Source organism: Ambystoma mexicanum, chromosome 8 (assembly GCF_040938575.1).
Source record: "Ambystoma mexicanum isolate Mex_15411 chromosome 8, UKY_AmexF1_1, whole genome shotgun sequence".
NCBI lineage: Eukaryota > Metazoa > Chordata > Amphibia > Caudata > Ambystomatidae > Ambystoma > Ambystoma mexicanum.
Window position 1 is genome coordinate 645,276,704 of NC_090929.1, and position 144,179 is coordinate 645,420,882.

Consider the following 144,179-nt stretch of genomic DNA (forward strand, 5'->3'; position numbering starts at 1 on the left):
TTTCTTTCGTCGTCCGTATCTGGCTATCGGTGGAAACAATCCACGCCAGGCTCTCGACAACTAATCTGTCTGTCGAGGGTACCTCTGGCGTCGACGTTACAGGCGTCACTTGCTCTACGCCGACTGGCGCTCTCTGACAGTGCGCGTCGTCTGGCGGTTTAGTGATAGCGCCCTAATCTGGGGGTAGCCCACTCGCTAGTCGTGTTTGTGGTTGCGAGGGGGGCTTAAAACTCTTACAGTCTGAGGAGGCCGCCGGTAGGACCTGCATCTCCGTTGGCGCTAATGCTCTCTTTGTCTTCGACGAGGAAGAGCCATGGGTCGTGTGTTTATGGGAGTGTTTTTTGTGTGCGGCAGTGTCGCCGGGGTGTTCATCCCCATAAGCAGGGCGTGAGCCGAGCCTGTCGGGCCGGGGACAGACGACGAGGAGCATGAACGCTCCTTAGAGAGGTCTACGATTTCCGAAACGGACGTCAGGTTATCACATTCCTCGTCACTTTCGGCGGTGGCGGCAGCGGGTGAGGAATCAGACCTAGACATGGCATAGGCTGCCCACCTTTTGACCCTGCGGTCCTTTAAAGTCTTAGGCTTAAGAAGCTGACAGGCCGCACAGCCGTCTTCTTTGTGGTCGAGGGGCAAGCAACGGTTACACTGTTTATGCTCGTCTTTCCAGGTAAACTTGTCCTTGCAACGCGCGCAAAACCTAAAGGGTGTCCTTTCCATAGCTGAGGAAACAATTGCATGTGATAACAACCCCGAAGGAAAGGGAGGAGAAAGGGAAAGGCATTCTCAAAGAGAAACAATAAATGTCCCACGACCCCACTCTCCCTACTGTATTTGGCCGGCGAGGCCAGGCCACGTGTTCGGCAACGCAGAACAACCTCCTCTGTCGAAGGCACTGCCGTCGAAGATCTTGATCGGCGGTGAAACAGCTTTGCAGCTACAATGCCGAAGGAGGGATGTAAAGTATTATAAGTTAATAACGACCAAAGGTCGAATAAATGTTTTTGCAATGTCTCTCGAGGAGCTCCGCGTAAAGGCGACCAATATCTGGGCGGAAAAAAACAATCTGAGGGACCTCGACGCGTGAGGGATTGTGGGTACACTGCACGTCACTATAGGGATAGTGTTACAGACATGCCTCGTCGACGTCCCCTTTTCGACTACGAAAAACAAAATGCAATACTCCGCAGTGACCACTGGATGTCAGACTATGCACAGCATGTGATTCTAAGCAGATTAACAAACATCATATTACTTGGTCAACGATATCAATCATGTAGTTATGGCTAAATAAAATTCCCAATAGGAAGAGCACTTTGAGATACTTCTAACTTACAAGCCATTCAACGAAGCTTCACAAAAATGTCCAAATAAAACAATTGAATATGGATTTTTTTGGGGGAAGTTCTCAAAAGAATAAAAGGGGAGAAGTGGCAAAGTTATACAAGAGAGTCCTGAACCTTGTGTTTTCCATCCATTTCTTAAAGGAAAATGTTTACTCTCAACTAAACCCCAAATTTGCTGATCACATTTGGGCCAAACCTTCACAAAGGGCTTGCATCTTTGTTGGACTGGTGATTCTTTAGTGGTTTGTTTTGCACAAAACCATCCATTAGTTTGTTTTAAAACTGTCCAAAATCCCGTTACGCATATCAGTATTCAGCCAGACCTATCAATAGATCCAAAGGTCAATTTTCAGGGCATTGGAGGCCAAAATTGTGTTAAAAATATTATTAAACGGGGCTACAAACGCCATTATGGGGCAACCAGATTTGCCATTCCCCCAAGAAATTGCTTCTAGTGTTATTTGTAGAATGTGTGGGGTTCTGCTGCAAAACTGTATTAAAGCCCCAGGACCACTCCCAACCCTGCAAAGAAAAGAAAAATACATAACAAAGCGGAGGTCACAGAGGTTCAATAATGCCACATAAAGGCAGGGTTTATACTTGCAGGATTGCAGACTTGCCATGTGGGTCGGTTCACAGGATGGGTCCATGACCCAAAGTGGCCACTGGTCATGGGTAGAGGCCATGGCCAACGAGCCACATTGGGGCCAAGTGGCCACTGGGCCCGACCGACTAAAGGCCAGGCCTCGTGGTCATTTCAGTTGGGTTACTGGGTCCATCAAGTTATTCAGTGTGCATCAGTCACCCCAGCAAAGTGGCCAACCACCATAGATACTGTGGGTTGCTAGACATGGTCCAATGCCCAGCTTCAGGCCTGTGAACACTGCTGGAGGACCAGACACCCAAGTCCGTGCAGTGAATGTTATCCCATGGACCCGCAATGGGTGAAGAGTGGCTACACTCTTAGCAGCAGGCAAGTCCCATTGACGACCTGAGGTTACTTTGCCAGGCCTAGACCTCTTCAGGTGGCTTGCATGGTCCCAGATTATGGCACATGGCCATGTGCTGGGCAAAGCAGACAATGGCCATGGACAGTGCCCACTTCCAGTGGCTCCTGGCAAAGTGGACACTACCCGTGTTCTGGTGGCTTTGGTGGGCCAAGGAATGGCATGCTCTAAGCAAAAACTCCAATATGCATGGCTGTAGACCATATACAGTTGCCCCCGATTGGTTGGTTGGGGCACCCAAAGAAGGGTCAAACCCTTCTCGGCCAAGTAGTAACTGAGCACGACCACTGGCCATGGTCATTGGACCCATCTAGTGGTTCCAAAGAGTACAGTACAGAAGCTTCAGCCCCTTGGTGTGCCACTAATCAGAAAACCAGATTACGTTTTGGAGCCATTGTTGCCACTGTACTGGACTCACTGGAGAAAGACGATTTAACTAAGTGGGTTCTGGGGCCAACTCAAACCACCCATGTATGGATGACTGTCTGAACTTTACAGATCTGATCAACTTGGCATTAGGCAGATGAAGACACTGCATAACTGAAGGACTACCCATTGTAGTCATAGTGGTAGGAACAACCATCATTAACAGCATTAACCATATGTGATCAATAGAGGCTGGAGTTCGATTAGGTCAGAGTGGTACAAGTCATATTTTCCTTACCAGATGGGAATGAAGCAGTTATCCAGATTTAGATTGTATTACTAAAAGCTTAACAGAGAAGGGATACTAAAAGCTTAAGAGAGAAGGGGACAAACGTCTAATAACTTGGACCACAGAATCTGAAAAGCATGCAAATTAGCAGTGTACTTGTGCAGCAACATGTTGCACTTTGTGAGAAAGTGTGTGCACGTACATATGGTGGTGCCATGCTCCAGCAGTTATTCCTCCCAAAATAATAAGAATCTTTTTTTGTATTATTCAGGACTGCCCGAGCAGAGAAATGTGCACATGTTGAGTAAATGCTTCATTGCAACTCAAAATGGTGGCAATGGTGGAATATATTTATAGATTTGAAAGTGTTGTTTGGTGGGGGACATTTGTTTTATGCCAAGCTTAGAGCCCCCATGCCCATAAAGTGCCACAATATGCCTCACCAGAGGGGAAAAAAGTGTGTCACATGGCTAAACTGTTACAAAATGCAACCACTTTGTGATGGGTGGCCAGAATGCCAAACTGCACCAAATAGGACATAGACCGTAAAATGCAACGAATATTGCACAGAAATATACAAAGCATGTCAAACAGAATAACCTTGCTAACTGAGCAAGACCAGCGTGCTTCGCTCTCTGTAGTAGACAAGGACACCACAGAGGTTGCAAAGGTTACAATCGTGTGCAGCTATTGCAATCCAAAACGAAAAAAGCCTCAAGCTAAAAATGATGCAGAGCTCAATTGCACACGTACAAATAACCAGTAAGGAGAGTTTTCAAAATGGAATCCGATTTAGCACTACAGGTCTCACTGAACCGACACAGCATTGAAATATGAAAAACTATTACCAACCAGATTCATATGTGGGCACTAGTGGACAGCAAATTATGCCAAACCAACAGACTGATAAAAAGAGACCACAAGTCGGAATTAGATGGTATGACCACCAGTCAGAAGAATGGGAATTAGGGGTTTAGCTGTCAGAATGTGCCAGAAAAGATAGTACATGGGAAAAGGACTCGACCCGATCAAGCCAGAAAGAGTGCAGGTCACTACTGAACAACTAGCTGAACTATCCACCCGAGCAGTGGCTTACCAACAAGAACCACAACAGTCTATTCCAGTGAGCAAATTCAGCAAGGGGGCACAATCTCCATCTAATCTACCAGAATCCAGAAAGCTAATTAAATCACTTTTTCCAGCAGTAACCAAATCCAACCCAGACTAAACACTGCCTAGGTGGTCACCACTCAACATCTGAAATCTTAATCTATACACACTACACAGTCATACAAATCCATCCAGACCCCACGTTGTTGCCTCTTGCCATCGCCTCTAATCCATAGGCTGAACAGCATGGCGACAAAATGTAATAAGCCTAGTCCCGTGAACTGTGCAATACAAATTCTGCTATAACAAGTTTCACATGAATCCAAATACCCAGAGGATGGATAGTTTGGTTATTTTAGTTATAAAATACTCTAACAAAGAAAAAAAAAGGCGATTGGTGAAAGATTACAATTCAGATCAGTCCTAACTTGTTACAGTAACATGAGAAACAGTGCCACAGGGACCACAAGAAATGGGCAAGACCATGCTGAATGCCATTTATTTGAGTAGATGATTTTCTGCTACTGAATGAGATGAGCACATCAGCTAGCAGAGAGGATGGTCTTAAGGTTACAATGAACTAGAACAAAATCATATTCCCATGGGGAAGATTTAATAAAAAAATAATTTAAAACTAGTGCAATTTTTTAGAAAACATTTAGGATTAGGAATCCAAGGCTTTGGGGCACCACAAAGACAGTGGGACCAGAGACCATGGACCTGATGTGATGAAACCGAAGACAGTGCACAAAGACTTAGATTTCCAGGGTATTCTCCAAAAAAGCACCAACAGCGCTTAATGCACTATCCAGGGGCCTCTGTCTATCACACCACTATGCAGTCTGGTGTAGATCAGTATAGTCCAGCCTAATTAGATGGTGAGGGCTGTGAAGGCCTGAACGAGTGTGACTGGTTCCTCATTGGGTGCCTGGTTCCTATTATTGTCCACATTATTGCTGCGGTTCTCCAGCACCTTCTGCCTGTGACGCTCCTCCTGCCGCCGCTTCTTCTCCTGGCGCTGTTGCTCTTTTCGCTGCTTGTTGGATGCTTGCTGTCAAAGGAGAAAAAGAACAGTTACAGATGCAGGAAAACGCAGCCATCACCATATGCGAAGGGCTAAGATCTCAGAGAGGCCAAGACCATGCGAGCCATACGTTTTTTGCACTCGGTGTAAAGAGCATAATTCTCAAAGCACCACTTCCCCTACATCCGACCCTCCCAAAGGATTTTGACACTAGCTGAAAGCGTTGAAGCACAAAGACCAACAGCAGTCAAAATGTGTTAAACGCTCAGTGTAACTTAACACACTTGGAATCAATCAAAATGATTATAATTGAGTTTACACTCCGATAAGTAAATAACCATACAATTCCATATTCTTCAAATAACACAGGAAATGCCCAAAATGTAAAAATGACATCAGATGTCTTCTCATCAAATTCGCCAAATTCAAATTCAGCTGCTCACTGTATGAGATGGAGCGTATGGGGATATGTTTAACATGCAGCAGATGGGAGCTCCAGCTTTGCGTGCCCCAAGGCCTCATTTCGCTCTGTACATTTTTCAATTATAACATTCTTTTGAGAGCTACAAAAGGGGAAAAGCGCAAGATGGAGCTGCGCTTTGACTGATCAAGGTGCGTGTGCAAAGACGGGATCCGTTGCCTCCACGGTGCTTTATATTAGGAGTACTCGGAGTGCTAAGTAGCTGTGGAAGCACAAACTGAGCCACCCAGCTGTAAATGAGGGGTGGGAGCAGCACATTGAATCGAGAATATTGTTAGATATTGTTTACCGTCCGCATAGGTGTGAAAGGTAATGACCCAAAAGCTTTCCCCCTCGTACCTGGCTCCTTGGGCCTTTGGGACCTGCACAATCAAGAAGTGCAGGAATGTTAAAAAAAAACAAAAAAACGCATTTCAAGTGAGTGCTAGGGCTCCCCAAAAATATTTCTAGCGCACTTATACATTTAGAACTGAACTTATTGTCCTCTTAAACGGGCTAAACATGTAAAGTAGAAGCTGGCTATTTTGGCCTACCGTACCTCGGGCACAAGTCTGAAACTATTCTGCAAGGTTCAACCAATATGATTAAGGAGGCCAATAAAATCAAAAGCCGGGAGGAGTATGTAAGAATGCCTCTTCCAGTTAAAATGGCCGAACATATGCGTCAATAAAATGGACAGGGGCTTTTGAAATTTTTTCAAACAGAATGGGCAGATCTCTTTCTGAAACTTAGATCGGGAATTCTACCATTGGGAATTAACCTAAACAGATGGGACGAATAGAAACATTGTCCATTTTGCCTGGACATGTGTGACTCCCTTCAACATTTTCTGTTCTCTAGCCCCGCATACAGACTCACAGGAAGGAGTAGTTTGATACAAATGCTTTTAGATTCCAAAGCGGAATGAATAAAGAAGAGGGATTTTCAGACCTTTTCCAGGTCTGTGTTCTTCAACCAACAGGGGAAGAGTCCTGAAGGGTTTCCTAGATAATATGTATAGCAAATAGGAAATGGATAAATTGTTTAAATGCGCATATAATATTATGTACAGGTTTCTGGGAATATTATAAATGTGCTAAAAAAGGGTTAATGAGGTTACCAAGTATCACTGCGCCAATCTTGTTTGTCAACGTTAGTATCAGTTTATTTCGGCGAATTGTGGCATTGTCAGCATCTGGGGTTTGGTGGGAGACTAACACCAACCGGTCTAAAATAAGAACATGAAGTGACTAGGTGACCTCGTCACACTTGCGCGTTCAAATGCCTTCCATATATCTATCGATAAATAAATACAATTCCTTATTGGTTTCACTAGTAAAATTACTTTGTGAATGATACATCATTTTCGTAAGATGCATTTCAGTGCAATCATGAGCAGCCAACAATAACCTCTTGGCACACGTGCCTCTTGTTTCGCCAAACAATGGCTTCCTCTAGGCTAGTTATACAATAGCTGGTTAGTACATTAAATTATTCATACCTGCCTGTGGTCTTAGTGTCTTATGTTTGGTTAGTTATGCTTTTATATAGTTATTCCTTATATTCAATTGTTTGAAAATTCAAATTCAGTAAGCTTTAGTCTGGAAGGTCGAGAGAGGGAAAGAAATGTTCCAGCATGAAAAAAGCAATGTTTCATTTAATGTGTTTGGATTGTTTAATTCATTTCTCACACCTCTGTGCTTAAGTGCATTTGTTATTTCAAGGTGCTTCCGGCAGACTGGCGCTTCATATGCGTTGTTCAACCCATTAAGAGTGTTTGGGAGGAAGTGTGCATATTGCTTCCTCGTGCGTGCACAATTGTAAGTGCCACCAATATTGGGGTGAGCTGATGCGACGGTGTAAATCATAGTGGTGGTTCTCAACAGCTGCCTTCGGGCGGTGGTTAGGTGTGGTGTTGTATTACCAACGTTGGGTGCTGTGATGAATAGTCCCGGTGACTATATTAAAGGTGAGGAATAAAAGGTAAGTAACATTCACGATTTACTTTTTAGCAAATCATTTGATTATGTAAAACGATTCTGTGTTAATACCAAAGTTGTGAGAGCGCTGCTCTGATCCAGTGTGAGATTGGATTAGGTTTGCTATCTGTAAAAATTCAATACACGAGTACGAGTGATCTTAATTGTCCCATTGTGAGTCTGTGTGGGATAAGTGCCCAAGTAGTCAATAAATATCTTGGGAGAACCGTTCGTAGTGGTGGTTGGGAATTCCTCTGGGTAGCTGTTGCTTCGTCCTCCTATTATTTCAAAGTATAGGAGTATTATCAAGTATATGCTGATTTAGTGTCATCCATGATGTCATCATACCACGAAGACCTGGCTGTAAGGCTCCTCCTGTAAATGCCCGTCATAGGAATATCAGTGTTGTATTCCGTAGTCGGTACACTTGGTAGGTGGCTCACCATGTTGGATGTTTCTACGCACAGGTGGCATATCGATAATGGTTTAGGATACCCGAATGGGTGTGGTGTGGAGCCGAGTAGACCATTTGTATGTTTGTAATTCTATATGTGACATCGAGGGTCCATCTCGTGTAGACCTGGGTGTGTGCTAAAATGATAAGATTAGCTACCCCATGCAGCCCAGGATAGGTCGATCCTGTTTATCTTATGTGAGAAAGTAGTAAGGCAGAGGTAGTGGAGTCCGACCGACTAAAGAAAATGTCAGATTCATGTTAAATTGATTCTTGCTTGGGCAGGTCTCCATAATTATGGATTTTGTGTTGATGGCACATATTGAGATGTGCCAGCTGGGTTCACAGCTGATTCTTAGCGTGTGTGTGTCTCTAGACCTGTTGGATGCAATTCTGGCAGCCAAGTTGGGTGTGTGATCCAAGGGGCATCCGGGTGCCTATTCGTAATCCTGAATCCATAGGAGTCGCGAGGTTCCTCCCCTCCTCCCCTGCCGCCCCCATGTTAATGGTGGGGTCGATTGGTTGACATTGCAACGATCGTAACAAGTTAGCCCTCCAGTCGGTATAGGATGCCCATACATGGTATTGCTCAAGTATGTAGTCAAATCAACACAATGTGTTGGTACATACTTTACATATCATGTCGACAATAGGGTCACAGATTTGTGTCATATTTGTATCAAGTGTGACTTTTAAAAAAAAACATGCATGTCATCTTTGTCGAGACCTGCAATTGTGCTTTGTAACTTGCAAATTATTTTGGCATCTTGTCTTGAGACAAATTCTTGATTGCCTAATCTGGCATCTTGTCGGATGTGTTTAATCCCCATAAACTTGATACCTTCCTTGTTGTCAATTTGGTGTTTGGTCACCCAATCTTCATGGAATGGTAGTTTTCTCCCGCTTGGGTTGGTCATAATCATGTTGAGATACTCAAATTGTAAGGCGCGGTTCTCAGATTGTTGATCCGACATACAATTTGTCACACGCATATTATGATATATATTACAAACTTTGATTTAAAGTTGATGAGATCTAAGAACAATTTCTGTATATCTTTAGTTTCAAATGTTTTCACATTGTTTAAAGCTTACTTGCACATGGTACAAGTCATACATTTGTAGAATCCTCTTAGCCTTTGTCCTGTCCTTACATCCGTTTGGACTTGTGGGTGGGGTTCTTTCATGAAGCTCGGGCTGAGCCTGGTTTTAAGTATAGATGCTTTGGTAAATACAAAATCAGGTCGGTTGGATATGTAGTTGGTCAAAACATCATCTAATAGCAGCATGTGCTAGTGTTTTTTAAAGATTCTTTGTATGACATTGTTCCTGCCAAACCTGGTGATCATTATGGTTTTGTTGTCCGTTTCTGTCTTGTTGGCTTTGCAGGTCCGGTCACCCCTCTCTGTGAACCTTTCCTGTACTTTTAGTGCCTCTTTCTGGTAATCCTTATCTGAACTACAGGTTCTCCTGGCTCTTATTAGTTCCCCCTAGTGTAGGTTTGTTAGTACTGATTGTTTGCGACAGCTCGTCAAGTGCAATGCAGTGTTGACCTCAGTAAGTTTTCTAAAAGTGTGTGTGTGACAGTATTCTCCTCTTGTATTTCAATGTGTAGGTCAAGGAAGGTAATGTAGTGATAATTCAATACCATACGTATTCTGGTTAAGGTAGTGACTGAATTCCACCAATTCATCCTCTGTACCAAATCAGAGAAATGTCATCCATGTACCTCACTCACATGTGGATCTTGTCCATGTAGTCTGGATGGATGTATACATGTTCTGCCTCAAATAGCTCCATGAAGAGGTTGGCCAGGGAGGGTGAGTAACTCGATCCAATAGCCACTCCCTTGGTATGTTTGTACAAGGGGTCGTTGAACAAAATTTCTTTTGTAGGATGAAAGCAAGCAAGTGTTTTAACATGTCCATTTACAAAGCAAAAGAAGCGGAGTTGTCCTTGAAATAGTAGTCAATTGTACTAAGCGCTAATCTATGAGAAGAATACAGTGCTTTCACATTCATGGTAGGAATTCTTGTGTTCCATATAATTGTGCTGATTATGTCTAGGATATGCAGTGTCCACTATTTAGGAAGGAATTGGGTATACTTCAGGTCTAAGGATTGGGTCTATGAATATAGACATGTTTTCTGTGAGCCAGCCTTTGCCAATGACTATGGGGCGAACTTCTGGTAAGTCGTCAAACCGTGTGCACTTTGGGTAGAAAGTATATGGTTGGAAGGTTCAGGTGGTCAGTGCTTCAGAAATCCTTTTCCTCATCCGTTAGGAGGGTGTTTCCATGTGATTTAGCAATTAGTTCTGCCAAGGCCTTCCCAATGTTGTGGATACAATTTGGGTTGATTTTTCATAGCATCCCTGTGTGGTCAGTGTTTGTCTGCCATTGTGAAATAGTCAGTGTTGTTCAGGATCACTATATTGCCCCCCTTGTCTGCCTCTTATTATGTTCTCATATTTTTCTATTCCGTGTAGAGTTTTTAGTTCACTGTGGTCGAGGTGGTTTGTGGTATATCCGTCGTTGCTCCAGTACGATTTGTAGAGGGTCATGTATATCTTTGGCAACTGCCTGATGAAAATAATCTACCATATTGCTTTCTGGTTGGGGTGGTACGAATTTGGATTTAAGATTTGTATATTTTGTGACAGTACTGGTGATGCCCAATTCATCAATTAGTTGCTCTGTTGGCCTAGTTAGTCCGGTTTCCAATGATAGGAGTAATTTGGTATTCAAGATCTTTGATGGTCATGGCTGTGATTTCCAGGTGGAATCTGGTATTGGTTTGTTTCCAATTTGAGTTGTGGAAAACGATCAATTTTCATTTCCTTACGATTTTGTACTAGTCTATTTGGACCTGGGTATGGTCTATCAATCGAAGGTGCAAAGGAAAGTCCTTTATTCAGTACTGCTTGTTCGTCTGCTTTTTTCTCATGCTAGGACATTCCCTTTCCCTCCCACTAGCGATGATAAACTATGACGTCAAAATCCTAACTACCATATTGGCCAAGCGCCTGAATAAAATGATGGGGGGCTTGATACACAGTGATCAAAACAGCTTCATACCAGGGCGTAGCACAGCGCTGAACTTGCGCCGACTACAACATATATTCGAGTAAACAGCGGCATCCCAAGAACAATATGGGTGCAAATACTATACACAAGCCCAAAAGCCAGGGTTAAAACGGGGAGGTTGGTGTCAGCTATCTGGGACATCAGGAGTGGGACAAGACAGGGGTGCTCGCTATCCCCGATGCTGTATGTACTGGGTCTCAAGCCCATAGCAGTGTACTGTAGGAAGCAACATCTGGATGCTGGTATTTGGGTTGAGGGGGGGGGGAGGGACACCTGCTGTCGCTTTATGCGGGCGACGTGCTGCTGTACGTGAGGGACCCGCACCTGAACGTACCAGTGATCCTTGACACACTCGATAACTATACAAAAGTTGTATAGGGGATCCACTTCAGCAGGACCACATCCTGCATATTTCCACTGTCGGGGCTGAAGGGGAAGAAATTTGAGGAGCTACCAGCGGTGGGACTCAACTGGGAGGTGGACACGTTCAAGTACCTGGGAGTGAACATCAGACACACCGGAACAAATGAATGAACACAACACGGCCAAGGTGGTGCCGAGTTTGAGGAAGTCCATGAAATTATGGTTGAAACTGCCACTGTCGCCGTTAGGCAGGGTAGCCATCACCAAAATTAATATTCCCCCAAGGTTCCTGTACTTCAACAATGTGCACCTCTACATACGGGCATCCTTTTTCATTCCCTAGAGAGACTGCTCTGAGACTTTGTGGGGCACTGCTCGCCACAGACTTTCATTAGCAATATTGTACTTACCATTCGATAAGGGCGGGGTGAAACTCCCTAATCTGGAAAGGTACTACCTGGCGGCTCAACTTAGTCATGTAGTTAAATGGCTAGCAGACGACCCACCTTGGAAACTGACCTACAACGCCTAGTGGCTCCCACCAAACTGAAAGAAATACTATGGATTAAACTTGAGGGCCCACAACACACACCGCTACCGATAACACTTGGCAGGAAGGTTTGGAGGAGAGCACACAATCTACTAAAACTGGTAAACCCCTACTCACCAAAGGTGCCGATAGCGGCGGACACATGCAGGGATAGCTCGGACATGGCAGTAGTGAGAAAATGGGAAGAGGTGGGGATATATACATGGGGCGACATATATGAAGCCGGGGTTTTACAGGAATTTGTTTCATTACAATGAAAAGAGGGGCTACCGATCAGGCAATTCCTCTGGTACCGCAGAGTCTGGGAAACTGCCAAAGAAAAAAGGGAGGAGGAACCACAAGAGAGCCTGCTACTGACCCTAATGTACAATTTGAAGGACGGCTGGAGACCGTCATCTAGGCTGTACTGTATACTGATAGACACACCCAACCCCAAAGGCACAGTGCTGAAAGAGCAATGGGAAAAAGACCTAGGCGAAGGAAGGAATGGGAGAGAATATTGGGCTTTCCTAAGGCTGTATCCAGGAACCAACGCTTCAAACTCCTACAATTAAATGTGCTGTACCGAACATACATGACACCACACAGAATAGCCATGTTTAAAAAGGAAGCAAGTTCCCAATTCCCGTGGTGCAAGGGTGAGAGTGCTGACATGCTACATATGTTCTGGGAGTGTGTGAGGGTGTGTAATTTCTGGGTACGAATAGAACGAGCATGCAGAGAAGTGGGAATACAGAGGTGCGAGTGGTCACTGAAGGAATGCCTGCTCGCCGCCTATCCACGGATCAGCAAACACGAGCATGTGTGGCCAGGTTCATGGACCTGGCATGTATACTGGCCAAAAGAACCATTGCCATGGCCTGGAAAACACCTGCCGGGCGGCAATATGGAAAATGGTGCAAACAATTTGAAAGGTGGGCAGAGGCGGAGACCAAGGTGTGGGTGGAGGGAGCGACCAGATCGGAACCAGATGGCATTGACAAATATGTGGCATGGAAAGCACTACTCTGGGGCATGGTTCAGCCGTCCGACAATAAGCCCCCATGAACGCTCCCACTGAAGCAAATAACACCTGAAAAGCGCTCACTCAACCATACCCCTGCGATAAGCGGCACCTACCAACTGTGATAAGGGTAAGCAAGCTAACCCCCCGAACGAGCACTTGCCCCATGGACATCATGCGGAACACAAGTACGTGTAGGAAGTTGTTAAAGGTTATTTGTTGTTGTTGACAAACGTAGGCATGTGATGTGGAAACTGAAATGCATGACTAACTAAGCAAATGCTAATAAAAACATTCAAAAATAAAATAACCAGGTATTGTCTAACTAACCTAGAGAAAGCCATTGTTTAGGGATACAAGGAGGCACGTGCGACCAAGAGGTTATTGTTGGCTGCTTATGATTGCACTAGAATGCAACTTACAAAAACGTATCATTCACAAAGTAATTTACATAATTAAAAGCACCTATATGAGGGGGCGTGGCTAACCGCCATGTGAAGAGGACGTTCGCTCCTTGCGCTCCGCTTGATGCGACCATCATAAGCTGCTTTTAACTATTTTTTTCGGGGGCCCCGAACCCCACGAACCGCCTCACCGAGGGCCGACATCCTGCTGCACCTGCGAGTCGATTCCTGTGACCCTGGAGGACCGGTCTCGCCCAATAAACCGTGCGACACGATCCCGCGGACCAGGGCCAAGATGGCGGCTCCCGAGCCCTGCAAGACGCGGCGGCCCGCGCCCTAAAGCCGCTCGCGCCGTAACACTCAGCTGAGGGCCGAGGACACACGAACGCCCAGCTGGACTGACGAGGGGGTCCTGCGGGGCACCCGTGAAGCTTGGAGCGCGAACGACGGAAGGTGCCAACGGGACGACCAGCCTGGAACGTCCCGGACGAGGGCGCTGCCAGTCACAGAACCGGGAGCCAGGGCCTCGGAGGCCCTTCGAGGTGAGCGGGGGGGACTAACGCAACCGACACACACAGGCGTGCCCGGCCTGGTAACCCGAAGAAACGGCACACTACCCGTCCCCCCTGCGCCTACGGAGCCGCCCACAGCATACAGCGATCCGCCATCGCGGCCCACCCGATACGGCTTCCTTGGCCACTCCATCGCGGCTCACCTTGGCCGCCTCGTCAGCAGTGAAGCCCTGAGGCACAGTTGACATGTCTACCAAAGGAGCAAGGGCTAAGCAACGCCAGACCACCATCGACACGTTCACGGCGGCGGGGCCCACAGCGCCAGATAACATGAGCGAGACTCTTGCTGCAGACCTGCCCGACCCCTTGGGGCCTTCAGCGGAACCTAGTAACACACAGATCCTTGAAGCTATCAAACTTTCCCAGGCTGCCGTGGAGCATAAAATAGACGCTGTCGCCATAGACTTGAACCTCCTGCGCCAAGACGTTCGATCCCTGGCCGGCAGAACAGAGGTGCTGGAGGCCCAGGTCCGCGAGAACACTGATGCTAAGACAGTGCTCCTCAAAGATGTCGATGTACTTCAACAAAAAGTTAAAAACCTGGAAGACAGGGCCGAGGAGGCAGAGGGGCGCGCACGCCGCAACAACATTCGCCTCCTGGGGCTCCCGGAGGGCATCGAGGGATCGGACCCCACGAACTTCGTAGAGAATCTCCTGATACAGGAGATTGGAGCAGAAAAACTCTCTCAGGGCTTTGTAATCGAAAGGGCTCACCGATCCCTCACATCGAAACCCCCTCCTGGCAGCCCACCCAGACCCGTGATCGCAAAAGTACTTAACTACAGAGACCGGGAAACCATCCTCACCTTCTCGCGGTCAGGCGGCCAGATCTGCAGGGGTTCAGCCAAGATATCCATCTACCCTGACTATACCTTTCAGGTGCAAATGAAGAGGGCACAGTTCATACACACCAAAGCTAGACTGAAGGCTGCTGGCCTACGCTACATGCTCCTCTACCCCTCCAGATTGAAGGTGATACGAAACAACAGAACTCACCTCTTCGATACCCCGGCAGAGGCCCGAGACTGGATGGACAGGGAGCAGATCCCAGATGTCGAAGTCAAGAAACGACAACCCCGCTGAGCCCCATCTCCCAGGGCCCCGGTGCCTTCGGAGGCCCCACCTTGGAACGGCCACTTACGCCGCAGCTGACCGGATTTCATAACACGAGGCGCCCGGACGAACACTCTCCTACCCCTGGAAGTTCTTTCTTGTTAAGGGTATTCATTACCCGCCCGTAGGGCACCATGCGACCGTCCTTCGGTCTAAAGGAGCGGAAACGGGTCTGTCATAGTGAGGAGCTCCTCACTCGACCTGGTTTATGTTGGGGAAGATCACAGTTACGGGGGGGCGGGACAGGGGAAGTTGGCGCAGTCGTTAAGTGCCCGAATCAGGGACAACCAAGACCATCTACATCCATTTCAGTCAGCACGGACGAGGCACCTACCCTCCGCTGGATAGGCTGGCAGCCACCGAAGCAGAGGTTCGGGGGCGCAAGTAACCCGGCTGAGACCCGCATGCACGAATCTCCAGGAAACCACAAGACCCCCACGATCCTCCGGCCACTCGTGGTGCTCCCGGGGGCGTTGGACATAGCCACCAGAATCCCAAATCCCACATGGCCGATACGTTGAAAATCCTGACGTGGAACGTCAGAGGCATGAACAGCTTCGTGAAACAACGGCGCATACTCTCCTATATTAAAAGAAGCAAAACCAAAATAGCCCTGCTACAAGAAACACACCTTACGTCGGACAAACTGAAAGCATTGGCAAAGGCCTGGCGTGGCACCCTGATAGGTTCCTCCTACTCCTCCTACGCCAGGGGTGTCCTGATCTGGGTGGACCCCTCTGTCCCCTTCCGGTTGGTCGGCTTCAAAGCAGACAATGAGGGCAGGATGGCAATTGCATGTGGTACCATTGAAGGGAGAGAGGTTTGTCTAGTCAGCACTTATGCACCAAACCATGATGCAACCACCTTCTTCCACTCCCTGTATCCACGCCTCGGCCCTTACAGGGACCAAACCATGATATGGGGGGGCGACCATAACTGCACCTTAGACCCCCTGAAAGACAGGTCGGACGATAAGCATACACGCCCTTCCCCGCCTGCCAAAATTCTGTCAAGGTTGATACAGCAGCTACAACTCCAAGATTTGTGGAGAGAACAGCACCCAGATGCACGTGTGTTCTCCTTTTACTCCCCTCCTCACGCAGTCCACACCAGGATAGACTACCTCTTCGTGAGCCTAGAACAGGCAACGTTCGGCGGTGCTCAGTACCAGCCCAGAGTACTGTCCGATCATTCCCCACTAGCAGCCACCTGGGAGATCTACCCGCCTAGACCCCCGGTCCCCACCTGGAGACTTAGGGCTGAAGCTCTCCTAGACATAGCCCTCCGCGAACACATCGCTGATAGGACTGAAGACTACTGGGAAAGGAACCTCAACAGTGTTAAACACATAGGCACCGCCTGGGAGGCATACAAAGTGGTCCTGAGAGGGGAGATGATTGCAACCATGGGCGGAGCACTGAGGTCGATTACTTCCTCCTTAGAACATGCAGAGAGTGAGTTGGGGGAGCTCGAAGGCAGACTAGATCCATCCCCAGAACATTTACAGAAGGTGATTGACCTCAAACAAACCTGTCTCACACATTGGGAGTCCCTGGGTAGGCTGAGCTATGCCAAACACACTGAACGTACCCACGCTCTAGGTGATAAACCTGGTAAACTCCTAGCTTGGCTGTACAAGAGAGAAGCCCCCAGAACCCCCATTTGCCAAGTACTCAAACCAGATGGCTCCTTAGTGCACACCCAGACCGAAATTAATTCGGTGTTCTCTGACTTTTACAGCAATTTATACGCCGAACCCCCACCCGTGGACGTCTCCGACATAGAGGACATCCTGGACGACATAGATCTCCCCAGGCTAGAGCCCCATATGACGGAAGCCTTGGACGAACCCATCACCCCAGATGAGGTCAAGGCAATCATTAGGTCACTCCCGACCGGTAAGTCCCCAGGCACTGATGGCCTCCCCGGGGAATTTTATAAATTGTATGAGGAGACCTTGGCCCCACTGTTGGCACAGGTGTTCAACGAAGCATACGAGCGGGGTGCCCTCCCCGACTCCATGAGGGAGGGGGTGATTGTCCCTCTCCTGAAACCCGGGAAAGACGGATCGCACTGCGGCTCATATAGACCCCTCTCCATGTTAAATGTTGATTGCAAGATCCTAACCTCCCTGCTAGCTAGTAGACTCCGAAGGGTAATTCCACACCTGATCCACCAGGACCAAACGGGTTACGTGCCCGGTCGCTCCATAACAGAGAACCTGCGTAGGTTGCACCATATTATATACAGCACGGAGCAGAGGCCTCAGAAATACGCGGTGGCGTCACTAGACGCCACCAAGGCCTTTTTTTTTTCAGTGCGTTGGGAATGGCTTTATGCCACTATGGCTAAAATGGGGATAGGACCTGTTTTCCTGAGATGGACCCGGCTTGTCTACACCAACCCCACCGCTAGGGTGCGCACGAACAGGACCTTCTCAAACAAATGGGCGTTACATAGAGGCACTCGCCAGGGCTGCCCACTCTCCCCGATGCTATACATCATCGCCACCGAACCCGTAGCCACGTACCTCAGGCAGGAATACGGAGATGGGGGAATTGTAATTGACGGAGAGACCCACCTCGTCTCTATGTATGCGGATGATACGCTATTGTTCTTACATAACCCCGAACACCTCCTGCCCTACATCCTAGAAACACTGGACGGATTCAGTAGATACACGGGTATTCGTATTAACAAAGAGAAGTCCTGCCTCTACCCTCTAGCCGCCCTATATAAAAATGGCCCTTCCCTCCCCTCCCTGGATCTGGAGTGGCAAGCGACCTCCTTTAAATACCTGGGAATCACCATACACCGGGACCCATTCACGGAACATACACTTAATACGGTGAGAGCCAAAGACGCTCTAGAAAAATCCATGGAATTCTGGGGTAAGCTTCCGCTTTCGATGGCCGGTAGGGCCGGTCTACTTAAAATGGTTGCTCTCCCCCGCCTACTGTATAACTTTACAAACGTTCCCTACAATATCCCCCCCTCCTTCTTTAAAAACATAAACAAACTATGCAGACGGTTCCTTTGGCAGGAGGGCAGACACAGGGTGGCGCTGGACACACTCCAAAGACCTTACGAGAGGGGAGGAGTTAAGGTCCCTAATTTCGAATTGTACTACCTGGCGAGCCAGCTGAGGCATGTGATGCGATGGATGGCCGATGAGACCACCTCGGACACTAGGCTCCTCCAACCTGCATTACCCAACCTCCTCCTGAGGGACCTATTGTGGGCACAGGGCAGATTCACGCAGCCCCTTCCATACTTAATTAGACTTGGAATAAAGCTCTGGAACAGAGCGTGCAAAACTGTGGGGCCAGCTGATCCTTTCTCACCTCAAATCCCTATAGCAGCAATTATGGCTCATCAGCCATGGGGCTTTCACGAGTCACGCACCCAATGGGAGCCTCACGGAGTGGCCACCCTGGGAGATTTAATGCGGGATGAAGAGATCATGCCCTTTCCTGATCTTACTGAAACTACGGGATTACCCGCTGGCCAATTTTTGCTCCACGGGGCAGTGACACACGCCATTAGGGTCAGATGGCCGGAGGCTACCACCCCCATGACGGAAAATACGGTCATAGAAGCGTTATTGAATACAGCCGAGGGCGGCCATGAAACCTCGCGATTGTACGAAACCCTGCTCCAGGGCACGACCAACACCGAGCTTAAATGTAGAGCAAAATGGGAAATCGAATTCGGCTTAGACTTCACGGATGCCGTATGGGAGAAAATAACCCACTATCATAAAAAAGTCTCCAGGAATGCCCGTTTGCAGCTCATTCAACTGTACATCACTAACAGATCCTACCTAACTCCAGAGGCTATATCTAATTTCAGGGGAGCCGAGGTCCAGCTATGCCCCAAATGTAGGGAGCCGAAGGCGGGTATGACGCATATGTTCTGGGGCTGCCCGGAGATACGCCACTTCTGGACACGGGTTCAGGGGAGGGTGGCGGACGCAGACATCGAGCTAGAGGTGAACTGCCCCGCTGTATGCATCCTGGGCAGATGCAAACGCAACCACAAAAACAAACCTCTGAACAAGCTCAAAGACTTGATCTACATAACTGCGAAGAGGCGCATAGCCATGGGATGGAAGAGCCCTAGGGCCCCGCATGAGGCATTGTGGTGGGGGGACCTGACTAAATGGATAACGGCGGAGACTGGCGCGTGGGAAACGGCAATCCTTGAACAAAGGCTAGACTCCAGCGGAGAACTACAGCGCTGGGTGGCCTTGACTGAGCCACTTCTGCATCCTAATAACTCTGACGATGCCTCGGATGGATCGGACTTCCCTAGCCATCAATCTGGCCGATCGTAATGGGACAATAATGTTTACTTGGTCTTGAGTTGGGGGGGTGGGGGTGGGAGGGTTACGTTACTTTTTGACTATTTGCCTGATATTCAAGTGATGTATACTTGTTTTTGTTATTCTGTTAAAACCAATAAATACATTTTAAAAAAAAAAAATAAATAAAAGCACCTATATTGAAACCAATAAGGAATTGTATTTTTTTATTGAAAGACTTATTGTAGGCATTTGAGCTCATAAAGTGTGAAGGGGTTGCCGGTCACTTAATGATATTATAAATATGGTTCCCCCCTTATATAGCAATTTAATTCACTGTCTTTTGGGGCATTGTTTTAAGTAGTGTGTTTACCTTATAACAGCCTATTGTTGCTTGAATACCAAATTTTGCTTGATTACGCAATGTTTGCACTTCATTCCATGGTTGCGTTTTGCTTTTTATAAGCTTTCATGATATGTTTGTCTATTGGCTTCATTGATTATTAGGCACTAGCACTTTAATCTGCGAGCTTGGAGTAACAGACTGAACTTACTACCCGTACAGGCTATCACTCAACTCTGCCGAACAAATCGAGGCAGGGACTAAATTTGTAGAGGCTTGTGCAACCTTTTTTGTTCAGACTTTGTTGAATGATCTTTGGGCTAAATTTCTATGAGATAGTGAGATTAGGTCACGTCAATGGGCTTTTATGTTTCTTTTCACCTTGACAAAGCATGTGGTCTATTTTGGTCTTGCTGTATTTTTTTTTTTTTTTTTTTTTTTACAGAAAAAGCATAGCAGAGGCGAGCCTAGCTTTGGTCCGCCGTTGAGTTTGTGAGGCGGTTGTAAACAATATGACATTTTGTGGTGTATAGCACGACGAAAGGCGGTCTGCATGATAGGACCAGAATAACGCTACTTGTTAGCCTTTATAACCAAGGGAGATGTTATAGGATTTAACTGACAGAGCTGCTAACTGACTCCGACACAGGTTTTTCCACAATGTATGTTTTTAGCCCACGATCTTGGGTGTTTTTTCAAGATGATGTTCACACATGTAGATGTGCAGAAGTATTATGATAATTGAGGGTGTTGATGTGGTTGTCATTTTCATCATGTATTGTGTTTTAGATCTTGATTTTATTACATTTTGAATATGTCTTAATATGAACTTTATATTTTCTGAAGTGTGATAATTTTGATGGTTTTATGGTTGCAACGGCCCAAAATAAACTTGTGATTGATTTGTTGATATTTTTAGGATTGTATGAAATTAGTCTTCTCAAATATGTTATTTGTGGTACAGCAATCTGTATATTTTAGTTGATGACTTTATAACAAACGCCGAAATAAAGTTTGATGATGATGAATAGTATAAATGAGGACAATGAAGCTGGGCTGAACCTGAAATATTGTCTACATCAGATTTGATGAGAAGGATGAAGAGCTTTTGAAAACAAATACCGGAAGTTGCAGCTACGGAACACCATGACTGAAAAGGAAGGCCTGGACTAGAGGATCCCGACATGTTAAAAAAGAGTAATTTTACTCGCTATTCCCTTTATTTCTGGGTGAATTTTTTACCCCCACTCACTGGGTCTGCCCTTCGACAAAGTATTGGGAATCAGCGGTATCTGCAGAGAGGCATTAAAATGTAATGCATGAAAAAGTAACTTATCTACCCGGATGCTGTTCCAAGAAACAAAAAATAATATTGTGCCTGTCATAGTTCAGTGAAATGGCAAGAGTTCGGGTATTTGGTTCTTTGAAGTCCCAAAGTTACCTTCAGCCCTCCACAATTCAAAGGAGTATATGCAGGAGGACATAGGGATGTTTTGTGGTCTCCAAATTATTGATTTGCAAGTACTGTGGCCCTTCCCAATGAGAGAACAACACAAAAAATAAATAAGCTGCTGACTCAATGAGATGGCCTTAACATTCAAACCACGACACCTACCCTATGTCTATGCTGCCCTTGTGGTAGGCTCTAAGGGTCAGCTGAAGCGGTAATCAAGCAGCTTGCCTTGCCACCTACCTTCTGAGGTCTGTTACGATCTGCTGCACTTTCAGTAACTTGGTTGATCCGAGAACCTGTTGGTTTCTCACTTCCATCCGGTTGATTCTGACTCTTGTGCTTCCTAATGCGATTTTCTGCCTTGCTATGGGTGTTCACGTGGTTGCCAATGTCACTGGATCCACTACTACGATCTTCACACAAGGCTCGGTTGAGAGGGGACTGTTGTGGAGCTTCTTGTAGTGCAGTTTCATCTTTTGGATCTGTGAATGATGGGAAAATAGTACATTCATTAAAAACCTAAATATTGCAGTGAACTGCTGTGGGCCACTGGTGGCAGGCAGACGACCAATCAGGGGATGCCAACACCAACTCTCAAGCAGGAGGATTATGCCCAACAAAGTACGTTTTTGTATTTGTTTTATTTGTAACGCGCACCTTCAGGCCCGGAGGCATCAGGGCGCAACTTTAGACATGGTTACATAAGCATACATATATACAAAGCTTTTAAACAGTGCAAAGTATTCAGGGCATACATACAGCAATATACATTTTTACAGAGTATAGATTAGGGCAGGCGTTATCCTGGGGCAGGCTCTCAGGAACATAGGAGGTCCAGAATCAAGACTGGTTGAAAAGCCATGATTTAGTTTTGGATTTGAAGGCACTAAAGCATTCTTCAGATCTGATGGTGAGAGGGAGGGCATTCCAAAGCTTGGAAGCTAGGACGGGGAAGCTAGATCCACCCGCTTTTTGTAGTTTGAACCTAGGGATGGTTCGACAGTGGGTCTGGGGGTTCTTTGCGGGCGGGTAGGCGCATGGCGGGATATCCGGCTGCAGAGATACGGGGGTGGGCTTGGTTGGCTAGGCATTTGTGGGTAAGGCCTAAGACTTTCAGTGAGATCCTCTGTTTGACTGGTAGCCAGCGTAAATTGGATCTAGATTCCGAGATGTGGTGGTTACGCGGGATATTTAAGGCCGCTCTGATGGTGTTATTCTGGGTGATTTGCAGTTTGTTCAAATTCTCTTGGCTAGTTCCTAGGTAGAGGGCGCTGCCGTAATACATTTTGGCCATGATGAGAGTTCTGGCCAGTGTGACCGTGTTAGGGGTGGTCAGGAATGGCCTGCAAGCTGCAATGGGTTTGTAGGTGTAAGCTGAGGAAGATCTGACTGCATTTGTTTGTCGGGATAGTGATAAGGTGGCGTCAAGGTAGACGCCTAGAGTTTTGGTGTCTTTCTAAACTTGGATGGTGTTGCCATCGATGATAAACGATTGGTAGGACGGCTCAAGTTTACTAAGACGTTGCGTAGTGCCCAAGATGAGGAGCTCAGTCTCGTCATCGTTGAGGCATAACTGGTGTTGTGCCATCCAAGCTTGGATGACCAGCTAAACATCGTTCAGGGCCTTAGTGTCAGCCAAGTAGTCTCCAGTGATGGGAATGAGTATCTGGGTGTCGTCAGTGTAATTCGTATAGGAGACACCCAGATAGTAAAGTACACCAAAGAGCTGTTTTGTAAAAATATTATAGAGCGTTGGCGACACACAAGAGCCCTGGGGACGCCACAGTGAATTGGGAAAGGATCGGCAGCTGCGGATTGAGAAAAGACACGCATAGATCTATTACTCAAGAATGATTTGATCCAGGTCGTAGCCGATGGTGAGAAATGGGCGGCTGAGTGAAGATGCTTGCATAGGATTTCAAATCGAAAGTTGGAAGATTTCACCTAAGGGGCCCTACCACAATAGCAGGAAAGAGTGATCGACAGCTGGAATGCCAAAGCCAGCCAGAGAAAAAGAAGGGTTGGTGGGGGGAGGGGCAAGGGAGTAAAAGACAAAAGAGGCATTGGAGATAGAAAGTGGTTAGTACACTGATAGTACACTGATAAAACAGCAATTCTGTGGGATGCCAAAGCCATCAGTTTAAATCCCAGCAAGAGGGGGTCCAGCACCATGGCATTGCTTAGCAGTAATATATTACCTGCCCTGTTCAATTCTTCAGTTTGCAGAATAGCAATCACAGCCGACTCTATATCGTAGCTCTCAGCTTCAAGATTCTGTAGGATTAGGTTTACATCCTAGAAGAGTGAAAAATGAAACACTGAAGCAGCATTAAGGAAGAAAATACAAAAAGCAATAATATATCCCACTTAAAAAAATCTGGCAAAGTATCTCGAAAAGAATGGACAAAGACAGACAGAGATCGTCAATTTCCTACAAACTACCACTTCACTCGCCCAAACCCTTATACAAGGAAGGCCATTGAATTCAAGGGACACATTCTTCACACCCATAAGATACCCCCCACCCAGCATCTCTCTTAACGATCACCGCCTCAGCGATGTTACATGCCCTTCCTTACGCAAACATCGTAACTATTCCCCGCTACCCTACCATCTCTAACAATGGCATGTTTGCAAGGACTGTTCCCTCCCCATTCACCACTTTGTATCGGTTTGAAATCCCTACCGATGGACAGTGGAACAGTACTTCCAGAAGCTCATTCACACCAAATACAAAAAATAAAATGTGTTAACATTAAAATGCAATTGTATTAACATGCATGTCGAAGCGCTCCTCTCAAGTCTTCACGCAAAAAGAACTGACATTGCTTGGAAGGCTGTTCACTCAGTTGAAAGCCCATAACATTAGAGCAAAATGTCCAGCATTATCACTCTTTTTCAGTAGTCCAAAGTGCCAATCACCACCCCTCTCCTTTTTGTGTCTCCACATTTGTTTTATCTCATCCTTTGAGTACAACTTTATACACAAGATCAGTGTCTGGAAAGCCTACAAGTCATGATTGCTCTGGTCTACGACAGTAGCAGTTTTATTCCAAATTAATCCATAGCCACTGCTTACTAACCGAGCAACCCGTTGCATTGCGCACTTTGTGCACTGCCTCATCCAGTTCCTGCTGAAAGTCCTCAACACAGTCCTCTGCCTCGTCTACAGGGCTCACCAGCTGGTTCCTTTCCGTCCAGTTTGCTCCATCTTTACAAAGCATCTGCCAGAGTAAGAACAAGAAACTAACTAAAAGGAAACTGGGACATGAGAAGCCATATTAGAGGAAGGAAAAGATAAGGGAAAAAACAAAAAGCAGGTGGAGAGGCAGATAAGAAAGCAAAAGGATAAAGCAAGAAAGAGAAGAAAATGGACTATAGGTGTATCTATGCAGGCAGCAACCTTTGAGTCATCCTAGAGAAGAGAATGCAGAAGTACATCGGACACAATGAGAACCTACACAAAAGGCGAACAGGATTCACCCAAGGATAGAGACATTTTATATATTGTGCTCAAACATGCGCACAAAGATAAATACAGAGGAAAAATAATTTCATGTTTCGATACATTTCAAAAAGCTTTTGACTCATAGTACAAAGGCATGTTTCGAAAGCTTTCAAAAAGAGGCATTAGTCGAAAATCAAACAATGTGATTAGGCATATGTACTATCAAAACAAATGTGGCACACAATAAACGCAAGGCCATACCTATCAAATGACATGGACTAAGACTGTTAGGTTATCTTCAAAAGCTATAGGAATGACGTGGCAATTTGAGGGTTTGTCTGGGCACCAATTAATTGCCTAGACACCAAGATCAATTGTTTGTTTTATTTATTTGTAGAGCGCTCTGGACCCGTGGGTAGAAGGGCGCTTAAGAAGGCGGTTACAGGCATAACATATACATTACATTTACAAAGTACAATAATTTACAAAAGCAAGGGGTTACATACAACAATTTACATATAATACAAGTATGGTTGCGGCTGCTAGCTTATTAGAGGTGGGGGTAAATGCTACTCATTGTTCAGTAACCAGCCAATAACAAGTTTCCTAAAGATCGGGAAGGATTCCGCGGTTTTAATTATGAGTGGTATGGTGTTCCAAAGTTGGGAGGCTAGCACAGTGAAGCTAGTGCCTCTTGCTCTTTTTAAGGCAAATCTGGGCACTAACAGGCATAAGGAGTTGGAAGATCTAGTGGTTCTAGATGTAGGTTTTAAGGTGAATTTGTTGGAGAGGTACGGTGGGGCTAAATTGTTTAAGGCCTTGTAAGTGAGGCAGATAGTTTTGAGGTCAATTTTTTGCTGTATGGAGAGCCATTTGCACGCTTTCCTGGTTGTGGAGATGTGCTCACGCCTTGGGATGTTGAGTGCTGCGCGTAGAGCATTGTTCTGGAGAACCTGGAGTTTGTTAGTTACGGTTTGGTTGGCTCCAAGGTACAAGCTGTTGCAATAGTCTGGTTTGGATTGAATGAGTGCTCTGTACATTGCTTACTGTACATTGATAATTTGTTTCTTTAGTCTCCGACAAACCAAGGGCTACAACAGAGCCTGGTCATATTCAACAACGAATGTGCCTGAACAAACAAAATCACATCAAATGAGATGATCCTACTTAGAAAATTCATAACAAGACCCACCAATACCACTTCAAGGTAGGTTAGATACAGAAACGATCCACAAACGTCCAAGTGCAACTACCTACGACTAATATGTCAGACCTCCAGAAATGTCAATGAAGCTATGAAATACCTGCAAGGAGGAGGCCATGTGAGCATTTTGCTCCATAAAACCTATGCCATGGTGTCATTAGCAAAAAGTGACTTGGCTGTGTGATCAAACTTACAGTCCAATACAGCAGAGAGGTATGGGATCCAAAATGCACCAAAGATAACAAATGGGACAACAACTCAACCAAAGGGATGCAGCTGGGTTTCTGCAAACAGGTACCCAAGATCCAAAGAAATACTTCCAACAATGCTTGCTTAACAGAACCCGGGCGACACCTATTACTAACTGTGAAAGACAAACCAACGGCACAGTTTGCAATTCATATAATGAAAAGCAAAAGTGGAATTTTCCCAATCAAAGCTTTCAAACCCCAACTGGAGAATAAACCCAATGCACGGAAGCTCATGCATGCATTCAATGATCTGGGACTGCCCCCAACAGAAAAATTGAAAGGAAACTGAAATCACTCCAACTATATCCCTTTGCAGGGGCAGGCAGGGCGCGCATGGGGCATGGAGAAAAAGGGGCTGCTGGACACTGAGAGGTAAACAAGAGAGCAAGCAAGCACTGGGATGCAAATATCAAACAGGTGGGTGGCAGAGAATGACAGTAGATACCAATCTTTTGTTTTTTAGACTGAACAGGACAAGGTAAATATTTAAGAATAGTGAAGCTATACATCTCTCACCTGAGTCCGGAGATTTGCTGGAGTCTCTGAATTGTCATTCAGACGCCTTACACTGTCATAATGCTCCCCATAACGGTATACAATGTGGAGCTCCTGAGCATCAGCCTTGTCAGTCCCTCTGATCTGATATTCATGGTTTGCGATGCAGTTTAAAAAAAAAAAACAAAAAAAAGAAATTTAAAAAAAAAGGATGAGCAACAATATGGATGTTTCCAAAGTCCCTCATAAGCCACTTATCAATTGAGGGGTGGTGGGGTTGGTGGGGGGTGTGTGGAGAGGAGGGGGTGGGTTAGAGCCTAATACTCTCCCAGGGCAGACTGGGGCTGGTATCTTATAGACTCCACCATTATATTTAATCCCCTTGGCCCCCCTCAAATAAACCCTCCAAAGCACACCCAAACCCAATACCAGACACACAAGTCTCATGCTGCCCCAACGTCTTACCTGCCATAGGGGATTGTTTAGCTGGTGAATCACCACCAGTAATTGATGGTTTCTTGCAAATGCGACAATGGCATCATTGCCAGCAAAGGTTCCCGGTTTCGCCAAGTTGACAACTAAGAGGAGACAAACTTAGTAGTAACTCTAGGGCCTTCTACTAGGTCCTTCCACTAATACACTAGTTGCCACGAAATTCAGGTTAAGCCACAGAATTCAAAGAACATGTCACACGCAGATGTTGCAAGAGGATGCCTGCAATTGACACTCCAGTAAAACTTCAAAAACAAACAGTGGTACACTAAACTAAAGGTAATGGCACACCTAAAGTGAACACAAACAGGCTGCCATAACCATTTAATTCCTTGAGTGGGAAGTATGACTATGGTATACCTGCATTTTATCCCAGCAAACTCTTGACAAACCCCAGGTATCAGATGTAGTTGTCTCCATGTATTAAGAACAGTTCTGCCCAACATCTTTCATTGGAGGATTCTCACTACCTACAACTTGCAAGAACCAGCATGATTCGATTCTTGCTTCTCCTTTTTTGTAGGGGTTTGAATATGCGTCAGTCAACACATCTCCAGAAGCATTGGGAAAAGATTTCCACACTTTGATGCAGAAGCAGTGCATCTTCACAAAACTTTCATCAGTGGCTTAATATAAAATGGACGAGGGACATTGAGAATCCCTCAGTTTGTGTTTAAGAGGAATTTGGTTAGGTCAGCAGTGGAGGGTTTTAAAAACTTAATAACAATTTAGAACTGGCTAATTCCTATTAACCTAGCAATCACACTCAAGATTTTGCCTTATGCACAATTGCTTACATTCAAAACCGATCTATAGATTGGACCAAGATTCAAACCCTGCTGAGAGAAGTGTATTCATCACATAAAGTTGAACCAGTGAGGAATACCGTACAGAGAAAACCGAGGCATATGCTACTGCAGTATAAACTTACCAAAATATCACCACTCGTGATGTTCCATACCAAATATGGTCCTGTCTCCCATGAGGCAAGCTAGATTGTTAAATCCTACTGATCCCATTCTTAAAAGAATATTTTTGAAGGACGTCAAAGGCTGGGAAATTACCCTGTCAGAACTGTATTCACTGTAACAATGTAAATAAGGGTACACATTTTACACATTCGTGTACTGGAAAACAATAACCAAGAATGTATACTACTTGTTTGGCAGCGTATGTTCAGTGTCCCTGTGAGAAGTCATTTGTAATAGCCGACCAGTAAAAATGATATGGCAAACACAAAACGAATATTTATTTATGCAACATGAAATGGTCAGTCACAACACTGTTGAAGCACAGGCACCGTTGCGTAATCAGGACTTGCGTCTTGAAACACTTGCGTATAGGCGCGTTATAAATGCCATATCATACCATATCATTTGCAGTACTTTAATATGTGACAAAGCCCCAAGGGCTGAGACTGCAGAGGAATAGAAAAAAATATCTAAAATGAAATGTACTGGATGCATTTTTGTAATTCTATCGGTGGGAATCAAAAAGTCATACAGTGCGACTTGTTTTTTAGCATATTTTGTTACTGACAATCTGGTGTGTTCTTTGGAGTCTCAGAGCGGGCATGCGGAAGACAGGCATTTGTGTGAAAAGAGGGATTGTGGTATTTAAACAGCATGGGGAGGGTGTAGCACAGAGGAAAGATGTTTTGAATATCAAGAGGTAAAAAAATAAATAAATAATAAGGTGTTAATGAGGAAGTTAAATCACTTCCAGCGAGAGACGGATGTGTACCAAGCAACAGTAACAAGCTGAAGCATGCCACCAACACAGTTTGAACTACAACTCTTGCCCAGTAGGTCATATTAGAGCCCTGGGCGGATGAATAACCCTTCCCCATCAGTCAATCTATGTGGGTTTGTGGCTTGGCAAAGCGTTGTTCCTTATATAATTCCACACTGTTTCACCAACTGCACCATACTGTTACGCTCACCTGGTATGCACGGGGATGCCAACCAGCCCTGGTTGGATGATTTGCGCTCTCAAACCCTCTCCCGGTCCCTTGGTAAGGCCTATGGTTAAAGATGGGTCTGCAATATAGGAGAGCTGGATTCAATACCAGATTGTCTTTATGTTTTCCCACCTCCTTTGGCCTCAACTCCTCCCTCCCCCCTTGGGCCTTCTCCTCACCTTAATATTGTAAAAGGTGGATTCTCCGTCCTGCTCCTCGTGGCAGGGGCGCGTAGATGTGGGGGGGGCAAGCAGCGACCAAGTTACTTCACTGGTGCAAGCCCCCCTGTGGGAATCCAGGCCTGCTGTAACTCCGTAGGTTTGCTGCTTTACAGTCTTTATATGCATTTCTTATGTTCCTCTTAGTTCGAATAATAATAATAATGTCTTGCTTCTTTCCTTTTTAGGTATGGAAAGGTATTTTGGTGTCGTCATGCAGTTTGAAGATGAGCATGGGCCGGTAGACGAATGCGCAGTGTGCGCGATGCTGTCCGGTGAGTAATGCACGATGCGCTTCGCTGTTTCGCCTTTTATATTGCTAACCCTTGTCATTTCTCTCCTTGCAGGTTGCGATGTTCCTCGCCGAGCGCCGTAATGTTCCAGCAATGATACTGACCAGGAGAGGACTACCCAGGTAAGAATTGTGTGGCTTTCTTCATTCGGGAGGAAACGCGAGTAACCGCTTACCAACGCTGTCTTGCTTTCTCCTCTTTCCAGGTTATGGTATTCCATGATGCATGCAGTGCCGGATGATGGAGTTCGTACATTCAAATGACTAGAACTGAAGTCAGCGATGGATTGAAGACAGGATACTGTTCCAGGCAAGTTTCGTAGTGTTCTTTCTCTCTCTGCAGGTCCTTGGTTTCAGGTAAGCCGGCATCAAAGAACTGGACAAGGTGAGCGTTACGCTGCCCACAGCAGAATAACCCAAAGCATATTCTGCTGTTGGGTGCGGTTTAAATAGTCTCAGGTAAAGTAGTCCCAGGCCTGCCACACCCAAAAGACTAGACCGCATAGCTCAGTTCCTTGAAACTGAGCTATGTGTGTGCCTCCATGTCGGCTGAACCCCTCCCACCCCCCAGGTTAAATAGTCCCAAGTAAATAGTCCCATTCTAATGTTGGTCATGATGGTTATGAGCCTGGACTAACTCCAAGAGAGACTTGGATGAGGTTTTAAGGCCCTTGACCTGGCCCTAACTGGAAGGCTGACTTGCCAGTGAGGGCCAGGGGCAAGGGTCATGACACATACTTTGTTAAGTTACCGGTTAGAACCCTGTGGACATTACTGGATTAAATGACATTTGGACACCCCACACCTTTCCCTGGATTTCAGCACCTTAACAAATGAGACGGTTGCCTGAAATCGGCGAAACATTAATGTGGTCATAGAGGGACCAGTCGCAACACGAGGAACAAAACTCGAGGTACCTATGAGACCTCGAAAAATAAATTTCAAGGCCCTAGGATGCACGGTTCGAGATATTTGCGCTGCAACAAACTGCACCACGCCAGGGAGAGGAGACAGGTGGGGAGAGAACACAGAAGGTCCCAGTATGCAGCAGCACACCAACCTTCGCCCCCCCCCGCCACCACTGCAACGTCTGCTCCGGGGTAGGACAGCCAGCCACATATGCCCCATGTCCATTCTCAGTGCAGTTTACTTCGGAGTGCAAAGCACATCAAGCGAAAAGCAAATCGGAACCAGTGACCTACAGGATCATTGATTTTCAACGATTGATGAGAGTGCTGTCATGTCTGTCCACAGAACCCGTTCGGGGAATGGGTACTTCTTGCTAGGTTTCTCTAAAAGCCGGTATAGCTCAGAATTGTACACAAATTTGACCTTGGCTTTTTTTTTTCTATGAAAGTTGTAAACTAACAGCGTTTCAGCCTCCCCCCCGGCCCGCTACTGACCAGACGACATATTTGTCATTTTTTTTTAACTTACATATTAAACCTATTTAAAGCCCCAAGTAGAAACAATATAAATTATTTCCATATGAATTTTTTTGTGTTTGCCCATTGGTTCTAATATCTTTATAGACCTCGCCCTCGGGCCGTACAGCCATTATGGGCACTAATACCTCATTAAATGAAGTCGCTGCACTCAGATCTTGAACTCAGTCTTCATGACCAATAACTCCTTGAACAGCCCTCACGCTAGGTATTACAAAACTGTATTACAGATTATTTGATTGAGGAGTAAGAGTACATATTATTTGATTGAGGAGTATAAGTAGTTATATTTCATTGTGAGAAGCACATCTTTTGAACTGCAAGTTTAAACTTTGTGTTCACTTTCCATACAGTGGTTTGGTTATCTGAAGCGTTGGAAAATATGGACATACAGTCCTGTTGAAAATTGCTGCATGCTGATGATTCATACCACCTACAAGTAAATGTTAAGTTGCCTATGCAGTAATATCAGTAACTCATTTCAGTGCTAGGCCCATCGTTGATGAGAGGAAGGAGGATGTTCCCCATCCCTAGTGCAGACTGACATAGCTGTGACTGTGGAACAGATCCATACTGGTCTTGCTATTACTTTCAGACGGCAACCTGTGGACAACGCATTTGCTAACATCTACAGGCGATGCGTTTTCCAGATACCGGGTGCAGCAATGTATGGACTAGATGTCAATCAGCTAACTCCTACCAGATGTGAAGTGCACCAGTGTGCTGTAAGTACACCGGCTACCAGTTCTACCTATTTGCAGCAAGTTAGAGGACACGCTGTCTAACATTTTCTAATGAGAGCACATGTGACGCCACTTTCCAACTAACCGTGGTTGGCGCAAGATTCAGAAATTGGGATACGGTTGTTGGTTTCACCTACCAGGAGCAACTAAAAAAACGCCATTTTTCTTTTCCGTCTTCCACCGCTCGTCCATGTTTGGATTAGATCGGCTAACAACCAAAACTGAGCAAGAATGACTATTACCTTCTCTTTCGATACAGCAAACTCTGATGCTGTAGTTGAGATTGGATGATTTAGAATTGGACGATTAAGCGGCCAATCTCGTCATTCAAGCTGTAGACAAAGGCATTGTTTTTTTGTGGCTTCTTTCATGTTGTATACTGTTCATAATTTTCAGACAAAAATGTTTCCCCATGATGAATTTCCCTTGATTTTACTGTATGAGTAGTGTGTGAGGAATGAAACATGTTGGGATGAGTGAGTATGTATTGGCTTGACTGAGTGGATTAACTGCGACTTGTATAAGTGAATCGAATATTGAAATCTGTTTTTGATTACAAGATTGCACTAGTTTTATTTTTTTTGCCTTGTTGTAAAGTAGAAGGTATTGTTTATCTCTACTATTATTTCTTTATGTACTATTTTTGTCTGTGTATATGCACAATTCTTTACTGTACGACAAATCGTTTTCTAAAATTGAATTTCATTTGATGTTTTTATGAATAAAATTGAATATTTTTGATAATTTATCTGACTGGAAGCAGGTTGAATTTTCCTATGGACTATCATGGATGTTCATTGTCTAAGTTTGTGCTCCTCTGAGATCTTGAAGTAATAGTGCTCTTTCCTGAATTAGAGTGCTGCTCATGAGCCCTGGTGTGTTGTGCTAAAGGTTAACTACCTATTTCGAGGGTCGATGCTCGTTGAGCAGGTTAAAACTTATTTTTCCCTCAGACCTCTATTTTGTGCTACTCTCCCCTTTGGTGCACTGAAATGAGTACTATCCATTTCTGTTCCGTTGACATGTTGCACCCCTCATGCTTTCGACTCCATCTTCCATCCTCCCCCACACAATTCCTGCGTACCAAAACTCCACCTCCTCTCAAGCACTTGTACCATCTGCAGGCCTTGCACGTGTTTAAAAATCCCAATAGACATGCAGGGCTAGTTCAGTAGCGTACATACTCTACCTAAATAAAATGCACTCGCCCCATGGTGACGGGTGACAAAATGTTTACCAGTGCTTTCTGTAAAATGAAGTACATCACCTCACCATAAGCAGACTTAGGGCCTCATTCCGAGTTTGGAGGTAAGGAACGGTTATTACCAGCATGGTGCAAATAGCGTGTCCGAGATGGCAATAGACCGCTAAAAGCAGCCTATTACAACTTCGCGGGCACGAGCTTTGCGCCATTTGCGTAATATACCTAGCGCCATGCCGCAAAAGGGCCCCAAAATGCCGTTCAAGGCATCAAGCGCACCGTACATAACACTACCGCCATAGAGTAAAGCGGCACTAGCGGGGACCGTAAGTAGCAGTCACCGCTATGAACGGTCACCATTAAAAAGCGGAACTGGAAAAAGCGTCATCGCACAGGAACAGGAAGGAGCATGGCGGCCACCTTTAAAACCACAATCCATTGCCATCCTCACCGCACAGGACCCGGAGCCATCCAGTGAATACAGAAATCGACCATCAACTCCACCATCATGCCGAAAGCACTAAAAAAAGGGAGCTGCACGACTCAGGAAGGAGCGCTTTAGCCAGGATGAGCTCCAGGTGATGGTGGACACTCTCCACGAACATGCAGACACCGTTTTTAGTGGTGACATGCAAAGGGTGACGATCATTAAAAAGAGAGATATGGGCCTTGGTAGCACAAAAGGTGAGCGCCGGGGGCAAAAACCCCCCGCTCCACCAAGGACTGCTGAAAACGGTGGGACAACCTACGGCTGAGGGTGCATGCCATCCTCTCGGCCACCAGAAGCCAGGCCCAGGAGACCGGAAGAGGGCCAGGTTCCCCCATCAAATTGATGCCATGGGAGGAGACGTGTGCGGCCATGATAGGCCCTGAAGCCATAGAAGGGGTTTGGCGACGGAGTGCTGGGCAACATCATCCGACGATGGAGGTGAATGTCTAAAGTCAGTACTGACAACGCATTTGTTATGAAAGTCAATGCCAAGGGCTGGGCAAGGTGTCACGTCAGGGTTGGCCAACCCCCCCAACCCCTCCAAATGAATCATGCTGAAACAAGTTGGACCCAGGCTGATGCCAGGTGCAAGGCTGTAACCCATATGGCACATACCACACAAAGAGGCCTATTCCGTGAGGCACACGGGGCTGTTAATGTAAACTTTGTGCATGTGAGCCAGCACAGTACCCGGCCAACATGAGTGACCCAGACATATGCATGCATTTATCATCCAAGCATAGATCAATGTGCCGCTCACCACCCAAATGGCCACAACCCACTAGAATCCCATTGTGATATTGTAGGCAGGTCCAAATGCCGACTCTCAAAACATTGCTCATGCCGTCTCTCTCTTCCACCCCCACAGGAAGCGAGCATGGCAGCGAGGACCAGCCAAGCAACCAGCCCAGTACCTCCAGGGTCAAAGTCAGGGCCCGCCGTCTACCTGCAAGCAGGAAGACACTGCAAGCCACACCACCTGCACCAGCGAGGCCCATGGAGGGTGCACAACCCCCACCCCCACCCCACCCAGCACTGGCACAGGACAAATGCCCCACGCCGCACTGAGGAGTCCAGTGTGGCTGGGGAGAATGCAGCCACGGGCCCCCTTGATGTTTCCGACAGTCCCGCCCTCCCCCCCCCCCCCATCTATATGCAGAGCAACCGAGGCAGACACCGATGACATCGTCCACACCCCTGACGCACAATCATACCCCCAGGTGTCATACAGCGACTCTGGGGAGAGTGCAATATGCCAGTCCTGTATCCACTTCCCCTACTGAAACACTGGAAGGGCATGCAGGCCCAATTCCGAGCGGGTCAACCACATCCGACACATTGGCCATGGATGCAGAGCGCTCTCGCCAGCTCACAGGTCTCAGATACAATCGGGAGTCAAGGGAGGAGTGGCGTAATGAACTACGGGCACTGGGCGAGGTAATCGCAGTAAGCACGAACCGGCTCTGCAAGGTCCTTGGCCAAATTGCAGATGCCCTGGAGGCTGCACTTCCCACACGACAGCCCCAGCAGGCGGACACACCTTCACAAAGCTCCTCCACCCAGACCAGCCCGCTCTGTCGCTCACTGCATACTTTGCGCCGCCCCAACATGTATCCCTCTGGCTCTGGGAGCGCACCTTGACTATGCTGGCACTCACATGTGGCCTATGTTGCCCTTATGGGACGATTGTGCGGTTGTTGTGAGGGAGGGGGTGAGGGTGTGTTTGTGATTTGGGGGGAGGGGTAGGGGGGTGAGGGTGTGTTTGGGAGTTGAGGGGGAGGGGTGGAGGTTTTGTTGTTCACGTTTGAACCTACTAATTCAATACACTGGTTGTTCATCAAAAAACAGTGGACAATGATCATTGCCCAGGTGTCATTAAATGTGTCTCAGTGCATGGTGAACATGTATCCCCCACACCCAGTGCCCGATGTCCTGACATCCTCACACCCTCTCCTGACTTGTGTGTCAAAAATATTGTCCAATCAATGTTTGCCCTACGGCACTCCTCCCTCCTCCCTCCTCCCTCCTCCCTCCTCCGGTGGTAGCAGTTCCATGTCAGGGTGCAGGGGTACGTCCGACGGATGCACATTTTGTGCAGCATTACACATGCCATGGGGATATTGGCCACCTTCTCGTGGCAGTACATAAGTGCCCCACCCGACCGGCTGAGGCAACAAAATCGTGCATTCAACTGGGAAAAGGTTTGCTCAATCACCACACGTGTACGGGTATGGGAACGATTGTAGTCCTCCTCGTGCATGCTTTGTGTTTTGGACAGGGGTCATGAGCCACGGCTTCAAGGGATAGCTACCATCACCTGCATGAGAGGGTATTGAAGGTAAGTGTTTGTACATTCATGGCAGACAACTGTGCTAGTCTTACATGGTAGCAGGTAATTTCAGCCCATACACACACATGTCAGTGGAAGTATTGGCCCCATTTCTGCCCCCGCCATGTGTCCTGTGCAATGGGATGATGGAGGGGGTAGTATCCTCAGGATGGGTTATGGTGTGCACTCACATCTTGTTGCACATGCATCGTATATGCATGCAGCAGTGCTGTAGTAAAATCATTGCTGTGTTGTATTCTGTGAGATTTGGTAGTAGGGATTGTTGGCTGTCGTCAGTAGCATGTTGGTACCACGCTGTGGTATCCCTGTTAGGCTCAGTTCAATGCACTCCCAGGGATGACTGTCCTGTGTGGTGCTATGCTGGGGGCAGCAACATAGTGCATATTCAGTACATAGTGCAGGATGCCCTTATGATGTGCGAGGGCCGCCGATGAGTGGTGCATGTGTTGTGGGATGTGGCCTGGTCACCTGTTAGTCATGTGGTATTAGGTGTCAGCCTTACTTCATCACTGTGGGATTCTGTAGTCATGTGCCGTTTCACTGGCTCTGGGGCACAGTGTTTGATGAGGTGCTCATCGTGCACTGGCGTTAACATTTCCACCCAGGTGGAGTATGCAGGCACCCACCTCATTAACCCGATGCACTGCCATGGGTCAGTCAGGCAACTCGCCAAGCAACCAGGCACGTCGTCCAGCATGTTGCTCCATGTAGCGTGGAGTTCTGCTGGAACAAAGTCATGAGTTGATCCTGGATATCGGGCACAGCAATGTGTGATGAACTTGCTGGTGTTGCATACCATCTGCACGTTGATGGAGTGGTATTGCTTGCGGTTGCAATCCGCCACCTCCATGGCATGCAGCACCACCAACTCCATGTGGGTGCAGTCGAGGGCACCTATACAATTTGGCATGCCTGCCAGTGCATGGAAGGCAACTTTTGTATCAAGTATCCCGTGGGGAGTCCGTGGTAGGGGTATGTAGACCCTTGTGTGCTTGAGGAGGGCATCCAGCACTTGGTTTACTATCCGGGAAAATAAGGGTTGTGAAATGCCATGCATGTGCCCCACTCTGTGCTGGTAGGTGAATGTGTCAAGGAGGTGGAGCATGGACACTACCTTCGGTGGAGGGAGGGCGGTGGTGCGTATTTCCGTGAGGCTCACTATGTTGTCATGTACCAGGTCCACTATGGTGGTGATGGTGTAACCGTCAAGCCGGTACAGGGTGTTGATCTGCTCTGGTGTTCAGTTGAGGGGGGGGGGGTGGCTCTGATGCGAGGGATTGGGGGGTGCCGGCGTGGTAATCGTGGCTGCACTGGTGGGGCATGCTGGGCCTGTCTCACCCTCCTTCTCCTCCTGTGTTTCCTCTGTGGTGGGGCCTGTGGTTGATGTTGTTGCTACCTTGCACGCAGAGCCTCCAGCTCCAGTAATGCTACTACTATTGGCATCATCTTGATGTGGGAGAGGGTGTGGTGTGTGGGTGTGCTCCTTTTGTGCTGTGCCAGACTCCATTGCCTCCACCTGTGCTGATTGTGTGCACCTGTGACTCTTGGAAACACTGCTCAGGGTTCTTAACACCTTCTCTGAGAGATGCCGGTATTTACTCCATGCCAGTAAGGTATTTTGCAGGCTTCATGAGGCCGTTATTTGCATGTCCGCATTGCTTGTGATCAGCTCCGGTTTACGGCATGACGCTAATTTCGGGATGGTGCGTCGCTCGCGCGACACTAGACCGCTATTTACGGCATCGTAATTTACGATGTCGTTAATAGCGGTCTGGCTGGTCAGAATAGCCCGTAGTGGTAAGATCGTTTTTCCCTTACCTCCAACCTCGGAATGACCCCCTTAATATTTGGTGCAATGCTGCCAGCCATGCACAGCGACGTTTATATGCCATTTACTGCAAAGTTTATACCATGCAACTGGCAACTCTCCCTTCATAGAATCTCCTTGCCAAAGCGAGTGGGTTAATAGGTTTTGCAAGCCAAGTTCTGCCAAAGCAGCATCACCCTTACACTTTAACGCAACAAAAAGAGCTTCAGTGTCATTGTGCCCAAATCAAATTCCAAACCAGAGAAAACTAGAGTTGCCTGCACCAAGCAAAGCCCTAACCTCATATCAAGCGCAACCTACTAAAACGTGAAAGGCTCTACCTATCCTACTCTTTCAGCTGGAAGGATCCGCATCCCACCTACTGTCCCATTTAACAGGCTCCACAAATCTGCATATTCTTCGCACCAGCATGCACACAGTCACAAGAGACCATCTTGCCTCTAGTCCCCACACCCCTCGCAAGGAAAAACTACACCCCATAATGCTTTAGGTGGTCAAAAGCCCACCACCACCACCACCACCACCAAATCCCCCCCACCCCCCCTTCAAATGTGCACTCTATACTCTCAAGCAGCTTCAGCTAACATTACAAATCTCCCCTTGCATGCCAGCGCAGCACTCGTAATTTCATGGTCACAAGATTGCCATTCCATACTAGGTCCGGAAACAAACCCACCATGTTTATCAAAGGGCACATCGTCCTCCACGAAGGGCTCAAAATCCTGCCTCTGCTTTATCATGTAGTCCACGGTCTCCTGGCGGTGCTTCAAGTGATTACGAGAGTGGCCTTCGAGCTGGTCCCCTAAGGCCCGGAACAGACAGTTCCTGTGGTGGAAATGAGGCCAATTAATTTCAGTATAGATACACAGAAAGCAGTACCCCACATCCTACCCACCAAGCAGCCATTTACTCTCTAGGTAGTCATCTCCCCAGACTCTTTGACCCAAAGAATTGAGTTGTTCATGAAGGTGCAATAGTCAATTGCCTGAGAACTTCTCGGTTCTGGGGTTCTCACGTCGCGACTTTTCTATACGGAACCACACAAAAGTGATCTCAAAACGCCACATATCCAGACACAAGGAGATTCCATCCACAAGCAACTGCTGAATTCATTACTCTTGGGGTTTAAGTCCTAAATCCTTGCCTCACAGGAGAGGGTCCAGGACATCATCAGATACTAGTAATTGTGCCCTTTAGGGAATACAGATGGGCATTGTGCATTAAAGTGGAGCTCCTCAAACAGGCTGCTCCAATGGCACCTTGCACTCTGTGATATTTAGATATTATTTTTGAGAGCAGTATACTACATATCAAGTCACTGTGCAGTGTTCTGAAAACCAGCACCCACTTGTTTCCGTCTTTACAGTGGTGGGGAGGAATGAGGTGGGCAGGGTAGAGTGCATGGGTTAAGATGGTTGCGTGTGGGAAGGATAAAAGTATAGTGGGGAAGCAGTCCGTAAAAAAATAAAAAAGGGGAAAGGGAATGCCTCTAGCAACATTTTTACCAGCAGCATTCAGAATAACGCAACCTCAAACTGGGTTGGGCAGAACTGGCTGGGTAGTTCTACATACTAGTGTATAATCAGCATTGCAGTGTCTTAGGAAAACATTGTACTTGTCAAATAATTAAAGGTCAGAAGCCCATTTTCAAAAAGGTAGCAGACAAAAGTCGTCAAATCATGTCACCCAACTCCAAATAAAAAAAGCAAGAATTAAAGAATAAAAGAATAAAAGAATAAAAAAAAATAAGATGGAGATATGCTCACAAAGCTTAGCATCAGAAACAAGCAATTCTACTCAAGAAATAGCACAGATCAAAAATCAAAAACCAAAAATGTCCATATAGATGTGCCCAAAAGTCAATTAAAAAAAAGTATAAAAATATAAATGGTTCACGAATGATCCAAAACATGAACAAAAGTAAAACATCCTTAAGCTTTGTTATATTTCGCCAATAGAAAATATAAGTGAATACTAAAAATAATCTCTCACCTATCAAACAAATAAAGTTGTGTTAATACTAAGTTCATTCAAGAGAAACCCGAGGCCTGGAAAAATGGCAAGTAGTCAGCGTCTTACAAAACAAAAGGAAGAAGAAATTGCGCAATGTGGCTATTAACTTCATGGACTCTGAAAACATCAAGCACCATTTTAGGATTAAAAAGTACAACATCAGGCGTCATACGATTAAAAAGAAATATATAGAAAACCTGGCGTTAGCAAGGCAGTACCAAATTTGAACACTATATCCAAAAATCAAACAATGGTTATTGTCTCAATATGAAAAAAAACATACTTAACCTGATAAATCCATACAACAGTAACATACAAAATGCTTAACAAGGATGATCTCAATTTACATCCTACAGCTCTTGCAGGGTGATCAACTAGAATATGAAAATATGTCAGTGTCATCATCAACCATAGATATAATACAAATTATTTTTAAACCAAGAGAGAAATATAAATACAACATAAAAGAAAATGATACATAAACCTTAACCTCATTAATTTTGAAGAAATATATAATAATGTAGCTGGAAAAGTAAAACATATAGCAAGGGGCAGAAATTCAAGTTGAAAGCTACTAGCAAGCCATACAAAGGTCACTTGGCACATCACTTCAAGACACCCATAGCACACCATTGCTTCCTCACCAAGAGTCAAATATCACAAACCAATGGCTAGTGCAAATTTTGCACCCTGGCTTATAGTTTCAATAAGACTATTGCACCCTGCAAAAATGTAATTCCTTATAGAATGTCAAGCATCCCTTCCTTCTGAGATGCACAACAAGAATATAAATGGATGTGTATTCTTTCAGCAGCCCTCCAAAATGGAAGAGCCTTGAATTTGGGGTTACATGTTATCATTTAAGAAGCAACAGTTAATTTACAGTTTGTTGGATTATCTTTCACTAGCTGTTTATGGAGCATTTAGTTTTCCCTTTTCATCCGTGGAGTAACTACTTTCTATTATTTATTACTTATTTGTCAAAGATATTTTTTGAGAGTTTTACATTAGCTTTTAACTATTGATTGGCATGATCTTTATTGATTTTAAAGATTGAGGCGACTGTTGGGTTTAACTTACTATTGACTAGCTGTTCTATTGTATTTATGCAGGATTTGTAGACGAAAAATTGATTATCTTTGAGTGAAGAATAGTTGGAATTACAGGTTAGAGATGATATCTTGATTTGAGACCCCCTTTAGTTAAGATCAATATCATTCATGTTGCAAGTAATGACCGTCATGTGTGTATTCTGATAGAACGTTAATTGTCAAAACTCCTGCCAGGGGATTACTTGGAATATGAAGCGTATAACGGGAATACTACCCGATCATTGTTGAAAACATTTACTTTATGTAGGACACTGCTTAAGGAAAGAAACTGACCTAAGCAAACTATTTCTTATATATGTACAATACAATATATTGCAATTGTTGACATTATATTAAGAATAATACACACAAGTGTCCTTACATAGGAGACAATGTATGTGGGTTGTTGTTGGTCTGGTTTACTAAACGGATAATCAATGCATTTTAAGGCATCAGACCTAGGCTTTTAGTTTGCAGTGCGTTCTTTTCTTTATTATTTTTAATCAGCCAAAAAAAAAAAAAAAAAAACACTAAAAAAAATACTGCTCCCACAATTCCCTTTTTCTATTCCCTCCACCGCTCCCTGCCCCTTGTCCTACACAAGTACTTCTGTCTTTCAGCCAAGGTTCTTTTATCTTGCTACTCGGTACGCAACTAAGAGAGATGTTCTCTTTTGGTATATTCACTTACTTTTGTTACTTCCATATGTTACAGTGGCATGTGGGACACAGTGTGCAGCCCACACGCGCATCCCAGGTCTGAGTGCACACGTTCTAGAGTTGATAGGTATAGGATGTGGGGAAACCCTTAGGGGAGCGTAATGACAGAGCCTTTTCAAAACAGAGTGCTAGTGGTTGGGTTGTCAACTAACAGTGAGCAAACAGCTTGCACTGGGAAGTCTCGGGCAAGTGTGCTCAAAGTAGAGGAATGAACACAAGGAGAGCACAGAACACAGGGATAATAGAAATAAGGCTAGAGACCGACTGTTTACATAAACTCGGTTTACCAGAATGGAAAGGAAAGAGCGCAAATGCATGAAAAAAAAAAAAATGAATGAAGAGGCCTGAAGGATGGAACTTGCATCTTATTTGTGATACTGTGGCATCTGTGTTCGAGACCAACGTTGGTCTTTCGCTGGATACGGCTGTTAAGGTCTCTGTGGCCAATAGTACCATATTTTGGGGGTGTAGTTATATCCATTGCAGTTTCAAAAGCTCTTGCTGAGGGGCATCATGAGGAATAAGCCCAGGTAGTAAGTGAAGCATGCGTCCGGGCACAATAAATGTTCCTAGAAAAGGCAGAACATTGAATTAAGCCAGTCTGAGTTAGACGGTCCAGTCGACTTGCCTCAAGACCGATAATGTGTGTTATCTTACTTGGGTTCAACACGTGGGCCCGATGGGAGGAGACAACGTTATCAGTTAAAGAGAGCCAGGTTGGACATGGATTGAATTGTCACTTAGGGTGGAATGCCCAGACTCTTGATATTGAAGACTTGATAGATGACATAACAGGTCCAAGTACTTCTCGAGTAGATCAATTGGGGATCAAATGTTCATTCCTCTAGATTTGACATACCTGAACACCTGGGAGTGGTTTGAACTGCCACACATGGAGTGTTTTGCTCAATATGTTCCAAGAGACCCTCTCCATCTTCAATCAACAACCATGTTATCAATCTCTGAATATATAGGGGGGGGGGTAACCTCTGTAAATATAGATGACTCGAAGCCTTCTATATCATTTATAGAAGGCTTCGAGTCATCGATATTTACAGAGGTTCCTCCAATATATGCAGTACATCCAGCGTGAGGTGGCATCTTTGCTGCCTCGCACACTTTGTAATGGTTAATGCATGTTGAATTCAATATTTTAAACAGATAGGTCATAGAGCATACTATTTTCAGCAACACTGTCACCAACATTAACATTCATACTTTGCCGAGCGGTTTTGGTATTTTGAATAAGGCTTCTAGGCACCAGACTCCCCCCCCCCCGAGTTCCATCAAACATCAGGCACGACGACGTTTGCCCATTTGGGGCTTTAAGGCAGATTTTTCGATCACTCAACCATGATGAGCAAGAGGACGTGATTTGTTTGGCAGCCACATTTAAACAGTCAATGAGCCTTTCTCATTTTTGAGAGCTCTTCACAGCTATCAGAATAGAGAGTGGCTTTTGGAGAAAGGTAAACGCAGGTCACAAGATTATGTTTAGAAGTTCGAGTAAAAGGCCTAGAAGATAGTGTTTTTACAGAATTGCATTTCTTTGTCTTGCAGCAATGGAAACGGCTGCTGTCTGTTTCAGCGAGAGCGAGCTCTAAAATCAGCATTCTTTGAAATGCACTCTCCCCTTGGTGGTGAGCAGCTTCTATTAGTCAGGCTTAGCTGCCTGGAGCAAGAGGCATAGGTACTTTATTTGGTACAACCTAGCCAGGTGAGAGGGAATTACAATACTTTATATCTTCGGATGTATTGACATTTTAGCCATGTTATTTGGTCGAACGTGTGATTTTCCTTTTCTTTTCCTTCACTTGCTTGTCTCTGCATGCGCTTCTTAGGATTTATGGTAATGTACCAATATTAATTGTACATTCATGTTTCTGTTCCTTTGACAAATTGCTAATTATGGTGCACATAACTTTGTGGCTTTTCAATCATGTTTGGCTCATTTGGCACCATGAACACACTGTAATTTGGTCATTGCCTTATTGCGTTGGTTCGACTGTTTGATGCATATGGGATCGATATATGTCATACAGGTGGTTGCTTTTATCTTGTAATTTGGATGGGTTAGGGCTCGATCTATTTTTGTGAAACACAGCTATGGCCCTGATGAAGGATATCATATGAAATGCATTTGTAGCACATTTGGCACAGGCCGTTGTTTATTAGCTGCATTGGTTTTATGCAAATACAGAGTTGGTCTCTGCCTCAACTATAGCTTAGTGTTTCTCTTTCTAATTAATGAAAGTAATCCCAGGATAATTACAGCAACACTTTAACAAAATGTTTTTTTTGTGATCACGCTAGGCCATGGGTGTGCAGCCCTCATCGCTGGCTGTTTTAAGCCAAGGTCCTCAGTTTTCCCATTACTTACAATGCCTTTTGCGGAGGCATGTTACATAGGGTACGGAGGCATGTTACATAGGGTATGCAGCCCAAGTTTATACAAACTGACAACTAGAACCATTTTTAATAGTCAGAATTGAACTTACTTAGCAGTGCCCACTCTCACTCGTTACTTGTTTATAGTGTTGGTGTCACATGCCAGACTGCATGGGTATAGCAGACGCCCACTTCTGTTGGGTGTATGTATGGAGAGCGAACAACTGGGGTTGTCATATGCCATCCCCTTTCTGATGCTCGATATTTTCGTATTAGGCCCATTCCAATTTCGTACTCGCTTCCATTGTTTACACAAAAGCGACATGTTCAACACATACTGCGATCGTTACAGATCATACAGTTTTGCCATAAACCCTCATTTCTGTTTGTAACCGCTGTCGCGGACACAACAGTATTATTCCGCATACTCGCAATTGTGCATAATACTCCTTTCGGATGACACTTCACAGCTTGAAGCCAATGTTCTTACATATGCTTACTGTATCGCAGTCGCATCCCAACTGCTCATGTGCCTTCCGTCCGCCCGAGTGTTTGCTTCCCCATTTCCTTTCGCGTATATGGCTGCCACCATCTTTAAATGTGTTTCTAATGTGCTGCCCTTGCCTAATACAGCTACTGGACCTCAAGGTGTTTGAGGCTGCATTATGTCTGAGCATCTCAACATATTGATGCATAGCAGTTATTTCACTTGTTTCTCTGACATATTGTCCAGTTTTTCTGCAGTATCTGTTTTAATTCTTAAATTCAATGGCTTGATCCATTGCCTTGTGGGGATTATTCACCTTCTCTATGGGCTGCTCAGGGTTGCACTGAGGCTATGAGCTTGTATCAAGACACAAGATCTGACCCAGAGGAAAAAGAGTGCCAACGGAGTTCATCCGTCTGGCACCGACAGAGAATGTCTTCCTGTTTGAAGAAAACATGTACCAACAAATACACAGAACAAGTATGGGCACGACATTCACGCCAGATATTGTGAATCTCTACATGGCCAACTTCGAATCAAAATATCTGTATGGTGACCAAAATCCTTTCATAAAACATGAAAAATTGGCATAAATACATCAATGATGTTCTGTTAATATGAACTGACACAATTGACAAATTAGATTCCTTCAAAATCTGGCTAAATGCACATGATCCCTTCATACAATTCACCATGACGTGCCATATGGAATCTGTGGCTTTTGTAGACCAAACCATAAGCAAAAATGCCAAATGGTACAATAGATAACAGCTTAACCCTCCTACACTTCAGTAGCCATCATCCAGCCAACCTGAAAACTAACATTCCCTATGGCCAGTTCTTGCGGATCAGGCGAAACTATTCGGCCTTAGACCAATTCAACTTCTATTCAGAGGACCTGGTAACATCTAAAACAAAGAGGTTACCCCCCGAAAACTGGTAAACGATGCCCAAAAAATAAAAAAAGAGTTTAGAAATATGCCTTACAAAACACAACAAACCGGCAGAAGAAAGGATCACATGTGTTACCACATATAGTCCTATAAGCGATCCTCTGACGAAAGTAGTGCTAAAATAAAATTGCCCCATTATCCAGTTGTCTGATTTCCATCCAAACAAACCGTTTTTAGTCTGATGCTGGTCCACACATATGGCTATAAACCAGACAAATGTGACCCCAACAAGCAGTGCTCCACATCAGATTTGGAATTAGGAGTATTTTACTCTCTATTATTTACAGTTGGGAGTAAAATGATTTTTATGGGAGTGAAAATGTATATCCAGTTCCCAAAGGGAGTATTTTACAAGGAAGATAAAATGGTTTCACTAAAACTGAATTTTTTGCACCTAAAAGATATAGGTTTACTTCTTCCGATCAGTACGACATGCACTACTAGTTCAAACAGGTCCATGGAGATGTGTGGGTGAAAGGAGGGTCAAATGGGTCTACTTTTGTTTCCTAGTTTTTTTTGAGCAATTTGAATCCACGTTTTTTTTTGGGAGTAGTTGCCTATTTTCAGGGAGTAAGAGTGGGTGATACACCCCTTTGGCCTAATTCACAGAAGTGTTTATAATAGCAAACCCCCACTGGAAAATGTTCTGTGAATTAGGTCCCTTATCTGTAGGGCTTCTAACAAGTCTTTGGGGAAATGATCCCGTAGTAGGCCACCATAAGAGTGGACAGTGTTCTGTATGTGGACTAACAAATAACATAAAAAATGTAGTCCTAAATTAAATGACTTGGGACTTGAAAGAATTCACAAACTATAAAATTCACAAACTATAAAACAACGTGGGCAGTGTACGGAATCAAGTGCCTTTGTGGCTTACTTTATATTGGGAAAGCAAAAAGACAAGTTAGCGCATATGTGAGCACAGATCGTGCATTAAAAAAAAAGTTTCAGAAAAAAAGATGGTGGAACATTTCTGTCGTGAGTAACAAGTCACACAAAAATGGTTTGGTTCATTATATAGACAGTGAAACCAAATTCATGAGGAGGAGATAGAGACCGAGCACTAAGGAAACTAGAGCAGAAATGAATACAGAAATTGGACAGCACGAGGCGAGGTTTGAACGCAAGTACTTAGTGGGGTCTGTTTTTCTAAGAAAATTGGGTATTACTGCGGAGAAGCAGTATACTTTATCAAGCAAGGTTTGAGTTCTGCACCTTCAATGTACACAAGAAGAGTGAGTAAAGCCTGGGAGGAGGGACCTGAAACTCTGGACCTTACGGGAAATCTCCCTTATTGGGCGGATAACCGCTTGCAAGATGAACCTTCTCCCTCGTTTCCTTTATGCATGCTCCTCTCTCCAGACTTCCATCCCGCTCCCCTCCCTTCGGTGCATGCAGCAGAAGATGTTTGGGTTTATATGGAGGGGGCGGAAGGTGAGAATCTCCCAGAAGGCCATGAGGAACAGCACCCGATGGGGGGTTTGGGGGTCCCCAACTTGCGTAGATACCAACTGGCGCAAGTTCAAGCCTGTTTTGGAACTACAGAAACCCCGAAATGGATGGAGCTGGAACAGTCCCACCTCTCAGTTTTCTCCCACACATCCCTCCCCCACTGCGGAAATCCTGGACGGGGATCCTGGCCTCCACAAAGCACACCCTCAGCAAATGGGATTGGACATTAAAACACAAGGGGATCCCACGGGGCATGAGCCTCTTCTCCCCGATTTTCCACAATCCACCCTTTTTACTCGGGTCGGTCCCGGGACACTTAAAAACCCTGGACGCCAGGGGGCCTGGAATTCCTGGGACAACTGTATAACAACGGTCAACCCTGATCCTTTGAACAATGCAAACCAACTTTTCAGCTAACAGAGGCGGATAGGTTCTCCTACTCCCAACTGCGGCACTGGTGGACCCAGACCCAACAAGCAGCCATGCGAGAGCCCTGCCCCCTGGAACTTACTCTGCAGGGATTGCAGCACAGAGGTAGGATCTCCACGCTCTACAAGCTACAACAGTATGACGTCCTTAGCACTAGCAAGGCATAAAATAAGCAGTGTAGCAGAGCAATTTGCTATGCAATTCTGTAGGTTTGCTAATTATTGTGTAGCAGAGTTAGCTATTTAAGTTACCCTGTTCAATGAAAGCACAGCTCACCCTCCATTCCTCTCTTGCCTTCGGAGCTCTCTCCAGCCTCTTTTCTCTGTTCACTACAAGTTCAAACGGGCTAATGGAGAGAGAGCGCAGCAGTAATCATCCCCTTCACTCATGTGCCAAAAGGGCTGTGTGGGAGTGCTACCCACATTTTATTTTTATTTTTCAAATAATTGCAAACCAGAAATAGTCTGGATAATACGGTTATTAAGCAAACTGTATCCTGTCTGACAAAGACCAGTATGTGTTTGTTTTAAAAAAAGGCTTTCAGTTTAGTTTCTAAAAATTTAATAGGTTACATAATGCATAATTACAGTATTGCTACTGTAAAACACTGCATTGTCTCTATGCTTTGCACTGTGAAGTGTATCTAAATCTCAGTGTTAACTAGATTTCATTTTGTTGGGGGGGGGGGGAAGATGCATCATATTGACGAGTGGCCACCTTTGAAAATGTTAATGACCATGCAGTCAAATGCTTTGATGGCAAACCTAGTCCTGTGGCCTGCTGGTTACATACAGCTTGCAACTGGCGCTCAACCCATGAGCTGATCCCATACTCGTGAAATTCTATCTCACCATGTTGGTTTATACCTGCTACCCTGAAAGTGAGATGGCCGAAAACTACAATATTCTGCCTGGTTTGCCCAGTTCTCTGCCTTCTATGCCATCCACTCTGCAAGCTAACTTGATATTTACTTAAAGTAGCGATCAATAGTTTAATCCAGTCTGTACATCTACAGACATACTGCAAAACTGTACACTGCAGTTGGCCTCCAGAGCTCACTTTGCTCTATGATTATGATTGCATTATATATTTGCACCTGCAGTAGAGGGATCTGGCCAAACTGTTTAAAGTGCCTTTTTATCATATCTATTTATTTGTGTCCATTCATACAGCTAACCTTTTTACAGAGACACTCACCCAAACAATTTTCACCCACTCACATAGTAGAGTAGATTTTAAGAAGGGCCAGTACCATTTGCAGGGGATGTTTGAAACTTGTATTTAAACATTTCTTTGTTTGCAGTAAATGTCAAATACAAGTTTCACTGTGCACGGCTGGCCTCTGGGTGGCAGCAGTGTGCCAAACTAAAGTGGGTTTGTGGTGACATGCACCATTTTACAGAAACAATTTGCAAGACCCGACTTATCTCACTAATGTCTTTCTTTAGCGGTATACAAAACTGCTGTATTGTTGCTCATTTTATATGTTGGGTACAAGTATCTTTTGGTGGCATTAAAAACATTAGTACAACATTGCTAATCAAATGGGTTTGTTTGCTAATCAAGAAAAATGTTATTAGCAAACACGGCTAATCATTTTTTGAAAAATAATTTATGCCTGGACTAGACTCCCCTACATGGCACAGTAGGAGGCAGACCAGGGTCATCCCCTGGAGCATCAATCCTGGGTTGACATATGGACCACACAATCCACTCCTCTTTCTGTATCACCAATCAGAAACGTGCTCATAAACTACTTTTGTGGTGGTGCTACCGCACGACTCGTTTGCATAGGTTCAATCATTCCCTTGACCCACAATGCTGGCGTAAATGTTGCCAGGCCGGCTCCCATTTTCATATGTGGTAGACCTGCCCCATTGTGCAAACTTTCTGGAACCACTGTCTATCAGCCATAAAAGACAATACTCATGTGACCATTCCCAGAGAGCCAGAGGTCATCCTGTTGGGTGCACCAGCCCCGGAGATCTACCCTAGATCGGGGAGGACAGCTAAACTCTTGACTCATCTCCTACTGGCAGTGAAGATTACGATTGCCCGCACATGGAAGACTACTGAGGGCCCCGCCATGATTCTAGGGAGAATTAAAATATGGGATATCCTAGTGGAAGAAAAGGTAACGGCGGCCAAGGCAGGCCTCCTCTACCGATCTGAAAACATTTGGGCTCCAATGATGGACTTTTGACAGGAACTTCCCAGCACTGACCAATAAACCGCATATAGCCCAACTGGCCCTGCAGTCGGGCCCGCCGCTGCCCACAGACAAGCTTCCTTCGCTACGCCAGGAGGGGTCCTGATCGGGGGACCGGGAGAGATAAAAAAATAATAATCAAAAAAGTACAGGACTCTAGATTATGGACACATATCCTTTAATAGCAATGACTCTTAGTCGCATCACATGTAATGTCGAGATTACTTGTACTGTTTCTTGCTCTGCTGCTGGTTTAAAATAAACTTGTTAAAAACATTTGGGACAGTAATGGGAATCAAACAAGCTGGCTTGAAGCTGATAGCATTTGTCTATACTTACACAAAAGTAAGCGTGACATCACTACGATGGAGCTACGCGATACAGTCGCACAAACATCCCGAGTAGCCAAAAGAGCAGGTGAATAATCCCCACATGGCAATGGATCGGGCCATTGAATTTAAAAACAATATTGAAACTGCAAAAAACCCTTGACAAAATAGGTCAGTGCAGCAAGTGAAATAACTTATAATAAACACGTTGCGATGATCAGAAATAACGCAGTCTCAAGTGCAATGCAGGACCAGTAGCCTTGCTTTAGGCAAGGGTAACGCATTAGAAATAAATGCAAAGAAGGCGTTAGCCATATACGCAAATGGAAACCCTGATCAGCCAATAGAGCTGGCGAATAATCCCCACATGGCAATGGATCGAGCCATTGCATTTAACAATAATATTAAAACAGAAACTGCAGAAAAACAAGTGAAAGAACTGCTAACCATCAATATGTTTGAGATGACTAGGCATAATGCAGCCTCAAACGTCATGGGGGGAGAGGGAGAACAGTAGCCTTGTATTAGGCAAGGGCAATACATTAGAAACACGTTCAAAGATGGCATCAGCCATATACGTGAAAGGAAACAGGGATGCAAACACTCAGGCAGCGAAAGGCATGCGAGTCACTCGGGATGCGAATGCGATACAGTATGCAGATGCGAGGATACTGACTTCAAGCCGGGTGGCGTCATCCGAAAGGAGGATCATGCGCAATTACGAGAAAGGGGAACAATACTATTATCTGGCTGCAACAACGGTAACAAACAGAAACGAGAGCGACATAGGCTCGGTTACCTAGAAGGGGGTGTACAGCAAAACTGCATGATCTTTAACGGTTGCAGTATGTGTTGAATGTTGTGTAAACCATGGAAGCAAGTACGAAATTGAAACTAATACAAAAGTGTTGAGCATCAGAAAGGGGATCGCATATGACAACCCAAGGGATGTATGTATGCAGAGCAAACACACAACAGAAGTGGGCGTTTGCTATAACCAAGCAGTCTGGCATGTGACACCAACGCTATAAAGCACAGTTTGCGGTTTGGCAGTTTTGGCTTCTAAAACACAGGGGGGGCATTAACTTTGGGTATTTATTGGCTAATAGGTGGTAAAGGCATTCCTTCTGACAAAGGTAGAATAGGCTCCATCTGTGTGTTGATAAAAGAATTGAAGATCAGTGAATATCCCCAAACAGAAAGTAATTAAAACAAATCAAAAAAATAAAACGATAAATGAGCGTGGTAAGACTAAAAAGGGTCTAAGATGATTGTTTCAGACCACATCACAGCACACGCTACATAGCAATAAAGAATAGAATGTGCACCCCTGGATGACAAGAAAATGGTTAGTGGCTAGCTTATGAATACTGGTATATGCAGGATGCCACAAGAGGTTCTGCAACTGATTTTATACGTGGATGTTTATTGTAGAATTAACATAATTTAGACGGGTTAGCTGAGAGATTGGCTCTCTGTATATAGAAACGTCTTCCTGTCTTGACGAAGGCCTAGAAGATAAATGATAAGAGATTGCAATGGATGGGCAGATCTCGAGGGAAAAGGCCAAAACGCTATGTATCAACACAATTTTTACGACATCCTGTGTTATATGAAATAAAGTCACTGCGATATTATAAAACAGCAATCCAGAAGGAAATTGTTTAGACATTGTGATTTCAAGTGTCTGAAAAAAGTCAGTTTCCGTACAGAAAAAGTATCCATTGATCTGAACCAACACCTCAAGTAGTTTAGAATCAGTATCAAACTCTACTGAGAAAACTCCTACAGTCCCTATGTGAGCATGTGTGAACATGAATTAAAATTCTCGAAAATGTACTGTATTTTGTACATAAGACACTTTAACCCCTGTGCACAATACTCACTTTAGAATATCTATGTCTTGGGAGTCATTGTATGAGGTGATTTAAAAAGGGAGGAGATATTTATGTCCCATGAAAAAGACATTTTGAATTTTATATTTTCATTAATAAAACGGTTGGAATCTTATATGCAGTGATTTAAGGAACTGGCTGCAGAGATATTCGTAAGCTGTGGAATTGAAAAAGGTAATGAAAGGAGGAGGGGGTAGCTGTGGCTTTTGTTGTATTATGTCAATTTTCACAATTCACAATCCGAGTGCTACCCATATAGCTAACCTTCCTGGTTGGTACCAACCACGTCAGAGATTTTCATATCGGGACACAGTTTAATTGGTACTTCTGTGGAAATAGCAGTCCCCCATGTGTCGACCAGACAGCCTTCACTTGTGTTTTTACTGTACTGTATGACTTTTCATTTTCCATCTTGCATTGTATCTGACTGGACTGTATATTGTAGAACCCCAGCCATACATCTGCAAATCGCGGCCACCTGCTCCCAAGCAACAGCTGCCAACTTTACTACAGCCAGTGTAAAATCTGCAGCCGGTGAGCTGGCCCTTTCCTGAGAAACTTCCTCCCCCGCCCAGGATGTTTGCCCACCTGTCACACACACTGTAACCTGCTTCCCCTTCCTGTCACCAAGAGCCCTGGAACAGCTCAGGAGGCCCTACAGGGGGGAAGCAACAACTGTAGAGAGGACCTTTCCTGCCTATGTTTGCCCACCTGCCCCTATTCCTGTGACCAAGCCCCCTTGGATCCTGGGAACAGCTGTGCTTGTAGTGGGCAGAGGAGGGGGGGGCACAGCCTCATAAGCATGTGGAAAGTGGTCCTAGTGCGCTCTTTTTTTGGTTGCTTCGGAAGGTGTGCTGACCAGGTGGGTCGGGAGCAGAAAAGCTGAGGAGGCCCTTTTTAGCAGACATCTTGTTTTTCCTGTCTGCCCTTTTTTATTCTACTCTTTTCTCCTCCTTCTCCCCCAACCTGCTCAATTTTTACACAAGTAGGCCTTCCGGCCTCTCTGCCCTTGCTTCTCTCTCCCTCTCGGTCTGCCTCCCCTTCTCTCGGCCCTCACTCTCTCTACCAGCCCCCTTCTCTCCCACTATCTCTCCACTGGCTATTTTCCTTCTGGTTCCCCACTCTCCCTATTCTCTTCCCATCCTTTCTTCTATCTCCCCACTCTCCTCCTTCCCAGCAGCCTCCCCACTCAAACTTCTCCCTTTCCAACCCTTTGCTTCCTCCCTTGGTGCCCCCCTCCCCACTGCATTCAATGGTACTCACTGGACTTCCGGGTCCCATTAAAAAGGGGTGTGCCTAGCCTGTATGCCTGCAACTGATGCTCCGCCTTGTACCCGTGGGCCTAACTTACTCTGCTGGTTTTAAATCTGTTTTGCAAAGACTTTGTTGCATTTGTTGGTGTTCACATTTTTCAGTGTGGCCTCCTTGTTATTGCCAGAGGGGGGACTCAGCCGGTCTACCCACACAAAGCACCCTCACTGTCTGTTAATGCCTGGCACAAAACTGTGGCTCTGCCTGGGGTCTCGCACATGGCCTTCCTCATTTTGGCCTGCCTCCCACATCCACACTTCTGACCTGCATCCATCAACACGAAAGGTTTCAACATCTGCCTTCCTGCTATCTGACTAACACACCCTGCCCTCCTTTCTTAGAGAGCCATGCACAGCAAGGCCAACATTATTGGCAGAAAGGCGCTATATAAGACCACTTTACGGTACATGATCATACTCAATTTAAAAAATATATATATAGTTCATAAGTGATGTGCTGCACTTCCTGGATATTGGTTCACATCATTTTGAATTCCTTTATTGTATAGCATTTCCCCCTTTTATATAAATTGGATTACAAGTACCAGAATGTCAATTTATGTGAGCTTAAAAGTCAAGACTCGCTAAAACTAACTTGGAAAGGATTAAAGATATGTTTAAAAAAAATAGAATAAAAAAGGAGCTGTTTTATATAATGCCCAATGCAAAAAGGTAAGTAGTCCCCTTAACTAGTCAGCACCTGGGGAATGAATAATCAAACAATCCAGGCATTGTGTTCAACATTCAAATATGAATAAGAAGAAATCCACATAGGGCATAATAAAATACGCCAAATGAGTGAACCGTGATGCATTGGCCTCGAAAAGTGCACAGTGTTCGATTTTAAAAAGACATTAACATGACCAATGCTATTATTGGCATGGATTGTTTCTGGTGCCTCCACTGAGCATCATTTGTTTATTATTACCCACCAAACAGGTAGACATCGCGAAAAGTCTAAAATGTAGATTGTGATTTTTGTCGATTGAATGTTGGCAATTCTTTAAGGGTTCAGTTGGCACTGTGAGCGAGGTGGGGGTCTTGCCTGTGCGGTGCAGATACAGTAAACATGACTTAACAGAAAGTGAATAATATCCACAACCGAAACAACATATGTTAGTAGTGGTTCGTTTTTCAAACTCGCAATGAAATGGGACACTCTTCCGGTCCTACATTTGCTATCAATAAGATCCGCCCCTCTCTAAAAACAATAGTGCCCGAGGGAGCCATTCGCATGAGCCCTACATACGTGGCCCGGTTGTTTGCATTACCGGAAAATCTCCCCTACCCTCCGGCCACTGTGGCCCTTCTGCCTCAATTTTTAACTTGTGTCCCAAAAATGTCAGGTCTAGCAAGTGATCATCAACCAGGCCTTTGTTTTTGACATAAAACAAGCGCCACCCGCCACATATCAGAATGCATTGGTTGTTCTTGGTCCCGTCCCCACTGGCAACTCACCCGTCACCCGGCACCTCCCGGATCCGCAATCCCTGGGTTCTCAGCTGTCCGATCAGGCCGCGATGCTCCCCTGGCTCTTGATTTCGCCGCTCCTTGGCCTGGGCTCTGCGAGCAGCACGTTCTTCCCGTTTTCGATCCCCGGGCCTAGCCCGGGTACCCGCGGTCTGTCGCCGGGACATGGCACTTCCGCACCACGTCACATGACTCCCAGACTGGCCAACAGATTGCGTATTGGATCCCGGAGAAGCTCCAAACCCCTGCACGTGACGTGATCCACACTCGAAGCTTTAGCGTGTAGCACGTGACAATTATTGCACTACGTGCTAGCTAATTGACGGGCTCCGCTTTCTGAAACGCTGTAATGAGCATGCCCGAAGCTCTGGGTTGAAATCTCATAGGTATACCATTCGTTTTGTCTATTTGTCTGCTTCTGTGCAATTCCGTTCGTCGAAGTTGTATAATTAGATGGCAAACTCGTGCTATCTGCAGGTGCGCCAACATTTAAATGTGACGGTTGGAAGGGCTCCTGAACCTTAAGGCTTAACTTTGGCCTAATGGACAATAGATTTTAAATTAATCATAACCATACCTCAAGGTCCCTCTTCCGCGCCCCAGTGCTAATCAATGAGGTGTCCCACCTCCCACAGGAACGCCTTTTCACTTTCTACACTTTTAGTCCGCCTCCCCCCAGCATGGCTCTCAACTCACCCACTTTTGGGGGTGTCACCAGCCTTGCAAGCAACTGAATCACCGCCAAGACCCTCATGCCCATTTACTTCTATGGGCTCTCAGGACAAAAAGAAAATCGGGTGTTTTCACCCACCTTGGTGACACAAAAGGTTGGGAGCCGTGCCCCAGCTGTTATGTATTCCATCTATACATATTACGCCACAAGTCTCAAGTATAGATCAGGATCTTTAGTTTAATTGGAGAAACCCCCGAGGAGGCCAACTTCTTTTCATTAACATCTTCGTGTATGGTCTCATCAACATTCTGGAATCATACACGAAGATGTTGTCATGGTTACAGAACCTTGTGTGCATGCATTCTTAACATATTCTCACATCTCCCTTTCTAAATAAATATAAATAAATTTTGAAAACTTTTGAATATCTTAAAATACAATTTCTGCTATGCTGTGCATACATAACTATATATATATCAATCTCAACTTTAAACTTCTACTAAATTATAAAGGATACATCTCTTAATGTTACCACAATAGTAACATATAAACTGGTCCAATTCCTCAGTCCAACATCTCAGTTTCCAGTTCTCAATAATACACAAAATCTTGTTTACGGTTCCACATCCTTTTCCTATGTCTTGGAATTGACTGAGCATTGTCATTTCTTCCTTCATGTGAATTTCCTTGTACTTTCTCTTCCTGTGTACTTCCTTTGCTCTTCACACTTGTCTCATCATTTTTATCCTTGATATTCTTCTCTTGAGATGTTTCTCCATACCATTCCCTTTCACTTCTCATTACCTCCTCCTCCTTTGCCAAAACAACATCATCACATGACCATTTCTTGCCATCCTCTAAAATCACGGATTTCCTTGAGCATTCCATCACCCTTTGAAGAGGACGATATCTTGACTCTCCTTTCATTACACGTTTTGGTTCTCTCACTCTTACCCAATCACCTTTCTCAATTTGACTCTCTTGAACATGTTTTTGCTTGTCATAGTATCTTTTATACTCTTCTTGTTTTTTTCTTACTCTGATGACAATGTCTTCCAAATTTATCTCTGTGTTTCTTTTGTTCATCATCCAAACTGGCTTAAGTCTATTTGTAGATATTCTTCCTCTCATCAATGTGAATGGAACTTCTTCAGTTATTGAATGTGGGGTAACTTTGTATGTGTTGAGAGCCTCCTTGAGTGTCTCTTTCCATGGTAAACCATTTATAATGGCCAATTGGATAATGCCTTTTATGAAACGATTCATCCTCTCCACCAAACCGTTCCCCATTGGATGATATAAGGCCGTTGTGCTGTGTTTAATGGCTCTATCTTTCAGAAACTTTTGCAATTCCACAGATATGAATTGAGCTCCATTATCAGACACTAACTCTTGTGGTTCTCCTTCTCTGTTAAAGATTTCTTCCAAAAACTTCACAACCTTGATAGCCGACACAGAGTCCTCAACAATACCACATTCCACCCATTTGGACATATAATCCACCAACACTATGAGGAAGATTTTTTTTTATTCCAAAGTTTCATATGGTCCAGCTATATCAATAGCTAATTTTGTCCATACTGTACTGGGAATATTCACCGGCTGTAATGGGGTTGTCCTAATCAATTTACTCTTGTCACTTACTGCACATGCAGTACAATCTCTAACCAGAGATTCCATTTCACCCCACATATTAGGCCACCAATAAGCTGTCCTTACTCTTCTTTTTGTCAACATTCTTCCCACGTGCCCTTCATGGGCAATGTCCATAATCCTCTTCCTCAAGTTTGTCGGAGGTATTACACGTTCTCCTCGATATACACATATCTTATCACTAGACAACTCATCTTTAAATCTCTCCCAGTACTTTACATTGTCATCAATATCTTTCCAACCACTCTCAATGGCTCTTCTCAACATTTCCTGTTCCGGGTCACATTCTCTGGCTGTTACCCATTCCTCCTTCGAGAAACTCGGGTGTACTTGAGCTACGATGCAATCCATGTTTTCTTCTTCCATGTATTCATCTTTGTCCTCACAATCACCCGCAAACTCCTCACACGGCAGGCGAGAAAAGCAATCCGCTACCACATTGTTTTTTCCTGGAGTGTATTTTATGGTCACATTAAACTGCATGATAATTAGTGTCCATCTTCTTATGCGTGGAGATGTCATGTGAGGATTTTTTTGAGTTTAAAACATGGACAAGTGGTTTATGATCTGTTCTAATGTCCACTGGGATGCCCCAAATTAAACTTTTGAAATGTTCTAATATCCACTTAAAACCAAGAGCTTCCTTCTCTATTGTTGAATAATGTCTTTCAGCACCTCTTAATGTCCTTGAGGCAAAAGCAATGGGAGCAATTTCACCTGCTTGAACTTGTTCTAGTACACCTCCCAGTCCTATATTACTTGCATCCACTGATATTCTTGTCTTGGCACTTGAATCAAACAACTTTAACACTGGTGCTTTATTGATCAATGTTTTGATTTGCTCAAATTCACTCCTACAATCTTCAGACCAAATAAACTTCACCCCTTTGCACATTAAGCTTCTCATTTTCTCAGTTCTATCTGAATAATGGTCAATGAATTTCGAGTAGTATTCTGTTAAACCCATGAAACTCCTGAGTTGGTCCTTGTTCTTAGGATCAGAAATTTTTAGAATGGTGTCTACCAATGATTCCTTTGGCATTATACCATCAGCATTTATCCGATGACCCAAGTATGTTACCTCACTTTTCTTGATCTTGCACTTTTCAATTTTTAGTGTCATTCCTTTCTGTTGCAGAACCTGTAGTACACCTAATAACTTTGCATCATGATCTTCTTGAGAAATCCCTGACACCAATATATCATCCTGGAAATAATGTACTCCTTGTAAACCTTCAAATAAATGATGCATTAATCTTTGGAATGTAGCGGCTGCTGAAGCCAACCCAAAAGGCATTCTCTTGTATCGAAAAGCTCCCAATGGTGTTACAAAATATGTTAAGTGTCTAGACTCTTCCTCTAATACAATTTGATGATATGCTGACGATAGATCTAACGTCGTAAAATACTTTGCTGGCTTCATGGTGGTCAACATTTCCCCAATGTTCGGCAAAGGATGTCGATCTACCCATATGTTGGCATTCAAGTCTCTTAAGTCCACGCACATCCTGATGGATCCATCCGTTTTTTTTCAATTACAATCGGGGATAACCACTCTGAGCTTTCAATGGGTTCGATGACATCTTGCATGCATAATCTTTCTAATTCACTCTTCAATGCCTCCCTGGTACCAATGGGCATGTTCCTCACTTTATGTACCACTGGTTTTGCACCTCTTTTGAGTATAATCCGATGTTCAAATCCCTTGAGTAAACCTATTTTATCACTGAATACTTTGGGAAAAGCCTTTGCCAAATTCTCTGCGGTATCACAACTTTTCTCAGTGATGCACAAAATGGGTACATTTTCACCTGGATGAATTCTCATTTTCAAGGATGCTTGCTCCCACCATCCTACTATAGAAAACCCATTCTCAGCCACATACAATCTGCAGTATGTTTTCCTCCCTTCAAAGTTGAGATGTACCCAAACAAACCCTATAATGTTGATGGGTGTTTTTCCATACCCTGTTGCATTTATTCTTGTCATCTGTAGCTCTTCCATTTTTTTCTTCAATACAGTAACATATGTTTCCACATCAACCATCGTATAAGGAGATCCAGTATCCACCATCACTTGTAAAGTTATGCCATCTACCTCCATGGCGACCCACGGTCCCACGTTTTTTTCACCTGGTGCAACAGCTAGTATCTGAATCCTGTCTTCAAGCTGATTCGTGACTGCCAACAAGTTGCTTGGACCACCCATTTCCTCCAATGCCTTTATACTCGTCATTGTTGCACCTCTGCCTCTATTGTATCGTCCAGTATTTCTTCCAAACCGGCTGTTAAATCTACCTCTTCCTCTATTGTTGCGACACATTTTTCCAAAATGCCCTACATGTCCACATCTGAAACATTCCGCTGACACAGCCGGACAGTCTTTTTCTGCGTTGGCATGTTTATACCATCCACAATTTGAACATCTAGTATGTTGTTTGAACATGCCTGCTCTTTCTTGTCTTGGACCATTATTTGTCTCTGCCCTGACCAATCTCTTAACCATGGCAATCAGTTCGTCTTCCTGAATGTCATGCTGCCCATCCTCCATGTCTTGAACCAATTTGATTTCTACATTCTCCAATTTGTTTTGGACTTCCTTCATGCATTTTTCACCTAGTTCGATTGACCTGGCTATCTCAATTGTCTTGTCCAATGTGGGGTTCTTTGCCTGCCACAAACGTTGTTGAATACGAGGATCTGCCACATGCAACACCATCTGATCCCTCAAATATTCATCCGCTACCCCTGTGAAGGCACAGGTAGCCATCAATCCCCTTAGTGCAGCCAAATATTAGTCTATGCTTTCTCCCTTACTTTGTTTCCTCGTGAAAAATCTGTATCTTTCCAGTACAATATTAGTTTTATTTCCAAAATGTTTGCTAAGTTTGGCAATCGCTGTGTCATATTTCCTAGCTCCACTCGAAGATTCTTCCCAATTCACTTCATCATGTTCCAATTCAGGTAATGTCCTGAAAACTCTTAGTGCCCCTGCACCAATGCAATTTAGAAGTGTAGCCTCCTTCTGATCATCACTGTACCTCGAGCCTCCTATTGCCCTCAGATACACTTGGAAATTATCTTGCCACTGTTCCCATGGACAATTTGGATTACCAGGCAATGGCAAAAACTTCACTGGGGCAGATATGGTCTGCATGATACACTGGTATGCAAAGAAATCCTTTCCTGACAATATTATATCCAGTTTGACACTTCACTGGCTGCCTTTGTTTTTTTTTCCCCGAATAATTAATTCATCCACTCTTGCACATATATTTTAAACCAGTCCACTTGCCAAAAAAAAAAACATTTTTTTTTTTTTTAACATATATCACCCTCTCTCTTCGTGTGAACTTCCACTGTAAACCGCTCCTTCCGCACACACTCGGCGTGCACTATATTGCTTTCCACTTCGTCGCGTGATTCCTTCACCTTTAATGTTACATTAAAATGGCGGCACGCATAGCACGCACTGAGGTCCTTTTCTCTAATGCACTAGACGGTTGGTCCGCTCTCGCGCAGCGTCCGTATAATGCCGTTCTTAGTAAGTATTAGCATTCACAGTTTCCGATTTGTCGTCGTTTTTTTTTTCCGTTGCGCCGCTCACTTCCTTACTTGTTAGCATATTCCCCTCATAGGATTCAGCACTATCACAGCTTCTGGTGACATACGGCATCAATGTTCATCTCGTGTACCACAATCCTCACGCTGTGCCCGGGGGCTCTCTCCATGAAAACAACCCCTCGTCGCCAATTGTTATGTATTCCATCTATACATATTACGCCACAAGTCTCAAGTATAGATCAGGATCTTTAGTTTAATTGGAGAAACCCCCGAGGAGGCCAACTTCTTTTAATTAACATCTTCGTGTATGGTCTCATCAACATTCTGGAACCATACACGAAGATGTTGTCATGGTTACAGAACCTTGTGTGCATGCATTCTTAACATATTCTCACTGTTTTTTTCTTGTTCTTCCGCCCCCCCTCCTTGACCATAGCCCGGTGGGGGGGCTCACTCTGCCGCAAGCCACACAACCCCTGCATAGCAGGCAGACGTCTGCTCACAGCGACAGCTCTGGGATTCCTCTGCTGAGCTGGGGTTCGCCGTTGAGCGGGGGATGGCACCTTGAAGACTTCCTGCCGCCTTGTCATAGTGTCGGTTGAGGGGGGCCGTCCCAGTCAGGGACGTCCACTGCACTACTGGACTGTCGCGTGGCTCCCCGCTGTGCTGTTGATTTTGGCCCGGAGCGATCACAGGGAGGTTGAGAGTGCTCTGGGTGGAGCTGAGGACGCAACGTTGCTCCAGTGAAAAGAAAACAAATATATTTGAATGACCGGACATTGGCTACTGACAGAGGCTTGAGCGTGGGGTTGTTAGGCCCTCTATTTAGGCTGTGCTGGGCCTGCTGATAGGTGTTGGTTCCTGCAGCTCCTGGTCTCTCCAGGTGTATAGCTATTGTTATGTCCTGCTCCGGGGGAACCGGAGCAGGACGTTTAGTTGCCGGGATCACCCAGATGACAAAGCATGCTGCGATCATGCTGCGCAGCGGGCCATAGGGGGCACCCTATGGTATCTGCATTACCAGATTGAAGACAACGCTGGAGCACTGGGGGGCACCCTGTCAGTCCGTGGTCACGCAGACACCTTCATGGCCTGGGGGCACCCAGGCCAACACGGGACTCGGCCGGTGTTGCCCAGCAGGGGCACCAGCCTCTTCATGCAGAGTTGCCCAGCTGGGCCTCTGTTACTGCGGTCCACCATGAGGGACAGTGTTGCCCAGCAGCGGTGCCGTCCAGGGGTATGGCCTGACAGGGCATGCCAGCTGCCTGCTACGCAGCGCCACACGCTGCAAAGGACCACACAGCAGGCAGGAGTCTGGTACTTCCAAGACTAATGAGCGATAAGTCGCTTCTTGCTTTTATGACTTAGGTCACGTGGTAACTGACAGCACGAGCCCTGGGAGATACCATGCTCCAGGAGGGGTGACACATTACAGCTGTCATGGGGAAGCATACGGCCAAGAGGAGGCATGTTGAGCCTTGGTCTTCATCGCCCTCCTCCTCTTCTTCTCCCCCACCTAAGAGGAAGAAAGTGGGCAGGGTGTCTGACGATAAACTCCTCTTGACGTTCAGGAGAGCCCTGCAGGAGGAGGGTATCCTGAACCACTGCAGCAGAGGTGTGTCCCAACCCCCCTTTTTCTTCATCAGCGTCCTCTTCCTCCAGCTCTGGCAGCTGGCCTTCAGACTTCAATGGGAAAAATCTTGTTAAGGAGGCTACCACTAATGTCCTTATCCAGGTGGCCCACTATATGGGGTTTCGGGACTCTTGTTGTTGCCAGGCCTCCTCCCCAGTTTAAGTGTACTCTCAAGATGGGCCTTCCCCTCTTCACTGAGATGCGGGTAGAAATCTTGTAAAAATGGACTGACCCTTGCAAGACGTTGGTGCCCGGATTCTTGGCTAAACTATATCCCTTGCAGGGGCAAGGGACTTCCATGCCACAGGCTCTCCAGGTGGATGACATCCTCCCAACCCTGGTTAGAAGGCCTTCCGTGGCTTCAGAGAATGCCATCAAGGATCCCATGGATAGGAAGGTGGACACAACTCTGAAAAAGGCTCATGGTGGTGCGCATCTGGCTCTGCGTTCAGCCACGTACTCCTACACTGCCAAAACTGCCTGGGGGCGTTGGGGCCTTGAAGGCAGCTGAAGGCAGTTTGGATCTGATTCCGGTGCTGCAGGCAGTGAGGGCCCAGGAGTTTGTCAGATCTCGCTTATGATGGGGTGAAGGCTACTGCCATGCGGCTCGGTCCTCGCTGGTCGAAGGCACCTACACATCCGGGACTGGCGGATGGACTTTCGGCAGAAGGCAACAGCCATGAAGATCCCATTAAAGGGTGCAGGGCAGTTGCAGAGGAAGACTGCTGCTACTTTCAGGCCCCCCCCTCCTGGCTCAACAACCTAAGCACCCCCATGCTAGGCTTGGGGCGGCCTGTGATGGGAAGAAAGTGGCTCTCTGGCTGTTCCTCGCCAACAGAAGCCATGACGCCAGGCCAGTTGGGGGTCGCCTGCAACACTTTTGGCCTAAGTGGACCCAGCTTTCTGGAGATTCCTGGGCCAACATACTGGTCTGTTGGGGCTACAAGATAGAATTTGTGTCCCAGCCTCTTCCTTCAGGAATGATCTGGACACCACTCTCCAGGTGCCCGCCAAGAGGTTAGCCGTGTTGCAGGCCCTTCAGGATCTGCTCACCAAGAGGGTCATCGGGAGGTACCCCCAGAAGAACAAGGTCTCGGGATCTGCTTGGTTGTGTTTCTGGTGCCAAAGCCGTCGGGATCATACTGCCTCATCATAAACTTGAAGACCCTGAATCTTCATGTTCAAACCCAGCACTTCAAGATGGAAGGTCTCCAGCAAATTATTCCACTGGTGTGGGACCTGGATTTCCTGGCCTCCCTGGATCTGCAGGATGCATATTTCCATGTCCCCATCTGGTCGTCCCATCAGAGGTTCCTGTGGTTTGTGATGGACGGAGTCCCCCTTCTATCTTCGGGCTTTGCCCTTTAACCTCAAATTGGCACCCTGTGTCTTTAAGGTGGTGGGGCAGATTGTGGATGCTCTTCACCAACGGCGGATCCAGGTATTCCTGTACTTGGACGACTGGCTCCTCAAGGCACCGTCAGAGACTCTCCTGCTTTAACATCTGGAGGCAATGTGCACCCTTGGGCACATGGGCTTCCTTATCAACTGGTCGAAGTCCCGTCTGCAACCCTGCCAGGACATTCACTTTATCGGGGCCAGGTCTGGACGGCAAAGGGTCAGGTCTTGCTTCCCCTCAGGGCTCAATGGTTGCAGGACTATCTGGATCTTCTGATTTCCCAAGAGGTGGCTCCTGCCAGGAACTTCCTGCAGTTGCAGGGTACATGGCATCCTGCATCGTCTTTGTCAGGCTTCATCTGCTTCCCCTCCTGCTCCATATCCACAGGTTCTAGCCACAGGTTCTGGGCTTTGAGGCCTCGATCCCAGTTAGTCAGTGGTGGCTTCTCCTGCCCAACCTCTTGCAGGGGTTTCTCCTCCATCAGCCCTCTCTGGTCATTCTTACTACAGACACCAGCCTTCTGGGGTGCGGTGTAGTAGTCTTGGGTCAAACCCACCAGGAAGCTGCCAGAGGGAGCTGGCGGCGGCCTTCAGGCTTTTGAGTCGTTGCTCAGGGGGAAGTCGGGTCTTGTCGGACAATACTGCCACGGTGGCCTGTGTTAAACGGCATGGGAGTTTGTGGTCCCTGTGACTGGGTACCTGGACGAAGGCTCATCTCTTGGCCTTGGCAGAATGACACATCAGGGGTCAGAATAAGACTGTGGCTGATCACCTCAGCGGGGTGTTTCCTTCGGAGGACTGGGAACTACGAGAGGTGGCCTTCCGGCAGATCTTCAGGATGCTGGGGTCTCTGGTTCTGGACCTGTTTGCCTCTCCCCTGAATGCAAAGGTTCCCTGTTTCTTCTCCCTGTGACCCTCTTTGGGGGAACTATGGCGTGGATGCCATGTCCACCCCGTGGCTTGAGGGGCTTCTATATGCATTCCCTCCCCTTCCCCTCCTTCAGAGGGTTTTGATCAGGATACAGGACTCTTCATGAGAGGATTTTCTGGTTGCTCCTCTCTGGCCCCACACTGTGTTGTTTCCCTCTTCTGCTGGACCTAGCTATTTCTCCCATGCTTCCCCTCTGCAAGGGACTGGATCCAGTGATCTGCCCCGGGGGGCTAGTGGGCTCCAAGAATTTGGTATAGGGGGCCTGGAAGCTCATCTGAGGTCCAAAGGGCTCTCGGAGGTGGCTTCCTCCATTCAGCGGGATAGACTTCCTTCTACCTTGAGGGCCTATGAAAGACAATGGAAGCACTTCTTCATGTCATGCTGTCTGGTGCAAGGGTGTGCAGTAGCACCTGGAGCGTTCCAAGTGCCAGATGGAATTACCAGTAAAGAATCTCAGACCCATATAACTGGGCGGACTCAAAGAATATGGCAAAATACTACTTTGTCACCTCCAATAAAGTAGGGAAACCTGGTGAACAAACAGATTGCAGCTCACTCACTCTCAATGCATTTGGGTTACACAAAAGGTTTTATACTTCAACATACGTCAGCTATGATGTCATCCTACTTGGCAAACAGTAAAAACCTATTGAAAGGAAGGATTGGTTAAGGGAACATATATAACTACTTCGTTTAGGTGTTAGTAACACAATTGGCTGCCCCATATCTGGCCTTGAACTACCTCTCACTACGTATAATACAGATTAATAGCAGAATAACAGTAGCAGATTTGCTTCTGCAACAATGTATGGTTCATCGCTACTTAGGCCCTCATGATTGGCTGACATTCTCTCCCAACCTTGGGCATTCAGCTTGTTAGCAGCACGTAAGCAAAACGAAACCCAGCTGCAGGGAACAATGTCAGGCTACTGCCCACTTGGCCAATTAGCCCACCATCTCTCATCAGTTAGGCCGTAAGCAAAGGCTTCCTTTGTAGTTGACCTTGCTGACTCTTCTCTTCCTCAGGACCTTTAATGGAGTGAAGGTACATTAATATCTTCATCTGGAGTTAATGAATAGGCCTTGTTTTCCAGTCTTGCACCATGTGTGAGGACCACAAGTCCATTGTGACCTTTCATGTAGTGCTATTTAATTAAATTATACTGTGTGCTTGTCACAGGTTTCCCCCCTTCTCACCTGTCTGTGTTGTTTACTGGAGCTTTTTGAAGGAGTCTTCTTGCGCACAGTTCGGGTTTTGTATAACCCTGTGCGGACGTCGTCGGGTTCCAGCGTGCGATCAGCGTTCCGAGTCCTGGAACGTTCAGGATGTCCGGGAAATCCAGGAAATGAAGAAGAGTGTACTCAGAGACGGGTACACGGAGGTCCGGGAACAGGAGGCAATAAAAGGAAGGGTATGAATGAGGAAGGGAATGTTAGGGACCAGGAATCAAAGAAGTCAGCGAGAGCGAACTACGGCAGCACACGTCTAGCCACTGTAAGCAGTAACGTGAAGACGCGTGGGGCCGCGGGGGCGTGGCTTATTTATAGAACGTGCTACGTCCGATGCAGAAACTGGTAAACAACGTTCCGTGTTAGACGGCCATGTTGGGAGTACTGCAGAATGCAAGCCCCGATGTGTCAAGGACCAGGAAGTCCAAAAGGGACGCGTCCGGCGGTCCATGACAGCATGCCTCCTCCGAAGACCAGTCCCTCTGGGTTTACCCGGGTGTATGAGATGATACCTTCTGAGTAATCTGGGGGCATTTAGGTTTGAGATTGGTTCCCAGGTGCGTTCACTAGGAGGGTACCCTTTCCACTCAAACAGGTATTGTAGCTGACCGCGTTTGTACCTGGAGTCACATATTCTGACACTTCATATTCCAGCTGGTCATTAATAATTGCAGGTTTAGGTCTGAGGGCAGACCGTGAGGACTGGATGTATGGTTTCATTAGGGACGTATGAAACTCTGGATGGATCCTCTTCCAAGAGTCTGGTAGTTTGAGTCGGAAGGCCACTGGGTTTATGATTTCCTTTATGGAAAAGGGGACATAGTACCAGGGAGCCAACTTATTTGGTCGTAAATGTCGAGGCAGTAGTTTTGAGGATAGCCAGGCCTTATCACCCACTGCATAGGAGGGTCCTGGTCTTCTTTTGGAGTCTGCATAATGCTTGGTGTGAGTTTGGGCCCTTTCTAAATGTTCCTTGGCTTCCTTGTGTACATTGATGAGAGTTTCGATCGAGGAGTCGACTGTAGGTACTGGTGTAGGATGTGGGAGAATGGAAGATAGGACCGAAGGGTGAAATCCTTGGCTGCAAAAAAAAGGGCTGGTCTTGACAGCCGAGTGATCTGAATTGTTGTAAGCAAATTCAGCCACAGGTATTAAGAGTGACCAGTCGTCCTGTACCTTGGTAGTGAAGCAACGAAGATATTGCTCTAGGGTTTGGTTCACACGTTCAGTGGCTCCGTTAGTCGGTGGATGATATCCTGAGGAGAGGGCGCGTTGGATCCCTAGTATTCGGCATAAGTGTTTCCAAAACTGAGAAATGTCTTGAGGCCCTCTGTCTGATATGATCTTGGAAGTCCATGAAGTTGAAATATGTGTTCCAGGAAGATTCCAGCGAGTTCTGAGGAAGATGGTAGTTTATACAATGGTGTAAAATGAGCCAAATGAGTGAATAAATCAATGGTGACCATGATAGCCGTGTATCCCCAGGAAGGGGGCAATTCCACAATGAAGTCTGTAGCGATGAATTCCCAGGGTCTTGTTGGTAACGTAGGTTGAAGTAGGAGACCCGCTGGTCTCTGATTATCATGTTTGTTTTGATTGCAGACAGCACAGGCTTGGATATATAGTTGGACATCAGTTTTCATTCTAGGCCACCAAAATTGTCTTTGTATTAGACGGAGGGTGTTGATGATGCCACGATGTCCTGAGTGAAGGGTATTGTGACAGAGGGTTATAATCTGTTGTTGTAGTCTCTGTGGGAATGACCAGGCCATTATCTTTGAACAGATACCCGTCCTTTGTTCTTAGATTCCATCGATTCTTCTCTGTAAATTCCTTCCAAAGTTCAGAGGACTGGGTTTGTATCCGAACATCTTCCAGGAGGCTGATTGCTTGGGCTACAAAAATTGTGTGAGGAAACATCTTTGAGAAAGACCGATCCTCAAGAGTGTCGTAGTAGGGACGTCAGGACAGGGCGTCAGCAATTATGTTCTGTGTTCCAGGGACATGATGGATCTGGAACTGGTAGTGGGCAAAGAAGAAGTCCCTGCGGGCTTGACGGCTGTTTCTACATTCCAGAGACTGTAAAACCTGAAGATTTTGATGTTCCGTGCGGACCTGAACAGGATGTTTTGCTCCCAGAAGTAGAAGTAGATGACGCCACTCTGTGAAGGCTTGACGGATGGCTAACAGTTCTTTTTCCAAAACCGAATAATGGGTTTCGCTGGGAGTTAGAGTTTGTGAAAGATAAGCAATGGGATGTTCCAGATTATCTTCAAATTCCTGTTTTTAGAACTGCTCCAATGGCGTAGTTAGAGGCATCCGTTTCCACTAGAAAAGGTCGATTGATGTCAGGTCGAGCCAGGATGGGGGCTTGTGTGAACTCTGTCTTTAACCGTTGGAATGCTTCATCTTGGGCTGCAGTCCAGTGAAAGGGAGTATCTTTTTTCAACAATGTAATGCTCGGTTGAACTATCTCAGAAAAGGAAGGTATGAATTTCCGGTAAAAGTTGGCAAGTCCCAGGAAGGATTGAATCTGTTTCACTGAAGTTGGAACATGCCAGGATAGTATGGCCTTTACCTTTGAGAGGTCCATTCCAATTCCTTCTGGACTAAGGACAAATCCTAGATAGTGAACAGTAGAGACGTGAAAAAGGCATTCTCGGGTTTAGCCAGGAGCTTGTGTTCACGTAGCCGCTGTAACACTGCCTTAACATGCTCTTCATGCTTAAGATGGTCCTTAGAGAATATTAGGATATCGTCCAGGTGCTGTCACGACCCATATAAAAAAAAACCCTGGCCACCCCATGGGCCAGGAGGGGCCTTGGATCGGGTCTCAAACAAACTCAGGCATCCTTTGCTGAAGCCCTTTTGCGGCAAGTCGGCGCCAGGCTCATACTTCGTGAGGACTTGTGTTTTGGGACTACTTTATTTCCAGTGCCAGCCAACATGGAGCCACCCACATAGCTTGGTCCCCTTGGAACCAAGCTATGCGGTATAGTGTTTTGGGTGTAGTAGCCTAGGAACTACTTTACCTGGACTACTTTTCTGAAGCTATTTAAACCACAACCGACTTGAAGGACACGCTTCGCGTTACTTTGCAATCCTGCAACGTGACGCTCATCGTGTTCAGCTGCACCTGCGAACCTCGGAAGAACAGCATCTGAAAAACAAAAGGACATCGTTAATAGCAGCAGCTTACCTGTGATTCCACCGCTAGCTGCCCTGCGCTCCTGCAAACAGCATTCAAGGAACAGCAAGCCTCCGGACTGACGGATCTGCAAAAAGGAGAGAAACAGGACATTAGACATTTTACAATTGTGCCGGCAGCTTACCTCACGAGTTGCCCATCGACCAGCATCACTTGCGGACTTCTTGCTCCGGGTGAGCACAGCAACCTAGGGGAACAAAAGACAACAGGTTAGCAAAGGCAAGGTGTCATAGCGCTGCACATAGCGCCTACTTACCGCATCAAGGCGCTCTCTAAGCACCATCACCTACCGGTGAGTCCCAACTCAGGCAACGTTCCACAGCGGACTTCCGCGCACCTAAGAAGAGAGAAAAGACATTACTTAAACCCAAGAAAGGCATACAAGAATAAAAGTAATAAGGCCTACCTGAAAGACTCTAAAGGGCCTGCATCAGTGAAGTAACTAGATCACACTCGCCCACAACAGACAACGCGCCCCTGCCAAGAAGGCAGGACGGAGAGCACACCAAAACCCATAACAAGGTGAGGAAAGGTCCGGGGAGGGGCTGCGGACATATGGGGTGTTGGGAGGCTCTTACCCCAGTTGCCCAGTCTTGAACATTGCCCACCTGTATCCCAGGCAGAACTTCTCTGCTGATCATACCTGGGAGCAGCTGAGAAGGATACCAGAGTCCCCACAGCTGGGTGGCGTCCCCGTGCATACCAGGTGAGCGTAACAGAACGCAAAGCATGCCAAACCAATCCACCTGAGTGCCATGGAAACATCAGAATTAGACCAATTGGCCCAATTGTTAGGAGAACTTCGTGCCGAGGTTCACTCTGCCAGACAGGAGACTAACGCTCTCCGGAGAGACTTATTGGTGACTAAAGAGCGTACCAAGGATATCAGCAGGCAAGTCTTGCAATCACAAGTGGGTCAGACGCCTCTACCTGGGAACAACCCACCAATGCAAAATCCTACCATGTCATCCACTGTCCCTACTCCAGTAAAGTTGTGTTACCAGGTACAGTTCATTTGGCACCACCAGAGATTTTTGCTGGTGATCCACGAAAATACACAGCTTTCATGAATCAGTTTCGCCTTCATTTTCGTTGCAGGCCGGGAGCATTCCCAAATGACCAAGCCCGGGTAGCCTTTGTTTTATCATACCTAAGTGGCAGCGCCGCAGATTGGTCGGTGCCATTGGTGTCCCATGATGATCCTTTATTACATGACTTTGGGGAATTTCAGAGGGAAATGGAAAAACGTTTTGCTCGCCATACCCGAGAACAAGCTGTGGACAATGAACTCCTTTCCCTCCGACAGGGGAATCGGTATTTGTTAACGTACCTCGCTACTTTCAACCGATTGGTTGCTGAAGCTAAGTGGCTTGAAAACAACAGAACCATGTTGTTTCATCGGGGCTTATGAGGCGAATTAAAAGACATTCTAGCTCAAGTGGTTAATCCTCCCAGAGATTGTTCTGAATTCATAGACTTGGTTGTGCAACTGGACCACCGGTTGCAAGACCGAAAAGCAGACCATTCTAAAATGGACCCTCAGCCAGTGTACGTTCGACCTAGAGACAGTGCAACTCGAGTGCAAGAAAATACTGTGGAGCCCATGCAAATCGGAGGGGTACGACCCCCACTAACAAAACAAGAGCGAGATGAAAGGAGACAACAACACCTATGTTTGTACTGCGGAAAGTCAGGGCATTTCCGAAGGACTGCCCAGTGAAACCTCCGAGGAAGATCGTTGGAGCCACGGAAAAAGATGAAGAGAAGGAATGTCAGTCGGGAAACTACCCAGCTCGGCAAACGTAGAGGTCAGTTTGTCGAGTGAGGGAAAAGAGCCACCGACCTCACACTTTGCAATACCGGTGATCTTAATTAACAACCAACGATCATCAAGAATACATGCCATTGAAGCATACATCGACAGCGGAGCAATTGGGAATTATATAGATCAGGACCTGGCTGCAGAGATGGGGCTTCCCCTGTGTTCCAAGCCGACTACAGACAAGGTAACCATGGTGGATGGGACAGAAATCGCTTCCGGACCCATAACCCAGCGCACAGCCGAGATAACCTTGCTATGCCAGGACAGACATCGGGAACTTATTTCGTTCTTTCTCATCAAGGCACCTCAATTCCGGCTCATACTACGGATGCCATGGTTAGTCGCTCACAACCCTTTGATTGGCGGGCAAGAAAATTAGCCTTTCCCGGTGACTGCTCCCCAGCCTGTTATTACCAAGAATAGAAACCTGCTTTCAGTATCTCTATGACTCCTGAAGTGGCAACTCTGGGAGTGACCAATACCTTGCCTGAGGAATACCACGATTTCCAGGATGTATTCCAGAAGGACCAAGCAAACATGCTGCCGCCGCACAGGCCCTATGACTGCCAGATCGACCTTGTTCCCGGTGCTCAAGTTCCTTGCGGCAGAATCTATGCTCTCACGGAACCTGAAAACCTTCATCTGAAGGCTTATTTAGACCAGTACCTCGCAAATGGATTCATCCGTCTACCCAAGTCCCCTGCAGCTAGTCCTTTGTTCTTCGTACCGAAAAAGAAGGGGACTTAAGAACCTCTATTGACTACCGCGCATTAAACCAGACCACTGTAAAGAACCGTTACCCCTTGCCGCTCATCCCTGAAATGCTGGACCAGGTCAAAGATGCCCAAATTTACACCAAACTGGACCTTCGAGGAGCATACCACCTGGTGCGGATCAGAAGGGGTGACGAATGGAAAACTGCTTTCCGAACCAAATATGGTTTGTACGAATATCAAGTCATGCCCTTTGGGTTATGCAACGCTCCTGCAGCGTTTCAGTATTTCATGAATGACGTTTTGAGAGAGTTAATTGATGTCTGCGCCCTAGTGTACATAGATGATATCTTAGTGTACTCAACTTCAAAACAGGATCATATCAAGCACGTCCGTTCAGTCCTCTCCAAGCTCCGGGAACATCGTTTATATGCAAAGCTGGAGAAGTGCTTCTTTCACGTCACCTAAGTTGAGTTTCTGGGTTTTATTCTGACTCCAGGAGGCATCAGAATGGACCTGCATAAAGTGGACGCCGTTTTGAAATGGCCATCACCAACGTCAGTAAAAGGGGTACAGAGCATGTTGGGCTTTGCGAACTTCTATTGCCGGTTCATACCAGACTTCTCACAGGTCGTACACCCGATCACCATCTTGCTACGAAAAAAATAACAAAAAATTTGCCTGGACCGAAGAAGCAGAGAAAGCTTTTAAGGAACTCAAGAAAAGGTTCACCTCTACGCCAATCCTGCGACATCCTCGCCCAGATCTTCCTTATATCGTAGAAACAGATGCTTCCAGTACAGCGATGGGAGCTGTCCTCTCACAAAGAGATCCAGAAACAGGCCAGCTACATCCAGTGGCCTTTTGGTCGAAAAAATTCTCTCCCCCGGAGATGAATTATGCCATCACAGACAAAGAACTCTTGGCGATCAAATCTGTCTTTAAGGCCTGGCGGCACTACCTTCTGGGGGCCAGACACACCATTACAGTTATCACGGACCACCGAAACCTGCAATACCTTAAAACAGCTAAAGCCAAGTCTTCACGCCAATTGCGGTGGGCCCTTTTCTTTGCCGAATCCGACTATGTCATCACTTTTCGACCAGGGGTCAAGAATGGAAAAGCTGACGCACTCTCTCGTACAGGCACTGATGACTTGGTATATACGCCCCCAGACCCAGTCTCCATCATACCGGAAGACAAACTCTTGGGCCTCACTACGGCCTTAACCCAGGTTGGACTGAGTGATAAGATTCAATGAACCATGAACCCAGATGCCTTCCTCGCATGGCAGGCGCAAGGAGAACAATATTGAATTAAAGATCACTTACCCTTTTTTAAGGATCGGTTGTATGTACCCACCAAGGACTTACAGCAACAAATTGTTTCGGGTTATCATGATTCCCTGATCGAAGGGCACCCTGGAATCACCAAGACTCTAGCCAAGGTAAAACAGACCTTCTGGTGGCCTGCCTAGCGTAAGGATGTCATCCAATATATTCAGTCCTCCGGAGTCTGTGCGCAAAACAAGTCGCAAAAACAAAAACCATCCAGTCTTCTGCAACCTTTGGACATTCCACCCACTCCATTGTCAGTCTAAAAAAATGGATACCTCTCTTGATTGACGGCAAACGTATTTTGGTGGTCGAAGGCCAACCGTCTCATGCACGGAGCGATAGAAATACAGGTTTCCGAGTTTACCAATGAACGACCATTTTTGGTGTAACAAGGATCGCCATTTTGTTTTCTAACAATTGCTCATTGCTTTCTGTTCAAATTGCTTCACAGCACATTTTCTGCTTACACTGCTCGACTGTTAAACATTGTTGTCTGAACGTAAAAGGACAAGGCCGCAGGGCCGCAAGGCTAATGAGAGTTTGTTGAAACACAACGTAGGCAGCTCCAGGGAGGAATGCCCGGCTCCCTCCCGAATGTAGCCTTGAAGCAGAGACACAGGGCACTTAATCATTTCACAGCTAACAGCCAGTCTCATTATATGGTAGAATATGTTAGAATAAAGCAGCTAATGGCTTGAATTATGCTCTTCTTACGGCCCCCCTTTACCGAGCCCTGTAGAGCGTGTCGGCTCCCAGGACACGAATAGCACCTCATAGATAACAAGGTCTGGAATGTGACTCTTACCCCGTATGTAGCTTGCTTGCAAGAACAGAAGCACTGTGTTCTGTTCAACAAAGAAAAGATGTCTCCGCACTTGCAAAGTTGCATATTGTTACTAGAATAGACATTTGAAGGTGTCATATTCGTCGAAAGTGTCCATCATCAAACTGAGTTCAAAGAAACCCAATAAAGGGGGGTGTTAAACATGTCACAGCTGATTGTATGATATGCATTTTGTAAATATGTAACTGATGTACGTAATTCCCTCTCTTGCGTCCCTCGAGGTCTAGAGATACACATCGCGGGGCGTGAGACCGAGTTGGCCAACTGAGACTATTTGATTTGCAATAAACCCTAGCTTTGGGAATACAACCTTGTGTCTGGCGTATCTATCGTGTGTGGTGACTTGCCTTTTTTCCAATAGACGTGAGGGACCCGTAGGGGCCCCTTTCAAGATGGCGCCCGAATAGGGACCCTCCCCCACTTGTTCCATCGTATACGTTGTAATTGAGTAAAGGCAGAGAACGCCGAGGACGGGACGATCGAGCCGGGATCAAGAGGTGTCCGGGGCGCCCTGTAGAAGTGATGAGAGATTCCTTTGCAGATCTGCACACACCTGATCCCTGATCGACGTATCTGGCTAGAGAACAAGGAGGCGAGGGTCCCGAAACGAGGCGGAAGCCAAGAAACACAGACACAACGTCATTGGTTGCGTCAGTATACAGACGAATTGTGTCCTGGAGGACAAATTGATTTATCAGGTGAGTCATTCCCCGATTCAAAATAATCCTGATATTGGTTGAGAGTTGACTTTGCAAAATTAAACGCCCTAGGTAAGGTTGATTAACCAGGGGGAAGGTTGAAACATGCCTGGGGTGTTGTCCACCGTAGCAGGGTTTTTCCACTGTGATAGACAATCTTTGGAAGATGGCCAAATTGCACCACCTGGGGGAACGCCGGCGGATGAGATGTATGTAAAGTATGGTGTGGGAGCGATAATATTTTGTGAGACTTGGCATAGGCAAACCAGAAAGCAACAGGACCATCAGTGGCCGATAAATGGTAGTTTTGAGATAGCGAGAATAGATAATTTGGAAAGAGTGTTGATAAGAAAGAAACCACGTCCTGCAGCATTTGATATTGTTAAGGACTGGAGAAGGGAAGCAATGCTCCGATTTAGAAGTAGATCGAAGCATGCGCGCAGGCATAAATCAAAAGGTGAAGTAGCGGAAGAAAAGGAGGAGGAGGAGTGGACTGAGAATCTAAGAAGGTCAGGTAGACATGACCAGTTAAATATAGAAAAAATATACCTACAACGAGAATTGTACATAGCAGATGAGGTGATGGAAAATATATTGATCCATACAAAACAAGGCCCAAGATCAGAAGCGAGGCCAAACACGTCAGTAACTATTGCCCAAACCCCTCCCGCAGCTCAAGCCCTCCCACAGCCACAGACTGCGCACGTAACAATTCCTACTAACCAACCAGGCCCACAGCAGACACTCCCCGTTCCCATTGTCCCATCCGCACCTCCCACCTTAGATACAGACTCGGTACTGTCCGTCCCTACAGGGGTTGAAGTTGAAACCGCGGGGGCGAGAGGCGGGACTGAACAAAGTGGATGCACGAGGGTAACTCGCAGTGCAATCAGCAAAGAAAGAAAGGTGGAATTGCAGCAACAGGCAGAAATATATATAGACGGGAATGATGGGACGGCAGCATTGGCTTCGATGTATGACTTCCGAAGGAGCAATGAAAGACAGGTAGTGTTGGAATGTATGGGTGAATATTTGGTGGATAGATGGAAACAGTTAATTGGGAAATGACCACCGCAGCGATTGTTAGACTTGAATACATTAGCACATTGTAGACAAAGAGATGAAGAAGTGAGGGAACATGTGTATGGACTTTTAGAACTGAAAAATGAATTGGATAATGAATATGCTGAAATGTTTACTGCACCTGGGTACAGGGGTAAGGATATCGGGAGAGATAGGAAGGAAGTGCTAGGGCCACACAACCGAAGGCAACAGTTACCATTGCCAGGGCAAAAGGCGATGGTGGACGAATTATTGTTATTAAAACAAGTGGGGGAAGACTTGAAAGAATGCATTTTGAAAACAAGGGTGTTACTGCAGCAAGTAGCAGGACATAATAGAGGAAGAGGGAACGCACACGGGAGGAGTCATTTGAATATGCATGGGGGGCCATTGGGACCAAATCAGTGTGCATACTGTAAGGAGGAAGGACACTGGCAAGCGCAATGTCCACATTTACAGAATAGAAATGGATCTGGTCAGAGAAGACAGCACAGAGGGCATCAAGGAGCGAATGGACCAAATAGGAATAGTATGCAGCAGCACCACAATAATGAAGGTAATCAAAACCAAGCCCAAAACCAAAGTACTCCTAACCAGAGTCAGGGTCAGCAAAATCAACAGTATGGGAATCAGAGTGGGGGAAATAGAGGAAAGAATGGGAACATTTTTAATACGCAGCCAAATACGTATTACAGTAATAGTAGTGACTACACATCGGACGATGTGTTATTTCCCCAATAGGACAGCCCAGGGCAGGGGTCGGAACCAGTGTCTATTCTCGTGAATCGGAGAGGACCCTACGTAGAAATGGGAGTCGGGAATAAGGAGCACCGTTTCCTTATAGATACAGGAGCGCAAAAGTGTTCAATAGACCATAACTTGGTTCCGGAGATACCACTGTCAGGGCAAAAGAATGTTTCCGTAGGGTTCACAGGTACACCAGTCATAAACCCAGTGTCCCAATCAGTCCCAGTTAGTATAGGACCTTTCACTGAACATTGTCCTTTCCTTTTAACAGACAATTGTGGGGAAAACTTGTTGGGATTGAACTTGTTGAAAAAGCTAGGTGCGGTTATACATTGTATGTCAGACGGGGTGTTTCTAACGATTTGGCCACAAGATGCCCCTGTGTCAGAATTTATGTCTGAAACCTTGCCAGGAGATTTAAGAGAAGTGCCAACCTGTATATGGGCGATGCATGACAACGATGTAGGATGCTTGAAAATAGAGCCAGTGAGGATCATTTTGAAAGAAGGAGTTACACTGCCAAGAATTCCCCAGCATAACATTTCGGCTAACGGAGAGAAAGGATTGAAAAGTATTGTTTCAGATTTGGTGAAATTAGGGGTAATTGAAGAAATTACAGGCAGTACATGTAATAGCCCGATTCTTCCAGTGTTTAAGAAAGGAGGCAATGAAGTACCATATCGTTTCATAATTGATTTGCGCGCGCTAAACAAAGTAGTAGATCCACAATTTCCTTTGGTCCCAGACGTCACTACAATATTGAAAATGATACCTGCCTCAGCAGAATACTTTAGCGTGATTGATCTAAAAAACGCTTTCTTTAGCATTCCAGTGGACAAAGACAGTAGATATTTGTTCGCGTTCACATTAGGGGGATGATCATTTACATTCACGCGCATTCCACAAGGATATACGGAAAGTCCGAGTATTTACAGTAGAGCGTTAAAAGAGCAGCTAGACATGCAAGAATTACCAGTGGGGAGTGTACTATTGCAGTACATAGATGATCTATTGATCGCTGCTGATACAGAAGACATTTGTAAAAAGAGCACCGTATTACTACTGTCACACCTAGTGGCACATGGCCATAAAGCTAGTTTGAAGAAGTTTCAATATAATCGAAAGGAGGTAGCTTATTTGGGCTACCTACTTTCGAAAGAGGGGAGAAGGCTAACGCCAGAACGCATAGAAAGTATTTCTTGTATGCCTATTCCAAAGACACAGAAAGGAGTCAGAGCCATAATAGGCATGGCTTCTTATTGCCGACAGTGGATCGGTAATTTTGCGTTAATTGTGAAGCCAATGGTGTTATTAACTAAGAAGGATGCAGTGATGCCTTTGCAATGGAATGAAGAATGTCAGAGAGCGTTTGATCAATTGAAAACTGCATTATGTTCTGCTCCAGTTTTGGGCACGCCGAATTATGAAAACGTTTTTAGATTATTTGTATGCAAGAATGAAGGATGTGCATTAGCTGTTTTGACACAGGAACAAGGTGGAAGAAATAGGCCGTGCGGCTATTTTGCTTCTGTGCTGGACCCTGTAGCGCGCGCACTACCACGATGTTTGCGAAATGTCGCGGCGGCTGCTGCATCAGTGAAACAAACGGAAGGGATGGTATTGGGACATACTTTAATTCTGATGGTGCCACATGCCATAGATGTCCTATTAAATAGGACACAGACGCAACACCTCACCTCCGCTAGATTGACAAAATACGAGATTACCTTTTTCGCGCCCAATATCCAAATTATGAGGTGTAGCGCTTTGAATCCTGCAGAATTAATGCCACTGCCCATAAAAGAAATTGGTGACAACGAATCACCACCCCATGATTGCTTAATGGTCACTGAGGAAGAAACGAAGGGGAGAGTTGATTTAAGTGACATCCCACAAAAAGAGCCAGATGGAGGGTTATTTTGTGACGGCTCTTGTTTTAAACTACCTGATGGCACGACAACTGCCGGTTACGCTATCACTACCCTAGGGAGCGTTGTAGAAAGCAAAAGAATTCCCTACAACTCGGCACAAGCCGCCGAAATAATAGCATTGCCCAGAGCCTGTGAGATTTCTGAAAATTTGAACGTGAATATCTATACTGATAGTCAGTATGCTTTTGGGGTGGTTCATAACTTTGGTCGACTCTGGGCTGAGAGAGGTTTCTTGACATCACATGGTGCCAGAATTCAACATGGCCCTTTGATTGTATGATTTCTGTCTGCACTCACGTTTCCAAAGCGCCTAGCAATAGTAAAATGCGAGGCACATAAAAAGGTAACATGCAAAGTAGGAGAGGGAAACGCATTTGCAGACAGAATTGCGAAACAAACTGCCACTGATTTGAATAATAAAATGATGACAGTCCAGACTGAGGAAGTACCCTGTATGATAGAAGATGGAATTGCCACTGTGAAAGAGATGCAGGCCGAAGCCACGGCCGATGAGATACAAGGATGGGCAGAGGGCTCTGCTGAGTTAGATTTCGAGGGTTGTTGGATGGACAAGGGAACTAAAAACTGGATGTTGCCAAATTCCTATGTGACTGCAATGGTCACAATGGCTCACAGCCCTACTCACATATGTGCGAAAAAAATAATACAGCACCTATCTACGGTATGGCAGAATGTAAACATAAAGAAAAATGCAGAGAGGTTGGTGCAGAACTGTATCACGTGTTTACAACACAATGTAGGGAAGGGAACAGCGACTCCAATAGGCAGTTTTGGCCCGCCCTCTATGCCTTTTGAGGTAATCCATTTTGATTTCATAGAGATGGAGAGGTGCCAAAAGTTGAAATATGTCTTAGTGGTGATCTGTGCATTCAGCAAATGGGTGGAGGCACATCCCTTAAAAGACTGCACAGCAATGAGTACGGCAAAAGTACTTTTCCGTTTTGGCTTGCCCCGTGTCATATGGTCAGATAATGGTCCACATTTTGTGGGCGCAGTGGTGTTACAGAAATGTGCGGGTCTCCAGATTGATAAAAGATTTCATAGTTCAAGGCATCCGAGTTCGGCCGGTCTTATTGAGAGGCACAACGGAATCCTCAAGTCAAAAATTAGCAAGATATGTGCAGGGAGCAAGTTGAGTTGGGTGGATGCATTACTGATAGCGCTATTGTGCATGCGTACGTCTGTACAGCCTAGGACTGGGCTGTCCCCGTATGAGATTGTGATGGGGAGGCCGGCGAATGTTTGGTGCGCACCTCAGCCAAAGCGACTGAGTGAAGTGGAACATCCTGTACTTAGCACTTATTGTGGCCTTTTAATGCAGAAATTGTGTTTGATTCATCAGCAGGTGCAGGAGACTCTACCTTTGAGATATACTGGTCCAGGGCACGCTCCGGATCCAGGCAACTGGGCACTGCTAAAAAACTTTGAGAGACAATCGTCGTTAGCACCCATGTCGCGCGGACCCTATCAAGTGCTTCTGGCAACGCAGACGGCAATACGGGTGGATGGGAGGAAGTCGTGGATCCATGCCACCCATTCCAAAAAGATCCCATCTCCACTGAAAGACTTGCCCAATCCGGACAACCAGAAAGAGACAGCGGTCCCAGAAACGAAAGAAACTGCTGCCAGTCCACCGCCGCTAAATACGTCAGAGCGGAAAGTGAAACTCGAAAGAAAGCCTGAAAAGATTGCCAAAAAGGGGGAAGGGCAAAGAGTGCCCCAACACTGCCCAGCAGAACCTACAACACTGCTGGCCGACATGAAATCTGCATTGCAAATAACGTCAGACACAAAACGTGTACCCCTTTGGCGCCCACCAGCATCTGCCATTGCGCCGCAGGCTGACTCTGAGCCTGGATCTGGAAGTACATCAGCGCTGTTCACGGATCACACAATACCAGGAGTGAGGTGATATGATTTGCGGCCTCGAAAGACAGAGTGATCCACAGTTTTTATTTGGTGCTTATGCTAACCACTGGTTCTACTCACGGATGGAGAAGGAACTAGAGGTGTAGAGGAGAGAAGCGTGAGAATTGTGCAAATCAGACAATTCAAGACTAGCAGCTCCTCGGTGCGAACATAAAAAGTACATGTGTCCTGAACCAGAGCGGAGAAGCTGGGCGCACATGGTACTAAGGCAATAGAGAACTGTTCAGAAGTCCCCTGAGCAGTAAGAGAGAGGATAAGTGATCTTGCCTAGAACGAATAAGTAAATCAGGCTGCAGAGGGCTGGCAGTCTAAACTGTTGACAATTGCTTTGAACTTATTGACATCCGGACAAGTGCAACGAAGAGAGAGATCCACGACGAACTTTATTAGGAAGAAGAAGGACGGTGAGAAAAATGTTGGGACCGGTTTCAGCCTCCTCCTGCACCGCGGCTGAGAATGAGTTAGTTATAAAGACTGTAAACTTAGGGAAAACGCATGGTAAAAAAAATAGTATGCTGGCTTTGACGATAATAATGTGCTTCATGAGAGTGGTAGCACCAATAACGACAACGTTGGTGTTATGGTATGTGGAATCTATACACCCATTGGGAATGTTTTTACCAATAGTTAATATATCCACTACTGAAAGCCCGGTTCAGGTGATTACTTATACCTTGTCCCCAATGGAAGAAAGACACAGAGAAGGGTATGGGAACAATACGCTGTTACTTATCATGAATATGATGCATGGAATTCTAAAGAAAAATAATTGTTGGGTATGCGCCCATTTACCGCAGCATGCGGGGAAAAGAATAGGGTGGTATGTACAACCATTGCCATTGAGTTCTGCATGCAGTGCATCTTTAAGTGCAATGTTCTATGGAAAGTGGAATAAGAGTAGTACGGGTCAATTAGACAGAACAAACATGAATGAGTTTGGGGAAATAATTATGAGGCCTGTGGGTTGTTCCATATTCCATAAAGCACAAGTAATGACCCCAGAACCTACAAAAAAAAGTACGCAAAAAATAACACGGCAAAATAGACAAGATAAATTGTCCCCACCAGTTATAACATCTGTGATGATGTTCCGTGTAAGAACAGACGGGAACAAAAATGCAGTTCCCCCTTTTTACACGGTAAATTACAACCCGAGAACTGTCCCTTTTTGTCTAAAAAAGAAAGGCTCCTATTCAGTAGGAACAATTACTGGATGCATGAATACAGTGGTATTAAAATGGGAAATAGAACCAGTATATGTGGGAGATCCAGTCTATTTTATATGTGGAGAGAAAGCATATCCTTGGTTGCCCAGAAACCGGGGAGGTACATGTTACCTAGGTCTACTGTTCCCAGGAGTGTTCCTCTTAGAAACAACAGACATGCTCAGGCTATCCAGATCTAGAACTAAAAGGAGTAGCGAAGGTGTTTTGATAGCGACTGACGTAGCAAAATCATTCATTCCATTCTTGTCCCAGATAGTGAACTCCTATAACATAAGGCAGCTGTCCAGAATACTAAAAGATACCATAAACACAACGACAGATATACTATTTAACATGACGTTGGAAGAAAAAGGAATCAGGTTAATGACGCTGCAACATAGAATGGCTCTCAATGTAATCTTGGTTGTTCGTGGGGGAATTTGCAAGATTGTAGGATCAGCGTGCTGTGTATTTGTAGATGACTATTCCCCTACGATTTTGGAAGCAATAAAGAAAATGCATGCCCTAAGCTCCGAACTCCCTACTGGAGAAGGGGGCTGGGGAATAGAGTCCTGGTTTTGGGGGTTACTGCGTTCTTGGGGATGGAAGTTGATCTCAATATTAGTAGTGGTGTTTGGAATGTTTATAACGTGCTGTTGTTGCATACACTGCCTACCGTTAGTTCGCACTGAGGTAACTGAGGGATGTACGAAGGGATGTATGCATATGATAACAAAAAGAAAACAAACTTATGGCCGGGATGACAGAGACACACATGAAATGAAAACAGTGAAAGAATTAATGGCTATAGATATTAATGAAGATGATGATGCTTATAATAGCATGCAAGATTCAGACATAAGTGCTCCAGACTTATCGTCATCAGAGGAGGATACATTAAATGAATGAGACATTTGGCATACGGCCAAAGGAGGGTTTGTCAATCTAAAAAAATGGATACCTCTCTTGATTGACGGCAAACGTATTTTGGTATTTTGGTGGCTGAAAGCCAACCGTCTCATGCACGGAACAATAGAAATACAGGTTTCCGAGTTTACCAATGAACGACCATTTTTGATGTAACAAGGATCGCCATTTTGTTTTCTAACAATTGCTCATTGCTTTCTGTTCAAATTGCTTCGCAGCACATTTTCTGCTTACACTGCTCGACTGTTAAACATTGTTGTCTGAACGTAAAAGGACAAGGCTGCAGGGCCGCGAGGCTAATGAGAGTTCGTTGAAACACAACGTGGGCAGCTCCAGGGAGGAATGCCCGGCTCCCTCCCAAATGTAGCCTTGAAGCAGAGCCACAGGGCACTTAATCATTTCACAGCTGCCAGCCAGTCTCGTTATATGGTAGAATATGTTAGAATAAAGCAGCTAATGGCTTGAATTATGCTCTTCTTACGGCCCCCCTTTACTGAGCCCTGTAGAGCGTGTCGGCTCCCAGGACACGAATAGCACCTCATAGTTAACAAGGTCTGGAATGTGACTCTTCCCCCGTATGTAGCTTGCTTCCAAGAACAGAAGCACTGTGTTCTGTTCAACAAAGAAAAGATGTCTCCGCACTTGCAAAGTTGCATATTGTTAATAGAATAGACATTTGAAGGTGTCATATTCGTCGAAAGTGTCCATCATCAAACCGAGTTCAAAGAAACCCAATAAAGGGCGGTGTTAAACATGTCACAGCTGATTGTATGATATGCATTTTGTATATATGTAACTGATGTACGTAATTCACTCTCTTGCGTCCCGCGAGGTCTAGCGATACACGTCGCGGGGCGTGAGACCGAGTTGGCCAACTGAGACTATTTGCTTTGCAATAAACCCTAGCTTTGGGAATACAACCTTCTGTCTGGCAAATCTATCGTGTGTGTGGTGACTTGCCTTGTTTCCATAGACGTGAGGGACCCCTAGGGGCCCCTTTCACCACGGCACACTCTTTCCCTCGAATTCATCACTGACCTACCTCCCAGCTAAGGGTTTAACGCCATCCTCGTAGTCGTGGACCTATTCTCAAAAATGGCACATTTTATTCCACTCAAGGGCCTCCCTGACGCATCTACACTATCCAAAGTGTTCCTGGATGGTATTGTCAAACTACATGGCTTTCCATCAGTCCTGATCTCCGACCGAGGTAATCAGTTCGTATCCAACTTCTGGAGAAAGTGTTGCGCAATGGCACAAATTGACATCCGGCTATCAACTAGCCATCACCCTCAAACAGACGGTCAAACCGACAGGACCAACCAGACCCTCGAACAATACCTACGATGCATGTTGCATCAGGAACTAAGAGACTGGAAAGATTTACTTTGGATAGCCGAGTATGCATACAATAATTCCTTGCATTGAAGTTCTGGACAAACACCCTTTTATACCCTTTATGGTAGACATCCACGTACCTCAGAGCTGGATCTCCCAACCAGTTTGGAAATGCCAGCAGTAAAAAAGGGCCAAAGAACATCTTACTCACGCCAAAGAAAAACAAAAGCAATTTGCCGACCAACACCGGGAAAAAGGCCCCTGACTATCAGGTAGGAGACAAGGTCTGGCTGGCCGCCAAATTTGTATCTATTAAAGGAACCCGGACCTTTCAACCCAGGTACTTAGGGCTTTACACCATCAAAGCAATTATTAATCCGGTGGCTGTCAAATTGGATTTACCAGCTAACCTACAAATCCATCCGGTATTCCACGTGTCCCTTCTAAAACCGATGCAGCCTGGTACACGGATTGGGACACCACCAAAACCCATACATATTGACGGGGAACCAGAATTCGAAGTCAGAAGCATCTTGGACTCCAAGTACTCAAGGGGCAAGCTTTACTATCTAGTGGATTGGAAAGGATTCGGACCCCAAGATAGGTCCTGGGAACCTTGTGAGAACATTCATGCACCACGTCTGATCAAAAAATACCATCGAAACTTCCCAACTAAGCCTGGACCGGACACAAGGAACACCTTGAGAGGGGCCATGGGGGGGGGGGGTGCTGTCACGACCCATATACAAAAAAAAACCCTGGCCACCCCATGGGCCAGGAGGGGCATGGGATCGGGTCTCAAACAAACTCAGGAATCCTTTGCTGAAGCCCCCTTGGGACCAATCCTGGCGCCGTTGCCGCCAGGCTCATACTTCGTGAGGACTTGTGTTTTGGGACTACTTTATTTCCAGTGCCAGCCAACATGGAGGCACCCACATAGCTTGGTTCCCTTGGAACCAAGCTATGCGGTATAGTGTTTTGGGTGTGGTAGCCTAGGAACTACTTTACCTGGACTACTTTTCTGAAGCTATTTAAACCACACCCGACTTGAAGGACACGCTTCGCGTTACTTTGCAATCCTGCAACGTGACGCTCATTGTGTTCAGCTGCACCTGCGAACCTCGGAAGAACAGCATCTGAAAAACAAAAGGACATCGTTAATAGCAGCAGCTTACCTGTGATTCCACCGCTAACTGCCCTCCGCTCCTGCAAACAGCATCCAAGGAACAGCGAGCCTCCTGGACCGACGGATCTGCGAAAAGGAGAGAAACAGGAAATTAGACATTTTACAATTGTGCCGGCAGCTTACCTCACGAGTCGCCCATCGACCAGCATCACCTGGGGACTTCTTGCTACGGGTGAGCACCGCAACCTACGGGAACAAAAGACAACAGGTTAGCAAAGGTAAGGCATCATAGCGCTGCGCATAGCGCCTACTTACCGCATCAAGGCGCTCTCGAAGCACCATCACCTACCGGCAAGTCCCAACTCAGCCAACGTTCCACAGCGAACTTCCGCGCACCTAAGGAGAGAGAAAAGACATTACTTAAACCCAAGAAAGGCATACAAGAATAACAGTAATAACACCTACCTGAAATACTCTAAAGGGCCTGCATCAGTGAAGTAACTAGATCGCACTCGCCCACAACGGACAACGCGACCCTGCCAAGAAGGCAGGACGGAGAGCACACCAAAACCCATAACAAGGTGAAGAAAGGTCCAGGGAGGGGCTGCGGGCACACGGGGTGTTGGGAGGCTCTTACCCTAGTTGCCCAGTCTTGAACATTGCCCTGCTGTATTCCAGGCAGAACTTCTCTGCTGATCATACCTGGGAGCGGCTGAGAAGGATACCAGAGTCCCCACAGCTGGGTGGCGTCCCCGTGGATACCAGGTGAGTGTAACAGGTATACTATGACGAAGAGGAACAGCATATCAGAAAACACCTGGTCCATGAAACGTTGGAAGACCGCTGGGGCGTTGGCGAGTCCGAAGGGCATGACTAGGTATTCAAAGTGACCAAATGGTGTTCTAAAGGCTGTTTTCCATTCGTCACCTTCCCTAATACGGATCAGATGGTAGGCACCTCTGAGATCCAATTTCGTGAAGATCACAGCTCCTCTCACTGCTTCCAGGATATCTGAGATTAAGGGCAATGGGTAGTGGTCTTTTAGGGTGCACTGATTTAAACCACGATAATCAAGACAAGGGGCGTCATTACAACTCAGGCGTTAAGGGTTAACGCCGTTGTTAACCCTTAAGGCCTGATTCCAATTTTAACGGCTGCTTTTAGCAGCCGTTAAAATCCATGGCGCTAAACCGCCTTGGTGCTAATTACGGCACCGTAATTTACAGTGCCGTAATTAGCGCCTTCCCCACTCCCATTATGCCCTATGGGGCAAAAATGGGAATGGGGAAGGGTAAATGGGAAATGGGGATTTACCGCCCCACTCACCTTGGAATGGGGCGGTAAATCCGCCATCCACCATGGTGTAAACGTAGTTTACGCCATGGTGTAAAAGTTGGAGTACTTACCGCCTGGGTCGTAATGACCCCAAAGGCCTAAATTCCTTGGTATCTTTTTTAGGAACAAAAAACAAGGAAGCTCCTGCTGGTGCTTTGGATGGTCGTATAGTGCCATTTTCAAGATTGGTGTCCAAGTATTAACGGAGGGCCCTTTTCTCAGGTTCGGATAAGATGAACATTCTTCCAAAAGGAATCACGGCTGAAGGTTCAGTGTCAATAGCACAGTCTTCGGGTATGTGAGGCGGTAGGGCCTGCACTATGGCAGTTGAAAACACATCAGTGTAATCCTGATAGGCCCTAGGAACCTGGATGATATTAGAGACCATGAAGGGCCCTTGTCTTAGACTCTCAATACAAACAAAGATAGTACTCAGAGAACTGGTCCCTTTTTTCCTTGGCTTCTGAGTTCGTTTCTGTAGTATCGAAGTTGTGGTATGCCTCCCAGAAGGTGCTGAAGAGACCAGAAAAATGGGCTCTAAGCGCCTCGTGGGCGACACCCTCGGGAAACCCTCAGGGGAATAAAACCCGATGTGCTTGGATTCCAAAAGACGTGCAGGTCTGGTGATGTTCCTAGTACAAAGTCCTTTGCACTGTTGGCCGAATTGTCCAGCTGAAGTAGTCAGGAAGCACAGCTCTATATAGCCGAGTCTCGTGAAGGAAGGTCCGGAACAGGACAATCTTCTAGAGTCTTTTTGATGGAATCCGGGGGCAAGGAAAAGTAAACAGGACGCTCTACGGGGCAGGACGGCGCCCGGAGCAGGGTGTAATGGAGCACGGAAGTCACACAGGAGGCCGGAACGAAGCCCATAAGGAGCAACCGGTGACTCGCCGGGCTGCAAGAATTCCTGTGAGCAAGGAGGCGCAGCGATGCCGAAGCGCAAATAGGTAGGAGAGAGGAGGATACGGCAAGGAAGTACAGCCGCGGGAAGGGAAGGAAAGGTGGATTTAACGAAGACTTAGGAAAAGGAAGACCGTAGTCAGAAAGGCGGAAAGGATTGAAAAGGCAGGAGCATAAGCTGCTATGAAGCTGCACAGGATGTGGAGCGAGTAGCGACGCACCTACCTGGGTCTCAACAAGACTGATATAGCGTTTGGCTTGAGGAGGTCGCCATTTTGGAATAAGCTAGACCTGCCCGGAGCATTAGGAAAAACTGAACCAAATAGCCGCCATCTTGGTTTCTGTTGAAGGTAGCGAGGATGGTGTAATTTCCATATTTTCCAGTATGAACGCTGGGATTTCCTAACACCTTGTGGGTCTGACGGTGTTCCTCCAGAAGATGTCGGCAAGGAATCCAGGAATAGACAATGAGACATACAAAATTCGGAACCCAGGAACAAGGATCCTGCTGCCCATGTTGATGTATGGGTTGTGTTTTTGTAACCAGGGCATACCCAATACCATCGAGTAATGAGCAGACTTTATGATGTCAAATTTGATCTTCTCTCGGTGGTGATTTATCAAGAGTTGGATCTCCTTGGTTTGTAGGGTTATGGGTCCTGAAGAGAGAGGTCTTCCTCAATAGCCTCTACGGGTTGTGTGATACCTCGTGTTTCATATGGAATGCGGTGGTTAGTGACCCAATCTTGATCTATAAATATCCCCATGGCTCCACAATCCACCAATGCCAAAATTGGATAGCTTTCGTTCTTGGATGGCGATAGAAAGGCCTGTAAGATCACAAGATTGTTTTGTCCAGGAGAGTTCAAGGATGGAATAGATGTGGAGTAAACATCTCTCTCCCGAAGCTGTGCTCCATCTGGGATCGGTAGCTGGCGTTTCCCGAACGCTGTGGAGGAGCTAAAGGACACTCTCTCACTAGATGTTTATCTGAGGCACAATACATACAAAGCCCCATGTGAATCCGTCGCATTCTTTCTTGCAGGGATATGGGTCCAGGGAAGGCCCCCAGTTGCATGGGTTCAGATTCATTAGTGGGGGCAGGAGTGTGCTTCGAGGAAGTTTCTATGGAGGTCTTTTGGAAAGGCATTCTAGTCTTCTACATCTCTGCCTTCCTTTCCTGGACACAGAAATCTATCTGTAGAGAGAGATCCATAAGAGCCTGGAATGAACTTGGGCGAGCCACCCTGGCTAGCTGGTCTTTTATTTCTTCATTTAGTCCTCTCCGAAAAAGGGTGAAGCAGGCTTCTGAGGACTAATCTGCTTCTTTGGCCAATTGCTTAAAACGTGTCACATATGTAAGCATATCTTGGGAACCTTGTTGGAAATCCAATAGGCGTTCCTGGGCACTATAGACCTGTTCTGGGTGGTCAAACATGGTCTTTTAGATCCTGTACGAATCCATCGTAGTCGTCCAGGAGAGCATCTCCGGAATTAACTAAAGGCGTGGCCCAAGTCAATGCATTCCCGGAGAGATGCGAAATCATAAAGCCCACCTTTGCCCTGGGGGTAGAGAAGTAGTAGGGCTTAAAGGTAAAGTGGACTAAACATGAGTCAAGGAATCCGCGAAGGGTTTTTGAAGAACCGTCGTATTTATCAACTACTCCGCCCAACAATGCGCTTTACTTGGTCGCGGAATCACAGGACAGGACTAATTGTTTTAATGTGGCATTCTCGACTTTAAGATTCTGCACTTCAGTTGTTAATTCCTGCATACCGCGCATGAGATCTTGAACAGCCGCCTCCATGTCCGTATCAATTTCAGTTTGTTGGCGTCTCAATCTGTCACAAGTTTCCCCCTTCTCACCTGTCTGTGTTGTTTACTGGAGCTTTTTCAAGGAGTCTTCTTGCGCACAGTTCGGGTTTTGAATAACCCCGTGCGGACGTCATCGGGTTCCAGCATGCGATCAGCGTTCCGAGTCCTGGAACGTTCAGGATGTCCGGGAAATCCAGGAAATGAAGAGGAGTGTACTCGGAGACGGGTACACAGAGATCTGGGAACAGGAGGCAATGAAAGGAAGGGAATAAATGAGGAAGGGAATGTTAGGGACCAGGAACCAGGAATCAAAGAAGTCAGCGAGAGCGAACTATGACAGCAAACGTCTAGTCACTGTAAGCGGTAGCGTTGAGACGCGCGGGGCCACGGGGGCATGGCTTATTTATAGAACGTGCTACATCCGACACGGAAGCTGATAAACAACGTTCCGTGTTTGATGGCCATGTTGGGAGTACTGCAGAATGCAAACCCCGATGTGTCAGGGACCAGGAAGTACAAAAGGAACGCGTCCGGCGGTTCATGACAGTGCTATTACTCGTCTTGGCCTCTGGAGACTTGGTTGCTCCGTCTTGCATATACTTGCAAATGTTCACTCCTTCTGCGTATGAAGCTTATCCTCTTCGACTCGTCTTGTACCTTCAGTTGCAACTTGTTGTGGGATCCTTGATCCCAAGCCAAACAACAGATATTCTTTGTTCTTTGCACAAAGCTGTTTTCCAGCGCCTGTCAGCTTCTGCAACCTTGGTCTCTCCTTCAGGCTTCTTAGCTCACTATTATATGAAACCGACATCCATCTTTTCATCATGGCTGCTTTACTCGTATTATATTTTCTACTGCAGCAAGCTTCTATATTTCTCACCTACCTTGGATTTCTGCATATGTACATCTACTGCATCTCTTCTCACTTATCTTTTTAGTATATATAATTTCAATTATAGCTCTTCTATGTTCAATGGTGTATGCAGACATCCGTCTACCACGTCAGTGTGAGGCTACATCCAATACGGTTGGCTGAGTGAATAACGTCTCTCATATCTTCGATGCAGTATTGGGATGATGCCTGGTGTCATGCACAGTGCCTTTTTCTTCTAATTTCTTTCCCCCATTACTGCTCCAATTTTGGCTAATTTATCTCCCTTATCATTTCCTTCCTTGTCCTCACTTGGTTTTCAAATGACAATGGGCCTCATTACACTGTAGGCTATTAGCGACATGGCTACCCCCTTACCGCATTCCGGGTCCGTGTTCCCGGAATAGGGACTTACCAGGTAATTCCGACCTTTGCGGTACCGGTAAATCCCCATTCCGGGAACCATTCCCCATTCCCATTGAGCCCTATAGGGCTCAATGGGAATGGGGATGGAGCTAATAACAGTACCGCAAATTGCGGTACCGTTATTAGCTCTGAAGTCCCTTAGCGGGTCCCATTCTTAACACCTGGTAAAACCAGGCGTTAAGGAAGGGGACCCGCTAAGGGACCTCGTAGTAGGGCGGTAAGGGATTACCTTACTTTAAGGGGTAATCCCTTACCGCCTACCGTGTAATGAGGCCCAATGTATTTTCCTCCAATGGATAATCATGTCATTTTCTGACACAAGTTTGTCTATGGCTTGAATCATCTTGCCATGTTTAAGTGGCTTCTTGTTATATGTGAGCATCCCTTTCACCTTCCAGCCAGGTAATTACTCCACAAAACTATTTCGCACATAATCAGAATCAGTGACTAAAACTACTTCTTTAAGTCTATTTTCTACTACTGTAGATATTGCCTTCTAAATAGCGGCCAGTTCTGCCACTTGACTGCTTTTGGGGCCTATCCTCATGCTTACTTTTGGAATGTTGTCACATTTAAACCATATATTTTCTATTCCTGCGACGGGTACCTTTTCATTATCATTTTCTACATGGTATGCACATCCATCTACATATACAAATGGTAAATCTTTATATGTTTCTTCATTGAAGGCCTTGTGTGGGGATTGCGCAAATTCATTCAAACTTGTCTCTAGCTCTGTGATATCAGGTATACAGGCAGCTGCACAATCATGCAATTCTGCTAGTCCTTGAGCAACTGGGCTTAATGTTTTGCCCATATCTCACTTCTACTGGAAATACCTGAAGTGCTAATGTCCATGAAGTTATTATTGACTGGGCCAAACTCCCTGATCTGATTCTTTAGAAATTGCAGAGCCTGGTGATTTGTTTCAACAATCACCCACTCCCCTTGAATTATTGGACGGAAATGTTGTAATGCCCAGACAGTGGTCAGAAGCGCTTTTTCACATTCACTGAATTTGGTCTCTACCTATGACGATGCTTTGCTAGCATATGCAATTGTTTTGTTATTTGCGTCGTGTTTTTGGTATTACACTGCTGACATACATTCATCTGTGAATCCTATATCTACAAAGAAATTCTCGTTGTTTATTGGCTATGCCAAACATGGTGCTTTCATTAGGCACCCTTTTAGCATGGTCACTGCCTCACTTTGTTCCTTTTCCCATTTCCAGGGTACACCCTGCTTCAGTAATCTCGTCAAAGGTTGTGTAATCTCTGCATAATTGTCAATACATTTTCTCTTGTAACTTGGCATTCCTAACAAGCTCTGTAAAATTTTCAATTAAGTGGGATCTTTTAGTTTCTGAATCACTTCCACTTTCTTCTTTCGCAGGCTTCATCCATGCTCTGTCACTTCATGACCTGGGAAGTTTACCATTTTTCTGCACCACTGTGCTTACTGTAAACATCCTTTTGCCCCAGCCTTCTATAGCTGACTGACCACATGTCTAATCTCATTAAAGTGGCTTTTCAGATCTTCATTTTTGATTAGTACATCATCTACATAGACTATTGTCCCTCTTCTCGCTGCATTTGGGAGTGCCCTGTTCAGGAATATCCCAAAATCACTCCCACTATTGACATACCAAAAAGGGGTTCGGGACCATGCATATTGTGATTCGTCAAATGAAAATGCAAAGAAGTAATTTTGAATATCTTCAGCTAGCGGCACACACCAGTATCCAGCTGTAAGGTCTAAGGTGGTAAATACCTTTGACCCGTGAACCTGTGCAAGACCCTGATCAATAAATGGAAGAGACCACCTAGAAACAGGTACATTTTTGTTTGTATATCTGCACACAAACGCCATTGGCCATTGGGTTTTAGGACACCTACAATAGGAGTATTTGATGTACTATGAATAGGCCTAATGATTCCTCTAGATTCTACATTTTTGATTATTTCAGCTTGTGATTCCAAAAATGCCAGGGGTAACCTATATTGTCGCACAATATTGGTCCACCCCTGTCCTTCTGGTAGTGTGGCCACATGTAAATCGGTCAGCCCACAGTCATAGGCATCTTTGGCAAAAACCTGTTTGAACTCCATGAATATTTTTCTCAGTTGGTCTTTTTCTTCTTCATTTGTACAGGCATCTGCGGCTTGAATCTGCTCCTATACCATTTTAGAAAACTCTGGGAAATCCTTCACAGGAGGAACCTCTGCACTTTCCTCTGATCATGTGGCAGTGTCTCTTTGGAGAGTCCCAATACTCAAATATTTTGAAAAATGTACCTCCATTTCAATATGCTGTTTTGCTCTTTTAGATTCACCTAACATGAATAGGATACATCATCCCGATGGCAGCATACCATTTAACATGGCCCCTAAGGGTACACAGATTGAACTTTAAAAATTCCTTTAGGCTTAGACTCCAATGATTTTGGTAATTTACCCTGTGCAGTCAGATAGCTTTCAGGGATATTCCCGGTCACTGAGTTACTGAAATCAGCAGTGTAGTAAGATTTCTGTATTGCCATTCCAAATGCTGAATTCTCTTCCAAATTAATGTCTTGACACCATTTATTGTCCACCAGGATTTGAATGGGTCCATCCGCAATCTCTATGAGTGGTATATATTCACATTCTAATCCTTGGTGCTTTATGGATTCATTTAGGCATACAAATACATCAGAATCTTTTATCTGGTGTCCCTTCCTGTACTTTAATGCTACTGTAAATTGTCTGGTAATTGCAGGGATAGTAATATCCCTTATCACCTGAAGCTCAAATGCATATGGTGTCATTTGGGCACAAGGGTAAGCTTGTCTTTTATCTTCAAATTCAGATGCGGCTCCACCCAACCTGGACCAGACCTTTTGATTTAGAAAGTCTAATACCATACACATTCGGCGCATGATGTCATTTCCCAAATAAAATGTGTTTCATGTTCCGCTCACGATCCACACATTGTGGTGAATACTCTTAGAGCCAATTGTAATCTTTAACATGCACCTTCCTACAATTCTTTGTCCCTACTCCGGATCATCTAGGCCAAAGATGTGTTGGTTCTTTATTTTAAACTTTTGGATCTCCTCTATGTAAAGTATTTGCCGGAGTACCTTTTCACTACTGAAACTCCTTTCCTGTTCAAGTGCCAAAGTGGCTTCAATCATTTCAGAATGCCCATTCACATAGCTAGGGATCCATGGCTGCCCCTCTCCCATGTGTATTTCTGAGATTGTTGAAATGTGTTTTTATTGATTTAACTCTGGAACAATACTTGGTTTGAATTTTCCTTCATTTAGATAAAAACGCAACGTGTTTTCATCTATTTCGGTTTGCCAGTTTTTCTTGGGATCCAAATAAATCTCCAAAGATGGCTTCTCTTTTTCTCCTCCCATTTCATCCTGACACATGAAAAAGACGTGACACTAGGCACACAGCCATTCTGGAGATATACTTGCACTGCACTTTCTGATTTAGCAACGTTGTGGCATTCTTTAACACTGTTGCTTCGGGTCATTATTTTCTTAGGTTTCAATGGCTTTTTGACTAAGAACCACAATACACCATTTACCCCATCAATGAGGGACGATAACCTCTTCAGGCAATTCGTCCCTATTAGAAAGGGTATTTCATTAATGGGTGTAACTAACACTTCCTGTCTTACTTTCACAGGATTTTGTGGGATCTCCCATCATTGATACTTTTCACCTGTTCTTATGACATTATTGTTTCTTGGGCACCGGTGTCAATGATAGCAAATGCATTACATTTTTCTTCAATAATTTCAGGACTTACTTTTCTTAGCTCTTTTTTACTTTTTGCTAGGCAAATGGGCATATGAAATGACATTTTACCCTCCCTTTTGCACACTTAATTTTGAATTTCTTTGTCTATTCTCCTGGGCTCAGACCCCATTTGCAGTCTAGGTACTGACTGCCCCTGTGACTTCGGGCCACCAGTGTTCACACCCCAATTTCTTATTGTGCCTTTCCCATTGTCTGGGTCCTCTCTACTTACTTTCCCATTGCACCCTATTGACTGGGTATTTTCACAAGGGTCACGTGATAGCATGTCAGTTTCTGTTGTGTGATATTTATCTGCGTTTTGTATGGAGCCTGCCATTTCTGTCCCTTGGAATATCCGTGGTTCAAAATATTCCTCAGGTGACTGACCTGCTCCTGCCTTTTGGGCAATTGTTTCCTCTGTGTGGGTATGAACAGTATTTTGATTATCAATTAGGGATAATTTATCTGTTGATCCTAATTCTTCATTTTGTGTTTCACTTTCACATTAGATTCTCTTTTTAAATATGCTTCTCTGTTCTTTGTGTTTTTCTTGATCATTTTCCCCTTTCTGTTCTTCAGCTTCACAAAACTGAATGGTCTGGTTCAACTCTAAATTGAACCACCCTCCCTTTTTGTGTGTGTAGAAATTCCCTGTCATTTGTTTTTCTCATTTTTAAATCAGCTAGCAATTCAGTACTTTTAGTCAAGGGCGATTCATGGGCATCTGGGTTTTCAAAATGTAGGGGCGATTAGCTAGTCACTTGTCACTACGCACAAGATCATTACTGTGGCCTTCTGCACCTTCACTTGGCTGCTGCTTTTGGACTGCACATAACTTTCCTATCTGTTCAGACAACTTTTTGACTTGGGCCTCTAAGCATTGAAACCTGTCCATGTCCCTGAATTCCTCTCTTTTTGGTCTAGGTCGGTAATGATTAAACTCACCCTGATTAGGCCGGTTAAGATATCTTTCAGGAGATTGATTTCTATTAATGTTACCTCTGAATTCACGTGACACAGGAGGTGGAGAATGTGGAGTGACCCTCCTTTGACCATGGTTGACCAGTGGTGGTAGCTGATTACATTGGCGAGGGACATAATTCATATTTTGTCTTTCATTTGGTGAGAACTGTTCCCTATGCTGGTTTGCATTTTCAATGAATCTATGCACATATCTTGGTCTTTCTGGGTATACCATTGTATCAGGGTCAAATCTACTCTGGGCGCTGAGTGTCTGGTATGTGACATTGTACATTTGACTTTGGTTGTTATTTAGGCCTGGCATATCGTGGCAAAAACCCACTCTGGGAGAGATATCAAGATATCTAGGACTAATGTAAGAACTTCTATCTCTGGGATCAGTGGATTGGAACATAGGAGTTTGGGTGATGTCCTCTGTGGAGGCACACCCCTTTGATTAGGTGTCATGTCGTTCTTTGCCTGAGTTTACGCTTATTCTAACAGCATCTTTACAGATTTTACCTCCAAAATAGCTGGTCTGGATTCCTTAGACTTTGAGTTTGCCTCTTTATTCTTAGGCCCTTCCTCTTTCTGACCAAATATCACTTCATACAGTTTGGTGCCTTGTTCTATTATCCATTAAAGTGGTTTTTCCCCTGTCAAATTCACAAATTAACTGGGAGACAATTTCTTTTTGGAGCCCATAAAAGTATGCAGTATTAAATTCTACAGAGTTAGGGTTAACAGTCATGTCAACATGTGAAAATGCTCTTTTTAAGTTTTGAAAGAACTGGCGAGGTGACTAATTTTGCTTCGCCGTCATAGTATAAGCGGCTTTCTTGGTGTCCTGTATATACTCTAAGGTGAAAATTGGTGTCTAATCTCCTTCTCAAAGTCTGTCCTGACAAATGTTCCTGTTAATTGAGACAACAAATGATACTAGCAGATGCTGCATCTAGAGTGAGGCGAAAGTACTGTCTATATTGTTCCCTAGGGATCTGAAGGGTTTTGAATATATCATGAACAGTCTCTAAATGGTCGTCCATGCAACAATTGACGCCTTTTTGAATGGTTTAATCGAAGTCTTGATAGATTTCATAATGTTTATAGGACTACATGGTGCATTCTGGTATGTGTCATTTTGTCGCTCATTCCTATTCTCTTGTGGGCATGAATGTGTGTGAATATTTGCAGGTGATTCAGACCCTAACATTGGGTTATAACCAGGTTCGGCCATGTGGACAGCTGCTGGTACATTTCCTTGGCTAGGGCTGTGATTGAGTTCAGCTCCAGTGAATGTAGTACCCTGTCGCTTTTCCTGAGATTTGAGATTGAACATTTGCTGTTCCAGGTTCTTGATTGTCCATGAAGCTGCAGAGATCAGAATTCACATCCATGACCTTATTGATTATTGCTTGCAATTAATTGATTTGAGTCTGAGAATGATTAAGTGCTTTGGCTTTTTTTCGTTTTCTTCCAGTAATTTAAATATCTCCTGTTCCATAGTATGGAGTTCGTTATCTTTCTCCCTGCCATCTTCTCTAAGGGTTTGCATTTCGGAAACTGCAACATCTTTATCTTGCCTTATATCATCCAATATTGATTTTAAATGGATTAATTCTTGCTCTAATCAAGTTGTTTCTCTTTCTGAGCCAATTGAGTAGCAAGATTGCTACATTTGGGTTGCAATTCCGTGTTTACCTTCCTCTGCTTTAATTCTGCTTTTAATTGCTGCACCTGATCACATTAATTGTCCAAACTGTGCTGTAACTTGCTGATGACTTCACTGTCTTTCCCGTGCATCTTTATGGATCTGTGTAGCAGAAACCAAAGTTTTGAGCACAGTTGGATGATGCATTTTTTCTCCTGTGTGCGTTCTGTCGCTCGTAATAACCTAAGGAATTATACCTGCACAATGCTTGCTTTATCAAAAATACATTAAAATGCCTCTTTTTCCACCTCTATGGTAATCCTGCTTTTCTATGTTGTCGCATTTTCCGAGGACCAATTTGTATGGTCATAAAGCTTTGCCTCGAGCTAATCTGACAATTCAGAAAACTCAGCCTGAATTTGGGACATGGCGGCACTGTTGCCAATGATGCTATAATAAGAGTTAAGTGAGCACACAGTACTGCACTACCTCACATCACTAATTCAATTAATGAGTGCACAATATGGTTATGCTTTAGGATGCAAGGCCACGCCCAGTAATTATTTTACAGTTCCTGGCCAAGGCACCAAATATGTAAGAGATCTTTTGGGTTATATTTAGTATCTCGTGGTATTTTGTGGAATTTGGTATGGCGGTATTTTGTGGTATTTCTTGGCAATATACTATGGTAAACTTATTGGAGTATTTTTATAATGTGTGAGACTAACTTCAGAACGCTGCCTAACAAATATTTCACCAGGGTCACGAACGGTAAACAAATACCGGACTTAGTACACTCAGAATATTAGCTCATGCTCTGCTGTGATATTGTATCTACAGTATCACTCTTATGCCCTTTTGGTTGTGTTTCAAAAATATATTAAACATGCAAATGAAATACAAAACATTAATTCAGCCTCAAAGTAAAACAATTTACTGTGGCTACTTTGCTTTGAGATTATTCTTACTGCACGTTGTACATCTCTATGCATGCCAACTCAATGAGACTGATTGCAGAATAAATACATTGGGCTTCATTACGAGGTTGGAGGTAGCCCTGCCGGTAAGAGTGGCAAGGCTACCACCATACCGGCATGAAAGGCTGGCAACCGTGAATCGGCAATTACTGAGGTATTCCGACCCTGCCGGACCCGGTAATTGCCCTTTTCCGAGTGCCGGTAGATCCCCATTTCAGCCCCATAGTGCTCAATGGGAATGGGGATGCCTGGAGCACTGACACCGTTCATAACTGTGCCAGTGCTACAGGCATTCTGTGCTCGTGGGTGCCTTTCATTCCGTCAGGTCTGCCCTGCAACTTTTTTTGCCGGTCCGGTAACAACGTTACCGGCAAGCATACCCGTACTGTTGTTACCGGACTGGCAACCTGGTAATGAAGCCCATTGAGACTAAAGTACCTTTTCGCAGTATTATTTTTTTATCAGCAACTAGAAATACGCAAGTTACGCCCACGTTGTAATTTCAAACATAAACAAGGTTTTATCTTCGGTAAAGTGCAGAGCTCTGCGTGTTGTCGACCATGACTTCGCCACAAAGCTGGCAGAGTCTGAATCACTCTGAATCGCAGCAAAACGTGGAGAAATATAATCACAATTTTACATGCATGTTTAGATTCTTATTATTAATACAGCACCTAAAAATGAACTGAAGTACTTAAATTATGCTACATAATTTGAAACATCCACTTTAACACGCCCCTCACTTAACCTCATAATTACCTAGATTGAGTTGGCAATATCCCCGACTCAGCTTGGCAGTAACACACAAATTCTTTCCCCAACTTTCTGCTTGCCGCGCTCAGGGTCAATCACATATAAGGTTGCTTGAGACGGCAGCTCTTAAAGGAATGCCAACCCAGGAGACAGGCAGCTTGCAAGAACACGGGAGACTCAGCCTGCCCAGGATCCTAACTTTCTCTCAGTCTTTCTGCTTCCTTTGCTAGTGAGGGGTTCAATGCGCCAGCCCTCTCTGCCTCAAACCTTTTTCACAAAACCCCTGTCACTCAAAAAGCACCTCCCCATGGCAAATCATCCCATAAAAATAGCACATGATTTTCTCTGTACCTTTGCCCGGGATACAAACTGCATTGCTGAAGAGAAAATGTTACATCTCTCCAGTGCTTCCTGCCCTGAGAAAATACCATGTTTTTAGCAGAACCGATCTCACATTCCACACTTTAAAACACAGCACATCTTCAAGCCTGCACGTTTAAATCATTTTTCTTTTCCATTTCCAGAGCATCATGCATTTCCATCAATCTGCATCCAGTTTATTATGGACTGATTTGCACTGCATGTTACTATGGGAGTTATATATTAAATGGATTTGGGTAAATTAGTGAGATAGTTTCATTTTTAAAGTGCAACTTAGCCAATTAAAACAGCATCGTGGAGCAAAGTGATTATTTTCTAGCATGCGTTGTGTGCATTGGCATCTATTTAGATTCAGCCTGAGTCATACCATCGAATCACATATATGAGTCTCACACCATTGGCCCAAGTTAAAATTCAAAGTTTCACTAAAATATGAATGATGAAATGCTGTGTCTACATTCCTACATTTCTTTGGAATCCATATATTCATCATCCCCCTCAGGTCCATGCATTCTTTATGTGCTCATCCACGCTCCATGTCATATGACAGCCCTCCCTAGTTGGTTGACAAAATACCCAACGTCCCACATAGTTCTTATGATCCTTGGGGTAATAAAACTTCATTCCAAGGGCAGCCAGGTGACTTCTGGTGCCAGCTCACTTACTCTCAATGCCTTTTTGTTACACAAAAGGTTTTATACCTCAACATATGTCAGCAATAATGTCATCCTACTTGGTAAACAATAAAAACCTATTGAAAGGAGGCATTGATTACGGGAGCATATATAACTATACTTCATTTAGGTGTTAGTAACACAATTGGCTGCCCCTTATCTGGTAGGCACGCCTTGAACTACCTCTCGCTACGTATAATACAGATTAATAGCAGAATCATAGCAGCGGGTTTGCTTCTGCAACAATGCATGGTTCATCGCTACATAGGCCTTAAATATTGGTTGGCATTCTCTCTTAACCTTAGACATTCAGCTTGTTAGCAGCATGTAAGCAAAACAAAACCCAGGTGCGCGGAACAATGTCATACTACTGCCCACTTGGCCGCTTAGCCTACCATCTCTCCTTTGTAGTTGACCTTCCTGACTGTTCTCTTCCTCAGGACCTTTAAGGGAAGGTACATTGCTATCTTCGTCTGGCGCTTATGAATAGGCCTTGTTTTCCAGTCTTATATTACATGTGATGATGACCACAAGTCCATTTTGACCTTTTATTTAGTGCTATTTGATTCAATTATAGTGGGTGCTATTACTCCTCTTGGTCTCTGGACACTAATATACTTTCCAACACACCTTGCATATGGGTGGACCACCATCTTATCACATTCACTATTAAAAAAGCCAACACTCTGGACCAGCAAACGCACATTGCTCCACCACCATTCCTAAGAAACCATTGGCACATAACAGTGAAGAAACTACTCACACTACTCCAGCCGATCATTGACTTTACCCCTACCCACTCTGACCCTACTGCCTTAGTAGACTTGTATAACAGTTCCTTGCTCAATGCTATCAATACGATAGCACCACTAAAAATGCACAAAGCCAAACCACGTGCGCATCGAAACTCCTGGTTCACCCCTGAACTAAAAACGTTACGCAAGAACAAGAGAAATGCAGAATCTTCATGGAGAAACTCCCCTTCAGCCATTAACAAGAACAATTTCACAATGGCATCCAATAATTATAAAGAAGCTATTCTTCAAACAAAGAAAAACACCTATAATGATCTTATTAACAAAGCTAAATCTAGTACGAAAGAGCTCTTCAACATTCTAAGAGAGCTAGAATCCTGCTCTCCCGTACCAGACAGTTGTATTAAAGACACCATATGGTGCTCTAATATTCAGAAGGCCTTACTCGAAAAAATATTGATGCGTCAAACTAAAATAGAGTCAAAAAAACTCAGTCCCCCCCCCGACACGCCGCAACCCGCACCTCCAGGTAAACCGGCCAAGATTCACGAAATGTTCCACTTCTCACCTCTCTCCATCAAAGAAGTTGAGGACATAATCTCCAAGCTGAAACTGCCAAGATGCCAGGGTGACACTTGCCAAGCACCTATCATCAAAGATGCAGCTAAGCACCTGCCACCCTTTATCACAACCCTAATTAACGCCTCATTTGAATCAAGCACAGTCCCAAACAATCTGAAAGATGCATGGGTTCTTCCCCATCTAAAAAAACCTACCTTAGACCCAAACATCCCTACTAATTACAGGCCTATCACAACAGTGCCATTTCTCCTCGAAGTTCTGGACAGAGCAGCCTACCTGCAGATTCAGAACCATCTAGAAAATCACAAACTCCATGGCCTCAGGCAATCAGGCCTCCGACTTAAACACGGTACAGAAACGGCCCTGATTGACCTCAAGACACAAATGCACAACTTAAAAGACAATGGCAAACTCGCCCTCTTACTACTAATGGACCTCTCTGCTGCATTTGACTTGGTCAACCACAAAGTCTTATGCAACCACCTCTCATTAGCAGCCCACTTCTCTGACAGAGCTAATGCCTGGATCCCTTTCTGATTAATAGATCCATGAGGGTCTTTGCACCTTCGGCTTCTGCCAAACCAGCGCCATGCGTAGTCCCTCAAGGCTCCTGTGTATCACCTACACTGTATAACGTGCTCACAAAACCTTTGTTCGACGATCTTGACCGTTTGGGTGTCATCTACACAAATTACGCAGATGCCACCCAAATACTCATTCCTATTACTGGGGACCACATCAAAGGCTCTAAAGTCATAAATGACATATACATCATCATGCAAGCCTGTATGGCTAAGCATGGGCTATGCCTCAATGACGACAAGACTGACTTACTCTGTTTGCTCCCAATCTAGACTTACCAAACTTAATGGACAATACTCATCATTCAACATTGACAGCAATAACATAATGGTATCCAAGGATGTCAAAACACTGGGAATATACTCCTCACTTACCTTGACCAGACAAATCAACGCAATTGCCTACTCCACTGCTTACTCTTGCAAGTTAATTAACGCATGTAGACCATTCCTATCCACAACTAACTGCATCTCCATAGCCAGAGCCTTAGTTCTCTCTGGAATTGACTACTGCAATGCACTCTATCTTGGCACGAGTCAATGCAACATCAACAAGTTGCAATTAATTCAAAATAATGCCCTCAGATCAGCATTGAACCTCCCAAGGTCCCAAAATATCTTATATATAAGAAAGAATACCCAGTGGCTCTCTGTCAACCAAAGGATCGAATACAAAACTCTATCACTTAGACATAAGTGCCTCACCAGCCTGGCACCTAGCTATCTGGCTGACAACCTCTTTCAAAACACTACAACATGCCATGCTAGATCTGCTCAAGCTCACTGCTTAAGGATCCCCAGGTTTAAGCTTCAGAAAGCTGGAGGCAGTAGCTTCCCCATGTTAGCTGCTAAACTGTGGAACACCCTACCACCTACCTTAAGAATAGAACCATCCTTCCATCTATTTAGAAAAAACTCTAACACGGCTTCTCTCGCAAGAAGTCTAGAATTCGTTGACTATACTCATCTAACTTTCTACTGTAACATCTGTCTCTTTTCTACCACATTCCAGCTGTAACAATCTGCCTGTAACAAATGTATCATATGTATCTGTGTATTGTGGGTTGTAACATGTTTTACCTGTAAGAAATGCGCCCAGATACCGCAGGGCTCGGTGCGCTATATAAATAAATAACAAAATAAATAAATAAATCTAAAACCTTACAGAATTCCAGAGAATAGCAAAAGAGTCATTCAAGAGGAGTTAGAAGCCATGTTAACTGCTGAGATTATCGAACCATCACAGAGTCCTTGTTCATCTCCTATTGTATGGGTAGCAAAACCTGACCAATTGTGAGGAATTTGACTATTTGCACAGGGAGTGTGCGCTTGCCTGGGCTTTTTGATTTTTGTTATTTTAAAAGAATGAATTATAGGAGATCAACCTCCGGAAAATATGTGGGGCCATTCCCGGCCATATTTTCCACGCTCACCGTACAGCAGAAAAATAGTCATGTACTCTGGGAGGACACAGTTTACCAGCGCCGCCCTCCCCTGTCATTTGTAGCTGACACCAGACAGCTATGGGTACATCAAAAGCCTCTGATGGTGGGCAGACTGATTAGCATTTCAAGGCCCCATGGATTTGCATCTCCATTGTTAGACTTTGCTGGTGGCGGTGACTACTGATGAATGTTAATTAGCAGGTCTCAGGGAAGCCTGGGTGCAGGAAGTGACAATGGAGACCAAAGACCAACGCATCTTTGTAATGCACTGTGCCAACTTGGTAATAACACCCCTCCTTTGTATGAAAGGGCAGTGAATGTCTTGTCTGGAACCACTCCTTTCAGAGCAGGAAAGTATGTCAAGTGTAGGAGACGAATGTCTGCCTGCAACTCCATACTTTAAAGGAGGCCTATGTTGTGACCAAGTGCTGCAAAGGGCTCAGTTAATTAGGGAGACACTTTGATGTACAGCAGACATGAAGATGGGTGGGACTTAGAAGTATATTTTGTCATCCTTCCCCTGTCTGTTGCCAAGCGCCCTGGTTCTGACCTGAAGCATCACTGAAGATTGTTGGTGGGACCCAGGTTTGGTTCATTAAGGTGGGCTTAGCCTACACCAATCACTGGGGCCTATGTGGCTTTAAAAGAGGACTGAGCCCCTTACTGATAAGATCATCTGAAGACTTTGCAAGGAGCATGGATCCGAGCGGAAGGTACAGTCTACCTTACATCTTCCACCAGTAAAGGAAGGCCAGGAGTTCCAAGATGGAAGCAAGATCCCTCCCCTAAACATCTCCCAGGGAACAGAGGAAGATACCGGACTCAGAGAACTCGTCCAGCAGCTCCATAATGGAAACCAGCCAGCACACAGTGTGCCCCGCTAGGTTCTGACAGCAAGCTTCCTAGGTGGGAAGTGCTGGAGAGTCTCTGGACAAAAGACAAGGCATTTGCCTGCTAGCACTCTCCTGAGCTTTGGGCCGTCTGCCTTGAAAGGACACAAGCTCTGCAAAGAAGCCAAGAGGAGTGTCACACAAGCATCATCCAGCGTCCATCTTTGTAAGGACAATTTCGAGACAGTCGAGTCCTCGAACCACATCTGTCTACACCGCTGACTATTGTCACGCTGCAGTCGCCAGAGCCGTCCATGATGCCTCGACCAGCATTCCAGATCCGCCAACCAGCACAGAGACAACAATACTTGCCCCTGCGCCAGACAGCCTGCAGACGTCCGTCCAGCCTCACTTGCCGAACTGCTGGCCGCCTGGTACCTGTAGCTGTCTCCCACCACTAACTCTGTTCCACAGGCTGCGAAGTGAACCCTAATGGTCCTTTTAATCGTACGATGGATGAGGTGGAGAATAACTCTTAGACCAAATAATAAGACCGACTCAGGAAGTTGGCAAAATGTCTCTGTTATATTCTCAATGATCTAAAACAGAGAGTTACAACGGGCATCAATGGACGTCGCACAGCATACTCTCAAAGTATATAACAAAAATGTGTCATATGTGACATCATACTACGTGGCAAAAATAAGAAAACCTACGTGAGATTGTGGTTGGTTCAAGGGGGATATCTAAGTATACTTTATATAAGGGATTGGATTGTGATTGGGTCTCTACAGTCAGGTGGACAAGTTATGCCCCCCTAGTGCAAGTCTTCTTCAACAGTTATAAGAAACACGGTACATCATTGGCTATCAAACTATAAGCCCCTTCATTATATGGCCCACTACAATTGGTTGGCACGCTTGTACCCTTCTGGACATTCGACCCACTAGCAGCACGTAAACTGGTACCCCAAGTGCTGGTGGGTGGACTTGACCGTACCTCCCCACCCAAGCAGCCCATAATTTCTCATCACTCATGCCTTCTGCTATTCAGATTGTCTTTGAACTTGGCCTTGTAGTAGCTTTTCTTTTCTGGGAATAAAAGGGAGTGTGAGCATGTTCTTATCAAGGTTCAGGTCTGCATACCCACTTCTATTTCCATCCTGGACTCACGTGACAGAAGACCATAAATCAGCCCATTTTTAGCATTTAATTGTCTTGAATAAAGAAACTTGGCACTCATGGTGTTCTCTCTTTGCAACTTAACAAGGAATGCCTGTGCGTCTCACATTCACTGTTCTTCGAGGACTGATAACCACTTCTGGCTGCTTTAGTCTTTGACACCAGGCCATACAGCCTTTCTTTGGTCCATCTTCGAGCTTCAGCTTATTTCTTTGCTGCGACACACACATAGCTATCAACCCTCCTCCATGGGTTGAGGGTACTAAAATTGTGACATCAAATGTTCGGATTCTATATGATGGCGGCACCACCTGCAGTCTATTCACTTAATATAGCCAGCCTTTAATCGAGTACTTAGTCTACCTGCGTTACAGCATCTGTACAGTTATAAAACGGCTTGCATTTTCTGCAGTGCTTCTTTACACTTGCAATCTTCATTCCGCACATGAAAGTCTTCTCGATTCTTTACGATTCTATAAGGTCTATGCATTTTCTTCTTTGGTCATCCTTCTCATTGCGTCACGTTTATTTCTTGTGATGTCACCAGTCTCTCTTCACATCTTCACACTTCTTTGGGGATCTCCCTCAGGAGACTGTCCTCTCTCCGGGGATACATCATATAGGGTTTTCTCAGTGGATACCGTGTCTCCACGGCTCTTCGTGGGATAGGCACCATTACTGGTGTGCCACATGTCGCAATTTCCGGTTTCCAACATATAGGCAGAATAGGGGCGAGACTTCCTGCAGAGGCATTCAGTCGCTCCTCTAGACTCCCCCCCTCTGGTTGAATTATGAACCACTCCTTCACCAGTCTCCACATCTTGGTATCCTCTCTTGAAAAAGTGCTTCTTTGGAGTCCAAACCTTCATCACTCCCTTCAGGGATCCTGCTGATTTTACATGTTCATCAACAGGTCATGTGGCCGCATTGTCCGTTCATATTACAGTAGATCCATCGTCCACGTACTTCCTGTGATTTCTTGGATGCAGGAACTTCGTTCCCTCAGGTGCTAAAATTCTAGCTTCTATATATTTTCTAATTTCTTCGTCTGTCAACTCCTTGGGTCCAAACCCTGATTAGATATCGATCACGAGCTTCATTCCTACTGCCTTCTTTGCTGTCTTCTTACACTGTGCGATTATTATCCTGATCACACAGAATCCAAACATCACCATCACCAGTATTTCTCCCAAGAATTTGAAGATATTCGCCATCCATTGTGGAACCCATGAGAAGATAGACACGAACCAGCTGTCATCTGCAATATCTTCTGTCTGATCTTCCATTTGATCGTGTAGTTTCATTAGCATCGTTATAGCCTCTGTCAAGGTCCCATCCTCGTCATCGTGAGAAGGTATGAACGTGCAACATGATTCTCTGATTTTGGCACAAAGACCTCCATCCATCGCTGTGATCATATCAAGGATGTATCTGTTCTGGAGGGTCATCAGCCTTATGGCCCTCAAGTCTTCCTTGACCGCAATGAATCCCTTTATGGTAGTGTTGATTGTCTGCAGGAGTTCCCATCTGGTAATCTGTAACCATTTGGCGTTGGCCATCGTCTGGATTCCATGCATAGAAAAAGTTGTGAATACAGCTGAAGTATGGCTGAACAACCTGTGCTCATATGGAAAAGAATCAAAGGATTCTATCAATTTAACTGAAACATAATTCTCCCCCCGTGTCCGGTTGAGGAATTCAGGTGATCTTCTCTGCCTTTGGAAACTCTCCAATGTTCTGGTCACTTTTTTCATTATTACCAATATTGGAATGGGAATAAGCACTATGAAGCACATGCCTCTCCAATCTTTGGGCAACTTCATTTAAGCTCTGGATCCACAGGCCCAGTAGTGGTCCATCAGAACTACTGTCCCATCCTTCATGCCTGGTACATCAAAAATTCAGCCACACTGATGATTTACTCCAACTTTCCATGTGCCATTGTTTCTGAAACACAGAGTGCACTGGCCAGAGGCACTATCTGCAACGGTCCTCCTTTATCGTCGACCCATGTCAACAACTTCACAATTTTCAGCCAGTGGTGCTTACATTCATTCTCTGCAGTTTCTATAACTTGCTCATAATATCCTGTTAGTGCTGCTGCCTTACACACAATCAGGCCTTCCGCCCATCCTTCCGGAGTCAACGCGGTTCCTTTGATTTGCAATTGACCTCTTTCTTAGATCTCCATATCTCTTCTTGATTCTTGCCTTGACAATCTTGCATCTTGATTTCTTCTCTTATGATTCATGCTCCATTCATTCCAGGCTGTTCATATCTTATCACTAAACTCCTGTGTTTCTGGTTTCTCTCTTATTTTCAGATATGGCACATAGTTATCTTCTCTTTGGGATGTCTTTTCAGTTATCCCTATCAAGGATGCTGTTCGACCCTGGAACTGTCCTCGTGTCTGGCAGAGCGCGAGATGCGTTAGGCAATGAGCTTTTTGCACTGGCACCTCTGTAGCTATGAATATCTTGGAGGTCCCCATAGCATACAGTATGAGAGCACAAACTTACCAACTCTCCTTGGAAGTTCTCTCTCCCACCTTTTTCATGTGCTGTACTAAATATGTGTTAATCCCATTATCATCTTCTTCAGCACTTCTCCTGTGTCTTCCCCTTAAAATGTTAGCAGCCCATGGAAACAACTCTAAAGCAGCTCTGCTCTTGGAAGAAAACACTTGAGACCTTGGCTCATCGGTAATGAGCAAATCTACACAAGTTACTGGAGTGGGGAGAATCAAAGGAACTTCTGCTTTACTTGGACCAATAAAATAAAGAGTGTGAACCAGAAGAAACAGGAACCCAAAGATAGAAACTGAGCATGCATATATTACACACCAGAATATTAAACCACACCATGTATGTCATTCTGAAATTTCTTGGACTTGCTCATTCCTTAAAGCCGTGTCATTTTCAGGATTCCTCATTTTTGCTATACTCAATTAAGGAAGAAAAAACACGTTTTAATCAGATACTTTATAATAGGTTTTGCAGCTGCAGGATTTCTTCCACCATCATTGTAAGCAGCCTTCTAATCACAGGCCCATTCTTAGGATCCTGTAAAAAAGTGTGGATGTCCACATCTCTTCTAACAAGGGCAGGATAAGCTTGAAGAATAAACACAAAGACAGCAAGTAGAAGTCTATGGGCATCTGTGTCTGACAGGACCATAGACTCAATTAAACAAGTATTGAGTAAGAAATGAATAGGGGCACTGCTCCTGTTTCCAAAATCCAGTTCAGGCATATTTGTGATACATCAACAACTTTCTAAAGTTCATTTTCAAAGAATTATGTGACACAAGCAACAAGTTTGCATGCCTGCTATAATATCTTTAAGGAGTGTCCAGGCAGAGCCACAGTCCAAATGCAAATCTGCATTTATCGGTCAATCCGTTGGTTTATCGTCCTTCTTCTTTGTTATTGAGCGAGTCTGCGCACACTGAAATTCTTCTTCTTGTCTTGCTTCTATACTGATGGATGGGGGTGCTGCGGCCTCGCCGGTGTAGAGCTTGACGTTGTTCAGGTGGATCCAAGCTCATCTGCCTTGAACTTTTACTGCTGAGGGAGTAATGTCCTCCACACTACATAAGGTCCAAAGAATCTTGGCTCATGCCACTTCCTAGTGAAGTTTCTAATCAGCACAGTGTCACCAGCAAACAATCTTGGTGCTGATAATAGTTTTGAAGATCTGGTTGCTGAATGGCTTTCATATGTATTCTGCAACCAACCCCCCTGACGCTTGAGTTGATCTGAAATTAAAGGGCTACCAGCGGTCATGCATGTCAAAAGTTCATTTACTTCATTTCCTAACATTGTTGCTGTACTCTGGGCATCACTTCTACTCCTCGATGGAGGAGTTAAAGGCATCTTCCTGTCACTAGCTCGTGGGGTTTGAGGTGGTGGTCCGACCCAGTCTGATTCCTTAGGTATTACAATATGCCTGAAGCTACTTTAACTTGAGATAGAACAATTAGTGGAGTTCACTAACCTGGGCAGCGGGCAGACTCCGTAAACAGCAACACCGCAGAATGTAAAAGCTTCCCGGGACACCCTGCTCCCTCCCAGCTGTTAGTAGTCTCAGCCGCGGAGGAAACACAGTCCCCAGGGAAAACCCTCTGGGGAAGAAAAACCCTGTGTAGCAGTGAAGGTCAGCAGTCGGCTTCCGGGAGGAATCTGCCAGGCTTCCTTCAAGGAGTTAGGTGCGGGCGAGACTGGTCCTGGACGAGAGAAATAAGAGGTGAGTCTTCGTCCACAGAAGGTAGTCTGAAGCTTAGATCAGAAAGTTATGACCCAACTTACTCCGGGTACGGAGTTGAGTGCATTTGGTATGCTGTGTGGAGTCTTCCAAAAGGGAGTGAGTCCTAAAGGGATAGAAAGACCGTTTCCGGAAACCAGAAGCGGAGATCAGTGTAACCGCCAAGATTAGGGGAGAGATTAGATGAGGTTAGCGATAAATCCCCGGGAACTCACTTTTCGGGCCGGCATAGGGACCTATCGGAGGGGTGACGGGCGGACTGATGAAAGGAGAGACTCTAAGGGGAGAAAGGACGGACGGAACAGAAATTATTATAGGTTCAGAATGCAAAGAATAGTAGAATGGGGATATGAGTAATATTCCCTAGGAACGAATTTACGAAGTGCCGTTCTGGAGAGTAGCGACGCCCTTGCTGAATTTCCTGGTCGAACTATATGGAGTCACATGATCGTTGCGGCACGAACATAAAGAACGTGCAACCTCTGCACCGTTGTCCGTACAGACGGATTCAGAGGCGCCAGCCATCTTGGATGAGTAAGGTTGCACCACATTATAAACACGATGTTGTCGTCAGAATGACCAATGGTGCAAGGGTGTAACATTAGGCATATAAAGCTAGGGGTAGGCAATATAGCCATCCCCTTTTCAGCATCAACTTAAGCTTGGCGATTCTTTCCTTAAAAAGCCATTGAGTCTCTCACATATTCCGTTCGCTTGCGGGTGATAAGCAGAAGGAAACTTGTGTTTAATGCTCAACAATACTCTTATTTGTTCAAATACTTCATTAACAAAATGTGGCCCATTATCAGATCTCAGCACCTCACACATGCCCCATCTTGGAAAGACTTCACATACTAAAAACTTTGCTACGCGAGTGGCATCAGGGTGTGTACAAGGGCCTGCTTCAATTCACCTAGAGAAGGGACACACCACCACTATCAGATATCTGTATCCATTCCATACTTGCAGCATATCATCATAATCGATATGTAAATGCTGAAAAGGACCATTTGGTTGAGGAATTACTCCTCTAATTTGTCGCAGTGTGTGCCCAGCGGTAAACCTTTGACATACGATGCAGTTTACTACATAAAATGCACGTGTTCTAACCGGTTCGGCATGAACCAGTCTTCTGCAATTGTTGCAGCAAGACTTTCCCTAGTTACATGCACAGGGTAGTGCAGCTGTTCAAGCGCTACCTTTAACAATCCTGCTGGCATCAGCAGCTTTCCAATACTGTCCTATCGCCATAATGCTTCTGTGGGGGATAAAGAACACCCCTTTGCTTCCATAATTCCTGCTCTTACTGTGGTGAACTGCATTGAATCTCCATTAACTGGGCTCTTGGTAAATGATTAAATCCTTCATTCACTACCATAATCGTAACTACCTTCTCCTTAACATCTGGAGTATCAAAACTTAAAATATCAGAAGAATATGCAACCCTTTTGGCTTCTGCTTCTGCATCTTCGTTCCCGCAAGAGATAAAGTCAGTTTGCTTAGTATGCGCTATGCATTGAACTATGGCTACTGGGAGTCATAATGCTTTAATAAGTCTGTCTAATAATGATACGTGCTGCACTGGGGTGCCATACATTCGGAGGTAGCCCCTCCTTTTCCAACGTGCTAGTCCTGCGTGTACGGTTGATGTCACTAAGGCAGTGTCACTGTACACTGTCACTTCCTGCCCTTCATGTTTTTTGAGTGTGACAATAAGCGCTACCAATTCTGTTGCTGCAATGAAAAGTGAGACGGTAGTCTTGCGCTTGCAAAAACCTCAAATTCACCATTTGCTTTATGTCTTACTACAGCTGCGCCAGAATGCCTTTCACCATCTGTTTTGATCAATTTTCGAAGAACCATCAATAAAGAGAATTTCCCCTTCTGACAATGCGTTCTCTTTTACATGCGGTATATCGTCATAAAACTCTATATATTCACGCAGCCATGCACATGCTCACCCTCTGCCACTGGCTCAGCTACAAAAGGTGGCAGAGTTCACTATTTTACATTTGACAGTTTTAATCGCTGTATTTGATATTATTACTTCATATACAGAAGCTCTTTGAGATTTCAATGTACCCTTGGGTTTCTCCAAAATGGCAAACAAAGCATGTCCCACAAAAAGCGTCATAGAACAACCCATTACAATAATTGCGAACATGGCGGCTGCCAATGACTGTTCGCAAGGAAAATGCCCTTTCATAACTGGGTCTAAAATCCCACTGTAATATGCCAGAGGTTTGAACCCTAATGTAGTCCTCTGTGGGCACTGCTGTCATAACTGTCCAGTTTGTATGTGAAAACAAGAAAATCTCCTCAGCATAATTGCTTTCTTCAATTCTTCAACCCCCCTGTCCACTTCCTCAGTCCCTTCGATTTTCTCCTTATTCACCTGGGTCTCCAGAAGAGACCCCAGTTCCCAATAATACTCAACTCTATCTAGAGCACATGTACATCAATGGACACAAAACTCCTGCGGTCTGAGACACTGTGGCTAGCATCACCTCTGTCACTTGGCAGTGGGTACAGCCAGGCCAGTATATTGATGGGCCTGAGTTGTGCATAAGTGGATTTGATGGTAAGAGTAAGTCCCCCTTGATGATAGTAGAGTTCAGCTGGCAAGGTGTAATGACCCAGCGCCATGTAGTGGTGAAAGACTCCATCCCTGTTCTGTGTCTGTTAGGTAATGATCTTCCTGATAGTCGCAGCGGCTACACGATCGAGGACCAAAGAGAACGCCAGATTGAATGCTCTGAAAACCTTAGGGCCTGAAGTGCTTCCAGAGGGCTTGTTGGAAGGACTCACGCGGCCGGTAGCCCATAGTCCATTTGCACAGACTACTGAGTCGCCTACTCCTGCGGGAGATGGGCTAGTAGCCACGGAAGACCCTACTTTGGTATCAGGGGACCCCTTGACCTCAGAGTTGCCTGGCGCAGCTCAGGAACCTGAGGTGGAGGACCAGGTGAGCGCAGATCTGAAGAGCCTGCCCAAGCTGGGGCCCAGATCAGACTACTTCTACACAGCCCAGAAAGAGTGTCCCACTCTGGCGGGTCTGCAGATGCAGGAGGAGGAGCAGGCTAAGCGTGAGGCCACTGGACTGTTCAAAGTGTATTGGGAGGATGGACTCCTGTACAGTGAGCCAAAGGATCCTGAGGGTGAGGAGACCAGAAGGTTGGTGGTTGACCAATGCCACAGAAAGTTTCTGTTGGATTTGGCTCACCAAATTCCTTTAGCGGGTCACTTGGGAGTGAGTTAAGACATCGGACCGGCTGTCTGTGCACTTTTACTGGCTGCAGTCCGGCGTAAATGTTAAGGAATTTGTCTGGTCCTGCCTGACTTGTCAAGCTTCTGGCAAGTCAGGTGGTGCCACAAAAGCCCCCTTTATGCCACTTCCCGTGGTTGGGCAGCCTTTCGAGAGAATAGGCATGGATATTTTGGGTCCTTTGGATCCTCAAACCAGCTTAGGGAACCGATATATCTTGGTGGTGGACCATGCCACAAGATACCCTGAGGCTGTCCCTCTGAGGAGCATCAAAGCACCAGTGCTTGCAAAGGCTCTGATTGAGATATTCTCCCATGTTATATTCCCCAAGAAAGTCGTTTTTGCCATGGATCAACTTCATATCAGCATATATGAAGGCTATGTGGGAAGAGTGTGGAGTCACCTACTGGTTCTCTACCTCCTTTGATCCACAAACCATTTGACTTATTGAGTGGTTCAACAAGACCCTGAATGGCATGATAGGTGGCTTGGAAGAGCACCTGAGGAGAAAATGGGGTATTCTCCTGCCATGGCTTCTGTTTCGCTTGCAGGTAGGTGCCACAGAACGGAGTAGGGTTTAGCCCCTTTGAGCTTCTGTTTGGACACCCTGTACAAGGTCCCCTCAGTCTAGTTAAGGAGGGATGGGAAAGCAAACCCTCATCCCTGACACAAGATGTGGTGGACTTTGTATTCAGCCTTCGGTCTAGAATGGCAAAGTACATGGAACAATCGACAAAGAATCTAAAGGCCCGTAAGGAGCTGATGAAGCACTGGCACGACCAAAAGGCCACAGTGACAGTCTATTCTCCAGGCCAGTGGGCGTGGATTATGGAGCCTGTCAAACACAGTGCCCTTCAGGACAAGTGGACTGGGCCTTACTGTGTGCTGAAAAAGGTCAGTGAGCTGAATTATCTCATTGACATGGAAGGACCTAAACAGATGTGCAGGGTCTTTCACGTCAACTGGCTAAAGCCTCATTATAGCCGGGATGACTTGGTCATGGCGTTAGTGACTGATGGAGAGACTGAGGAGAAGACCGATCCTCTCCCAGACCTCCTGCACACTGAAGCCACAGATGGGTCAGTTGAAGGTGTCAACTTTGCAATGGACCTCTCAGAACAGCAACTGACAGACTGTCGCCATTTACTGGGACAGTGTGGCGATCTGGTTTTGCTGACTCACGGTCGCACTGATTGGTGCACCCATGATGTGGACACTGGAGACAGTAAGCCGGTGAAGAGTAGAATTCACTAGATGTCCAATAAGGTCAGGGACATCATCAAGGAGGACTTTTTCAAGATGTTGTCTTTAGGAGTGATAGAGCCGCCCCACAGCCAGTTGGCTAGCCCACTGGTACTGGTCCCTAAAAAGACCAGTAGTAGGAAGACTGAAGTTTGCTTTTGTGTGGACTACAGGGGGCTCCATTCTGTCACAAAGACAGATGCTCACCCCATTCCTAGGGCTGATGAGCTCATTGACAAGCTCGGCACGGCCAAGTACATGAGTTCTTTTGACCTCACAGATGGGTAATGGCAGGTCAGCTTGACAGATAGAGCAAAAGAGAGGTTGTCAGGATTCCTGCCATCAGGAGAACACTCAGGGTTCCAACCAATACAAGACATCTTAGGGGCTCCAACACCCAGGCTGCAAGAGCAGCTACAATGCCTGTTCTTCCTTGTTCACGATCAAGGCAAACTACAGTGCATGTAGCCTTCCCGCAGCACCAAATACAACCAAGGGTAACCCCGCTCCCACGCTCCCAATACAATGAGCAAGCAACCTGGAGGTTGCCATGGCGACTGTGGCGCGCTCACAGGTTCCCACGGAATAGGTACTTAAGCTTTTGTTTAAATCAAGAAGCTACATACTTTTCTTTTTCTTGCCTTGCTCCTGTTTGCCTTCTTACCTTGCTTCCTGTTTTCCCTCATCATTGTGCCCATCGATCTGCCTCCACGACCACAACAAACTCGGAATGGAAAAACAACCTGCTACTTCTTGCCGACTCTGTCATTGTTCTGCTTTACCTCGGAAACAGACCCGGCCTGCTGCAGGACTCGCCACTTCCCGCAGATTCTGTCATTGTTCTGCCTTACCTCGGAAACAGACCCAGACTGCTGCAACAACTTGCTAATTCTTGCCGATTCAGTCAATGTTCTGCTCTACCTCGGAAAACAGACCCGTACTGCTACAACAATTCGTTAATGTTTTGCCAACCTTATCCTCATCGCTCATCGAGCCATCAAACAGATTTGGACTATGAGACCTGCAAGCTTACCAGTGTCATTGGTATCTCCTCTCCAGCCTCAGAAACAACACCTCTTCCACCCGACACACACCCCTCGTGTGTTGCCCTGATTACACCGCAGGAACTCCAGGACTTCCGCCCCTGGCACTTAATTGCTGTTAGGCGTCCTCGTTCCATCAGGACAGGTGACCCTTTGGAACTAGATACTACTGGTCACTGTCGTGTCAGGCGTCCTTGTGCCATCTGGACAGGGTTACTTGGGGCAATACACACTGGGTGTGGTGTCTGGACGCGCAATCCTTACCTTCACGGCTGGTAAGTGTCCTGTCCTTGTCTAATCATAGTCCTTCATTACGGGGGTAGTTGTGTCATAGTGTTCTTCTCATTCCTTAGAGATTCCTCCTGCGCATCAAAGATACCCATCTTACCATTAGAAGGGGGTTTCCTGTTTCTGCTCCACTCGGGATCCTTGACACTCATTTACAGGTTAGCCAGCCCTCAATAGTCTTGACAAGTCTGCTCGTCTTCCCGTATGCTTTTTTGACTATCCTTGTCTCTGTTACAGTCTCCCGGTGCGGCTGGTGTCCTCCTCTTCCAACCAACTTTACCTGTGTCCAGCTCTTGTCCATCTCTCTCGACTAATAGATCTCTCTGCGTGTACCCTTCGTCCAGAGAGTTAAATTAGTAGGGAGATTTCTTCGCCTACACTACGCGAGCAAGACCTCTCGTCTACACCACTTGGCCATACCAGGTATCTGACAGATGTCGGCATTCTCAACCCCGGAAGGACATTATCAGTTCACTGTGATGCCCTTCGGATTGAAGAATGGCCCTGCCACTTTTCAGAGGATGGGTAACCAGGTTTTGTCCGGACTGGAAAACTTCAGCATTCCCTATCTAGACGAAATTGCTGTGTTCAGCCACACCTGGGAGGATCATACATCCCACCTGAAACAAGTGCTTCAGGCGCTACAGAATGCAGCCTGTTTATCAAGGCCACAAAGTGCCAGATAGCGCAGGGTACTGTGACTTACCTAGGCAACCTGGCCGGTGGAGTTAAGAAACAACCTCTTGAAGCAAAGGTACAGGCTTTGAGGGTGTCATGCGATGAAATATTGTGTACTTGATAAATGCCCTCTTTAGTTCCCTCCTCCTCCTCCTCCTCACCTGTACTGGGTTCTTCAGAGGAACTGTCCGTATGAATGGCTCTTCTTTCTCTCCAGTGGTCCAGTCCTTTCTTAGTGAGTTTAGGATGAGCTCCACCGGAGGCCACCTTGCCAGCTGGCAGACACCTAGGCAAAGGGGGCCCTCAGGGAGCCTGCCCTCAAAACGAGGGAAAAGCGTAGCTAAAAAACCCTGGTGTGCTGGGATGTTGACAGCACTTCAGATGCTTTGACAGGAAGGCTTGCTGTTGTAGTGAGAAGAGTGGACACCGATTCCCAGAAGGCAATACTGGCGGTGGATGGAAGAGTTTAGGCCTGAGTAACAGGAGCGGTGGCCAGGAAGGATATTGCACCGAGGGTAGAAGAGGGAGAGCTGAAGGCTGCAGAGGGAAAGGAGCGTACCAAGACAGCAGCACGCGAACTGGAAGCAAACAGGACAGGAGTAACGAAGGAAAATACTCGAGCCAAGCAAGGGGGAAAGTGGGTGTTCGAGAGGGGCGGGAATCCAGGAAGCCGAGCCGGATGGGAAGAGGCTCGGGACTGAGCGAGCAGCACAAGCGGGCGGTCAAGTAGGAAAACAAGAGGAGGCACAGGCGGACCAAGTGCGGAGAATACACAGCGTGAGAACCTAGCGGAATAGCAAGGTTGCAACGCCTCGACTTCCGTGTGTGACGCCTATTTGAATGCGTCATGACGTGCGAGGGCGTGTGGAAGACTAGACCGCCGGGTGTAGAATGGAATCAGCCCTTCTTCCATTGTCTTCATAGTTTCCATGACGTGCGCGTCTTGACAGAGGGATTGGGACATCCCCACCACACAGACACACGTGAGAGCCTTTCTAGGTCTCACCGGGTACTAACGGTCGTTCATCCGAGGGTATGGGGCTATTGCCATGCCCCTGAATAATGTAACATCCAAAAAGATGCCAAAGAAGGTAACTTGGACCACCGCCTGTCAAACCTCCTTTCTGGATTTAAAGGATGGATTGTGCAGGGCCCCAGGTCTGAAAGTGCCAGACTATGGTCAGGAATTCATAATCAAGACAGACACCTGTGATTTTGGGATAGGAGCAATGTTAGCGCCGCTGAACTCTGAAGGGGTAGAGAAACCTGTCGCCTAAATTAGCATTGACAAAAAGGGAAAGGAACTGGGCTGTCATAGAAAAAGAGGCGTATGCGGTCGTGTGGCCTGTAAAGAAGCTGAAACCCTACATCTGTGTGTCTCACTTTATGATCCAGATGGACCACAGGCCTCGGCGATGGTTAATGGCCATGCAAGGGGAAAACCCTAAGCTTTTGCGGTGGGCCTTATCCCTACAGGGATTAGATATGGGCATCCAGCACAAGCCAGGCTCCCAGCATGGAAATGCAACTGACCTCAGCCGGTACCTTCGCCTTGATGACGAATAAGACCCTCAGTAGGGTGGTGGTTCACATGTTCAGGCTGGGGGGCATGTGAGTAATTTGCCATCTGCACAGATAGAGTGTGCTCGCCTGGGATTTTTGATTTGTGCTTTTTTAAAAGACTGAATGATGGGAGATCAACCTCCGGAAAATATGTGGGACCTTTCACGCACATATTTTCCACGCTCACCGCACAGCAGAAAAATAGTAATGTACTCTGGGAGGACACAGCTTACCAGCGCCGCCCTCCCCTGTCATGTGTAGGTGACACCAGACGGCTGTGGGTACATCAAAAACCTCTTGCCGTGGGCAGCCTGATTAGCATTTCAAGGCTCCATTGATTTGGATTGCCATTGTTACACCTTGCTGGTGGCGGCACATACTTGCGGTTAATTAGCCGGCCTCAGGAAGTGACAATGGATCCAGAGACCAACACCTCTTTGTAATGCAATGTGTCTCCTTGGTATGAAAGGGCAGTGATTGTCCTGCCTGGAACCACTCCTTTCAGAGCAGGGAAGTATGTCAATTGTAGGAGACAAAAGTCTGCCTGCAACCCCCTACTTCAAAAGAGGCCCATCTTGTGACCAAGTGCTGCATCGGGCTTAGTTAATTAGGGAGACACTTTGATATACAGCAGACAGGACGATGGGTGGGACTTAGAAGTATATGTTGTCATCCTTCCCCTGTCTGTTGCCATGTGCCTTGGTTCTGACCTTCAGCATCACTGAAGATTGTTGGTGGGGACCGTTGATTGGTTCATTAAGGTGGGCTTATCCTACACCAATCGTTGGGCCCATTTGGCTTTAAAAGAGGACTGAGCCCCTCACTGATCAGATAATCTGAAGACTGAGCAAGGAGTAAGAAGAAGGACTCATTTGGACTTGAGCTGAAGGTACAGTCTACCTTACATCTTCCACCAGTGAAGGAAGACAAGGAGTTCCAAGAGGGAAGCAAGATCCCTCCCCTAAACATCTCCCAGGGAACAGAGGGAGATACCAGACTCAGAGAACCCGTCCAGCAGCCCCAGAACCGGAACCCAGCCAGCACACAGCATGCCCTGCTAGGTTCTGACAGCAAGCTTCTTAAGTGGGAAGTGCCTGCTAGAGTGTCTCTGGACAAAGGACAAGGCCACAGCTTGCTAACACCCTCCTGAGCTTTGGCCCGTCCGCCTTGAAAGGACACAAATCCTGCGAAGAAGCTGAGAGCAGTACCTGCCACACAAGAATCATCCAAGCAACACAAGGAGAAGGGGTCATGTGAACCACACCGCTAAACAAATCAAGCGGGGCAAATTGCTCTCAGTATAGGAGCTCAATGAGGGGATAGGCCAGATCAAGGATAATATAAAATCAATCAATCTTTATTGTTCACATATCAAATTACATTAAACATAGTGCTGAATCCATGGTAAAACAGCATAAAAACAAACAATTAATGTCAAATATCTACAATTAAGGTGCAAAGTTATCTAATGAGTCTCCTGTAATCCATGGTAGACATAAAGTGCATAGTGCAGATGCAATTTAGAAATATAGTGCACCAAAGCACACTCCAGTGTCAACAGTAATGACAACAAGTTCAAAATAACACTATGCAAAAAAAGGGGAAAAGGAAATAGGGAAAGGGCAAAACACAGGGGGCTTATAAGCACACAATAGTGTCCCTTATGAGATTCTAAAACAGTCCCCAATTCCAAATTGTGTTTAAAATGATCTGACAAGTAGAATTTGCAATGAAGTAAAAGAGCAATGCATTACTTGTCACCATTCCGACCTAAACAAGAATCAGCCAGCATCCATCTTTGCAAGGCCAATTTCGAGACAGTCGAGTTCTCGAACCACATCCAGCTGCACCACTGACTGTTGTCATGCTGCAGTCACCATAGCCGTCCAAGATGCCTCGACCAGCATTCCAGATCCGCCAACCAGCACAGAGACAATGATTCTTGGCCCGAGCTGCCGCGCGGGACAGCTTTCAGACGTCCGTCCAGCCTCGCTTGCCGAACTGCCTGCTGCCTGCCACCCGCAGCTGTCTCCCACCACTAACTCTGTCTCACGGGCTGCAAAGTGCCCTGGAACTGCCTGAACGCTGCCAAGCACCAAGAACTTCTTCAGCACCAGGTACATTGTGTTTCTGCCCCCCTGGTCCTTCTCTGAAGGCCCCTAGCGACAGTTACGACTTTTTGCCCCTTTGGTGTTGAAACCAAATAACTTTGAGTAGTAAGACTGATTGCTTTACCAACTACCCTCTTGTCAGTATCCAGAGTGCATCCCTTTCCTTTGTGAAACTGTCTGTCCTCTTTGTTCCTTTACAGTGTGGGTTGTAATTGTAGTGTGCTAGAACTGTCGCAGTAATAATAAAGTAGATATTTTTATACAACCTTGTTTGGACAGTCCCTTTTATCATTGGGTAATAATTATATTTTTCGCTGGGTTGCAACTAACCAACGATCCATGACCTTGTGGAGATAAGCCTGCCATTCCATCCACGTTACCAAAATTGGACAAGGAGGTCTTATAATTCACTCGTATTCCAATCTGTTTGGATCCCTTCTGGTGTACTAGAGGTGTGCGGTTGCTTGATGCTTTAGAAACTGATATTCATCCCTGTATCATTGGTGCATCGCAAGTTGATTAGTCACGCCAATCATGGAGATTTTGTATTGATTTAAGAAAGGTTAATGAAGTATCACAATTCCATAGCTACCCCATGCCTAGAATAGACGATCTTATTGACAGATTGGGGGATGCAGTATATCTATCTACCATTGATTTAACACAAGGATACTGGAAAATTCCAGTTAATCCAGTTGATAAACCAAAAATGACATTTTCCACTACTGTGGGTCTATTTCAATGTAAGGTTTTACCCTTCGGTTTACATGGAACACCAGCCACCTTTTAAAGGTTGATGGATCAAGTTCTTCGGCCTATGCCTCTTTTGTGGAGCTTATATTGATGACATTATTATTCATAGTAACACCTAGCAAGAACTTATGTCACATCTATATATATGGTGACTCAAGCTCTAAGAAAAATTGGGCTTATGGCCAATCCCAAGAAGTCATCTAGCTAGATCGGCCATAACATATCTAGGTTTCCTTGTTGGGAATGGATTGGTTCAGCCCCAAACTGAAAAAGTTACAGCTGTTGAAGACACCCAGACTTCTAAAACCAAGAAAGAACTGATGGCGTTTCTGGGATAGATCAGCTATTATAGACAATTCATTCCTAACTTTGCATCTATTAGATCTACTCTAACAGACACATTTAGGAATGCAGAGCCCCAGAAACTCAAATGGTGTCCTGAAGATCAAATATGTTTTGATAAATTAAAACATATTTTGTGTAATGAGCTTTGTCGAAGGTGGCAGACTTCAATAGAGAATTCATTTTACAGCCTGGTACATCACATACTTATCTAGGAGCCGTCCTTTCACAATGTCATGATGGTATAGAACACGCTATTCTCTACATAAGTTATTTCCTCAAGAAAAAAACAATGCTACTCTTGAATTTGAAGCTTTGGCCATCAGGTGGGCAGTGACATATTTAAAATAATACCTAACGTGAAGGAAATTCCGACTCATTACGGATCACGCCCCCCCTTAAACGGTTAAGCCTTCACAAAGATACTAATGCTAGAGTCATGCGCTGGTTTTTGGAATAACAGCCCTATTGTTTTTCTGTCAAACATCAGAAAGCAATAGAAGAGGTAATGTAGATTTCCTTTCTATATTCCCAATAGAGGCTCTGAAAACCAATGACATTAGGGGAAGGATATGTGATTACTCTGGGGAGTTTATCCCTGAAAACCCAGTATCGGCCACCTCTCATATGGCCACGGGAGGGAAGCCGCTACCTGAGCCCGACCCTGGAGTTGGTACTTCGATGGAGGATCATGTGGGAGGGGACTCATGCCAGGGAAAAACGGTGAGCCCCTTAAACCTAGATTCCCCCAAGTCCCTAAAATTGTGATGGCTTATGGTAAAACAGAGCCTATTGACAATACTACTAAGGACTTCAAAGTCCAGAATGCCTGTAGTACCGGGACGAGGAAGAGGGCCAACTAATCTGAATGAGCAGTCTAATTTCTACAAAGGAAAACACCTGAGTGGGACATTTAAATGGGGAAAGGAAATGCAGCTGAGAGAAGAAGGTCGGAACAGCGAAGCTGAAGCAAACTGGAGTACGGAGGTCGCAGTGCCAGCAGAAACGAGCCCAGCGGATGTAGATGCGAACTAGGAGGCTGGACAACCATGCAGAGTGTTCACAGTGGGAAGCAGCATCAGAAGAGTGAAGCAGATTGAAGGGGAGATGTGCTCCCATTCAGGCGGGTATTATTCTGAAGTGTGAGGTGAAGCGTTGAGGCGTCAGAAGGAGCAGTCCATTGAAGCAAAGCGGATACTGTCAGGAGGGCGGGCAGACCACTGTAACGAAGAAGAGACGCTGTGTTAATCCGGTCGGTTGGCAAAAATGCATAGGTGATCCTGGGGCGCTCCAAAGAGACTATTGGTCTCATTCCGAGATTGGAGGTAGTCATGGCACTATTTGCGCCATGACTGCCTCCAATAACGGGTCTGGCACTGGTATGGTTCAATGAGGACTTACCGGTGTAGTCCAACCATTGCGGGACCGGTAAATCCCCATTGAAAAAGCCGTTTCCCATTCCCATTGAGCCCTTATAGGGCTCAATGGGAATGGGAAAGGCGCTAATAACGTTACAGTTAGCGGGTCCCGTCCATAACGCCTGGTCAGACCAGGTGGTAAAGGAGGGACCCGCTAAGGGACCTCGTAGTAGGGTGGTAAGGGATTACCGGCACCTGTCTCCTAACCGGTGCCCGGTATCCCTTACCGCCCTACTCGGAATGATGGCCTATATAACAATAAGAGATCATTTTGAATACTGAGCCAAGAAAGTAACATTACGGCGAGCTGGGCATAATTCCTTTTGTATGGGATACAAACTAGAGGAAACCTATAACCTACATTGCCAACAGCCAAGAGGCTGTAAAGACGTAGCATATGAGAAACAAGGGTGTAATTCCTCTTTTGTGGGACACCAAATAAGGGGAAACTTACAAACCGGATTACCAAAGCCAAGAGGCAGTACAGAAGCCACAAATAAGCAACAAGGGTTCAAATCCTCTTTGTTGGGCTATCAATGGAAGAAAGTTTATAACCCATAATCCCAAGAGTCAAGAGACTATAAAAAGGGCAACCATTGGTCCGCTCTCCTTTCATGTGATGCTGGTGTGGAGAGGCAAATATTTATTTTTATTATTTGTTTTTGGTTTTAAGAAAAAAACCTTTACAAAAGTTACAACATAATAGAAACATCAGAAAAGAAAAAAAGCAAGAAAATAGAAATATTTTCGTAAAAAAATGTCCAGTATAAAATTCAAACTAATTCGAAGTTTTCAACCTAGTAAAATCAACAGAATTACATTTCAACTTTCAAGTATACAATTCCGACTTATTTTTGAACCAGAATAAGAGAGCGAATCCAATTTACTCTAATGATATGTTCTAGAGAAAAACCATTCTGCAAATATATACATAACATTTACATGTCACATTAAGTATAGATCTTAGTTACAAACATCCTAGTTGTAAAGTTACAAAACCGCCAGTCCCCCCTCATAGGAGAGTAATGCCACTAATCTACCAATATTCTCAATTCAATTACCTTATATTGTTTTACTTCGAGCCACTTTTGGGATCACTAGAGGTAACAACCTCAACCAAATAACTGAAATTGTATGGTATTGCACAAATATCTTATTCAGTATAAGAGGTAATCTCTTATTAGAAGGAAGGAATAAATAAATAGCTTGATTTGGATTCTATTTGAAATAGGAACAGGAAAACAAATTATATAAATACTATACCCAGTTTTTCAGATAGAAATCTCACAATGGCGAGCTGTAGGCCCACCTCATTACCATGCAACATATAGAACCACGGTGTATCCAAATCAACTCTCTCATGCTTGTGGACAAGTTTTCCAAAATATTGGATTCTCCAAGGGTTTAGTACTGGGCATTCCAAAAGCAGGTGTCTTAAATGTTCGCTAATGCCCACTGTTTAACAATGTCTACAGAGCAACAAGGCTTGCGTCAGGTTTCCACGGATCTCCATGATCTCTCCGGTTTCTAACACATGAAACCGGAACCTCATGAATGCATTTCACCACTTTTTGTTAGGAAAATGAGGCAAATATGGCTCATGAAAACCCAGACTTTTATAATGTGATACAAGATGATAATAGAGAGTGGATTTTGATACATCTTGCATAGTAGTATCCCAGTCTGCATACTGGATTCATTTTCTGACTCATAATGGATTGCCTACTTAAGTTTCCAAATTGCACATGACTTTATCCAAAAGATTTTGAGATAGTGTAAGTAGTTTTCTTATGAATATCGAGTGGGTCAAACCTTGTCTCAAATGTTGACCTAGATCATGGTATACATTTTTGGTCTCATTCAAACTTAATTTTCTGTATAGGGAAAGACATTTCCATTCCACTACATTTTGAATGGATTGAATTCCGAGCTCCTACCTTAACGCAGAAAGAGGAATCCATTTTGGAAGACAAAACATATTAACTCTCCATATTCTGACGTCAAGTTTTTTTTAATTAAGGTTGCCTGAGATAAATTAAAGTTCCAAACCATAACAAAGCTTTGGTATGACTTTAAGTTTGTAAAAGCGTAGAAGAGGTACCCAAAAGAAATCACAATATTTACGTTCTACCATCCTCATTTGAGCTATTAAGGTCTTAGATTTGAGTCAAAAGTGGTTTCTCAGCTGGCCAATATTGGCTTTGTCAAACACAGGAAAACCCAAATATAGCATTGTGTTTCTTATTTCTAATTTTGCATTATTCAGAAACCAATTATACGGGCTGGGTTTTCTACGCAGGCTAAATCTCATAATAAGCGATTTCTGAGCGTTTATTACCAAACCATTAAAAGTAATATAATTTCCAAAGGCAGTAATCAGATGTTGTAGGCTAAGAGGAGTTTTGTCCATCAATATAAAGTCATCTACGTAAGCACACCAACTAACTCTCACCCCTTCAATTGTTGGGTGGATAAACAAAGCTTTAAATTATAGAGAGGGGACAAAAATGCAGCCTTGCCGCAGCCCATTTGAGGTTTTTATGGGAAAGGATAGAAGGCCATCGATGTTTAAGTGGATTTGAACTTTAGATCCTTCATGTAGCTGTAATCAGATGGACAAAATGTCCTCTGGTAGTCATATAGATTGTAATTTAGTCCATAACAAAGATCTATCTACTAAATCGAAAGAAAGGGATAAATCAATTGCTGCAAAATAGACCAGCGTTGCATTCCAGTTCTTGAAGCAAAGTTATGATCCAATCTCCTGCTTCTGTGCCAACCATTTTTCTGAAACCAAACTGTAGATTTGGTAATATCATATTTGGAGTTAACCAGTCTTCCATTTGTTTCAGTATTAAACTAGTAAACATTTTAGATTCCGCATCTAACAATGCTATGGGACGAAAGTTTAAGGGCAAGACCCTATCCTCTTTTTTATAAAGGGGAACTATCTAAGAGAAGTTCCAAGATAGGGGGATATGTTTCGAGTTTGATATATCTGCAAATAATAGGCATAATGACCTTGCCCGGGTATCCAGATTTGCTTTTAATATGATATTTGCCAGGCCATTTGGCCCACATGCCCGGGATGAGCTTGACCTTCCTATCTGGGATTTAGGCCCTCATTACAACTCAGGCGTTAAGGGTTAACGCCACCGTTAACCCTTAACGCCTGATTCTGATTTTAACGCCTGCTTTTAGCAGGCGTTAAAATCCATGACGCTAACCTGCCATGGTGCTAATTACGCCGCCATAATTTACGGCGGCGTAATTAGTGCCTTCCCCACTCCCATTATGCCCTATGGGGCAAAAATGGGAATGGGGAAGGGAAAATGGGAAATGGGGATTTACCGCCCCACTCACCTTGGAATGGGGTGGTAAATCCGCCATCCACCATGGTGTAAACAGAGTTTACACCATGGTGGTAAAGTTGGTGCACTTAGCACCAAGGTTGTAATGACCTCCTTAATCTCTTCAAATGAGAATTTACAATTCCAAGGAACTTTAATAATCCTACCGGTAGAGTCAAACGGGGGTGCTCGGGCCGCATTTAGTGCTCCAAAAAGCTCGTCCATACTTCTTCAGGAATTAGATGCACTTGGAAGATAGACTGGGGGTGGTGGGCAGTCATAATTTCGAAAAAAAAATGTCGACAGACAAAAATGTCGACAAAAAAATGTCGAAAAAAAAAATGTCGACTTTCGTTTTTTTTAATTATATATTTATTTTAGGGGTTCAGGAGTTAAAAAAAAGGGAAACATTTTTTAAAAAAATGTAAAAAGGGGGATTGGGGGGGAACCCCCCCATTTCGAAAAAAAATGCATTGAAAAAAAAAGTCGACTTTTTTTTTCGACATTTTTTTTTCGAAATTTTGACTTTCGACATTTTTGTAGTCAAAATTATCACTATGAACCACTGGGGGTATTATTTGCATTTATTAATCACCAAAACTGGAGGGATGATCCATTCTTCAGTGCCAGCAGTATTGATTCATTGTTCACTTGTGACATACCTGCTTTGTGGCCTTTTAACCAATTCTTGGCAATTTGTTTCACATTTTTACTCCCTTTCTTTTTTAGATCCCAGGCGATGTCCATTTTTCTAAGTTTTCTAGATGCCTATGAAGTTCATTTTTTACCACGCAAATAGAATTATCATAGGTGTGACAGTGGGTTACAGGATGTGAATGAGCTTCTCTCCCCTTAGTGGACCTAATAATCAGAGATTCTATATATGGAATGAACTTTGAATGGGAAATGTGAGATACTTTTCTTCCAGTAATGTGATATGGTGTTCGGAGACAAAAACTCTGTTAAATTCCTGAACATTTCTACTATACCATGTCACACGATTTTTTGCTGGGTTTAGGTGTTCGTTGCAAGTGATGGACGGTTGAGATGCTATATATCTATCAATGGATATTGCGACTTCTAATATCCTGTGATCACTCATAGGGGATATAATAATATTAAAATAATGTGCTAAATCAAATAAGTAGTCGGAAGCATATATATAGTCGATGATAGAGGACCTTGCGCCAACTGACCAAGTATGAGGATCAGTGGACGAATTAAGTGTCATAGTTAATGAGCACAAGCCCCAAGTGTTAAAGTAGTGGCACCAGAGGAGGCCCTTGTTTTTCTTTCTAGAGGCGACAAAGTGTCTCTTCTTTGGGCAATATATTCACCCTCCTTTGTTGTAACTGGGAGTTTTAAGGCCAAAACCTGAAAAGCCTGATTTTCAGTTATGTCTGGTATTTCTGCATTTAAATCACCCATAACAAGGACCTGTAAACCATTAAATTTACATTTTTCCATCAGGTCCAGTGTAAGTATCTCTATCTTATCAATAAATTTGGATACATTTTGAGCAGGGGACAAATAAATATTAAGTATGAGAAGAAATACGGGAGGATTAGTTCCTTCAACTTCTACCACAACCCCGAGAATGCATGGGGGAAGGAAATGGTATCCAAGATAACCAAACCTTCCCCTAACTTCATAGCGCTGAGAAGCCCACCGGAACGTCTACCTCTCGGTCCTTTTCTAGCCAAGAGATATTGTGAGTCAAAACTATCAAAGTGCCAAGGGGCCACCATCCAGGTCTCTTGAATGCAGATAAGGTTTCTTCCGGCTAATTTTTTACATACTTCAGATGAGGTTGAAAGATAAGCATGTCCTCGAGAGTTCCAGGAGAGTATTATTAAATCCTGGTTCTGGTTAAAGCTTTTGCTTCAATGTTTGCAATTGGGATATTGAATCACAAAGAGAAAGAGCAAGCCACCTCCAACTCTGCATATCTTCAGATTGTGTAGGAAGCTCGTTCTTAGTCCTAGAGCTTGCGTTACTAACTGCCCCACTTTCCCCTTTTCCTTGTAGGTGGGAAGAAGGGGGCACGCCATTATTAAAAATTAGTATGTCAAAATCTCTACAGTTAAATTGGTCTTGTTCAGCTAAGACATTTTCGTAAACCAGGCGAGAATGGAAAACTACTCGAACATGGTCATAGCATTGATTATTGATTGATTTATTTATTTATAGAGCGCTTTACACCCAGGCGCTGATGAAGGATGTATAACATCTATCCTCTTAACATCTGCTGAGGAAAGATTGCACAAGGCTGGAATATCATTAAATAATGCCAGTGATCTCTCTCTATTCAGACCTTATTCCCATAGTCAAATAGAGGATACAGAATAATGCTTGGATAATCCAGATGACAAGGCCGTCTCCATTCGATATGTTTTAAATCACTATCAAGTTACGACTTAGGAAACCTCTCATTTGCATCGCTATGGGAACATTTCTCAAAACGGGGCCTATTTTCAGGCGGAACCTCTCCCTGAGAAGCAGTAGGAGCATTTGCCAAGTTTGGTGAAATTACTTTCGGAGTATCCACAGTTTGAACTTCCTCACCCTCTCTTAGATTAGAGTCACCTTGTTTTAATGGGCGATGTAAAATATCAACTCCCGTCATTACCTCAGCAGGTTTTGCTTTTGATATCAGCAGTTTTTCCACCATAGAACGGATGAAGAGGTACGGTAGGCTGATCTGATTATTCACATTTCACCTCACCTCCATCGCTAGAAGCACCAGAGAGAGTACCTGCGGGGCCAATAAATCATCCAATTCAGTTCTTAATTTGGCAGAGGGCCGACTCTCCAAGAGCAGTTGTGGGATTCGACCCTGCATACCCTGCTCCTTTTGTCGAGGCTGATGGGAATTAGGCGTTTCCTGTGTCTGCGGAAATAAAGAAGTAAAGTGGGGAGATAAAGGGGAGGTAGCTTGGCTTACACATTGCTTTTTTGAAAATAAGTGGTATACTCCTTTCTCATCCACCGCTTTCAGAGATTGGTTTTGGGGAGGTATAGATGCCGGCACACTCTTCAACAAATTATTTTTAATTTAATTTGTTATGTTTTTTCCGCATTTATGTGACATCTCTTCGTAGAGTGTATTTGCCGCTATAATGCCATCACCCATGTCAATCACCGAATCATCTTCCGCCTCAGAATCCAAGCCATTGGGCAAACTGATCATTTGATCCTTCTCCTCCCTAATAAAATGACTTTAACTTTTTTATTAATGTGATATAGTTTATAAATAGACTTTACACATATAATACAGAAACGAAGAAAAACAGCATATAAAATATACTACCATGATTTTTTTGAGGATTTTTTATTCAGGTTGCCCATCAAGCCATTTAGGGGTTTGTTTTTTGTTATTTTTTTCTTTGTTTTTTGTCTTTCCAAAGGTTGGGGTAATTGTGGGGATTCGAATATTCTAGGCATTTGTACTCCAGGAACTAGAAGCGTTATAGTGGCACCTGATCCCTGATTTCCCCCATCCCTTCAACTTCCTTGGAAACTCCCAATATTGTTATTATAGGAGCAGGGTCAGATTTATCAATATTAGGGCTAGGTGTAGTTTTGACTAAACCCACAATTCTTTCCAATAAAAAACGAATATCCATAAAGCAGGTGTAGTGTTTTTTCAACTCAACTAATACCTGATCCATGATGGTGGGTGAACTCCTCCCCTCAGCAATCTGTCCAGAAGCCACCCGTTCCTGTGACGGGCTGGGCAGGTCCTCTATATGTTGGGATAAAGCAAGTAATGTAGCGTCTTCTGAAAGGAAGTCAGGGGGAGTATCCAAAAAAGACTCCTCTGAGGTTGTGGGGGGGGATGTTTCCCCATTAAGTTAGGAGCCAAGGGCGGACATAGATCCTCCCCGTTATCAAGCAGGGGCCGCCCCGAGTTAGAGATGAGCCAGGAGTGTGCCGCAACCTCCGAATCCAAGAGAACAGAGTCACTCGGGTCAGGAGGAGACAGAGGTAGAGGCATGGTAAGAGCCATGCTCATTGTATTTTTTACTTGTGTGAATACAAAGTGCGCAGATAGAATATCATCATACATGTGACCCCCTTGTTTGATTGTGCTCTGTGTAGATGGTACTGTTCTTGAGTACACAAACTCAACACTCGATCTTCTGCGGGACATACTGGCTTTAATTCCAATGTTTTCAGGGAAGGCTATCATTTCAGGGAGGTAAAGGGGATAAAAAAAGTCCCCACTCTCTCAGTGGTACTAGGGAAAAGCAAAAAATTAGTATAAGGAACCAGTATACAATATTACGTTAAATAGACCGGGACGATCACCAAAAAAAAGAAAAGAAAAGTTCCAAGAGGAACAGCCCCTGGCCACCGGACCCAGGTCTAACAGGCGTAACATGACACTAAAGCAAGGCACTTCCGCTTGGGCGCGTGCGCTGAGTCACAAGAGCCTGATCTTATATGGGCTGTTAAAAACGGGGGCTTGTCCTCTATTAGAGAAGATATAAAAAAGGCTATGTAGTATTTATAGCCAACATATAAAGAGCATGTAGATTATTTTAAAGTCTCTGGAAGCTCCACACACCGTTTCTTCCAAGTCCAGTATCAGAAATCCAAAAAGCAGCAGCTGAGAACTCTCCGACACAAGAGCTCCCCAGGAGTAAAAGGACATTTAAGCAGGGCATTTCCACTTGGGCGTGCGCGCCTGATCTTTTATGGGCAGATGAAAAAGGGGGCGTGGCCTTGTTTCTTCCAAGTCCAGTATAAAAAATCCAAAAACCAGCAGCTGACGACACTCCAACACAAGAACTCCCCAGGAGTAACAGGACACTTAAGCAGGGCACTTGCCTGTGTTACCAGTGTCACCACTGTGAACAATTGTAGAAGTAGGAGTTTTATTCTGGCAGGGGAGCAAACCACGAAAGGGATCTATAGTGGTTAGTCCTACTAGGCGAGTGGACCAGGAAAGAAGAAGATAATATGAAACATTATATTGGTGGCAAAAAGGTGTGGCAGAAAGAAAGTATTACCTCAATAATCATTTCTTTACAAACTGTTGCTTTGCAAGAAGAAGTTGTTTTTGCTATCCTGACATAAGTATTGAGTTGGAAGAAGTGTGAAATGTTAATAATTGCTCTATGTCTTGAAGAGAACACTTTACTTAAGTTATAAACTATTGTTTGGTGAGAAAGGCATTGGTCTTGATAAAAAGGATATCGTGAAAGATATTTGGAAGGAGAGTATTGTGGAAAGACAGTTGCCTTAACCAAAAGGAAAGTAAGAAGAATAACAAGTAATTTGTTCTTGGAAACAAATGTTTATGAAGAAACATTTATTTTACCCAAGGAAAAGTCGTATTGGGAGAAAAGGAACTTTTGTGTTGGATAAAAAGGAATTTTGATTAATCCGAACTGATCTTTGAGTGTTCCTGTATTGATCCAGGGGAAGGGAACACAACCCTAGTCATAAGGGGTGCTCTTTGAAACTTATATGTTTGAACTTTTGCACTGGGGTGTTGAATTGAAGATTGTGAAATATTCCTCTACACTGGCTCCCAGTGGCTGCGAGGATAAAGTTCAAAACCCTCTGCATTGTCCACAAGGCCTTCTGGGGCCTGGGTCCTAAATACCTTCAACTCTCTCTTCCCAAATATCTTCCTCCCCGAGCCCTTCGCTCATCCGCGTCCAACTCCCTCATGGTCAGCCGCTTCTCGAAGCAACGAGCTGGGGGTAGATCTCTCTCCGCGGCAGGGGCCTCCCTGTGGAACAGCCTTCCTGCCTCCCTGAAACTTGAGGAGAACCACCTCCGGTTCCGGAAGCACCTCAAAACCTTCCTCTTTGCTTCTGCTTTCTCTCTCCCTCTCCCCTGCTGAACAGCTAATTAATTCTTCACTAAACTGCACTGATCCTGCAACTGGACCACTCTAAACTGCCTTCGGTCCTGGTCCCAGTCACTGATCCCCTGGAACCCCTCTGCACTACGGGACTGTCTCTGTATCCCTACAGCCCCCCCCCTTCCCCAGCACTTGTTCTGCACTTACCTTGCACTTGCCACTAGCTGGCCCTTTTTTATTTATTACTTACGCCACTTACCTTTACTGCACTTCCCCCCCTCCCCTTCCCCTTGCACTTTTCCCCCCTCCCCCACCCCTGCACCTGCGCGATCTGAATGACACCTGGCCTAGTAGGATCGTTTGTTTTGTCTCCCCTTGTTCCTCCCCTCCCTGCCTCGTCGCGCCTTGAAACACCTGTGTATAGGCGCGTTACAAATACCATATCATATCATATCATATCATATGTTATTTTGTTGTTTGTATTAGAGTGAGTGTCAGAGACTTTTGGACACTAGGTCATTCTTCTTTAGTTCACTTTGCCAGGTAGGGGCATTCTTGTTAGGACAGGGAAAGATAGTTTTTTATCTCACCCTGTATTGTTTAACCCATTAAGTGCCATGGACGAGTATGCCAGATTAAAGCTCAGCAGTTAAGGGGTTAATAAAATGGCACATTTTGAGAAAATTGTACTTTTGTGTCTGCCTCACATTTCGGACACGTCACAGTACCTTGATGAGCGCGTGAGCAAGGCCTACCTTTGCCAGGGAGAGTATGTATGGCAGGATTTGAGGAGCTTTTATGCAAAGGGGAGAAAACCCCAGCGAAATACACCACAAAGAGAAGCGTTTCCATTTGTGTTTATAGCACGCAAGGGTAGACGGGGCCCTAGCTTTAGCCAGAATATCTTTACATTAAATGTACATTAATGAGTAATGGCCAAACTCTAGGTTTGATAGATCATCCCTCTCTGGAAAGGTGGTTCAGAAGAGGGAATAGTTTGATGCAAGGAGCCACAGACTGGTGGATAACATCTGAGTACTAGATCTGCCTGAGCCACACTGGAGCAATGAGTATCAACTTGAAATGGGTCTGTTCGGGTGCCCTTAGTACTCGCAGTATCAGAGGATTTAGAGAGAACGCATAGAGAAATCAGTCATCCCTGGTGAACGAGAAGACTTCCCCCAGACTCTGTGGTTGCGTGTACCGGTTGGCAAACTTGGGGCAATTTGCATTTGCTCCTGTGGTGAGCTGATCGAATTGAGGGCGGCCCCAGTTGCAGAAGAGAAGAAGTACTTGCGTCCGCTCAAGCTCCCATTTCCATATTGATTGCGCTTCCTTGGATAAAATGGGAGAGTGGCTACCACCCCTGTTTCCTGATGTAGAACATAGTGGTCATGTTGTCCCGGTAGCTGCGCACCACCCTGCCTTGGAATTGGGGTGTGAATGACTTCAGAGCCCAGAACACCACTCGCAGCTCAAGACGTTGAAGTGCAACTCCTTCTCCTCAGGTTGCCATAAGCCTCTGCTGCGAAATTGACCTGTGTGTGCTCCCCATCCTTTCATGGAGGCGTCAGTGGTGACCGTGGCCTGATGCACCAGAAGCACCTTGCGTGAGATGCTGACGAATGGACCACCACTTTGCTCAAGATGGTCTTGACCCTCTACTCTGAAGGAGAAGCCAGACACTTCAGTGTATTGAGATGTTAACCTAGAAAGAGAGCGCTCGGCTATACCGGCACGCATGATTTCTGAAAGTTGATCGAGAATCCCAGTGAAGTTAGGCACCTGATGGTCTCCTTGGTGTGCTGCAAGACCAGTGAATGAGAGGATGCGTGGATCAGTCAGTTGTCCAGGTAGGGATAGACGTAGATTCCTGAGCTCTGTAGTTGGGCTGCCACTGGAGCCAGGCACTTTGTGAAACCCTCAGAGCTGACTTTAGGCTGAAAGGAAGAGCCTTGAATTGGTAATGTTTGCCATTTATGACAAATCAAAGGAAGCGTCAGTGCCTGCGATAATTGGGGATATAGAAGTAGGGTCCTTTGTCTAAGAATTTGAGGGTGTGACCCTGCTGAACAATTGTGCTCTAGCACCTTGAAGCATCTTGTGTGCTAGATGGAATTACCAATAGTGATCTCAGACCCAAATAGCCGGACAGACTCAAAGAATATGACTAGCATAAAATAAAGTAGGGCAATCCGGTGAACAACAAACTGTAGTACACACACTCAAACTCAAATTTGATTATACAAAGGTTTTATACCTTGATATGTGTCATTTATAACATCATCCTACGTGGCAAACTGTAATAACCTATTGAAGGGAGGGATTAGTTAAGGGAACATATATACCTATTTATCACATAAGTATTAGTAATATTACTGGATGCCCCTTATCTAGTGGGCACACCTTGAACCACCTCTAAATACGTATAATACATATTATAGCAGAAAGTAGCGGGTTAGCCTGTGCAACACTATGTAGCATGTTGCTCCATAGACCCTCTGATTGGTTGGCATGCTTTTCCAATATTGGAATTTCGGCTCATTAGCAGCATGTAAACAAAATGAAACTCAGGTGCAGAGAACAACGTCAGACTAGTACCCGCTTGCCCAATTACTCCATCATCTCTTATCGGTCAGGCCCCAAGCCAAGGCATCTTCTTTATAGTTGACCTTGCAGCCTGTTTGCTGTTCTGGGACGTTCACGGGAGTGTAGGTACACCATTATCTTTGTCTGGAGCTTAATGAATAGCCCTTGTTTTCGACATTCTGAATCACATGTGAGGAGACCACGGTTTTGTCCATTTCAACCTTCCATTTCCTGCTATTTAATTCAATTGTGCTGGGTGTCATTACTCCTCTCAACCTCTAGAGACTTGCTCACTCCACCTTCTATAGGCTATCCGCATATTTAATTGTCCAATACTTGGCTCTTGAAGATGTTTTCCTCTTTACTTAATCTAAGAGAAATATGTCTTACGTACATGGCTTATCCTTTTGACTCCTCTTGTGCCTTGCAATTATTCCTTGATGTGGCATCCTCGATCCCAGGCCAATAGACTCCTCTTTATTCCTCACACAAAGCTGTTTTTCGAACGTCTCCTGACTCTGCAGCCATGGTCTGTCTCTGAGGTAGCTTGATTGGTTTCAACACCAGTCCGACATCCATCTTTCCATTATGGCTACCCAAGCCACATTATGTTTTCTTCTAGAGCAAGCCTCTGTATTTCTCATCTACCTTGCGTTTCTGCATATATACACTTATTAGTCAGCATGTAACTTTATCTTCTTTGTATATAAGATTTCTTCATATTCAATTACATGTTTCTCTTTTTACTCCAGTTACATCTTCATTCTTTAAGTATTTGCATATCATTTCAGTACATCTCTGTATCTTTCCTTCATGACATCATTCTGCTCTTGTCCGATTTTACTTATAGCTCTATGATGTTCAATGGTGCGTGCAGAGACCCTTCCACATCCTCAGTGCAATGGTACATTCAATACGATTGTCTAAGTGCATATCGTCTCTCATACACTCAATGTGGTATTGGGATGATACCTGGTGTCCCATATAGGGCTCTTCTCCTGCTGTTCCAGTATGACGGAGGTCAGGGGGGCGGGAGCTAGAGATGACATATCCATCTGCTCCTTTACACAATGCTGAGCACCCACTTGTCAGTGGAGATTTTGTGCCACTTGTTGACAAACTGTGATAGTTGGCCTGCACTGGAGTGCTGAAGTCAGGGACCAGGCCTTGGACTTGGTCAGCCCTGTTTGGGTATCTGCGTCCTGGAGGCGACTCAATGCTGATGCTGTGCTCCCCCTCTGTAGGACTGTGAGCAATCTCTGTACACCTATTGCGTGCTGGAGCATGAAGGTTGGCAATATGCTGGCCTGTACTCCTTCATAGACCTGGAGAAACGATCCTTGGAGGAACAAAAGGACTGCTTTCGTTGCTGAAGAGTACCCAGCAAGCATGCAGTATCTTTGTCCTTTTTTATGGACTGTAAGGACTCATCTACAGCCTTATCGAAAAGGTCTATGCCTTCAAAAGGCATATCAACAATTTTTGATTGAACCTCAGGGCAAAATTTAGTGACCTTCAACCAGCCTTGCCTGTCCCATTGAGCATTTGTCAGAAAACTGAATCCGCAATGTCCTGAGTGACATTGAATGATCAGAGGCAGCCTCACATTTGTGAAATAATGCCTAGTTCTTGTTGTCTTCCAGCAGGAAGTCTAAAATGGGTCTCAGCTTACACCATAGTTCTCTATCGTATCTGGAGAATATAGCTAAAGCGTTAGCCGCTTTAATGGTGGAGGCGGTGGCGGTGATGACGCATTTCCCCAATGCGTTCAACTTCTTACCCTCCCGGTGCGGTGGAACCATGCATGGAGAAGAGGGTTAGTGGACCTTTTACTCGCTGCAGCAGAAAGCACAGAGTCGGGTGAAGGCTGGGAGCAAAGAGACCTAGGGCAGAATCCGGTACTCTGTACTTCTTCTCCAGGCGATCCTTCTTTGGAGGGGCCAAGAAGGGATTTTTTATGACCAATAAGCCATCCTCCCATATGTCGTCGATTGACACAACAGATTTCATAGAAAACTCTCTTCTTTGGAAAAGGAAACTTTCCTTTTTCTTCTCTTCAGGAACCAGATTGAATAATTTTGCTGCGTGGGTCAACAGTGCATGAAATGAGCCTATCTCCTCTGGTGGTGGGTCTCTGGTGGGCAGATCCACAGGGTTCGCCATCAGCCGGAATTAGGTCATCAAACTCATCTGTACCTTGTGAGGTATGTGTGGGGTCAGTAATGTGAGGTGGACCACTGCTTGTAGTTTTCTCAGTGTTTGACATTTGAATAATAAAAGAAAATGCAAAGAAAACCTAACTAAGCCTACTCTACCAAGGAATTCCCTACCTAGTCTAGGTTATAAGGGAACATTTCCCAGCAAACACAAAACTGGCCCTCACACTAAACAACAACATATTCAAAGTAAATCATAACATAAATACATCAATGCCAAATAACCAGTGACTTGGATAACTTCCTCTTGTCCTGGGTAGATCCCCTTCCCAGGACTATCTAAGTCAGTCTTTCACAAAGGAAAGTAAAGTGTTGAACCAGTTCTTGAAAGTTCCAGAAGAAACAAAAGTTCACCCAAACAAAAATCCACTGGTAACAGTTCTTTCTCAGTTTGCTTAAAAGTTCAATTTCCAATGTCTACAAAGAAATCAGCATCAATGGTAATCCTGGTTTACGTCTTTCCAGGATAGACTTGATAAAGTTCAAAACAAAGGTACCTCTTCTGCTTCAACAACTGTCCATCTTTTTGGCCCTTCTGCAGCGTCTTTGATATAACTTGTCATGATGCTTCTTCTAAGTGAGTTACTTTCCTCTTGGCAACACCCTTTTGCTAATGGCACTGTGAAAGCAGACTCCTTTGCTTCACAGTGTACTACTGTTTCACCCACCTTCGATATAATGGTTTCTGACAATATTATAGACAACCACAGTTCTATTAATTCTTCTGCATCTTGGTACATTGAGGATTTGTTAGGCAACTTACAGACAAGACTCTTCGACCTCCACAGGTAAGCAAGGCACTCTTCCTTCCTATGCCACAAGAAAAGGGCAGCCTATTTGCCTCTTCTGTCTGTCATACAGCTATTACTAGAGTCTGCCTTGGCTTCTAGACTACTGCTTTGTCTCAGCTTCAACAGCCTCAGCTCAACAGATTGTTGATTAGTGCTTTTAACAAGCACCCAGTTCCTTCCCCAGCTGTATGTACACCTTCTGGATTCCAGCAGCTACCCCACAGCTGTATTACCACTCTTCTAGCCTTGGATAACCTTGTCACCCTTGTATCAGAGGACTCTGGATGGAATGGTAACAACTTTGATAACTTCAAAATATAGGTGGTCAGTTCTTATTAGGGCTGGTTTCAAGTTGGAAAGGATTTGCCTACTGACTTGTGTAATATTTGTACTTGTTAATTCAGCAACTTCTACAATTAAAAAGTACATTGTTCTGGATGTTGCAAGATTTGAGTTTCATAAAGGAAACACAATTAGGTACACACAATCACTCTTTAATGGCGAATGTCAACTGTAAGTTCTTGCATTCCCTTTCATTCATTCAGAATGCTGCTTTAACATGAATCGGGAATCGCCATCATTTATACACAGCCTTTCTTTGATGTAAATACTCTGTAACAATTCGGAACGTCAACTGCTACCTTTAGAGTGAATACAAGCAGCTTTCTCCCTCTTAATTGGAGACATGTGACTTCTACGATAAAGCTATTTACTACAACAATGGGAAATGAAAGGTATTTCTCGTATGCGAGCACTTTGGCTTTTGCTAAACGAGCGTGCAATACATTTTCTTTGTTGTCAAGACTTCCCACGGCAACAAACAACTTTTACTTGCTCCTACTTCTACGCAAGTTTAAAATGAGCTGGTTACAGTTACTGTAAACGAGTTTTCAGTGAATTGGGGTGCAGCGCTTCACTTACCGGCACCAAAATACTGAGGTTGCGGGTGGCTTCCACTTCCCGACTTGTATTCCTGTTACTACTTCAGGCGCTCTTGGGACCGACACCCAGCCCTACAGATAAGGTGTGCATCAGCCACTTTTACTCCCTAGAAATAGGCAAATTCCCCCAAAAAATCGAAATGGGGATTAAAAATACTGCTAGCAAAAAACAGGAAATAGACACGTAGAACCGTGTGGCCATGCTTTCACCCACAAAGCTCCCTAGATATGTTTGGACCAGTATTGCAAGCAGTACCACATGACGAACCTATTATAGTTGCCTAATAGGAAGAAGTAAACATGTATCTTTTGAAGTGCATGAATAACTAGGTGCAAAGAAATAATTATTCATTAAACATTTCTATTTTCTAGTTAAAATATATTTGTACTCGCTTATAAAATACTCTCATTGGGAATTCGACTTGCATGTCTACCCCCTAAAAATCATTTTACTCCCACCTTTAAAAAATACATAGTAAAATACTCCCACTTCCAAATCTTATCTGGAGCACTGCCCACACCCTTCTGCAGCATGCGTGTCTCCGATCCGGCCTCAGCCACGGAGAGTCTCCTTCTCTCCTTCTTCCCTCGGCTTGCTTCTGCACACAGGCTTCGGTAGCTGCATGACCTCAACTCTGCAGTCACAGCTATTGGGCGCACCTGGGGAGACCATTAACTTCTTCTAGTCTCTTCCTATGCAGCCAAAGCCAGACGGCGTTTGTGAACCATGGACCAACTGAGAACCTAGCAGATATGCAGGAGAGAAATAGGCTACCCCTCTCTTTCACACTTTGAGGTATGTGTAATGCACCACAATGTGACAGGCCACAAATTGGTCTGTCTTTTAATAGCAGATCATTGACTCATAGCAGTAAAAAATAACAATTTATTCATCACCAAAATACAAAAATAAAAAATACCTTTGAAACAGGCCAAATTCACAACAATTACAAAAAATTGGACCACCTACAGATTCCATATTATAACTCATATAGAACTTATGTGGGTTGGTCCAAACAATCAGTATGGTGAGGTTATTATGCAGTGACTTAGTGTGTTGTTTTTGTTTCAATACACTTTTAATGTCGATACTTTTGGTGTTTCCAGCATGAGCGATATCTGCACAACGATTACAGAACTTTGATGTCAGTTGCTTCTCTAATGCCTTCCTCAGGACTGGTAAACAAAGGTTTCTTATTGTCTGGTTCCGGAGTAGCATAGATATCCAGACCACACTGGCAGGCCGATTCATGGAATTAATGTGCGCCGAAAATTCCGGCGCAAGCGTGCGAAAACGTGTGATTCGCAGTGAAAGAGCGAAAATCGCAGTGCAAGTGCGAAAATTGCAGGGAAACCAGCGCACATCGATTCATGGAAGTCCGTGCGCGAGAAAAATGTGGGATGTGCGATGAAAAAGTGAGCGGCGCACGCTGGCGCACGCTGGCGCACAGGTCATCGAACGCCGTGCGATAAGGCCACAGCGAATTCGCACATAGCGCGGCGCATATAACAAAAGTAGGCGTAACACGGGGCGTTACATGCAGAATGGGGAACAACTCGTGAAAATGTGGGCGTCACGGGGAAGTACAGGAGGCAAGTGCGCGGAACGCCCACACGCTCGCCTACAACACATATTCATGGAATGGAATAGGGAAAAACAGCGCACGGCCAAAGACGCGCACAGGCCCATACATGTCCGCCGCACGAAAGCAGGCGTTAGCGTCCCTGCGCAGGAAAAAATGTGCGCCAAAGTTCCACACGCGATTGTGCTGGGTGCGTGTATTTCAGGGGTGCGCGAGAAGTTCCACACGCGATCGGGCATGGGGGAGCGTGTGCGTGTATTTCAGAGGTGCGCGAGAAGTTCCACATGCGATCGGGCCTGGGGGAGCGTGTGCGTGTATTCCAGGGGTGCGCGCGAAGTTTCACACGCAAATGGCCTGGGTGCGTGTATTTCAGGGGTGCGCGAGAAGTTCCACACGCAATTGGCCTGGGCGCGTGTATTTCAGAGGTGCGCGAGAAGTTTCACATGCGATTGGCCTGGGCGTGTGTATTTCAGGGGTGCGCGAGAAGTTCCACACGCGATTGGCCTGGGCGCGTGTATTTTAGAAGTGTGCGAGAAGTTTCACACACGATTGGCCTGGGCGCGTGTATTTCAGAGGTGCGCGAGAAGTTTCACACGCGATCGGGCCTGGGGGAGCGTGTGCGTGTATTTCAGGGGTGCGCGAGAAGTTCCACACGCGATTGGCCTGGGCGCATGTATTTCAGGGGTGCGCGAGAAGTTCCACACGTGATTGGCTTGGGCGCGTGTATTTCAGAGGTGCGCGAGAAGTTTCACACGCGTTTGGCCTGGGTGCGTGTATTTCAGAGGTGCGTGAGAAGTTTCACACGCGATCGGGCCTGGGGGAGCGTGTGCGTGTATTTCAGGGGTGCGCGAGAAGTTCCACACGCGATTGGCCTGGGCACGTGTATTTCAGGGGTGCGCAAGAAGTTCCACACGCGATTGGCCTGGGCGCGTGTATTTCAGAGGTGCGCGAGAAGTTTCACACGCGATTGGCCTGGGCGCGTGTATTTCAGAGGTGCGCGAGAAGTTTCACACGTGATCGGGCCTGGGGGAGCGTGTGTGTGTATTTCAGGGGTGCGCGAGAAGTTCCACACGCAATTGGCCTGTGCGCGTGTATTTCAGGGGTGCGCGAGAAGTTCCACACGTGATCGGGCCTGGGGGAGCGTGTGCGTGTATTTCAGAGGTGCGCGAGAAGTTTCACACGCGATTGGCCTGGGCGCATGTATTTCAGAGGTGCGCAAGAAGTTCCACACGCGATTGGCCTGTGCGCGTGTATTTCAGGGGTGCGCGACAAGTTCCACACGCGATCGGGCCTGGGGGAGCGTGTGCGTGTATTTCAGGGGTGCGCGAAAAGTTCCACACGCGATCGGGCCTGGGGGAGCGTGTGCGTGTATTTCAGAGGTGCGCGAGAAGTTTCACACGCGATTGGCCTGGGCGCGTGTATTTCAGAGGTGCGCGAGAAGTTCCACACGCGATTGGCCTGTGCGTGTGTATTTCAGGGGTGCGCAAGAAGTTCCACACGCGATCGTGCCTGGGTGAGCGTGTGCGTGTATTTCAGGGGTGCGCGAGAAGTTCCACACACGATCGGGCCTGGGGGAGCGTGTGCGTGTATTTCAGAGGTGCACGAGAAGTTCCACACGCGATTGGCCTGTGTACGCGATTCCATTGAACCAAAGGCCCTGACAGCGCAGGCGCGTCTGTGTCGTGACACGCGCGGGCGTTTCCCTGTACCAGGGGGAATGTCACAAGACCAAAAACTGCATGTCCGAGTGTCAGCCCGCGTAATTGGAGGATAGGGCCTCAGTGCGTATACGCGGAAGTGATGTTGGACGTGTGGTGCGGTTTAAAAGGTACGTGTAGTACGTCATTTCCTTGTACGTGCTTCTCGTGGAGAGCGAGTGGGTGAAATCTGTACTTCTTGTCGGTTCACACGCGATTTACTTCACAGCGTTTCTAGTTCGTACTCCCTGTTACCTCTGTCAGTATTTTTCTGATTTTCTCTTCGACCTGTTTCCTCAAACAGCGTTGACTTCTCCTTTTGTCCTGTCTCCTCAGACAGTGTACAAATCTTCTTTTGGCGGGGGTGTTGCCAATGCGCACACGCGCGTATTTTTCACGCTCTTTTCCCAGGCAGACGGTGATTCGCGCACGTATTTACCAACTGTGCTAGCCCCGTGTGTAGCGTACCCCTTCAGAGGTCATTGTAGGCTGCGTGTGACTCGCATACATTAATTTTTGTGTTTCTGGGTGCCACAGCGTAGTGCGGGTTCCTTTTCCCACGCATGTGGTCTACGAGGGGTCGCGTGCACATCATTTTCTGTTTTAGGGGTGCCTGTGCGTTGCGTGACCCGTCATCTTTCCCCAGGGGTTCCATACAGCCTTTCTAGAGCACTTGGGTACGAATTCCATCTAGTACCCTACCCCTTTAACCCCCAATTGCCCAGGACAATTGTCTACTGCAACTCCCATACGCACAACTCCATCAGTGCCATGGCTGGGAGGCGAGCAAGCGGTAAGGGTGGCAAAGGTGGCCGAGCCTCAAGAGGTGGGCGTGGTGGGTGCGGTAGGGGACGTGGCCAGGATTTGCAGACTACCCCTAGCCCCCCACGTGTGGAGGACCAGTCAGGGACACACATTCCCCCCGCATGGTTGAGGGAAACGTGGCTGACACCATCCCTGCTCAGCCCTTGTTGGACCGGCCCGTTGTGGCACCTGACCTAGCACAGGGTGACTCCCAGGCTGACTTCCAGGTCGCCAAGTCTAGGCCACGGGTGGCGGCGCAAGCCAGTGACACCAGGCCACGTGGTACAGGGGCAGCCATGTCATCTGCTGCCACGAGTAGGCGGGGTGGGGAGGCTGCAGGGGCAGCTGCAGCTCCGTCCACCCCAGCTCTGACTCTCCCAGCCAGGACAGTGTTGGTCCCGGTACATCAGACTGAGGTTCCCCCTGCCATCATCACACTTCAGCTAATGCCTGCAGAAAGTCATGTGGTCAGTGTGCCAGCGCACACTACTACTACACAGTCCACCGGTGCTCCTGCCTCTAGTGTCCAGAGCGGCGTAGGGCACTCCGGATCCCCACCACCCACAAAAAGAAAGAGGAAGAGTGCTCGTCCAGTACAGGCTGATGACCCCGACACGCCTACACGGTCCGGCACGCCAAGGAAGCCTAGCTTCAATGATGCCGAACTGGATGCACTTGTGCAGTATGTGTCCGAACATGACGCCGAAATGTTGGTCACTTCAGGGTGTAGGATCACACCTGCTCGACGTCAGGCACACTGGCAGTCCATCGCGGACAGCATAAGTGCCCTTGGGTTTGTGAGGCGCACAGCTGTTGAGTGCTACAAGCACTGGAACGACCTTAAGCGCAGGGCAAAGAAAAAGCTGGCCTCAAGTCATGCCGCAACTCTGGTGACTGGAGGTGGGTCTCCACACGAGGACATTGAACTCACTCTACATGAGCATGTTGCTGGGACCCACGTCACAGAGGAGCAGATCCAAAGTGTGGGAGAACTGCCAGATTACGAGGCATTGTCCGGTGAGTGCACATGCATGTGTGTGTGATCCATGTGTATGTTGTTTGTGGGAGGGGTTCTGGTTGAGTGCCAGGTCAGGGTGTGTGTGCCTGAGTGTTTTGGGCCACCCATGCCCAATGCATTCGGCGCCCCGGGATTTGGGTATTACAGTATCCCTTCTGCCCACAGTAGGCATTTTGCACTAAATCGCGCCAGTTGCCCTTGAAGTGGCATCTTGCAACAACATTGTTCCGTGTTTAGCTGTGTTCATTCAGGCTGATTGTTGAAATTCACCTGGTTCTACTGCGCATCACACTGCCCTATTGTCGCATATATGACATGCCTATGGTACATGCCATCTGTGTGATGGCATGTGTCATGTATGTGTATTGGACATGCCACTCCCAGGCCAATGTGTGATGGCACTGCTAGCCAGCATGCAGCTAATGTGTTGCTCTTCCATCTTGGTGTCATCAGTGTCTGACATTTTCCTCCCCTTCCAACTCATGGACAGTGCATGCATGGGAGGGTTATAGTCATGTGGGACATGTGTAAATCAAGTACTGGTACTGTAGCTTGTCTGGCCTAATTGCGTGCCATGTTGCTAATGCCTGTTTCCATTTTTTGTCTTTCATGTTTTTGCAGAGGATGACGCACTTGATGCTGTTGAGGGTGAGGAGATGGTGCAGGCCCGGGAGGGATCTGAAGCATGACCAGGCACCAGTGGGGGACGTGGTTTGGTGGTGGGGGAGAACCCTCTCTTGCTGCAGGCCATACTGTCCAGGGGTGTCCCTGGCTGCACCTCCCCAGAACTCTTTTCAGGTGTTGATTCGGATGAGACCTATGTGGATTCGCAGGTATGTGTTCATGGAAGGGATACTGTTCTGTCTGACCCACCTGCACCAGGGGTAGAGCCCACTATGGGGATGTCAGTGTTGGTAGGTGCACCTGTGGTGGTTACGGATGCAGGGCCACACTCCGCAACATCTGATCCTGTTCCTGGGCCAGCAGATCAGAGGGGAAATGCAGTCCTGCAGCCTCAGGCAGTGCCGACACAGCAAGGCGCAGTTCGCCTTGCCCCAGACAGGTGTGGTGCCCGCCAACGCGGTAGCCATCCGCCACCGGGCAATATCGCATGCGAGCAATCCATATACGGTGTGGCCAACCAACAGGCAGCATCATCAGAAATGATTGCTCAAGCCATGGAGAGGGTGGCCACTTCCATTGTCCCCCCAGAAAGGCAGATGGAGCTACTACAGCAGGCAACAGACTCCATTTGCCAATCAGTCAGGGAGGACATGTTGGCGTCCAACAGGGACAGACAAATGGCCCTGGACAATCTGAGGGAATCAATTTCTCTAGATGCCCAGGGACAGAGGGAAGACCTGAGGGGAGAGGTCCGGCACCTCAGGCAGACTCTTGTGGACCTTGGGGCTTCCACTGTCACCAGGACGGAACAGCTGCTGGAGCGCGTCACCCGTACGCTCTCAGCAGAGATGCAGGCAACTCGGGCGGAGGCCCGGGCAACTCGGGCGGAGGTCCGGGCAACACGTTGGGTGTTGCATGGGGATCTCCGCACCATATCCCTCCTGAACGAGGCCTTCCACACCCTCATGCTTGCTGCCATGGAGGACCAAACTAGGGCTTTGCGTGGGCTGCCTCCCATAGCATCACCACCTCCTGTGGCAGCAGCAGCAGAGGTTGAGGAGAGCGAATCCAGCAGTGAATCTCCCACGATTTAGTAGCCGTGCAGGCCATGAGCCCATGGAGGTGTTTTTTTTCCCAACATTCACACAGGTGGCTGTTGGTGGGCACCCTGTCCTCGGACCTCCTGGGTGGCCTCCCCCACCCCCCTGGCCCACAAATGGCCATTTTTGATTTTTGATTTTTTGTTGCAGTGTGTTGCCTTGTGTGGCTCCCGTGGGCATCCACTGTATTCCGGCTGGGCACATGCAGGCTTGTCCTGAGTTTGGGATAGATGCTTGGGTTCGTGAGACATACACCCCTCCTGCTTCCCGTTTCAATGGGCTTGCAAAGGGTGTGCCCAAGTGACAGTGACTTACACAGTGACGTTGGACTCCCACGACATGTGTGGGCAGTCTGTAGTCAATGCTGTGTATACATTCCTAGTGCATATTGTTGT

At 45.5% G+C, this 144,179-nt stretch overlaps 1 protein-coding gene across 1 annotated transcript; it reads right to left on the reverse strand.

The window, feature by feature from the left end:
- Nucleotides 1-4,601: 4,601 nt before the first annotated feature.
- Nucleotides 4,602-54,746, reverse strand: OTUD3 (OTU deubiquitinase 3). Its single transcript, XM_069610376.1, has 8 exons — nt 54,374-54,746; nt 38,317-38,465; nt 27,087-27,199; nt 26,643-26,765; nt 24,307-24,447; nt 23,422-23,518; nt 21,464-21,705; nt 4,602-5,169 (listed from the first exon to the last, which is right to left on the reverse strand). Exons 1-8 carry the CDS (start codon nt 54,550-54,552, stop codon nt 4,990-4,992), a joined length of 1,224 nt encoding a protein of 407 aa, XP_069466477.1. The 5' UTR covers nt 54,553-54,746; the 3' UTR covers nt 4,602-4,989.
- Between the last annotated feature and the right edge of the window lie 89,433 nt (nt 54,747-144,179).

What these genes read in the sequence shown, in the direction of transcription:
- OTUD3 (XM_069610376.1), bottom strand. Translation starts at nt 54,552, where the DNA reads ATGTCCCGGCGACAGACCGCGGGTACCCGGGCTAGGCCCGGGGATCGA. An exon ending in TGTGCCCTTTGATAAACATG is followed by an intron (nt 27,200 to 38,316) that starts GTGGGTTTGTTT and finishes GTCTCCTCTTAG; the next exon opens with TTGTCAACTTGGCGAAACCG. An exon ending in ATCGTAACAGACCTCAGAAG is followed by an intron (nt 5,170 to 21,463) that starts GTAGGTGGCAAG and finishes CTCCTTTGACAG; the next exon opens with CAAGCATCCAACAAGCAGCG.